General features: G+C 46.5%; 1 protein-coding gene across 1 annotated transcript; it reads right to left on the bottom strand.

Moving 5' to 3' along the window:
- Nucleotides 1-58,280: 58,280 nt before the first annotated feature.
- TNR (tenascin R) lies at nucleotides 58,281-142,962 on the bottom strand (the record flags this gene model as incomplete). The annotated part of the gene is made up of 21 exons (XM_080699179.1): nucleotides 58,281-58,400; nucleotides 59,284-59,447; nucleotides 61,899-62,060; nucleotides 67,223-67,319; nucleotides 68,699-68,850; nucleotides 87,736-87,868; nucleotides 88,829-88,959; nucleotides 90,064-90,207; nucleotides 94,329-94,448; nucleotides 97,342-97,488; nucleotides 98,406-98,525; nucleotides 99,676-99,945; nucleotides 100,524-100,787; nucleotides 101,918-102,007; nucleotides 115,137-115,322; nucleotides 121,816-122,085; nucleotides 126,491-126,641; nucleotides 129,447-129,562; nucleotides 133,049-133,312; nucleotides 139,460-139,936; nucleotides 142,464-142,962. The coding sequence occupies 21 exons, from the start codon at nucleotides 142,960-142,962 to the stop codon at nucleotides 58,281-58,283; spliced, it is 4,077 nt and encodes a 1,358-aa protein (XP_080555305.1).
- Nucleotides 142,963-144,179: the final 1,217 nt, after the last annotated feature.

Below are 144,179 nucleotides of genomic sequence, written 5' to 3'. Positions count from 1 at the left end.
TCACTGGCATCTGCCCAGTTCTTAGCTGATTCCCCTCCTTCACTGATCATTGAGAATCATCCTTGCCAGTAATAACCCTCAATTATTTCAGACAAATTCTAGAACATTTTAATATTCTTCCAGCAACCAACCCAACAACCCCATCTCCAAACTCCTGGACCTTTCTCACTTCCTGCTTCTTCTGGGACTCGTACTCCATCATTCATTCCACTTCTCTCCTCCCTCCTCCACCTGTTCTTCTCTGTCAGCTTACCCAAGTTGCCTCCAAAGTTAAAAGCTTCCCTTGAAGCCACATCTTCTTCCAGTTCTCAATAAACCTCTCTTCTCGCCATCTCATGTAAGCTCTTTAGAGTGGGCCTACCTTCTACTTCTCCATTCCAATAACATGGTCACTTTAAAGCTACCAATGCTTGTGTGTGTGTGTGTGTGTGTGTGTGTGTGTGTGTGTGTGTGTGTAGTGCTGGGGATTGAACCTAGAAACATTCTGCCTCTAAGCTGTACTCCTAGCCCTATTTTATTTTATTTTATTTTTTGGAAATGGGGTCTTCAGGGTCTTATTAAGTTACTAAGAGCCTTGCTAAGTTGTCTAGGCTGGCTTCAAACCTGTGATCCTCCTGTCTCAGCCTCCCAAAGTACAGGGATTATAAGCATGTGCCATCACATACAGCTGTGTTTTCTTTACCACCATATTTAATGAGATGCTTAAGGTCTTATGTCTTGTTGCCCCTTGGCCGCATTTGATGCAAGTTATTGAATATCTTTAGTATTTAGGTTCTCATGCCACAACTGCACTTTCCTGGTTATCCTCATCATTATGACTCTTCCTGGGTTTCTTCAGGTGGACACCCACTCTCTTCCTTTTTCTTGCATTGTGGTCTTTTTCATGGATCCACCATTGGCTCAGCTCTCTTCTCATTCTGCCCGTTGTCTCAGAGTCAGTGCATCCACTTCATTCATTCATTCATTCATTCATTCATTTATTCTAGTGCTGGTGGTGATTGAACCCAAAGGGGCTCAACCTCTGAGCTAGGCCTCCAGCCCTCTTTTATTTTGAAATAGGGTCTCGCTAAGTTTCTAAGGGTCTCTCTAAGTTGCTGAGACTGACTGGCTTTTGAACCTGTGATCCTCCTGTCTTAACCTCCCAAGTACTATGTGTGTGCTATCACACCCAGCTGCACATCTACTTTTATGGTTTAAATTGTCCCCACCTTGCTAATTTTGACTTCCATATTTCAGATATTTTGCCCAACTTCCAGATCCTTCTCTTAAGTGACTTGACACTGGGGTGTCATTTCATCCTTAAATGTCTAAACTGGACTCATCATCATCCCTACCAGACTTCCTCCCTCCTGTTTCTTCAGCTAGGTTCATGGCCCCACCATATACCAATCACTTAAGTAGAACACTGAGGGCCACCCTGCACATTGCCCTTTCTTCCCTATCACCTAGTGTGTTTTTCTATTTGTTTCCCATGCAGCTCTGCACCTGCCTCTCCATTCCCTGAGCCACTCCTCTGGTTGGGTCCCCATCATCTCACTCCTAGCGCCAGTGATGACCTCACGAAGGCTCCCTCTGCCTCAGTTTTGACCTCCTCTGCCTTCTCCACATAGTCAGAAGATGGCTGCTTCCTCATAATCAAGCTTGACAACCCTATGTCCCGGATTGAATTCCATCCATGGCTAAGTGAAGTGTTTGCAGGAGCAACCTCTGTCTCTGAGTGTACTTTGAATGTTTACCTCAGAATTCATGTCTTGAAAACTTAATCTGCAAGCTCATATGTTAATGGGATGTGGCGGTGGGGCCTTGGGAGGTGGTTGGGTGGTCAGGGCCCTGTCTTTATGAACTGGTTAATCCCTTTGTGGATTGATGGGTTGTTGTGGGATGGCTTTGCTCCTTCAGGCTTGCTTGTTTTTTGTCTCACCATATAATGACCTGTGCTGTTGTAGAGTGAGAAAGCCCTCACCAGATGCTAAGCAGATGCAGGGGCCATGCTTTTGGACTTCTCAGCCCACAGACCATGAGTTCAACAAACTTCAATTCATTACAATAACCCAGGCTGTGGCATTCAATATAATAATAGACTAGCACACCATGCTTGCTTCTCCAGGTTTATCTCCTGGCATGCGAGCTCACAACTTATTCTTCCATGCCAAGGAGTTTCTTTTGTCTCCTATACATGCCGCATTATTTTTCACACGCATTACTTTGACTATCTAATTCTTTAAGTTGGAGGCCATTTCTTAATTCTGTCACAAGACTCCCATTTGAGAGTAAGCTCCTTAATGTCTGGGCTGCTACTTACTAGCTCGTAGTAGGAGTTCCTTAATATTTCTTGAATGAATGAATGGATGAATAAACATATCTTCTAGGAAGTTCAATCTCTTTGATTTGTCAATTGATTGGGTCTCTCTATAACTTCAACTCAGAGCTTGAAGGATGAACTAAGAATTGTGCCTTCAGGTAGTTCTGATACCACTTTTCCATTATTTCCGTATTTTTCCTTATGCTGTAATTCTCTAATTATTCTGCCACCCTTTTGGTATTGGTGTATAGGATGACTTATTCATAATCCACATACAGGAAATTGTATCAGCAATTGATGATTCTAGAGTTATTTGCATAAAACCAGAATGTACATAAATAAACTGATACATTTATTTCCACGTAGCCAAAGTAGATATTGAGTTTTTATTTTTTTATTTCTATTTTCCTGTATCTCCTTATTTTCTCAATCTCATTGCTTTAGGCTAGCTTTGAACTTGTGCTACTCCTTTCAGCTTCCCAAGTAATAGGATTACAGATGTGTGCACCACACCTGGCAAGAAATAATTTTAACTGGGAAAGATAATGTGTGAGGACAGGATCGCAGGGACACTTGTTAATAGGCAGCAGCCTCTATTCTTTCTCTTGTCATTTGCTGCAGAAATGTGAATCATGACCACGTCTTTCCAGATCAGGAAGGGACTCAGCGTCACTCATAGATGCTCCAGTGCATCCTTACCACATGGCCCGAGCATGACTGTGAGCTGTCCAAATCCTCCCCTACTTTTAGGACTTTGAAATGGAAAATCCAAAGAATGTACTGCAGTGGATTCTAGGGCTCTTCGGCCAGGCTTCCTTAGCTGTTTGTACAAGATAAAGGAATTAGAAAAATGCTAAGGGAGGCCTCTTGAGTAGAGGCCACGGGTAGATGGAGAACATTACAGAGATCGGGATCTGCGTATCTTAGGATGGGGTGGTAGAAGATGGAGCAGGAGGTCTGAGGGATCTATTTCACCTTCTTCATCTTTTCTCTTTGCTCTGTCTACTTGAGAAGTACCAGAAATCTCAGAGGTGCAATCTATTTTACCTAAGAAAACATTATTCTGCTTTTGATTTTAAGAATTTATGATCCTATAAGTAGGATAATCTCATTAATATGTTTAAAATATGGATGAGTCATAGATTATAACCCACCACATTCCTCACTTAGGAAGAACACAGATTCTAAAATCAATTAGCAAACTCCCCAGTTTATTTTATGAAGCATCCATAATTGTAATCTCAAGACTTTAGCCAAGAATTAAAATAAAAGGAAAGGGTAGGCCATTTTTATTTATAGATACAGGTATAAGAATTCTAAGTAAAATAGCAGACAGACAGACTTGTTGATAATCAGCTGAAGAAGTCCTCAAAGGGAGGAGGGGAAGGAAAAGGTAAGTAGAAAGACGTTAAAGGAAGTTTTGCTCGTGTTGTTACTTAGGGTCCCTGGTGAGGTGATTAAATCAGGAAATGAGACTGAAGGTAGCTGTAGAATAATAGAAAACTGTTATAAACATAATAGGTAATAGTAGGTGAGGTGAGTGAAGTTGAAAGCCAAATACTGGCATTCCTTTGAATCAGAGCCTGTTACCTAATATGGAGGTGAAAACTGGACAAACTAGCTAAGTATAAAAGTCAGTCAGTACTATTTAAGAGGTGATGTGGTGCAGTTTTAGTCATCGGAAGAGCTGGTACTTGGTCCAGCTCAAATACTCATTGCTGTGGGATCACAGAAAGGTCGTTTAACTTCTCTGTGAAGTGGTAGACCTTGACCAGCACTTCACAAAATTTAATATGCAGTCTGCAGTGAGAATGCATTAATGTGTTCCTGTTCCAGGAAAATCCCTGCATCCCGGGACATCTGTTCCTCCCTGTGATCCTGTGGGCACATGTGGAAGGCCAGGCTGGTTACAGTTTGGGATGGAGAAGATCTTCAATAAAATATGAAAGCAGCATCTCACAATAGGCAAAGGGCTCATCGGACTGTTTGGGGCTGAGATTCCATGAAAGTCTTCCCAGCATATGTGGGCTGAAACACTGACCAAGCATATTCTCTTCACCTTCCTTTGCACTAAGAGCTGGAGAGCTCCGTAAATTTCATGGGCAATGCCATGTCTTCGATGTTTGGAAGAGAAGTGAATCTAGGAGCCCAATGCCACTGTATTAGTGAGAGTATCCGTTTCCCAAGTGGAGCTTTGTAAGAGGCTTCCTTCCTTTCCATCGTTTTCATCCTCCCTCCTTCCCTGGACAAGACCCATGTCCTAGTCAGCTTGGGAAGCTACGACAAGGCGTCACAGGCTGGATGGCTTCTAAGCAACAGAAATTTATTTATCTAATCCTTCATCGTCTTGTCTTGGGGAACATTTTCCACTGCTTCTCATGCAAACTCAAATGATAGGCTCGACTTTGGAATGACACGGACACTTCACTGTTTACGAGGTTGTTCTCAAGCTGCAAACAATTCTCTGCCCATGTTTCCCCCCTGTACGCTGCTATTCATTCTTGGCTGTCACAGTAAGACAGAAAGCTCCAAGACCCTTTTTGTTGCCTTAGCAGCAGACAGTAACTGCTTCAGGTCTGCCAAATAATTTGACAGCACCGGAAGTTTATTTCTCACATTCTTGGAGGCGGGGAAGTCCAAGGCTGTTTGCATAGTTCTATCCTGATGTGTGCTCTCCTCTGCGTTGCAGACTGCAGGCTTCTTGCGGTATCCTTCCAAGGTGGGAAGACAGGGAGGGGCCCTCTGGGGTCCTTTTGATGCAGACACGCATCTCACTTATGAGGGGTCCATCTATATCTCTCCCAGAGGCCCTATCTCCTAACACCATCACATTAGGGGTTCAGATTTCAATGTAGGAATTTGGGGGGGGGTGATGCGAACGTTCATTGAAAGCACTTGTTAAATGTCCTCTAAACACTGCAAAACTTGCTTGGTTTACAGCTACAGCCATTTCATCTCCCTTTTTCTTGCAAGAGCGAGGGCCGGAGGAGCTCTATATTCTGTTGTTTCTGGCTGAAGGGAAGATGCTGTGATTCTGGTGTGTGGAGCACCTGGAGGATGCTCCCCTGGCTGCCTGTTGTGGAGCGGGCTGGTGCTGGGCTCGCCTGCATAATGAAGAGGAGGAACCCAGGGGATCCTTGCCTGGCCCAGTTCCATCCCACAGTCCACTTTTTTTTAAATGAAAGGTCAAGAAAGGAGGAGCTGAGCCCATGGACATCTGCCTGGAGTAATATTTCCAAATTGTTCTTTCTCCTCTGGAGGTTCAGTTTCAAATTTAATTAGCTGGCTAATGATGGTAAATTATCAAAATTAATTGATGAATGCTAAAGAGCTTTCACAATACAAAACACTATGCATAATTTCTAGGGCAGTTAATGTCTAGTGTAACTTAAAGGGCTAATCTAGGAAAATATTTTTACAGTAATAATAGTAATAAAATATAATCCTTTTTATGGTTTGGGCTGAAGTTTTCTCTTGGTCTGGAACATTGCCTTAGGTGAGCATCTCATACAGTCTCTAGTTTCCCACTTAGTGGGAAATGTCTCCTTTTGCCAGAGGCATCCCTGGAGGAAGGAGGCCTTGTGAGAGAGCTGTAAGTGTGGCCTCACAGTCCAGCAGATAAGGCAGTAAATAAGCATTTATTATCTAGAAGGTGTGTGCCATGGTAGGGACACTGAGAGTCCACAGTCACAGGAGGGGTCTGGAGGTTACCCAGTGGAGGTGAGACCTCCCACTGCAAGATGGGCAGGCGATGGGGCGGGAGTGGGGCTCTGGGGGGTTAGAGTAGCCGTAAACGGGTGCGCGTGCAGGTGTGTGTGTGAGAGGGAGACAGACAAAAATCCAGCATATTTGGGGAATATGAATTTGCAATTAGTGCTTGGAAGGGTAGCAAGAGAAGTAATTGAAAAGCTAGAATGCCATTATTTAAAAAAGAAAAATTAAAACACATGTATTATATATTTCCTCCCTGCCAATTTTTTTTTTTTTTTTAGGGGAGTAAAAGGTTTATTGGAAGCAGCAGGGAATGGGGCAAGGGTGGCTGAACACCCCCAAAGGGTCTGGAACTCTGGGTCCAGCAGCTGCCTTCAGGACAATACTTGAGAGTAGCCCAAGCCAATTGCCTTCAGGTGCAGGCTGCTTTCTCCGGAGTCCGCATGATCTGCCAGAAGGGAATAGAGAAAAGTGGCTCACTACCCGAGTGTCGCCCGAGCCAAGTGCCCATCAGTTGCAAACTACTTTCTCCCAGAGTCCACGTGATCTGCCAGAAAAGAGGTACAGGTCACCCCTAGGGGCCTGGTCAGCCATGATGTCCAGCAGAGGCCTTCAGGTCACTACTCGAGAGTCGCCCGAGCCACGTGCCCTCAGATGCACTCTGCCTTCTCTCAGTGCCAACACGACCTGCAAGAGAGAGAACAGCTCCCCAAAGGGGGAGGGGGTCCCGAGCGGGATAGTCCCCCCTTTTGCCATCTGACTGGCCGATGCCTGACCGCTTGCAAGTCCGTTTGTGGTTAGGGTGACTCTAAGGAGAATTTGCATAGGACATCTCCCTGCCAAATTTGATTAAAAGAATGATAGTAGGACTCTTATAAAGACATAAGGATGTAAAATAAAAAAAAAAACAGGATGGAAAAAAAGAAACAGAAGTAACAAAATTTGTAGAAGCTAGGGATAGATGGGAGAGTGGAACTTCTATAGTAGACTGGAAAAAATGACATTCTAATCTTTTTTTGTGTGTGGTACTGGGGATTGAATCCAAGTATATTCTATTTCCAAGCTACACCCTAAGCCCTATTTTATTTTTTATTTGGAAACAAGTTCTCACTAAGTTGCTAAGAGCCTTGTTAAGTTGCTGAGGCTGTCTTCCAACCTGTAACCTCCAAGGTACTCAGATTACAAGTGTGCGCTAACACACCTGGCTGTGGAATTCTAATCTTAAGTAGTAGGAAAAATGAAGTCTTCCTTACACAATCTCAAGGGTAAGGGCATGGTAATAGAAATCTAAGTAAATAAGCAAAAGACAACTATTAAATCTAGGGAAAACAGAAAGCTATGCAGGGAAGGAAAAGTCATTATAGTATATTACATGGCTCATTTATAAAACATATTTACATAGTCATAATAATGTAAATATATAGGATATATTTGCTACCAAAATTCTAAACCACAAGTAGAATGAATGGAGAATTGAAAAGTATATGCTGGGGACAGGGTTGTGTGTGAGGGGAGGATACACTATTCTCTTCCATAGTGGAAAGCCAATCGGTTATGTTTAATAATGAGAAATATCACGAAGTGGTCATATTGTGATGATCTCTATGGAGGTGGCCGTTTCAGTCAGAGTTCTCCTTGCTGTGGTCTAAATAGCGGACACACATGCCATATCCAAGCCATAAGAGTAGAAAACAATAGGAGAAGAGGGATTATGAAGGAAGGTAGTCAAACTTACCATTGAAGTTTGGCTTTTGAGATGCCAGGGAACAGCCGAGTGGCGATGTCTCCTACAAAGTCAGCTCTGTGAATCCGGTGCCAATTAAGCTCAATTAGTATTCTTAGGATGGATTAAGTCCTACAGGAAATCATGACGGTTTTCTCAATTCTTTCCCAGAGGCGATGGCTCTTCCTATTCTAGATACCTGGGGGTGGGGGGGTTCATTAATTACATGCAGTGAATGCCTAGGGGCACCGGGGCCTGGGTGCCCTTGCAGCAGCCAACAGACCAGGGCTGGCTCCGTGGAAGTGGGGTGGGAAATAGAGATTTAGTCATTGTCAGGGGAGCAGATGAAACTGGAAGACGACCAAGGACGGCCACTAGGGGACACCAGCAGGTTAGGGATGAGCGGGACCAGGGAAACAGCCAGGGGACTGAAGCGCAACTAGAATAGTCATTTAAAAACCGGGAGAATGTGGCATCTAGTGGCTGCAGAAGAAGGGATTTTGAAGGAGAAGGGACATGGATGTGATCACAGCTGTAAAGTTATGTGAAGTAAAAACTATACAGGGGGTGTTGGTTTATCTATGAGTTTTACCTGTAAGGAAGTTGTTAGTTACCTTATTGAAGCAGATCAGGCTGCAAGTTTCATTGTAGGGAAGTTTCACCGGGGTATGTGGGTTTGAAAGCCTGGCCGCAGATCACCTGGAATGCAGGAATCGGTCATCTAAAACCAGAGACTTCCCCATGCCAGTGTCTCCAGCCTATGCCGCGACTCTTGTCATGCTCCAAGTCACATCTCGGAGGGAGCTGTGTTTTCACCCAGGAGACCACTTAGACGCACACCACTGATTTTCTGTAATGACTTTGTGAGAACAGTCTTAGGGATTCATGGACCTTGGCTAGTCTTATTATTGCATTCTTTATTTTTATGCTTTTTTTTTTTTAAAAAAAGTGAAATGTTAAATGGGATGTAGAGATGAAACTGGTCAGGGGAAGAGTGTGTTGAATTACCCTGCCCTTTGAGTGATTTCTCAGCATCGGCTGAGAACTTTTTACCCAGGAAAGTAAACTTCCCTGTATCGCGGATAGTTGGTAATGATCCGTCCCTGGAGCCTCTGGCCATCCTGCGTTGCTGTTTCACATTCTCTATTCAAATATGTACCAGTATCCCAAGAGATTCAGAGATAAAAGTATGGAGCAGATATGGATCATAATCTGAAGAAGCTGGTTGTGATTTAGACTGTGCCTCTAGCCCTCACGGGGACAAGGAGTAATGTTGGAAGTGGGCTTAGTTGCTAAGGAGGGGCCCCTGGGGGTGTGGCGGGGGACTCTATAGTTCCTCTTTCCCCAGGTCTCCCTTGCTCCGGCCTCCATGATGCAGGGGCATAGCCTTGCCCTCTCCCTCCTGCCACTGTGGCTTGAACTCCACTGACCTAACCCAACACGGACTGAACCTTGAAAACTTCAAAAGACCGTGAGCAAATGAATCTGCCTCTGTCTAAATTGTGTGGTCAATTATTTTAGATCAGAGTAGTGAGAATGTTGAACAAGACAGCTTAGAGAAAAGGGTGGTCTTTGTGCCCAAACAGCACTGGTACAAGCTAAGAAGGACCAGGAAGGAAGCCAGGAGGACTTTCTCTCCATGTCAGCCATAACAGGAGGGCTAAGGTGAAGTGGGGTCTTCCAGGAAGTGTGTTGATTGTCTGACCTAATGTGACTTCACTTTTCCCAGAACTGTGTGCTTGTAAACTCAGCCTACAAGTCTTCTTTCAGAAAGAATAGCGGGGTTTTAGTGCAGTGAGTGGGGAAAGAGGAAGAGCCATCTGAAACATGTGTTTGGCATCTATGACAGTGTTCCCTCCCTAAAGGACAGGGGGAAACAGCTACTTTTCCTGCTCTCTCCTCTCATATCCGATGCAACACAGCGCCTCTGGTCATCAAAATACCCCCTGCACAAGCAAGCATTTGTGCAGCGGATTCTTCAGTGGACGGCAGGTAGGCGTCCCATGACACAATTCAGTTCTGACACTCTACCTGGAGATAGAATCAGAGGCACAGGTTCAGGGCTCTGTTCCTCAGAACTGCTTCTGACTTCAGATGGCAACTCCAAGCCTCAAGTTCTGACCCCTTGGCTACAAATCAGAGTTTCTATGACCTCTGCCTTGGGTTTAACTACTTTGCTAGAGTGACCCATAGAAATCAGAAAAGGGGAAGCCATTTACTTACGTTTATTGATTATAAAGGACCTTTCAAAGGATACAGATGAACAGCCAGATGGAAGTGATGCACAGGAGAGGGGATGTGGAAGGGAGCGCTGCTCTCGTCAGGCACACGGATCGCCCTCAGGGACGTCCCTGTCCTCAGTACCCGGAAACTCTCGGAAACTTGTCCTATGGGCTTTTGATGAGTCCTCATCATATAGGTGTGTCTGGTCACATCATTGGTGATCAACTCAGTCTTCAGCCCTCCTCCCACCCCAGAGTTTAGGGGAGGGGGCTGCAAGTCCCAGCCCTCTTATCATGCCTCAGTCTTTCCAGTGACCAACCAATAACTAAAAAGGGCTGGGCATGTAGCTTGAAGGTAGAATGTTCCTGGGTTCAATTCCTAGTTAAAAAGAAATTAGATCATATTTGCTGTTATGCCCCAAATATCACTGTGTAGAGCCCAACCATCCTTCACAGCCAGAAGTCTCTTTGCTTCTAGAAGTTCCTTTCCTCAAGCATTTCTGGGCCGTCTCTGATAGACATTGTTGTGCATCTCAAATGCTTCCTTGGCCTCCTGGAGTTGCTCTGGAGGGGTCAGTATTTCTAGAGGGGTCAGCCAGGGTCTGTGGCCAGTCAGAAGGCTGTTACTCCTCCAGCTGGCCCTGCCTCTGGCAGGGTCTCTCTGAGGCAGCTGGGAAATGCCTGCCTCTTCTGACCACTTCTGGAGCGAGCTGCACAGCAGAGCCACAGGGCCTTGGCAACCGTCTCTCCTTGGCCTAGGGCCCTGCTGTCCAGAATGGACGGCTCCCTGAGACAGGTTGGGTTTGCTTGGGTGATGCGAGGCTCCACCTCACACTCTGGAAGTTGCAGTCCTCTGAATTCCAGCTCATACTACCACCAAGTCTAATATTTTATTTGTTGTTGGGCTCTGGATACACCAGGGCTGTCACTAGATAGCTAATATAGATTTTCCTAGGAAAGGACAATTGGCTGACATACATGGCTGACCCGGATAGAACGCCCTCCACAGGAAGCATGTTCCCTAGCCTCTTAATATTTCCTGGCAGCCAGCCACAAAGTTCCCTGAGCATGCTTGGGCAATCCCACAAACTTAGGGTGGAAAATGTTGCCCTACTCCACCCCACCACCTGACCAGCTGTATGTCAGGGTGGGCTAGAGGTTCAGATAGAGAATGCATTTTAGTTTATTTACATGTAAAGAACAGTAGACTTTTCTTTAAAAATGTAAATGCACGGTGACACCCAGAGGAGCTGCTTTGGGCAGGGAGTAGTGAAGTAGATATACAAAAAACAACAATAAAAACTCAAAACAAACAAGCAAAAAACACAGGAGGTTTGCATTGGAACTTGTAGATTTGAAACATTGTCAGAAATGGTAGCTTCATAGGTTTGAATAAGCCTGCCTTGTTAAAAACATGCTATGATAGTTTGCTAGAGAGCATCTGTGATGTGCACATTTCTGAAACTTTCCACGTTGTTGCAAGATGGGTATTAGACTATGGTTTGGATATAGACTAGAAAGAACGTATGCTATGGTTTGGATATAGACTATTCCCTGAAAAGTTCACGTATGGATGTTCAGAGATGGTACAGTTGAATCATGAGCGTTCCAGTCTCATTAGCAGATAGATCCATTGGATGGTGACCTAGGCAGGAGGAGTGGGTCCCTTGGAGTGTGGCTTTGCACAGTAGCTCTCTGCTCTGGTCCTTGCACTCTTACCTTTCTGTTTCCATCGCCACACCCTGAGCTCTGCAAACTTCATTGACCTAACATGGCTGAACTCTGAAATGCTCAGAACTGCAAGCAAATAAATCTTACTTCCTCGAAGTTGTGGTCATCAGGTATTTTGAGTCCCAGCAGTGAGAATGCTGGCAGAAGCATGCATGTGAAGCATTCTTCTCCACATTGTGTGCTGTAGGGGATGGGAGCATAAAGTATAACTTTAAATCAATAAGGAAGTTAGGGTGTGAGAAGTGTTTGGGTCTTTACTTTTGGCTGCCTGCTCAGTCCTCTCCCTAGCTTATCTTTGAGACATTCTCTATCTTGCCAGGAAGCAGAATTGTTTTCTCTCTGTAGGAGCTAGACACTCCTTATTCTAGCCCTTCTCATCTGTAGAGCATAGGCAAATGGCTAACTATTTATGAATCAGGACCACCCAGGGTGGATTTTAACTTAGAAGAGAGGAATCTAAAAAAGCCAGGACTGTACTGAAGCCATCTCGGTGAAGCTAAAGGCGTCAGTGTTACCAGACCCACTTAGCCTGATTTCTCATTCTCTGGAAGTCTCCATGAGCACCCCAATGTCCTTTACTAATTCCCTTTCTGCCTCATCGACTCAGCTTGCAGCTAAGAACCTCGACTCCAGAGCAAAACCAACCAAACAAATCATCAAAACATTCTCGATCATGACATGTTTGGAAAGGGGAGGGGTGAGAGGGAAGGGGCACCTGTGGTCCTCTATCACACGGACACTTTGGCACCTCCCACAACCATTTCCTTAGAACACGAGGTGTCATGTGGGCAGATGAAAGAGCCCCATTATCAACTGATTTTGGAAATCTGGGAAAATTTCTGATAGAAAAGTAGCTTTCTTTACTACATAACTCTCCAAATTCTCAGTATGTTAATGTACTTGAAAAGAGTTAAGAAAGGAATAAATAATTACATCCCCCCAGAACATTTCAAGGATATTGAGGAACACGCTCTGCAGAATTCCGCCTTACGGTGCGCTTTGTACATCCAAGCTGTCTGCATAATGGTGGGCGCCGGGCACCTGCGACCTCCAGTCCTCTTTTCTCTTATTGTTGTGGCATCGAGACTTTAAATGAAAGGCTGCAGGGGGAAAGCTTCTCTCCTATTGTCTGCGGGGTCTCTAAGTGTTAACCTGAAATTACGCCGCAAGCCGGCGAGAAGGTAGGAACCCTGAACCTGAGCAGCAGACCATGTCTTGTTTCCTAGTTTCTGCTCATGCATATTATAATGGAAACATTGTCAGCACTTAGAATTAGGGCCAATCCTGAAATAAACTTAATTTATTTGGATATTTCCAACTCACTAAAAAGCATATTCGACTTTCCATCCACTCGCCAAGCTTAAGGTGAGACCTCTCTTGGTGCTTTGACACAGAACATAAAGGAAGAAAGAAAACCTGATCTTCAAAGGAAGACACTCACACAGGAGCTGGGCCGCGGGGCTCGTCATGCAGATGGACACAAAGTGGCCCTGGTGCTCCCAATTATGCCCAGTGTGGAAAGGGCAGAGGTTTAAGGAGATTTAACTCAGAGGAAAGAAAAATAACAGATCATCTGTGGAGCACTAGCTGTTAAGGGAAAAATAAAGCCTTACCACTCTATTATTTCTTGTTTCGCCTGCTGATTTGGCCCCAGGAAATAAGAAATTCACTGGTAGCTGTACCCCAACTGCACTACGCCCCTCTGCCAGCTAGAACATGGTACTGAGGGAGGCACGGCTATCAATCTGCATGTGATACTTATAGCTGTATTATAAACATTATATTCAATGAGGACAGGGAATTTTTTTAACAACTATATCCTTGGGATGTAGAATAGTTGGACTATAAATTTTTGCTGAATTAATGGAACTTGTCTCCTTAGAAAACAACTGGTTTGGCTAGGTTTCATAGATGGAGGTTGAACTTCTCATTTCCAGTGCCCTGAAGTTTCTACATTGGTATATTTGGTGTGTGCGTACTATATATGTATATATAATGCATATATAGTACACATAGTGTATATATGTATATAACTATATACATATACACATATCTATAGTGTGGTGGGTGTAGAAGCATGCATGCAAAAAGGTAATTACCATCGTATTTCTTTACGTTCCCTTTGAAAAATCAAGCCACAGATCTCTGCTTTGTTCTGTTTAGTAGGAATCCACTTTGATTTCTCTCCTTTCTGTAGAGTTGTATATTCAGAAAATGCACAACACCATTTCTGGTCATATAAAGGCTAGGCACTCAGAACAATCTTCTTGCCATAACAATGAAAAATCTAGTTAATGCATATTTTAAGGAAGTCTGAAAAACACTGAAGAAGTGGTAAACTGTAGCAGCAAGGATTTATCAGCCCCACACTTACAGGGAGATGGAACCAAGAGAAGTAAGCAAAGTTCTGAAATATTTTTAGCCTCAGGACTGTTGCTGAAACTGGTCACTTGATCCTCAGTTTCCTTCATTCCTTTACTCCTCCTTCCTCACTTCCTTTCTTTCTTTCTTTCATCCATATGTCTGTCTAGCTCATATGTTTTAGGATAATCACCCTGTGTATATGAAAAAGAGAAACACACATACACACATACTCAAGGCTAAGGATGTAGCTCAGTGGTAGAGTGTTTAACTAGCACGCACAAGGTCCTGGTTCACACACACACACACACACACACACACACACACACACACACACACACCTGAGCAAAGTTTGGTGTCTCTTCCCAAATTCTGAGCCCAAAGGATTGCCCTCCAAGTGTAAATGTGACCCAGAACTAAGTGTGGTCTTGTTCCTTTTACACACAGACTATTTCAGGGAAAGTTGCTTAAGCACAAGGTAAAAGAGGAGCTAAAAAATCAATCATCAAAATGTTAATCCAACCTTCATGTAGACATATTAGTCAAATTCATGTGATCTGGTAGTCCACAAAATGTCAATTCAGGGTTTAAATTATCCCCAGAACAGCAGTAATCCAAGCATCTGGTCAAAGTAAACTCCAGTCCTCTCTGAAGAAATTGACTTTCACCCAAGGCCTTGAAGAATTCTTACAAAGAAATAAAAAAGAGCAGCTAATAATTAAAAATCGCTAAACCTATAGACAGAAGAAACAGATCTGCACAGACTTTAGCTTCTGTACTTACCAGTTCCTAATCCAAAATAAACATGATTATCATGTTTAAAGAAATAAAGGACAAGCTTGAAATGTCTGTAGGGAACATAAAATTATAATGAGGCTCTAAGCATATTTGAAGAAGAACCAACTGTATCTTCTAGGAATGATAACTGTAATAATAAGGCCCAAAAAGTCAATGGATAGGTTTAACATCAGATTAGATAGAGGTGAAGAGAGAATGAATGATCTGGAAGGTAGGTCAAATAAATTGTCCAAAATGTAACATAGGTACATAAACAATAGAAAACAAAGGTGCCCAGGGACATGGAATAGAATATGAAAATCTAGCACACATTTTATGGGAATTCAGAGAGGAAATTATGGGGCATAGAACATGTTTGAAGATACTACCTGACATTTTTTGATAATTGTCAAAGACCAAAATCTACATAATTGCCAGGCGTGGTGGTGCACGCTTGTAATCCCAGCATTCAGGAGGCTGAGATAGGAGGTTAGCGGATAGCCTCAGCTACTTAGTGAGGCCCTTTGCAACTCAGTGAGACCCTGTTTCAAAATAAAGAATAAAAAATAGGACTGGGGTGTAGCTCCAAGGTAGAATGCCCCTGGGTTCCATCCCCAGCACAGCAAAACAAACAAACAAACAAACAAACAAACAAACAAACAAACAAAAAACTATACATTCACAAATCCCCCACAAATCTTAAGAAAAATGCATGCATATCTAATACATTATTATGAAACGTGAAGACATCAATTACAAAGAAAAATCTTAAAGGCAACCAGAGGGTAAAAACAGCAAGATTTCCTTTAAAGAAACAACATTCAGATAGAAAGTAGGTTTTTGTTTTAACAGAAACAATAGACTCCTGGAATCAAAGTTTAATGTTCTGGGAAAAAAAGAACTACTAACCTAGAATTCTACAACAAGAAAAATCGATTTCAAGAATAAGAACAAAGTAAAAACACTTTCAAAAAAACCCAAACAGAGAGTTGATGGCCAAGAAAACCCCCTCTCAAACAGATTCCAAGGGGTGACCTTCAAGCAAAAGGAATACAAGCCGGTTGGAGGGCTTGTAGCTACAGAAAGGAGAGGGAGAAAATTGGAGACATGGGCAAGTGAAGTATTCAGTGACTACGTAAAGTGATGCAAATAATATCTTTGTGTTTTCCTCTTAAAAACCAGTTGAAATGAAGTACTTTAATTATAATAGCATGTGAGTCCAGAGGTGAATAAATATATTAAAGTGTTATGAACTCAGTGTATTTCCAGAGAAAGAACAAAGTATTCTTTAAATTTAGACTTTGATAAATTAGTCTAGATGTTATAATTTCTATGATAGCCTGGAAGAATAGGAAAAAAGAATAGAAAGAATAGGAAGCATAGTTTCCAAATTAGTAGAAGAGAAAAACGAGAGGGTAAAAATCTTCATTCCATTAAAAAAAAAGGCAAGCCGGGCGTGGTGGTGCACGCTTGTAATCCCCACGCTTGGGAGGCAGAGACAGGAGGATCGCGCAGGTTCGAAGCCAGCCACGCTGGCTTATGAGACCCTGTTTCCAAAAATAAAATAGATCTGGGAGTGTAGCCCAGAGGTAGAAGGGCTTCCATGAACCCCAGTATCACCAATAAATAAATAAATAAATAAAAAATAAAAAAGGCAAAAAAAAAAAAAAAGAAAAAGAAACAGCAAGTGGAACAAAAAGAAAGCACAAAATAAAATGGAGGAATAAATACCCAAGCATATCAGTAATTGCATTAAATGCAGAAAGGAAAACTGAAATTATACAAAGGACATATAAAACTAAACAATAAAAATGCAAGTCAATTAAAAAATGGGCAAAAGGTCTGAACAGACATCTCACCAAAGAAGATAGATGGCAAATCAGCATGTGAAAAGATGCTCAGCCCTGGTCGTCAACAGGGAAATACTGCCACATGCTGCTGGGAAGGCCCAAACAGAACAAAACCAAACCCAAGCAAAACAAAAATGAATAGATAAACAAAAACTAACACGATAAAGTAACTGGCTAGGATTCAGAGGGATAAGAACCTTGCTCTTGCGAATGTAAAATGGCTTAGCCACTTTGGAGAATTTGACAGCTTCTTATGAGATAAACTCAGTCTTAACATATCATCCAGCAGTCACATTCCTACATATTTAGCCATTGGAGCTGAAAACTTCTGTGGACACAAGAAACTTTACATGAATGTTTGTAACAGTGATCTTCATAAATACTTTGCACTAGAAATAGCCATGATGTCTTTTAATAGTTGAGTGGATAAAGAAACTGGTACATCCATGGAATGGGGCATTAATCAATGATAAGGAGAAAGGAGGTATCTAGCCATGATAAGATGTGGAGGCACTTTAAGTAGATATTGCTAAATGAAAGAAACCAGTCTTTGAAATTCTGGAAAAGGCAAAACTGTAGTGACAGAAAAAAGATGAGTGGTTGCAGGCCAATTAGGGGAAGGGAGTGAGGGATGAATAGATAAAGCAGAGGGGACTTTTTTAGGCTATGAATTGATTCTATATGATATTATAATGATGGATATATGACCTTATGCTTTTGTCAAAACAATAGACTTTTAGAATGGAGCTCAATGCATGAAAATTAAGAAAAATAATTTAGGGGCCTCGGGGATCCCAGGGAAGAATGTAAACTGTGACAACAGAATCCAACTATATTACAACTGTATTTTAACACACCTCACTGAAGGGAGTGAAGGAAAAGGCGAAGGCCTAAGTAGTTTTGTAAATGAATGATCTCTGTTAGACTAACGGTAACAGTAAGTATAAGCACTATACCCTGGTTAATAAAATTGCTCTCCATGGAGGATTAGGCTAAGAATTCTGATACTACTATGTTTGTGTATGGAAGTTGAGAAATTAAATGAATGGATGGCAGATGGTGGGAGCCAGGTTTCTCACTCTTGGAGTTAGAATTTACAGGTAAGCATGGAAAGGAGGCTGGAAAGAGCCACGTGGCAGTAGATTGGGGTTGGGGACATCAGGAGGACTCAGGTTGAGCCTGAGAGATCAAAGTAGCTACACGTGGGTTAACATATACACATAGATTTCTTATCTCTATTAGGTAAAAGAACCCAAAGAAGTAACAGCCCAGAGTCAATGACAGCTGGTGTCCACATCTTGGTTTGTAATATTATCCAATTACAGAAGGCAGGCTTTTTGAAGAAATGGCTGATTCTAAGACTGAGATGTGAACTAGACAAAATGAGCCAGGAACATCTTATACTGCTAGGAAGACTCTAAAGTGTACAAAACAAGTGTGTGAGTCTTCAAAACTAAATACAAATAAATAAAAAATTTCACAATGACGTAGGTAGATCCGTCGGGTGTAGGAGCCTACTGAAGAATCTCCCAGTGTTGAAAACTGAAGCAATTTGACCAAGAAAGTGAAGAAGTAGTGTTGGTTTATAACACTGATATAAAACAAATACCCCTGAGTCTGTAAACATGGAAATAAATTATTTATTGAATGAATAAATGAGTGGAAAATGAGACAATTTTCTTGTGCAGGAAAATTCCAAATAATTTATAAAGAAACTTTGCCCTCAAGGAGGTGATGCATAACTCTACTGCTTAAGTGTGGTCGATACCTAGTGACTTCCAGCAAAGAATATAGTATGAGTGGAGGGGAAGAGAGTAACTCACTAGGGGAAGAAAACTGGTAAGTACTATCCCAGCCAAATGAGTAAGATCCACACCAAGATTCATGTCAATAGAGTATTAGCTAACTTTGTCATCACCAAATACCCAAATACCCGACCCAAATACCCGACAGGAACAACTTAGAGAAGAAAGCTTCATGTGGTCCATGGTTTGAGAGGCTCAGACCCTCATTGGCTGGCTTCAAGTCAGAAACATCATGGTGGCTGGGGATGGTGGAGGAGAGCTACTCAACTCATGGTAACTGGGAAGGAGACACGGAGACACACACACACACACACACACACACACACACACACACACACACACACCAGGGCCACACCACCAATGACCTACCTCTTCCATCTTTGCCCTATCTGCCTAGTTACAACCCAGCAATTCCATTCAAATGATTAATCCATCAATGTATTTATGCCTGATGAGCTGAGAGCCCTTATTCAGTTATTTCGCCTCTGAACATTTCTGCATTGCCAACGCATGAATTTTGCTGGGAGACACTCTGCATCTAAACCATAAAAGAGAATGCGAACCCTTGATGTGACGTGAGGGAAATGGCATCTTGCTTCTGTGGTATTCCACCCCAAACCAAACCCTCATGAGGAAATCACAAGACAAATCCCACTTGAGAGACATTCTATAAAATACCGGATCTGTACTCAAAATTGTCAAGGTTATAAAAATTGAGTAAAAGCCGGGTGTGGTGGCGCACGCTTGTAATCCCCGCGCTTGGGAGGCAGAGACAGGAGGATCACGCAAGTTCGAAGCTAGCCCTGCGCGCTGGCTTAGGAGACCCTGTTTCCAAATTAAAAAAATGCAAAAATAGGTCTGGGAGTGTAGCCCGGAGGTAGAAGGGCTTCCAGGAACCCCAGTACCACCAAAAAAAAAAAAAAAAAAATTGAGTAAAACCTGAGAAATCACTGTAGTCAAGAGGAGCCCAAGGGAACATTATGACTGAATGTACTGTGATGTCCTACATGAGATCCTGTTGAAGAAAAAGGATGCTAGGTAAAAACTAAGGAAATCTGAGTTTAGTTAATATGCACCTATGCGGATCCACTAATTACAACAAATGTAATGTATTCATGTAAGATGCTGATAGTAGAGGCAACTGGGTATGGGATATATGAGAACTCTGTATTATCTTTGCAACTTCATTAAATTTAAAACTGTTCTAACAATAGTATGATAATAAAAAAGGAATCCATATTCCAGATAAGAGAAAAAGTGTTCTCTTAAAATATAAAATCCAATGATATTCTCTCTATAAAAGAAACATCTAAAATATAAGGATGGAAAAAGAATGAAAGAAAAAAATAACTTTAAAAAAGACATAACAGGCAAAAACCTAAGCAAAAGGAAGCTGTTGCAGTTATTTTAAGATCAGAAAAGTCAAAATCCTGACTGGAGATAAAGAGGTTCACTTCATAAGAGTTCACACACTCAAAAAAAAAATTTTTTTTTAAAGTTATGTATTTGTTGCAGACCATGGTGGCACACATGCCTGTAATCCCAGGACCTGGGAGGCTGAGACAGGAAGATTGCAGGTTTGAAACTAATCTCAGAAACTTAGCAAGACTCTGTTTCAAAATTAAAAATAAAATAGGGCTGGGGGGTAGAGCTTAGAGGTAGAATGCTTCTGAGTTAGATCCCCAGTACCTCTCCCCCCAAATTATGTGTTTGTTAATAACAGGGCTTCTAAATATTCAAGCAAAAGTGTATAGAACTTCAGTGAGAAACAGACATCATCATAGTGAGCCCTTTGAGCATCACTTTCTCAGTACCTATTGAAAGAGCAGATAACATCAATTAGAATACAGACTATTGGAACAACGTGCTAGAAACACTTGACTCACTAGACAGCCATCATTGTCTCCACCAGTGTGGCATTTGCAATTTTTGAAATACACAGGTTTAGCCAAATTAATTATTTTCTGAGCTATAAAGCAAGCCTAAACAAAATTTAAAAGGCTGAAAAATATAGATGGATCCTTCCGTATGCAATTTAATTAAGCTAGAAACCAATGATAAAAGAATAACAAAGTTATCATTTCATTAGAATTAAATACTTCTAAGTAATCCTTGGTTCAAGGAAGAAATGCTTATGGAAATTAGAAAATATGTTTTAACGGGATGGTAAAAAATACTACAAATTAAAATGCATGAGATAAGCCAAAACAGAGCTGGAGAGAATTTTATAGCTAAGATATCAATGTAAGTAAAATGAAAGGTTAATCAAATTTAACAACATAACTGATAGTAACAGCATGATAAAGTTGATTTTATCTCAAGAATACAAGATTTTAATGCAGATACTTTATTTTAGTATTACTAGATGAATGGTGGAAAATTATGTAATCTCAATAGATGCAGAAAATATTATTCACTTATTATAAACTTTTAGTAAGGAGAGTAGAAAGAAATTATTTAGTATGATAAGGAGTATCTTTAAAAATGGAGAGGGTGGTAGAGAAGGCATCATATAATGGTAAAAACTGGAAAACTTTTAGGTAAAGAGTGAGATAAGAAGATAAGAATGCTACCTTTAAACATTGCTCTAGACATTTTGGCCAATGAAATAAAGCAGGGGGGAAAAAAAGAATTAGATAGAAGGTTTAGTAATCCCAGCATTCGGGGGGTGGAGACCAGATTCTCGTGGTTCGCAGACAGCCTCACCTACTTGTGAGGCCCTTTGCAACTCAGTGAGACCCTGTTTCAAAATAAAGAATAAAAAATAGGGCTGAGGGTGTAGCTCAGAGGTAGAATGCCCCTGGGTTCCATCCTCAGTAACACACACACACACACACACACACACACACACACACATGAAAGTTTAGCAGAGTGCACTGGTGCATGCCTACAATCTCAGTATTTGGGAGCCTGAAATTGGAGAATTGCAGGTTCAAGGCCACATGGGCTGGGGGGTAGAGCTCAGTGGTAGAATGCCCCTAGTGTCCAATTCATACTATTATTATTACTACTACTCCCACCCTCTCCACTACTACATGCACGTGCATGCGTGTGCGCACACACACACGATTTAGAACAAAAGAATCAGTGTTTTAATATTTAAAAATATTATTTTTTAGAGAATTCTATTAGCATCCTTAGTAAAATGATTAGAATTAACAAGTTTAGTAACATTGGTAAATAGAGAATTAATATATAAAGCTCATTTTCTAGATACCATCAATAGATAATTAGAAAATAAAATTTTTGCAAGGGTAGTAGTTTGTGTGAAGTGCTGTTGTGAGATACTTCTCAAGGATCTTTCATATTCCTGTATTTCTGGGTGGGTGTGCCAAGAAGACAAGGTCCTGATAACTCTTCATGGGCCATATCTTAGGGTATGTGTGTGTGTGTGTGGGGGGGGTGCTGGGGATGGAACCCAGGGTCATTGTACCTTTGAACTACACCCCTAACCCTATTTTATTTTTTATTTGGAAAGAGGGTCTTGTTAAGGTGCTGAGAGCCTCGATAAGTTGCCAAAGCTGGCTTTTAACCTGCAATCTTCCTGTTTCAGCCTCCCAATTCCTGGGATTATAAGCATACACCACCATGCCTGGCTTCTTCTGGTGGTTTTGACGGTGAAAATTTTTGAAGGATCTCTCCCTCTTGGAAAAAGGGCAAATTCTCTTATTGCTTAGGTTAAATCAATGGGATTACCAAGACTGGTGTTCCTCAGCTTTAAAGCAAACCCATTGTGCATAATATCCACCTGGGCCCTCAATGGGACTCAGGTTGAGAAAAACCAATGCTCATGCTACCTGATGTGTCTTGAGTAATACAGTCTCATCTCTGTAGGATTCTGCTGTCTTCTGCCAGAATTCATGAAGCAATAATAGGCTAGCTTATTAGCCTGTACGTAGTGTAAAATCAAATCTCAGATCCAAAACAAATCTGGTGGTAAATCTCATAAAAGATAGGTAAAATCTCGTAGAAGGGAATCACAGTCCTTCATTAGAGTTGTACATAAAAGAAGACATAATAAATTGAGAAATGTTCTGTGTTCATCAATTGAAGGCTCCGACATTGTGAAGCGGCCTGCTTTTCCAAATTGATAAGTAGATTTAATGTAATTCCAATAAAAATTCCAATAGTTTTCTTTTTGTTGGTGGAACTTGACAAACTGATTAGAAAATATATTCAGAAGTGTAAAGAGTTAAGTCCGGCATGGTGGCGCACACTTGTAATCCCCGCGCTTGGGAGGCTGAGGAGGATCGCACAGGTTCAAAGCCAGCCTCAGCTACTTAGTGAGGCTCTCAGCAACTTAGTGAGACCCTGTTTCCAAATAAAGTATAAAATAGGTCTGGGAGTGTAGCCTGGAGGTAGAAAGCCCCTGGGTTCCACCCCTAGTACCACACACACACACACACACACACACACACACACACACAGAAGTGTAAAGAGTTAAGAATAGCCAAACTCTCTTGAAGAAAAAGACCAACGTGTGTGTTTGTGTGTGTGTGTGTGTGTGTGTGTGTGTGTGTGTGTGTGTGTGGCACTGTTCTTGCCATAAGGATATCAAGAATTACTTTAAAGCCATAATACTTGAGATGCTATGGCTTTGGAGCTTGAATTAACCAAGTGACCCACACTAGGAATGTGGCACTGCAGAGCAGTGAACAAGGTTAGATTTGCAAATAAATTATAACGGGGCAAGGTGAGTGGAAAAGGATAAAGAAATAATCTCCTTTTCCATCTGATCTTGTGTTACACTGTAGAGAATTGCCACTTTGGAGGTCAAAAAAGTCAAATATAGGCAATTTCATGTAACTCTCCTTAAAACATTCTAGGTGGATTAAAAACCTACCTCTAGAAGGCAAAACCATGAAGTGTTTGAGGACAAGATGGAAATACGTGTTCATGTCTCAGGATTTGAGGACAAGACCAGCAACTACCAGTCAAGGAAAATATTGATAGGTTAGACTACACTAACGCCAACAGTGTGTGTGTGTGTGTGTGTGTGTGTGTGTGTGTGTGTGTGTTTTACCTCTGAGCTACACATCTAGCCATATTTTATTTTTTATTTTGAATCAGGGTCTTGCTAAGTTAGCATGCACTGGCCCTGGAACTGCAATCCTCCTGTCTTAGTCTCTCAAGTACTAGAATTATAGGTGTGTACCACTGCTCCTAGCTCCAAGAAATTCTCTCTCCCCCCCCTCCCCGCCTTTCTCTTCGGATCTGGGGATGGAACCCAGGGGCATTTGACCTCCGAGCTACATCCCCTGCCCTATTTTTCATTCTTTATTTTGAAACAGGGTCTCACTAAGTTGCAAAGGGCCTCACTAAGTAGCTGAGGCTGTCCGCGAACTGCGATCCTCCGGTCTCAGCCTCCCGAATGCTGGGATTACAAGCATGCGCCACCACGCCCGGCCTCCAAGAAATTCTCTTCACTAAAGATTTCATAAAGGAGGTAGAAAGCTGAACAAAAACTACAGTAAGACATTTGGAATGTGCATAACTGACAAATACTTCCGATGTAAGATATATAAACACAACTCCTAAAACCAATGAGCAAGTGACAAGCAACCCTGGGGAAAAAATGGCTTAACGAGTTGTGCAGATCTTCCAAATTTGACATATTTTATTACACAATATAAAAAAATTACATTTTTTAACATCACCACTGAGCTCATCAGAAAAGTTCTTAAGAAAGAGAGAGCTGTCAAGCTTCCAGTGGCAGCCAGAAGTTTTCCAACATTCTCATTTTCTCTTGAGAGCTCAAGTTTTATCACTGGTTACAGATACTCTTGATTGTTTTCCTTGAAGTGACAGGCTCATCGGCTCATTATTGAGGAAACGTCTGCAAATATCCCATCTAAAACCTCGTAGTTTGTCAGTTGTGCTTTCAAGTAAAAATGGTATTTTGTGGAAACAGCCCGTACAGCTGGTACCTTGATGGCACGAGCTCTTCTCATTTAGACGATCACTGTGCCTAGATGTGCTGGGAAATGTTGACGTTCTCTTTCCACTCGGGAACACAGACTTTCAGGAAGAGATGCACTCAGGGTCAAGATGGAATAGAACTAGTCTTTTTTTTTTTTGAGGTACTGGGGTTCCTGGAAGCCCTTCTACCTCTGGGATACACTCCCAGACCTATTTTATATTTTTGAAACAGGGTCTCTTACGCCAGCACGGCTGGCTTTGAACCTGCGCGATCCTCCTGTCTCCACCTCCCAAACGCGGGGATTACAAGTGTGTGCCACCACTTCGAAGCCAGCCTCGCTGGCTTAAGAGACCCTGTTTCCAAATAAAATATAAAATGGGTCTAGGAGTGTAGCCTGGAAGTAGAAGGGTTCCATCCCCAGTACCACCAAAAAATAAAAATAAAAAATAAAAATAAAATAAATACAATTTGTTGTCATTGCTTTTATTTGTGCTGAGACCCCTGCAGTTTGGGCCACCATTTGTGCAAATGTCAATGCAATGAAATATCATCTTCATATTATTATAAGAATAGTTTGGATGGGGGGGGGTCCTGAAAAGGTTGCATAGATCCTTCCAGATCTGTGGACCCAGTTTGAGAACTTTGCTCTGTTAAGGTGGTTTCCCTAGTGCCCATCGCGGGGCCACAATGAAAAGACCTGAAATCCAGCTGGTTCTTGGCTTTTTCTCTGCCACAGGGTCTCAGAACCAGTCTGGTTCATCTGGCAACTGGAACATTTTGATGGGGCTTTGGGGACATAGTCTGTTTGAGCACACAAGTGTTGTGACTTTGAGGATAAATAGGTTAGAGATGGAAAGAGGGTATGTTTGACTTTTCTTATTATATTTTTAGACCAGGTTAAAATTTTTCCTTTTTTCATATTATAAACCTGCTTACCATATTGTATAGACTAAGATGCCTTTAGTCTAGTTATACTAAATGTGGCCTCAGACTACCCCTGTAATTTGAGTCCTTTTAGAAAAGAACAGCCTAACTCAGTAAATAAGTGAATGGAATGCCTAACTTAGGAGTATACTGTGGTAATAGCTTCAAGTCAGACGCTCACCACAGCCCAGCCTCAGTCACCCACAGGTGGCCACTGGTCAACCATATTCAAATAAAGCACAGGCCTGCAATCAAGCAGCTCTTCCTGAAGCTCCTTCAGTTTTTTGTTTTTTATATAAATGCTGAGGTTCACATTTCTAGCAGGGCTCTCTGAATCTCTGCTGGTTCTGAAGGCTGCCCGATCTATGAATCATTCTTTGTTTTAATTAATTCTGCTAAGCCTAATGTGTCCAAAGTCTTCCTCTGATGGTATCAAATAACAGAAAACTCACCAAAACCAGTTTTAACAAAAATAAAGAAAGAAGAAAAAAAAAAGAGAGGGGATGCATTCATAAATCCAGGTCAGATTTGATCCACCAACCTAACAACGTAATCAGAACCCAGTTTCTTTCAGAGTCTTAGCTCGGCTTCCTGTGGTGTCAACTTCTTCTGAACCTATGCTTTTTTCACCTACGGATGGAAAATAGTTGCACTGGTTCTAAGAGTTTCATCCATATACCGCAAAATTTAGAGGGAGTTAGAGTTTCGATCCTTGAAGCCAACAAAAAAGTGTTTGCGGTGATATTCTTGGACTGAATTGAAACGTGTTTGACAATGGGACCGGTAACTGGGCCAGAACTGGACGGTGCAGCTTGGCTTAGGCCTGAGCAACTGTGTCCTGTCCCTGGAGAGTGTTTGTCGAGGAGGTATAATTTGACTCCAGTGTATTTTTTAGAGAAGGAAGATGTACTACTGACATCTAGCAGGTAGAAGCCAGGGATGATCCTGAATGCCCCACGAAGCTACAGTGCAGCCTCCCCTTCCTCCCTCCTCCCATCTAGGAATCCGCTGGCGCAGAAAGTGCACAGTGCAGAGACAGAGTCACTCCCAGAGGAAGGTATGGATGTCCAAGTGAAAGTAGGACACTTAGCAAATAGAAGGGAACGGTTGTCAGGAGGAGAGCATTGTGTCTTGTATGTGAGTGTATTTTTCCACTTTTGGTCTAGTGGAAACACTGCCCCAAATTAAGTGTCTTTCATTTGTCCTTATTTTCCACTCAGAAAACCGAGAACATTTTTTTTATTATGAAAATGAAAAGATTCAAATATTGCTGATTGCCTCTGAATACTCTACATTAAAAATTGAGTAAGAGCTGGGTGCATGCTGGTAATTCTAGTACTTGGAAGGTTAAGACCGGGGGAGTGCATGTTCACGGCCAGCCTCAATGACTTAGCGAGCCCCTCTACAACGTAGTGAGGCCCAGTTTTAAAAAAAAAATAAAATAAGGCAGGGTATATTTCAGAGGTAGAATGTACCTGGGTTCAATCTACAGGACCACACACAAAAAAATCAAGGGTGATAGTATCTGGAGTGAAAATTTTTTGAAAATCCCATCTTAGGTAGACATCCAGGCATTATGATTTCCTTGAATTGGTAGGTAGTCTGTGACTTTCTGGCTTCCAGTTTTTTGGTGGATATGTAGACTACCTAACTGTATACTTGCAAAGCTTTCCAAACAATTTCTCAAGCCAGTGGACACTATGAAATAGAAAGCCTAAAACATCTGCAGAGGTCCGTGTGACTGATCCTCAGACAAGGAAGAGAACTCAGGCTGTTGGAAATGTCTTCCGAATCCATCCCAGCCTCTAGACACGCATCATCTATGCCATGTTGATGGGACATATTAGGGGGAGGAGACAGAGGTCCCAAGATGTCTTTCCTTTTGCAAGCCTATGGCTTTCAGGTTCCCTTTGAACACAGAGCCCTCCACCCCTGTTTTTCCCTAGGAATTTCACCCTCTGTGTGGTCAAGTTTCTACACCACCGCTGGTTTTCCAAGGACCAGTTCTGCCTTTGGCAAGTTCTCTGAGGAGCGGTGCATCTTACCTCTACTCTCAGCAACTTTCAACACTCTTGACTGCTCCCTCCTCCTTGAATCTTCACTGGGTTATCAGGGGTGACACCGTCCTGGGGTTCCCTCTCCCGTCAGTGCCTTCCCCTTTTCATGCTTGCTTTTCCTTCAACCTCTTAAAGTTGGGGTGTCCAAGTTTAAGAAAGAAGTTAATTAAAATGGCACAGTTAGAACATTAAGTGAGATCACCCAGTCACGGGAAGTCCAGGGCCTTATGTTTCTCCCATTTTTGGAAGCTAGGGGGTTTAGATAACGGAGGAGCAAGCCCAGTGGAGTCATGGAGGGGCTCCTGGGGAGGTTGGAAGTGGAGGCAGGAGGGATAATTAGTGAAGACCATTGATATTATGTTCATATGTGAAATTGCCAGTGCCAATCGCAGTATCATGCATGGGGGAGGGGCGAGCAGAGAGGAGTCTGGGAAGCTCACCAGGTGCTGTGTGCATGTAAGTCCCCGTTACTCTGAGCTACATTATGATGTGAGACTACAATGCACCAGTGAGATATATTTTTTTTAAAAAAAGAGATACCTAAAGCCGGGCGTGGTGGCGCACGCTTGTAATCCCAGCATTTGGGAGGCTGAGACCTGAGGATCGCGATTCACAGACAGCCTCAGCTACTTAGTGAGGCCCTCTGCAACTCAGTGACACCCAGTTTCAAAACAAAGAATAGAAAATAGGGCAGGGGCTGTAGCTCAGAGGTCGAATGCCCCTGGGTTCTATCCCCAGACCCGCAAAGAGAGAGAGAGAGAGAGAGAGAGAGAGAGAGAGAGAGAGATCTAACAAATGAAGTCAGTAATGGAGGAATAGAGGAACAAAAAAGATATGAGACACATTGAAAATAACAAAATAGCACAGGTAAATCTTACCTGATAGTAATTACATTAAATACAAAGAGTTGGAATCTACTCAAGATGACGGCGGCCACAGCTGCAGCGACCATAGCTGGCAGCGGCCAAATAGGACATGTATTCCTCTGAGAAACCCCGAACATCAGATTTGGGTTTAATATCTGATTGGGGAAACATATTGAGACACTTCTAGCCATGACTTCCTACCTAAAATAGAAGAGAAGACACAGACCTAGATGGCGGAGACTGTGGCAGTGGTGGCGGTGGCCAGTATTCGGGAGAGGTAGATAAACCAACCCAACCTGCCTTGAACCATTGGAGAAATATCTCCCAAAAAAGACTGCTCCTGCCCCACATGCTCAGGAATTATGGACAACATACTATGTAAGAAAAATGCTTGAGAGGAGGGCCAAGATGGCGGTGGTGGCAACGGCCAGTATTGGGGAGAGGCAGGTAGATTCATTCTAATCCACCCTGAACTTTTGAGGAAATCTCACCGAAAGTAGACTGTACCTGCCCCCACATGCTCAGGAACTCTGGACAACATACTATGTAAGAAAAATGTTCGGGGTATGTCAGATGGAGCCCTGCATAGTCGGGTTGGCCTCGGCCGCGTGTCCTGGGGACAAGGGCTCTCCTGGCCGCTGGGCTCCTCTGCGCAGCGCTGGGGCTGGGTGTGCTCAGAGCAGCAGAACCCACTCTCCATGGTGAAGCTGTGGGCCTCCGCTCTTGGTGGGGATATAAAACACATTGCTACTAAGTTCTTGGGCCCCCAACTCCTGCAAAAGACATGTACTGTTTTCTTTTATTAAAAAATATTGAAGAGAGAGGAAGATGGCAGCAGGCAGCTGTGGCTGCAGCGGTGACCATGGCCAGAGCGGTGTAGGTTGGCAGTGGCTGAATAGGACATGCATCCCTCTGAGAAACCCTGGACAACAGATATGTATGTATATATGTATGTATGTATGTATGTATGTATGTATTTATTTATTTAGTGGTACTGGGGTTCATGGAAACCTTTATACCTTCCGGCTACACTCCCATACCTATTTTTATACTTTTTAATTTGGAAACAGGGTCTCTTAAGCCAGCGCAGTTGGCTTCGAACCTGCACGATCCTCCTGTCTCCGCCTCCCAAGCGTGGGGATTACAAGCGTGTGCCACCACCCCTGACTAGATTTTGATTTAATAGCTGATTGGGACAACACACAGAAACATTTCCAGTCATGATTTCCTATCTGAAATACAGGAGAGAGAGTAGAAAATGGTGGAATTAGAGGCAAGAGGGCAGTGCGGCGCCAGCCACTGCAAAAAAGGTGATTCTTTTGAGGGATATCCCAGAAGAGATCAGAAAGCAGACCGCTCCTGACACACATGCACAGGAATACTTAACAATAATATACTCTAGGAGAGATCAAGAAGGCAGCGGCGGCCAGTATTCGGGAAAGGCAGACAGATCTAACCAAATCCACTTTGAATTTTGAAGAAATCTCCCCAAAAGTAGACTGTTTCTGCCCCACATGATTAGAAACTCTGGACAACATACTATGTAAGAAAAAGTTTTACAGAGACGGATTAAGATAATGGCAGCTGTGGCGGCCAGTATTCAGGAGAGGCAGACAGTTTAAATCCAGTCCACCTTGAATTTTTGAAGAAATCTCCCCAAAAGTAGACTGCTCCTGCCCCACATGTGCAGGAATTCTGGACAACATACTATGTAAGAGAAATGTCTGGGGCAAGTCTGAGGGAGCCCCACCCATATTGCTGAGCCCTGTGCCGGGTCTCCCAGGAGACCTCAGCTCATGGTTGCCGTGCTCATCTGTGCTGCACTTGGGGCCAGGGTGTGCGGGGAGCAGTGGATCCCACTCTCCATGGCGAGGCTGCAAGCATCCACTCTCAGTGGGGAGAAAAATCCATTGCTGCTAGGGAACTGGACTCCCAGCTTCTGCAAATGACACTTACTGTTTTCTCCTACGTAAAAATGGGAACCTCTGTAAACGTCCTGCCCACAGTGACAGGGACCAGAGCCTGCCACACGGCGAAGCTGGGTCTGGGCCGGCAAGGCCGGACCCGGAGCCTGCCCTGGGGCAGGGCCAGATCTGGAGCCAGTGATAACAGGCTCAGAACCTGTTGTGTAGCAGGCCTGGAACTGGGGCCTGCTCCACAGCAAAGGGCCAGTGGGTTTCTTCAGCTGTGTGGCCAGGAAGCACTAGAAGCTGCAGCTGCCTCATCTAATCTCTCAGAAGATTTCCAGATCCAAGTGACCTCTATTAGAAAAAATTGCTTGTGATCGGATCATCTTGTTAAAGTTACTCACCTTCTGGCTTTCAGGTTTTCAGTAAGTGGGAATAAGTGTGGGAAAATAGAATCTCTAATACATTGTTGGTGGGATTGCAAGTTGGTGCAACCACTTTGGAGAACAGTAATAGAAGATCCTCAGAAGGAAAACGAACTTACCATATGATCCAGCAATACCACCTCTGGGTATCTACCAAAAAGAATGAAAACCACAATACCAAACTAATGCATGAACAACCATGTTCATAGCTGCACAGTTCATCTTGGACAGCCAAGATGTCCTTCAACAGATGAGTGGATTTCAAAATTATGGGATATGTACACAATGGAATTTTGCCCAGCCATAAGGGAGAACAAACTTATGGCATTTACAGTGAAATGTCACAAAAATAAGAAATCAGATGCTTTTTTTTTGGGGGGGGGGGGTGGTACTGGGATTCCCGGAAACCCTTCTACCTCCAGACTACACTCCCAGACCTATTTTTTATATTATTTCTATTTGGAAACAGGGTCTCTTAAGCCAGCGAGGCTGACTTTGAACCTGTGTGATCCTCCTGTTTCTGCCTCCCAAGCGCAGGGATTACAAGTATGCGCCACCACGCCCAGCAGATGCTTTTCTTAATGTTCAAATTATTAGGGAGAAATGGGTAACAGAAGGAACTCTAGATGAAGAAGGGAGCCTATAGAGGAGCAATTAAGGTGACATATCTGAGGGGGATAAGAGGGAGGATAAGGGAAACTCTTTAAAGCACATGATGTACTTAAACATATCATTCAGGAAGCCAAGCATGGGTAGTAGGGAGGGGGAGAGAAGAGGTTAGAGATTAGGTAGGGGCTGATTGGGTGATGTGTGCATGTATATCTTCACAAGTTTTTTATCCCATTGAGATGTATGACTACAATGCACCAATGAAAATTTATAAAAAAATGAAAATAAATACAAGGGGTTTAAATTCAAAAGGTGGAAATTGATGGAATGTATAAAAGCATTATCCTACTGTTCTGTCTGTGAGAGACACATTGTAGGTTCATAGACAGAAATAGATTGAACATAAAAGGATGAATAAAGCTATACCATACAGAGTAATCAAAGTGATTTAAAGTGTCTGTACTATAAGACAAAATAGACTTTAAGACAAGAATTTAATACAAAACTGGAGACAAAAATGTTTTATAATGATTTAAGAGTCAGTCTATCAAGAAAATAGAACAATTGAAAATATATTCATTTAGTAACAAAGACCAAAATACATTAAGCAAAAGCTAATAAAATTGGAGAGAGAAACAGACAATATAGCAATTCTTATAAATACCCTACTCTTAATAATGGATAGAAAAACCATAAAGATTAAAAAGAAAATAGAAACTGGGGGTGGTGGCACATACTTGTAATTCCAGCACTTGGGAGGCTGAGACAGGAGGATCACACAGGTTTGAAGCCAGCCACAGCTACTTAGTGAGGCTCTCAGCAACTTAGTGAGACTGTGTTTTTAAATAAAATATAAGAAAATAGGTCTGGGAGTGTAGCCCAGAGGTAGAAAGCCTCTGGGTTCCATCCCCAGTACCGCAGAAAAGAAAAGAAAATAGAAGACTTGAAAACATCATAAAAACTAGCTCTAATGGACATTTATAGAACATTCTGATAAGTCGGGTCCCTCCCCCACATGAGGTCAGTGGAAATAGGCGTCAGAACCCCAGAAGTCAGAAGTGGATATTTCACGAGACTCCAGGTGCCTCAAGACTCCAAACATCGCGAGACTATAGATGTTGTGAGAGAATCGGCATGCCTATAAAACATCGGTGCCTCTGATCCGCCACGTGACTCAGCCAGCCAATCAGGACTATGCACAACTCTCCAGATATGTGGCCCCTTGGTCCCTTCCCTCACGGTCAGCTGACTCTCCTGAGCGGCCAGGTCTGAATCAGTGGTCTCTGATAACCGAGTTGGTGTTTTAACTCCCTCTAAACCCCCTAACTCTACTTTCAACCTAACATTCTGGTGCAGAACCCGGGAGGATTTTGGATTTTCTCCCACCCCCCCTTTTTTTTCTCTCTTTTTGAGCCCTGGACTCTCCGAGCCTCCAGCAGCTAGACCGCGAGGTCCCATGCTGGTGCTTGGCTTGCAGGCGCGGCTCTGCCCACTGCTGCCACCACTGCTGCTGCCACCACTGCCACGGCATAAAGGCTCCAATCCCACTGCTGCCGCTTGAAGGCTCTATGTGGCCACTGCAGGCTCACCAGGCCATACCCGCCCTGAGCCAGGCTCCTTGGGGGTACATGCCCTGTGGCCACTGGTACCTGCTCAGCCTGCTGACCACCTGTTCAGGCCAGGACCTCTGCCTGCTGCTTGGACCTCCCACAACCACCATTCCGGCTCAGCTCTGGTCACCTCCAGAACCTCTGGTGCACAGCCTGGCCTCGGTGTCTGCTCCATGCCACGGGTGGCAAGCTGCGCCACCGCTCGTGCTCCACCATTTGATTCCACCCATGCCAGCCACCGGTGCCTCCCACAGCAGGCACGGGCTCTGCGTTCCCCGGCTCCACTGCGCCCCCAGCAGCTTCTCAGTGCTTCTGCCACAGCCAGTGCTGGCTGGTGACACTTCACTCCGGTAAGCTCCCTCTTCTTCCCTTGGTTAGCAGGTTCCAGACTTGGGTCTTCTGCTCCACTGGGACCCCAAAATCCAAGTGCTTGGTGACCCACTGTCCCCTGGTTCACTGGGACCATCCTTTGGATGACCAGGTCATCCTCCAGTTTTTGAGAAGGGATGGAGATGTCTTTCCCAATCTCTTTACCCCTGTTTCTGAACAATTGATCAGGAAAATGGGGAAGCCTGTTTTCTGTTCTTTGTTTTCACCTGTGAAACAATTATGGGAAGTTGAACCTCAAAACTAGCAGAGGACTTGTGCCCTGAGTGCCTGCCTGGCCTTGATACGAGTTGGGTAGTAGGTTGTGGTGGCCCAAGAATGGATAGCAACTTTTAGAAGTAGTCTGGTAAATGGTCAGAAGTCTTTATGTCCAGGTTTCCCCCCTTGCATTCCTGTCCCTCCAAATGCTCTCCCTCATCAGCTGCCAGTTTCCTGTCAGCCGCCATTTTGTGATGGCGCATAGTCACTACCTGGTGATGTCACAGTCGCCATTTTGGTCCCCATCTTCTGATGTTACACAGTTGCAACCTTGTGACGTTTCACAATTGCCATCTTGGCCTGTGCCAGCCTGCAATTTTGCTGAGCCACAGGCACAGTTGCCATTTTGTGGCAACACGTGGATGGGTTGCAGGCGCCACTGTCTCAGGATCTCCTCACCATTTCATTCACCATCCTATCCCAGGACAGCCTCCCATTCTAACCTGCTCTGTTCCCCCTGCTATCCTCCATTAAGGAACCAACTCAGAAGGCTTTTCAAAAAATTAAGAATGGCTAAGGATGGTCCTCAAACCCCTATCCGAGATTTGGTTAACATGGCATTTAAAATTTTAATTCCAGAGAAGAACAGGCGGAGATGGAGTGTACATTCCGCCTTTGGCAAAAGTCAGATCCCTGGTAGCTGCCCTGTGGCTGGCAGTGGTGGCTCATCCCTCTGGAGTGCCACCTAGGGGTGGAGGACAGCAACGACGACTACCTCCAGGAGCCTGCCTCAAGTGCAGCAAGGCCACACCCACCAATCAGACCATGCCCGGTGTGTACTGGCCAGGAGGGCCATTGGAACAGTGCCCTTGGAAAAGCGGGAGCCCCAGGTGCCTCAACACAGGAGGACTACCTTTCCAGACCAGGCCCTCTTGTTGGCCTTACTCAGCCTGGCCAAAGACTGACAGCTCCTGGATTCCTCAACCTCCATCCTCCTTGCCAGCCCAGAGTAACTCTCCAGGTAGTGGGTAAACCAGTCTCCTTTTTGGTTGCCTGCTCAATCCTTCCACCCTTTCAGGTCTTTAGTTTTCCAATCTCAGTACAGAGGGTTGACATCAAGCTCTCCTGCTCACGCACTACACAACCTCTTTTACAGGATAAAATTGCTCTGCCTGAAGCTCAGGCTAAGTCTAAAAAGGACTCCACTACAATAGCCTCATGACAAATTGTCTTGCATAGTTTTGGGGCCCACTAAGCTTTGTTTTTCTCAGCATAATTCTCTTTGATATTTTTATTTTAGCAGGTTCACTTGTTTACATAGTATGGTGCTCTCCCTCTCCGGATGCCAGACAGCCATAAGTATTAAACTCTCTTAAATTTGTTACTGATGCTCCTGACTCAATAGCATGTTTTCATTTGACCAGACTGACCCAAACCCATTCACTGCTAAAAGTGTGGTGTATGTCTTTCTCAGGAAAAATGCTACAATATATTAATAAATCCAGTGACAATTTACCCCATATCTTGAAGGGCTCCAAGGGCCAGTAGCTGCTGGGCTCCTTCCCTTCCGGGCAAGGGCTAATAGCTGCTGGGCTTCTGCCTTTCCCAGAACTTGCTTTCACAATTTGCCTTTTCTTTTAATAGTTCTTGTCTGTTAAGGTCTCCTTGAACACACACCACCAAGCTGCCCAGGGTAACCTCTGACTCCTGATGCAGCCAGACTCACCTGCCCACTTCCGGAGGACCCGACCTCTCCTGGCCAAGGGGCCCCCTTACGATACCCCTTGACAGCAGGAAGTAGCTTAAGATTTGATCTTCGCCCATTATCACCAAAAGGCCGGGATGATAAGTCAGGTCCCCATGTGAGGTCAGCGGGAACAGGAGGCAGAACTCCAGAATTCAGAAGTGGAGATATTGCGAGACTCCAGGTGCCTCGAGACTCCAAACATCGCAAGACTACAGATGTCGCAAGAGAATCAGCATGCCTATAAAACATCGGTGCCTCCGATCCACCATGTGACTCAGCCTGCCAATCAGGACTATGCACAACTCTCAAGATGTGTGGCCCATTGGTCCCTTTCCCCGATGGCCGGCTAACTCTCTGGAGGGGCCGAGTCCAAATCAACGGTCTCTGATAACCTGGTTGGTGTTTTTACCTCCCTCCTAAACCTCCTAACTCTATTTTCAACCTAACACATTCCATCTTAAACTGGCAGACTTCTCATATCTTGAGTGCACATGAAATATTCTCCATAACAGGCCATATATTAGGCCATGAAACAAGTCTTAAGAAATTTAAAAGAACCTAAATAATAAAAAATGTATTATCCATTTACAACATAAATCAAGAACAGAAGAAAATTTGGGAAACTTGCAAATGGGAATGAACACAGTCCTAAGTAACAAATAATTTAAAAAGTATTCACAAGGGAAATTAGAAAATAATTTGAGTGAAAATAAAACCAGATCTTATACGGGGCGTGGTGGCGCACGCTTGTAATCCCCGCGCTTGGGAGGCAGAGACAGGAGGATCGCGCAGGTTCGAAGCCAGCCGCGCGCGCTGGCTTAGGAGATCCTGTTTCCAAATATAAAAAAATGTAAAAAGAGGTCTGGGAGTGTAGCCCGGAGGTAGAAGGGCTTCCAGGAACCCCAGTACCACCAAAAAGAAAAAAAAAAAAAAAGAAACCCTGTTTCCAAATAAAAATATAAAATAGGTCTGGGAGTGTATCCCGGAGGTAGAAGGGTTTCCAGGAACCCCAGTATCACAAACAAACAAACAAACAACCCAGATCTTATGAGATGCAGCTAAAGCAGTACTTAAGGGTAAATTTATAGCTATAAGAAACAAGGGGCTGTGGGGTCTCTTGTGCAAATATTTTAAGACGGCTGAATATTAAAGCAAGCACAAGGCTCTTCTAAGCATGAGGCCCTTTTTGACATATATGCAATGAATACATGAAGCTGGCCTTGTATGTGATCCCCAGATATCTTCAGCTCAGGCATCTCCTTTGATTTTAGTCTATACGTACCGCTGCCACTCTGGCTCTGGCTTGGCTAGCTCAAAGTATCTGTAGCTGATGTTCACAGGAAAAGTCTTGCTTTCATATCTCACTTTGTGTTTCTTCCTTTGCTGGGTGGCTGCCACCCGTCCCGTCATGCCATCCAGAATCCTCTATGCTAGCCCGTGAGCTCCTTGTGGCTCCGCTACATGTTTGAGCCCCGTCTCTGTCCCATAATCACCCCCAGAGTCTGTCTATATCCCTAGCTCTACTAAAGCCACCTGAACTCACATTACCTTCATTTCTCACCTGGACCACTCCTGGCTTTGCACTAATATCTTGCGCATCCCATGTACACAGCAACTGAAACCAACACTTTCAAGTGCAGTCATGGCCATCCCATGCTTCTCTGCCAGATCCTCCTGTAGCCTTCCACCACCCTGAAAATAATCAAAGTCCTCGAGTGGCCTTCAGGGCCCTGTCTGCATAGGCCATGCCCTCTTCCTCGGCTCCATCTGTGCTCCCAGCCCCACCTCTCCAGCTGGGCTGGCTTTCCACCAGTTCCCTGCATGGTCCTAGATAGGAGTCTTCATTGTACCTTTGTTGATAGAGTGAATAAAGGATCTCATGAATGAGTGAACCGGAAAGGGAACAAATGCTCTGGGGTGGGAGTTCTTAGGCAGGTCAGATGAGAGCAAGTTGCTCTGAAGGACACGGCCTTCCTTTCTGCCATGATGGGCTCAGTGGAGCAAGTGCTCTCTGTGTGAGGAGGTGTGCTCTTGCTTCTGGTGTGTGTGACCACTGGGAGGACAGCAACAGAGAGGTTCCAGCACCCCTGTGCATCTGCCACAGTCCACCTGGCCCCACCTGAGTGGAAACCACCAGCTCAGTGACCACAAATTGGTCTGCACCATCTGGGTGGGAGGAGGGGTGGGCGTAAATGTGAAAGTTTCTGTTCCTTCTCTTTTTATAGATCAGCACTGGGGCCAGGTGTCACCAGAGATGGCTGTGAATGCTGTGGCCCGCTATGGCACCAGGAGAATCAGGGCTGGGGCTGGAGTGTGACGAGTGGTTCTCCTGACCCCAGGCCCTGGAGCAGTGGGCACAGCCCAGGACTCGGGTGGCTGGGGATGGAGGAGGGCAGGGGCGTCTGGCAGTGGGAGCCTGGGATCCATACCAAGTAGCAAAGCCAGCACTTTTGTTGGTGGGGATCTGTGCAAAGTTTGAGGGCTGGGTTGACACAAACATGGGCATCCAGAACCATTATTTTTGAAAATGAATAATCTTTAAACATTTGCTTTACATTTCTGTAGAAGCAGGGTGAGGACACCAGCCCCGTGCAGGGAAATGTGGCCATGCAGAGGACTTCTCTGTCCCTTGCTCAGCTCAGCTCGGATCCCAGATGACCCTCTCAACATAACAGAAGTCCCCAGCTCCTCGGGAGTTGGCAGAAGCCCTGCTCTAGAAGTTATCACCTATGCTGCTGGAGCATGCCCCTTGGAGGGCTCATTCTGGAACATTCCAGGCCTTTCCATCTCCCCAGTGTGGTTTTCAGGGAGTTTTGATAAATTCAGGTGTGCATATCTGCAAAGGCTTATGTCTCCCTTGTCTCTTCCCACTCTTAGGGAGATTCCAGCTGTCTTGATAGCAAGATGATGCTCTTAGCTTCGTCCAGGGCATTCTCTTCAGAAGAGGCAAAGAGTTGCTTCAGGCAACCAAGTTGGTGAAATTTCGAGCTATCACACTACCTAGAGGTATCTGAGATTTAGGCAGGTTTTCAACATCTTTGAACTTCTACCAAAGGCACAACGTTTCCCACCATAATGAATACCTGCTGGAAAGCATTTCTGCACATTTTAAGTTTGTCCCTCACCGCAGTCTATGGAATAGGGAGATTCATTTTATAGGTAAGTACTTCCAGGTAACTGGAGCTCCCTAGGGCGCATTACCCATAGGTGGCAGCAGTGGGTGAGCGTGGAGCCCTTCTGCCCTCAAGACCAGAGGTCTTTCCTCTCCTCACCGTTTCAAGGTATGTGATTCTTAAATATTTTAGGAATCCATCCTACAATTTAGCACAATTAAAGCTATTGACTGCATCTCTTTTATGGGCATGCATTGCGATTGATTCAATTCAGTTTATATAAATTCTATACCGAGTTCATACATGGTTCTGGGCTAAATATTGGGAATAGAAGTCAAAACAAAACAAAATAAAAAACTCCAGCCTCTCCCCTCAAAGAACTCACAGATGAGAAAAATTCTCTTCTCATCAATGCCTTCTCAATCCCTGCTCAGTTCCCCCGGTCTTTCAGATAGAAAATAAGGCCCTGGCTCTGCCACAATGAGGGTCCTGCCTCGTTCTGGAGCTCTGGTACTGGGTTGCAGCCACATCCTAATAGAACTGAGCTGCTTCAAAGACTCTTGATTGGGAAGAAGACCCTCATCATAATGGAGAAGAGTATCTCTTCTTGTAATGAGATGGACCCTAATTTTCCTCTTCTGCTGTGAGCTCTGTGTTTATGTACACCTGAGGGAGACCTGTCCAGCTGGCCAAGAGAGGCAGATGGCCACTGACCAATCCCACTCATTCTCACATATTAACTATCTACAATTCCAGATGACCCATCAACTAACAAGACCTTACGGAGATCTACTGAGGTGGCTATGTTTTCTCCAAAGACATGGCTGGATCAGGAGGGAGAAAAATCAGTACTGCAAATATTGTAAAAAGGCTAAAAGTGAATCCTTGCCCCCTCCCTTCCTTGTGCTTGTCTGGGAGGGTGAGTTGGGGAAGGGGCTCCTGGTGGGCTCTCTGCCTTGTGCTGAGGTTGCAGGAGATGAATTTCATGGGTGGCCCTTTGTTGTTCCCTTTCTACTCTTGTGACACAGTGAACAGATTTTCTAGGCCGGAGGCCTAGTTAATGTTTTGTTTTTCCCAGCATCATGGACTCTCTCTAAGGGGCTGTGACTTTGGGTCACATTCTCCCTAGGAGCATGGGCGGAGACACTGGCCTTCCTTGCTCAGGTGATCAGAATCCTGGACCTGGGCCTCATTCTTAGGTAGAATTTGGGGATTAAAAAAAATTCCCATGCTGGGCATGGTGGCGCACGCTTGTAATCCCTGTGCTTGGGAGGCAGAAACAGGAGGATCGTGCAGGTTTGAAGCCAGCTGCACTGGCTTAAGAGACCCTGTTTCCAAATAAAGAAAAGTATAAAAATAGGTCTGGGAATGTAGTCCGGAGGTAGAAGGGTTTCCAGGAACCCTAGTACCACCAAAAAAATTTTTTTCCCTAATGTACATGAAGTATATTCATCAACATATCAATCAATAAGCCAAACATGAGAAGGGAGGAGGAGGGAATGGGGTGGGAATTGGAGAAGGGCTAGATGAATGATGTGTGCATGTGTGCCTCTACCATCTTGTACTCCATTAAAATATATGATTCCAATGCACCAATAAAAATTTTTAAAACATCTTCCTTCCCTTCTGGCTTAGCATCTCACTTACCCTTGATTTCTTTCTTCTGAAGAAACATTTAGGACAGAGAAGTTGCCAAGGTATTTGGGGATCTTGAACGATCAACTGATCTTGATCGATCTAAGTTGGAATTTACAAGTGACTCTTGATTTGGCACCTAATTGATTCCGGGGAGCCATGGCAAGTTGAACCGTTGTAAGTTAAACTCTCATTTTCTATAAGTATCACTTTGTAGATGCGGTTCTACCTTGGAATCTAATCTCATACCATAAAAATACCCAATGTAATAATTCTAAAATGGGGGAAACCCAAATAAAACACATATATTTTTCAAATAGTTATAAACTTCATGAAAATAAATTTAATAAAAAATTATAAAGATCTTCCATTGAGGGAATTCACTCGTGTTTTGGGAGGAACTGGACTTGCTAAAAAAAAGTTTGATGGGGTGTGTCCATACAGCGCCTAAAGAGATGCAGCCTCCCTCGGCCTGAGCGGCCTGCAGCCTAAGGCAAAGCTTTAGGTAAAGTTTAAGAACTTCCACAGTAAAATGATTCAGCAGAAAAGGGGCTAAGATGGCGCCTGGAGGAAGCTATGAAGGCGTGGTTTCCGCATTCATTATGGGTGGGGAGACTGAGCAGTTTTTCCCTTTTTACCTTTAAAGGAGCTTCCGCACACATGAATGGCTCATGTACTAGCCTGGGATTGGCTGTGAACTACGTGCTAGTGATCTTTATTCCGATAGGCTAGGCGATTTCCCATGGGAATTCCCCTCGTGGTTTTGTGCTATATATATGATTGCTTGGAGAGGAATAAATGAGATCTTGCTCCCGGCTCATGTGTGTGTGTGTGTGTGTGTGTGTGTGTGTGTGTGTGTGTGTGTGTGTGTGTTTGAGCTGCCGGCACTCCACCTTCCTGCTCAGCCCCGCGCCACTGAAGATGGGCAGGACCCCTGTCAGTCTGGTTGGTGCCCCGTGTGAGGCCCTCTTTCTTGATGAAACGCTGACAGGCCAAGTGGTCCGCGGGTGAGTGTCCCCCCCATAAATTATGGGGAACTCCAGTTCTAAACCTGACCCTGCCCTAGAATCCCTTCGACTCGTTCTCAAGAGCCGAGAACTTAATCTCACTGATAACCAAGCCACCCAGGCCTGGGGGTACCTTTTAAAAACTGCCCCATGGCTCCCTGAAAGTAATCTTTATGATTGGGATACCTGGGATTAAGTTGAGGGGTTGGTTAGGTGAGCCCAGACAGAGCAAGGGGAGATCCCTCCCCTTGCAGTTCTCCCCACCGTCTCCGTGCTTAAAAGTTGTTTTCCCCTGCGACCCCTGGAGAAACTTGCTGACTGTATCCCCAAACCAGCAAAAAAAAAAGGGCCACCGAGCATACACCCCCCTCTGGTCCTGAATCCCCTAAAAAACCTCACGATCCCTCCGATCCCTTTGGGGACGCCAAGGACTCCCCACAGCCCCTTTCCCTGGCCAATCATTCTCCGCACCCTCCCCTCTGCAGCCATATGCGGGCAAAGTGGGAGCCGGAGGAACCCTAGTGAAAGGGCTGGCCCAGTAGGCTGCGCCTACCAGGCTGCCTCGCGGCTGCACCTCCCCACCAGCCCCAGCCCCAGCCCGGAACAGGGCTGCGCGCCCTTCCGCCACCCTCGCTTGGTGGCTGCTGCTCCTGGGCTCCTCCTGGTGGCTGCTGCTTCTGGGCTCGGCCCTGCTCTGAGGGTGCGAAGGGGCCTCCATGATTATTTATCCCACTTTTGTAAAAGGAATGGATCCTCAGCCCCCCAAAACCATCTGTAAAAGGATCTCCCCAATTCAAAGAACCTTTGCCATAGCCCTAGCCCTGCAAGGATTTTTTTGAGTCTATAAATTTATTGTCAGATAGTTTATATGTAGTAAATTTGTTACCTACTTTAATAGATGCTTATATTAAATTAGATGCCAATCCTGCCATCCCCTTAACCTACGGCATGCTTACGGGGACGGCCGAGCCGCATACCACAGGCCTACAACAGGCGGCCTTGCCCCCTCCATACCAGGACCAGGTTAGGGCGGCTACACTGGCGGCATGGAGAAAATTAGACGATGGGCCCACTGAGGCCCCTATTGCGGCAATCACTCAAAAGCCCGGTGAGGATCTATTTACATTTATAGAGAGAGTGTATAACAGCCTTAAGAGGAAGTTTCTGGCCAGTCCATTAAGAGACAAATTTGTCAAAATAGTGTGGGATGGGATGACAGCCGATCATAAGCTGGCCTGCGCAGGGTTGAAGGGGCATACTTTAGAGAGATGGATCATGGCCTCTCGGGATGTTGGCTCTATGAGCCACCAACTTCAAGCCATGACAGCTGTGGTAAAGGAAGGGCAACGGGAGGGCCTACAGACTCCGATACAGGCAATGCAACAGTCAAGGGGTGCCCCCCCACCCCCACGTGTTTCAAATGTGAAAAAGAGGTCCATTTCTGCCGAGAGTGTCCGTCCCAGGCCACGCCTCCTATGGGAGGAGGGAAGAAAGGGGAAACCCCCAGGACGTCCTGCCCCAAATGCCGTAAGGGCTTTCATTGGGCCCGGGACTGCCGGTCCAAATTTAACTTAAAAGGGGGAGCCTTTAACCTCCCAAGGGGGCTTCCCCCAGCCCCGTTAAAAAAGGGAAATGGTTCCACTGAGATCCATTGGATGGTACCTCTGGTGACCGGGTTAAGACCCAAGATGGTCATCACAATTGAAGATAAAAATTCTATATGTTTAATTGATACTAGAGCTGATCGAAAGGGAGTCGGGTTCAGATCCCCAAGTCCGAAGTGGAGGAGATGGTCGCCACGAGGCATCTGGTGTGGTAATGCGACCGATCCCGGAGAAGCCGGCGGGAGCCCGGGGGAGAGTTCTCTTTTCTTTGTGAAGGGCAGGGCGCCCTGAAATGGGTTCGCCTCAAGAGAGGGGCCTGTGCCTTGGAAAGCGTCACGGTTCTGACAGCATCCGGTGAGCTCTCGCTGGACCTTGAAAATCCGGGAAAGAGGGTGTAAATCGAAAGCGTCACGGTTCTGACAGCATCCGGTGAGCTCTCGCTGGACCTTGAAAATCCGGGAAAGAGGGTGTAAATCTCGCGCCGCGCCATACCCATATCCACAGCAAGTCTCCAAGGTAAACAGCCTCTGGCATGTTGGAACAACAGCAGTTAATCATGGGACAATATGTCCTAAAGAGATGGGCGAGCGCCATTCCGAAGGGACGGGCAATGGCCTGCACAAAGTTCAAGCCCTATCTGTAGAAGAGGCCATGGATTTTCATCAATTAACCCATGTAAATTGAAGAGGATTAAAACACAAATATCCTCAAATCCCTACTAAGGATTTAAAAAGAATTGTTCTTGCTTGTAAATCATGTCAACCCTTCTTGCAAATATCCCCCCTTCAATCGTCTGGAGTTAATCCGAGAGGCCTACGCCCCAATGGATTATGGCAAGTGGATGTAACTCATTTTCAACCATTTGGAAAACTCAAGTATATTTTTGTTTCCATAGATACCTATTCCAGGGCTGCTTGGGCCTCAGCTCATTCGGGTGAAAAGACAAAACATGCTAGAAGTCACCTTCTTCAATGTTTTGCTATTTTTGCATTCCCGAACAAATCAAAACTGATAATGGCCCTTGTTTTATTAGTCAACATTTCGCCTTCTTCCTACAATTATGGAAAATTATTCACACTACAGGCATTCCATATAACCTAAAAGGACAAGCTTTAATAGAAAAATATAATCATACCCTAAAGGTTCAATTACAAAAACAAAAGGGGGAGTCGCTACCCCCACATGATTAATTAAGAAAAGCATTATTAACCCTAAATATTTTAAATTTTTCAAAAGACTCCAACCTGTCCGCTTTTCATAGGCATTGGACCACAGAGATTCCCTTTTCCTCCATCAAAGTAGCTAGAGATTGTTGGCTTTATCTTCATGCCAGACCACCTCGGCCCTTGGCCCTAATTAATCAAGAGGAGTCCCCAAAACCAGATCACCCCAATTGCTCTATGTCCTTCCCATTATCCGTTCAGCTGTTTAAAATATCAATAAATAATACCTGTTACTGGGCACCCAACGTTGATGGTTCAAGTTTTTGCTCTATAAATATTACTGTTGAATCTCCCTCCTAAAATCTTTGTCCCCCTCCCAGATTGTTTTTTGTTTGTGGCTATAGCATTACATATGGGTCTTTGCCCCCATCATGGACAGGCCTTTGCACCCTTGCTTCCCTGCTCCCCGATATAAATATTATCCTTGGGGAGAAACCAATGCCCATCCCCCCTTTTAATTGGGGAGGGCAAAAAAGGAGAGCAGTACAAGCCATCCCCCTTTTAATCGGCCTGGAGATTACTGCCAGAACTGCCATGGGTGCGGCTGGCCTTGGGATGGCCTTTGAGTTACATAGGAAACTCTCCCTCCAAATGATCAGTGGTATTAAGGCCATCTCAAAAACCGTCCGAGACTTACAAGCCCAATTAGATTCTCTAGTCGATGTGGTATTACAAAAAAGATAGGGACTGGATTTATTAACAGCTGAAAAGGGAGGCATCTGCTTATTTTTGCAGGAACAAGATAAGATTAAACAGCTCCAAAATGATCTGGAGAGGCGGCGAGGAGATCTGCAGGAGAATTCGTTCTGGACCGGCTTTCATGGACTTTTGCCCTATTTTTTTCCTTTGTTGGGCCCCTTGCTGTTTATCATAGTTTTGTGCATCATAGACCCTGTGATTTTAATAGATTAGTTCAGTTTCTGTTACAATCAACCAAATAGAAGTGCATTACCAAAGGCTTTGCCAGCAAAGAAAATGAATCTTATGATTGGCACTCTGAATATGACCGCCCCTCTCCCCAGATGGGGGAAATCGCAACATGTTAAAGGGCTGGTGACCAATGACGGGTAAGATCCCCATGGGCCAGGGAAACCTAAGACAGGAGGTACAGCATAGATCTGTGCTATCCAATGACGGGTAATCCCTGGTACTCGATGGGGACAACCTAAGACAGGCCCAGTCCCGATAAAATATAAGAAAAAGGGGGATATGATGGGGTGTGCCCATACAGCATTTAAAGAGATGCAGCCTCCCTTGGCCTGAGTGGCCTGCAGCCTAAGGCAAAGCTTTAGGTAAAGTTTAAGAACTTCCGCAGCAAAATGATTCAGCAGAAAAGGGGCTAAGATGGTGCCTGGAGGAACCTGCGAAGGTGTGGTTTCCCCATTCATTATGGTTGGGAAGACTGAGCAGTTTTTCCCCTTTTTACCTTTAAAAGAGCTTCTGTACACATGACTGGCTCATGTACTGGCCTGGGATTGGCTGTGAACTACGTGCTAGTGATCTTTATTCCGATAGGCTAGGCGATTTCCCATGGGAATTCCCCTCGTGGTTTTGTGCTATATATATGATTGCTTGGAGAGGAATAAATGAGATCTTGCTCCCGGCTCATATGTGTGTGTGTGTGTGTGTGTGTGTGTGTGTGTGTGTGTGTGTGTTTGAGCTGCCGGCACTCCACCTTCCTGCTCAGCCCTGTGCCACTGACGACGGGCAGGACCCCCGTCAAAAGTTGTTTTCATGAAGTCTAGAACTAAGTGACTAAGTGACTTTCTCTTTATGATAAGCCTTCTTATGACACTGGCTTGCTGTAAGTGAGTTCACCCTTCCCCACTGGATATCTGCCAATGTCTGGAGACGGTTTGGGTTGTTAAAACTTGGTGGTGTGTGTGTGGGGGGGTTCCCCTGGAATTTAGCCAGGGATGCCACTGAACATTCTACAATACATGGGACAGTTTCCCACCCAATAAAGAACTATTTCAGCTGGGCATGGTGCACACCTGTAAGCCCACTGCTTTTGAGACTGAGGCAGGAGGATCACAGGTTCCTGGCCAGCCTTAGCATCTTAGTAAGCCCTTTGCAATTTAGTGAGATCCTGTTTTAAAATAAAAAGGGCTGGGAGTATAGCTCAGAAGTATAATGCCCCTGGATTGAATCCCCAATACCAATAAATAAATAAATAAATAAATAAATAAACATACATACTTACATACATACTTACATACATACACGGATTTTAATACTGCTGTATTGAAACTCTGCTCTATAGCAAACACGAACATTCCAAAGTTAAAATTCGGGCCATGTTTTTGAAAACAGAAAGGACAGGGGTTGCAAACTAAATTTACATGAATATCTCTACAAGGCTTTAGATGGTACAGGGTAAGGCTTCTGGAGCTACAGGAGGGGAGGCAGCTCCATCGACTTCTGTAAGGGCCCTCGTCCTTCCTTGTCAAGAGAGGAGCCTCTAAGGGCAACCCAGGTTGCCATGGCTCCAGGTTGTTTCAGTGGTTATAAATACAAGTTCTGATCATTACTCTGTGAGTATTACTTATGGAGGAAAAGTCATACAAAGGGAGTGTGTGGGTCACAACTCAGGCCTGGTACAGTCTCCATCCCGACATAACGCGCACGTTGTCTCATAGCTCTGTTTTTCTTTGGCCTTTGAGTTTCCCATGCAGCAAGCATACTGAATTTTCACAAGCACTACCTTGTTTCTTGTAACTTATCCCTGACTCCAGAAACCTCTAAAGAGCTTATTGCTCACCATGAAGAGCCAACCCCACGCTTTCACACGAGCGACGAATGAAGGCTTAGCGATTCTCTCTGATGGTAGTCATTTTTATTTGAAACCTTAATGGGCCTCAAATCTAAAAGTACCAAAACCCTTTGGGAGGCTGTCCTTCTCCCAGGGGGACTCTACAGTCATCAGACTGTTGCAGAGATTGCATTAGCCTTTGGATTCAAGAAGCTCTTCAATTGCTACTTTTCTTAGTGTCTGAAATATATCCAAGTTTTTTTAAAAATTCAATATTGAAATGACAACGCTCATCCTAATTAACCGAGCACTTTTACTGTATGTCTCTTTCCATTTCCTCGTGAACACATAAACATATGTTTGGGAATTTTACTCTCTTCTATTTAAAAATCTTTAAAGCAAGGGGCCTTACTCATATATGTGTGGAATATTCAGACTGGAAAGTAGGGAGTTTGTTAAGACTGGGTGGAAAAAGGCAGAGGTACAGAGAGAATAAAAGTCTGGCCTGAGTCCTCTTCCTGGAGCACCATTTCCCATCGGCTGCAGCTTCCACGACAAAGAATGATTCCATTTTGCTTGCTACCTTAGGACTGTCCTGTGATGGTTAAGTGTATGTGTCAACCTGACTGTGCTATGAGGCATCTGGATTAATCATTCTTTCTCTGGCTGTGTCTGTGACGGTGGTACTTGGACTGGACTGGAGTTTGAATTGGTCAGGCAAATAAAGGAAATTGCCTTCCCTAATGTGCGTCCAATGGAGAATGGGAATAGAATAAATAAACTAAGAAGGAACTTTCCTCTGATTACTTCTTGGCTGTCTGGTGACCTGGGACATGGCATTTGTCCTACCCCTGGACTGGGCTTGTAGCAGCGCCTTCCCTGGGTCTCAGGCCTTCAGATTTGCACTGAGGGGGATCACCTCCTGTCCTGCGTCTCCAGCCTGCAGATGGCAGGTCATGAGACTCCTCAGTTTCCACTTTCATGTGAGCCAGTTCCTTCTTTCTATCTGTGTACCTAGGCATGTATATATCTATCTACCAATCAATCATCTTCTATTGGTTCTCTGGAGAACTCTAATAAAGACTGGTACCAAAGTCCCAGGAGCCTAATATGAGTGTAATACGTGAATAAATAAGAGAATATCTTTTCATGAAGAGGGAGCGAGCACACATGCACACATCTCTTCAAGGTTGGTGGAACGCCTTTTGTTTTTATCCAGAGTAAGCCCCAGGCCTAGCGCTCATTGAATGTGGATGGTAAGATGGACGAAGAGGAACAAGAGATATACTGGTGTGTGGGTTTATGAGTCCATGGCACACTCTTTTATAATTCCTTGAAAGCCTGGGCATTGGGGCATATTGTATGTGTCACACGAGAGGGAAGATTCAGCCCCAGAGGGGCCTCATTTTGTGGTGTTGGCCTTTAGCTGCCTGGCCCGGCAGCGGCTGTGGAAGCGCAGAGCCCCAGGGCCACTGGGGGTATGATGGGAGAGAAGAGGCTACCAGGCAATTGCACTGATTACTAATGCTGCTAACATTTCTCTTGCTTAATAATCCTCTTTTAATTTTACCCATGGCAGTTCTTTGTCCCCACAATATAGCGATAATTAAATTGGTGTTTGGATGGTTGTAAATGCACCCAGAGGTCTTAAGCAATGGGTGAATTATACTGATTTAAGTTAGAACATAATGTGAGCATTGAGCTATCTCAGAATAAAGACTTTGCTGAAGTTCCTTTAATTTCTGCTGGACCCCTTTAGTTTCCACTTCTGTTTTCCAGATCACACGCAAGACAAGATCCAGGCTTTGTCTCACTATTGTATCAGCCTCTCCTCAGGGATCTGAATTCCCTAGAGTGGCTTAAGGGGGTCAGGAAACATGACTGTTTTTAAAGAGTCCTCCTTGTCTGATATTTCAAAAATCTATTTTTTGGGAAATGAGGAAAGAAAGAGGAAATGGTCACAGGAAAGGGCTGTGTCCCCTCCCCATCCTTGTAGGCAGTTCCAGTGTGAGATTATCACGAGATTTGGTCCCTGGGTTTCACATGGCCCAGGGGAATGAAGGAGGAGGATGTGTCTTGCTCTTTTATTTCCAGGGCTTGGATTCCATCCCTTCTTTAAAATACCATTTCTATCTCCATTTTAACAGGGAACCTGGAGGACGCCCTTTCCTCGCCTTAGGATTTGGGGTGCTCGGCCTGTGGGGAGCCCTGTGGTCAAACTTCCTAGCAGGGCCTTGGAAGACCAGCAACGGGGACACTAAGCCATGAGGCCCCACTGCTGCGGTCATGCTGGTTCCAGCCTCTTGACTCTTGTTCCCCCCCCCCCCCCAGGATAATTTCCATTGTCACACACCTGGCCAGGTCAACCACTCCTAAGTAGGCGCCTAAAGACCCGTTCTTCACTCCAGCTGGATTTAGGATGCTGCGGATAATCTGTTCAGTTGTCCCAACACTTCCTGCCTCTTGTATCGCGATACTGAGCTGCCGGTTAGTTATCGAGACACAGAAGTCATCGCGACATTCCTTGCTCTTGAGTCGCGGCACACACTGAGCGGCTGTTTAGTCATCGTGACATATACTGAGTTGCTGTTGAGTTATCACGATATTTCCCAACCCCTGTATCGGGATGCTAAGCTGCTTGGTTATTGCGCCACATACTGAGCCGCTCTTTAGTTACTGCGATACTTCCCGACCCCTGTATCCTGATACCGAGCTGCGGTTTCGTTTTAGTTATTTAGCTGGTTAGCTTTGGTGACATGCACAGAGCTACTGTTGTCATCGCGCCATATGCCAAGACACTGCTCTTATTGCGATAGGCACAGTCATCGCGATACTGCTTATTATCATGATGCCCACGGTTGGTTATCTGGGCACTGCTTAGTTATCGCGACACACAAGGGTGCTTGTTTAGTCATCGTGACACATGCCAAAAGCTCTGCTTGGCTATGACGACACTGCTTAGTTACCGCGATGCATGGCGGGGTTGTTAGTTACCTCGACGGCTCTTGTTTAGTTATGGCGCCACCTGCCAGCCCCCTCTTAGCTGTCGGGACCACGCTGAGTGGCTGTTTAGTTATCGTGATACCTCCTGGCTCTTGTGTCCCCACACTGACCTGCCGGCCAGTTATCGCAATACTTCTTGACAATTCCGACTCAAATACACTCAAGCATCCGATACTGAAGTATCGAGATACTTAAGGCTGTGGCACTGAACTGGAGAGAATTACCCTTTCTCTCCCTTCTCCTGTATGATCTTACGCTTTGCACGGGAAGGGAGAGAAAGGGAAGCCACTTTTCCAGGGAACCGAGCCCCGAGGAGGTGGTCAGAAGACCACGTCAGGGTGGCTGTGGACAGTGAACTGGCCCAGCTCCAGCTGGGGTGAGCGGCGTGGCAGGCAGGGTGCTCGGGACCCGGCAGGCGGCTCAGCACTGGGTCCCTCGGGTATTCCCAGCCACTAACCCATAGGTGGCATTGGAGGTTTGGGGATCTGGCAGCCACTGGGCACTCCAGGGTTGAGGAGAAAAGGCAAGAGTGAGGCTGGCTGTGAGTTGCTCTCCGTGGCTGATCAAGGGCTCGGAAGCCATCCACAAGGTGGTCTGGGTGATCTGGGGAAGCAGAGGCTACCATCCATCTGCAACATTGTGTGTGTGTGTGTGTGTGTGTGTGTGTGGTACTGGGGTTCCTGGAAACCCTTCTACCTCCGGGCTACACTCCCAGACACCTATTTTTTTATATTTTATTTGGAAACAGGGTCTCTTAAGCCATCAAGGCTGACTTCGAACCTGCCTGATCCTCCTGTTTCTGCCTCCCAAGTGCGGGGATTACAAGCGTGCGCCCACCACGCCCGGCCATCTGCATCGTTTTTGATGGTAAAATCTAAGGGTGGTGAAAGTTGGTAGGAAACAGAGAGGGGGAAGGAAAGAGAGAGGAAGAAGAGCAGGTGGAAAGGAGGAGGAGGGTGGAGACCACAAGGCTAAAATGCTGAGGCGGGAATGAAGGAGTAGAGACAGGGGACACGGTTGGGGAGCAGAGCCCTTAGGAATGAGAACGTCTACCCAAAGGAGTGTCGCGGAGAAGACATTTTAGCAAAGGTGGGCTGGTAAACTCTGAGGACAGGGATCCAGAGAAACGCAAGGCAGGCCAGTCATTAAGACAGAAACACTCACATCTATGGCTCCCCAGCGGACTCAGAAGAGCACAGACATGATTACTTCAGGATCTTTTATTAACGTATAGAAAATGTGTTTAAAAAAGGAACTATACAGAGGCTAAAAGCAACCAGGACTAAAAATACTAGTTAACAATGGTTAACAAGCAGAGGTTCCAGTCTTTGAGCTACAGTGCCAGGAAAGGCTGGGGCAGATCGTTTTCTCCCTCGTCCTCTGTGTTGTGATTTCAGTTCGTCAAATGCCTGCATTGCCCGAGGAGCATGGGCTCCATTTTTTCTCCTTCCTTCCAGTCTTTCTTTTGAGTAAGTTCTAAGTTCTTTTTCAAGTGCACTGTAGCTACAAAGTTGATCTTTTGTTATTTTATTATTATTATTTTTTACCTGAAAAGGCTGTTAAGGGTTAAAATGACAAACTCAAATTTGGAGGGATGGGAGGATTTGATGTTTCTGAGTTCTCGTAGCGATGATCTAGGGGTGCTCAGGGTGAGTTCAGCTGCCCGGAGCCCCAGGAGATGAGCCATCTCAAAGTCACCATGACTTGTGCAGGGCACTTGGGAATTCCTATGGGCCTCCAGTGTATTTGAACTGGAATGTGTGTGTGTGTGTGTGTGTGTGTGTGTGTGTGTGTGTGTGTGAGAGAGAGAGAGAGAGAGAGAGAGAGAGAGAGAGAGAGAGAGAGAATAAATAATGTGCAGGGGAGTCTGTCTGTTCACGATAGACCCATACAGATTCTGAGCCTTGAGTCTGCGAGCCCTGGTGGGCTTGAAGCTCCAGAGTGCGGATGGGGAAGGGTTGGTACAGAAGGTCTTAGCTGGCCGCCATTTTGGCAGGAACCCTGTTGCTGCTGCATCTGAGGTGTGGTTGTCACTACTGGAAAGGGGCCACAGAAAGCAGCCCCCCTTGGGGAGATCCATTCTCTTTTAATTCGAGCATCATTCAGTCAAGGGAAAGGGTTCATTCCTAGACTTTTGGCCTGCCAGCTGGAACCACCAAGTCACCATGCACTGATTTTTCTCTAAGTTTCCCAAAGTGGCAAAGCGCGCCGAGATGGTAGCCAGCTGTTCTCCGAGGCTCTCCATCTGTTGGGGATGTGAGGAAGGGAAGGGCTGGGAGGAAGAAACCAGTGGACACATAGCAATCAATTTCTCTCCTGCCTTCTTCTAACCTTATTACTCAAAAGTGTTGCCCCACAAGGGACCCTGTAGTATCCTTAGGATTCTTGAAGGGTTCATTCAAATATATCTGCAACTTGCTGCACTTTGCCTAAAAGTTCCTAAGTTTCTGCATTTCTTCCTATCCATATACACACGTTTGTACTATAACCCCTTCTTCCCACATTCTAGAGTACAGTGAGCGCTCCAGGAACACGCAGCGTGTTTGGTCTGTGGTTTTCCCTCCTAATCGCGTCTACACTGCCTGCTGCAGTTTGGGGGAGGATGACTGCACTTCCCAACCTTCCTGTGTGGGTAGAGTGAGAGGCCGCTGTGCTCCCTGAAGAATGGGGCGGGAGACTGTGACTGTGGCCTTTATCTCCTCTCCAGACCTGCTATGGACCCTCTCCCCACCTCCAATGTTTGAAAATACAGAGAAGGAAAGAGTTGCCAGGATGTTTCTTACTCCTGAGCATGGGTTTGAGGGCCCCGGAGGATGTGGCCAAAGCAATTCAGGCATCTCCTTTTCTTGAGAGAGAGAGGAGAGCCGTAATAGCATCAGGTGTCCCTTTGTGAGAACACTAGTAAAAGCCACAGAAAAGGTAGCAGCTTCATAGAGTAGGGAAATTAGGGGCTTTCACATTAGAGGAAGCGGCTCGGATCGTGGCTCTCCTGGGTAGCAGCATGGCTTTGAAGATGTTACCCTCTCTGTGCTCTGTTCCCTCTTCTATAGAATGCTCGAGCCCAACTTGAGGTTGTGGTGAGGACTCAGTAAGGTAATACATGGAACGGCCTTAGCACAGTATCTCATAAATAATAGGTATACAATAAATAACTTTTTCCCCAGTCTTCACTGGAAGAGATGCAAATTTAAAAGCCTTGCCTGACCTCAGCGCTGTCTCAAATTGGCTGTGTGAACTCCGGCAGGCTGCTGAACCTGTCTTGGCCTCGACTTACTGGAGTATGAAGCAGAGGACGGGGTTGGAGGGCCTGCTGAGTTTCCTCTGGCCCTGAAGGCCACCTCAGTACTCGCCTGGAAGGCAGGGTGGAGCGCTGCCCTGCTCGATGGCAGGATGTTAAAAGCAACATAGGGGTTCCCTGGGCACTGCTAGGACCGTGGTGGGAAGAAAACCATCCTTGTCAGTGCGTTGTTCTCCAGCCCATGCATTGGGGCGTAGGCGAGCCAGGCGCCCCAGCTGTGTGCTTACTTCTCACAGCCAAATCCCAGCACCTTCTCACCTGAGTTCACGGTGCCCGGAGCCAGCACCAGTACCCGGGAGAGCCAGCTGCATTTAAAGGGTTAAACGTTCCTGAACTGGACATTTAGCAGTAGCCCAGCCTGGCATCTCAGACAATAGGGCGCTGTCTCATTGAGTTAATCGTGGGGCTGACTTCGCTGAGGAACAAGCGCTGTATTCTTTGGATGCTCTGCAATCGCCTTATTAAACGTGGGGAAGGAGGGAGGATTTCCTGTTTGGAGGAAACCGCAAGGCTGTCCAAGGACCGCGCGAGGGTTGCCAAGGACATCCAGACAATGAAGTGTCGCAGGTGCGATGAAGTCATGTTGCCAGCGAGGGCTGACCTTGAAACGTAAATCAAGGGATGAGGAGTCAGGCTGTGACGGCTGGGGAAGGGAAAGCTAGGTCCCGGCAGGGCTGCGCAAGCAAGCACAGGGCATCCTGCTCCTGCCTTTCTGAGAAGCAGGGCCTTGGCTGCCCTGGTTTTGCCTCAGAGCTCTGGTTGGAGAGCGGGTGCCAGGCTGAGGCTCCTGTGCTGATGCCTGTATCAGGGCCGCTCACGCCTGGCCTCTGTATTTTCATTATGAGACTGACTGTCCTACTCTTGTTTTTAATCTGCACGATCCTTCAGCTTCTTTAATTTTTAATTTTTTTCTTCTTCCTAGCTATTTCTCAGAGCTTGAAGAACATAGAACTGGCTTAAGCAAATCTAGCATGAACACGGTAGAATGAACCAGAACCACGTTTTCCCCCAGTTCAACCTGAATTCACACCAGCATATCTTCTTAAAGGATACTAAAGCCATTTCCCCTCATTGCTTCTGAAAGTCTTCATTTGGTCTGTGAGTTCTAATTTGACCTGGTAGTGTCAAAACGCACTGGTATTATTGAGGGAAACTATCAGACATGAAGGTTGGGTTATGGAAGAAATGAACCTCGGGGAAGCTGTTAGCCAAAGATCTTCAGAAATATGGTTCAAGAACCTCACAGTCAGTATAGCTAGAGGGAGGCTACAGGCACAGCCCAGAAACCAGCCCCTGACTCGCCTCTCCCCAAAGGAGACAGCCTCCCAGTCATCTTGCTGGGATGAAGACGGACCACCCAGGGTGCCTGGGAGGGCTGGGAACTCAGCTCCTGGTGTCTAGGGTATCTGGATGAGAGGCGGGGCCCCAAGCCTCAGGGGTTCACCTGGGCCTCTGTGGGCCCCAACACCCTTCTTGTCGTCTTGGTAGTGTGAGTACAAATAATGTCACCTCCTGTGGGATGATCAAATTGAACTGAGTTTGAATCTTTCCTTACCGAAGCTTTAAGAGTGGACAGTAGAGGAGGAGAGTGAGGAGTCAGGCTGAGGAGTCAGCCTGGATGGAAGCGTGGTGGGAGAACCGAGCGGTAGACAAGCACAGATGCTGGCGAAGGCCCTGCCCATGCCGGGATTCTGGTTGGAGAATGAGAGAGAAGGAAGACAGACAGACAGACAAAGGAGGAGAAAGAACTGCTCACGCCCCGGGAGCCTTTGCAACCTCAGCTTGATGCAGCCAATTTCTCACAGGTTCCATTTTTCTTTTTCCAGAGAAAATGACTAAGAGGACGCGAACCCTTTCTCAACGGATGCTTTCAAAAGGACTTTTGAAAGGATTCCCTATGGCCTTTTGTCAGTCTATAGCTCTGTTCTGGAACTAGAATTTTAAAAGTCAAAATGTGCTCCGGGGTGTTTGGCTTGGCGTGGAGCTCGTGGGCAACCTTGGGTCTTTGACTTTCTCTTTGAAATAGCAGTCCTCAGTCTTCAGGGAGCTGGCTGGTTCCCAGGTAGAGGAGACAGGGTGTCAGGTTTCTGAGTGGTAGAATTGGGGAGTTGGTAGGTAAGGGGTAAGATGCATTTAAATATTTGCTCTATATTTCCAGGCTGCCATTTTGTTTTGTTCTTTTACAAGCCAGTGTTCAGTGTAGACCACTCATGGGAACTGGTTTGCTATGAATTCTAGTAACCAGGAGGACCCTGCTGTTCTCACCCCGGGTGATGGTTCACACAGGGTTCCAGAGGTGGCTGGGTGTTGTGAGCGCCACCTTGTGGTCAATCATAGCAAGTTCCTCTACATCAAGTAAAATCTGGTCTAAAGACTGGTTCTGTCTCAAAGGCTTGGCATCCCTGACTCCCATCTTCACATCCGACCCCTTCACCTTCCAGAAGTACCTCCGGAATGTGTCGATTTGATATACTGGAAATAATACTGGCATGATGGGAAAGGCCAAAAGGAGAAACTGGCTGGGTCCTGGCTCTAGGCAGAGTCTACTTCAGTCACGGGTAGTTTTGTTGTTGCTGTTGTTTTCTGGACTTTGGTGCAATTATAAATTCTGACACGTCTGCAGTGAAGTTAGTGCAGGCCAGGTATGATGGTGCATGCTTGTAGTCCCAGCACTTCAGAGGCTGAGACGGGAGTTATCACAGGTTTGAGGCCAGCCTCAGCAGTGTAGTCAGGCCCTTGGCAACAGTGACTCACCAGTCACTGTTTCAAAATCAAAAATCAAAAAAGGGCTAGAGGCGTAGCATGGAGGTAGAATGCCCTTGGTTTGAGTCCCCAACCCCCCCCCCCCCAAAGGAATCAGTTAAGAAGCTCAGAAACAAAAGCTCAGTCAAGAAGTTAAGTGAGTCAAGTTAAGAACTGAGTTGGGTTGACTATGGGTCCTGGGAGGAGAGGAACACACAGTCTCCTAAAAAGGGTAAAAACTCACGAGAAACTCACTGAACTGAACAAAGGGAACCTATAAATCTTTTTTCAGAGATTTGAGTGAGCTGATCTTTGAAGTTCTTTTTTTGCTTTAAAATTCTGTGGAAGAACCTAGGCGATGTTGCTGATGCTATTTATAAAAATGTCCCATAGAGCTGGATGGTTCCAATGAAAGAGGCAGGTCTTGGTTTCCACTGATGTTCCCTGACTTCCCCGGGACTGACAACACGGATCCTGTTCAGCTTCAGTGCCCTTGATGAACTGGGCTGTCCCGCCACGCCCTGCCCCTGGCTCTGCTTTGATAGACACAAGGAGGCCAGCCTCTTCCTGGGCATTGGCTTTTCTGTGCTGTGTGTTTTACTTTTCCTTCCTTTCTTCTCTTCCATTCCTCTTTTCTTTCAAAGGGCTTCTGGCAAAATTTTATTACCATTTTGCTTTCTCACTAATACCAATTTCTATGCAGATTTCCAGACCCTAGACTATCATTATTGACTGTTAAAACTGAAAGATAAATTAGAAATTATTCTAGCCTAATCTCTCATTCAACAATGAAGAAACTAAGGACAAATCAGAGGGACAAGACGACCTACCCCAAATCACATAGCTACGACACAGCAGAGATGGGTCTAGCCCTCCAGCCTCAAATTCCCCTTCAGGGTCTCCATGACTGTCCCACTCTCTAGCTAAATCTTATTTAATTGACAACCTCTCTTTCTTCTTCCTTCTCCTCAGTTTTTTTTTTTTTATGAGACATGAAAACACCACCTACATTTCTGAACCTGGGTTTGCCAGTCATGGCCACAGCAGGGCAATGAACATGGCCCTGTTGGAAACTGCTAACGTGGGAGTGTATGGCAGGCTGACCTCACCCCCGAACCATCAAAGTGCGATGCTCTCGCCAAGGGACCGACCCTTCTGGTTCTCAAAGCTGGGTGAGAGTGTGGATGTTTTTATTAGAAAACCGTCAACTCTCAGGTTCATCCAGTAGCTGTCTGGCAAAGGTAACCAGATGCCCCAGTCTGACAGACAAGACCCCCAAGGAAACTGTAGCAGGGGCCTCGCTTGGGGAATGGTCGCAGAAATGGGGAAGGTAGCTGGGACTGGGCGTGGATGTGGGCGATGCTGCAGGGGAGTGCAGCTGGCATTTGATTTGGAGGAGAAGTCAAAAGGCCACAGCTTCTAGAACCTCCAGCTCTCCTGGGTCGGCCGTCAAGTCATGTGGTGGAGACAGCACAGCTCATGGCAGGAGACAGGCCCCCTCCCTGGCCATCCTGGGACTTCTAGATGTGATTTCCTGCTTCACTTTTCCCTCTCAAAAGCAGGATAGTGAAGATGGAGAGAGGCTTCTCAGGGTGTCACCTCATTAAGGGGTTGCTTCGACATTTGCATTTCCCACAGGACCAGAAAAAAAAAAAAAGTAACACCAAAATCCAAAACCAGACACCAAACATCCTACTTGCTCCCAGCATGAGGGGCCAGGGCAATGGACGGCTGGCCGCTCACGTAACTTATTCTTTTGACTTTCTGAAGCCACCATGCCAAGGAGGGCTTGGCAGAAGACAGAAATAAGGCCTCAATCTACAACTAAGAAAAAGAAAAACAAAAACCATGATAAATCAGACCAGAAATGGAGAAGATGAGCTGAGCAAGACCTCTGTTTCTCATGGTCTGTAATCTCTGCAGCAGGCGCCTCCTCTGCCTCTCTGTCTTTTCCTCAGTGCCTGACCCTAAAGTGCTCAAAGCAAAAACCGTCTTCCCCAAGTAAAAACCGTCTTCCTTTCCCACCACAAAGGAGAGCCACTGTCTGACTGACCTGAGGGCAGGGACTGTGGCTCGAGCCCCCAGGGTCACAGCTACTGCGCAACTCAGGGTCAAGAGCCCGTGAGGCCTTGGGAACTGGATTCCGAGACAGTGTTTGGGTTGGCGGGGCTGTGGAGTCTAAGGCAGAGGGCAATTTGGTAGAGGATTGAGCAGGTTGGAGAAGAAGCTACCTCTCTTGAAAGGTGGAAGTGTCAGAAGATGAGCCTCTCTGGCCTGTTGTAAGGACTCGGGCTGTGGGGTCCAGGTGTGACTGATCTCTCTTAAGAGGACTTGTTGGCCAAGCTCCCTTGCTTAGTCTTTACTGGGCGGGTGTGATCACCTGGCCATCAAAGGCCATGGCAGATCATGAATACCTGGAAGATGGGGGCATCTCAGAAGCAGGGCAGGGAGAGAAGGTCTGCGCTTGTCACTGTAACAGTCCATACCCCACAATTTGCCTTTGAATTGGTCTTTTAAACAGACTTCCCATTTTTCCTCCTTGGTGAGAAAGGAGGGGAAGGTGAGGGACGGCCGGTTGGGAGGAAGATGTAGACGGAGGGCGGGGCTCCAGGCAGCAGAAACGCTGAGCAGACGGTGGTAACGGATTCCTGCTTCCTTCAGATACTCTTAATATGTTGCAAAGCACGTTATTATTACCCTCCCCCCCGTCACATATTATAAAATACAAACAAATGACAGAAGAGCTTGGTCGGCTCCCACCAGCCAACTGCTCAGAGTCGTAAGGCCCGCCGTTTCCTGCCCGCCCCAGGACGGTGGCTGTAGGGCCGCATCTTCATTTCCACAAAGGGGATGGAGAACTCGTGGCCTTTCCAATGGTACCAGTTGATCCCCTGGGTACGAGAGAGACAAGCATATCAGGTCACCCTTCCCTTTGGATAGAAGGAGGTGGAGAGCTGGTAGCAGGAAATTCAGGGAGAGGATTTAACCATCAACGAGTGGCTTTGTGGCTGAGTTCCCGATGCAGAGAAAGGAGCAGAGTCTGTCACTGGCTTGCCCACTGGCATGCCCGTGGCCCCAGTCTTTACTGGGCACAGCCTGAGGTCATTCCTTACCACCAGCTTTCTGATTTCGGCTTTCAGGAATTGCGAGCACCAGCGGATGGTGGGGAATTTCAAACTCTCAGTGGTGTGGAAGTATTTTAAAGAGAGTTGCTAGCTGACGCACACTCCTAATAGGGCACTCAGTGGTTTCCACCTGGGACAAATACCATTCACATCTCCGAGAACCAAGGGGTCCCCCAAGTGTGGTCTCTCAGTGTCCAAGTCAGGAAGTCCCAGTTGGTCCTCCTGTCCCCCAGAGCTGCCTGTGGATTTAAAGTCTCTTGGGGGAAAATGGTCTAGTTTTCTCTGCTACTTCTGATCTCTCCCTTCCTGGGTTGCTTCTTGGGGTGCAGTTGAGCCTGTGAAATTGTCCCCAGAACTGATAAACTCCTCCCAGGAAGAAGCAGAATGGAAGCTGACCCGGCTGTCGGGAGCCACTCTGGATGAATTCTAGCCCCTGGGTCCAGACACCTTCCTTCTTTCCTCTGGTTTTTACTCTGTCCTGTCTCTGTCCCGATGTGTGCATTATTTTTCTCTTTATAATAATCCTTCCTCAAGGCCCTAAATATTTGTCCCTTCAGAGGATACCGTAGGACTGATCTGGGCACTTAAATCAAAGGTGAGGGCCCCGCCCCAGGCTCTGGGCCACACCGATGCGCAGTACATCACTCACCTGACTGTGCCTGGACTCCCCGTACTTCCCGTTGAGGTTGGTCCGGTGGCAGTTCTTATACCACCAAGCTCCCTTGTAGGACATGGCGCAGTTGGTAACTGCGACGTCGTTGTCTCTGTCCTCCGTGGAGAAAGGGCGTCCCTGGTGATAGCTGAGAGAGTCCCCTGTGAAAAAGAGCACTTGTGAGGCTGCCCCATTGGTCCCTATTATCAAGGTTTCCTGGTCCTCCATCCCACTCCCAGGAAACCTGGCCTCCACTTCTGGAAGTGCCACGTACCTCTCCTGCTCTCTGTCAGTTCCTTGGCCCGAAGGGACTGAACTCTCCTCCAGTTTACCCCGTGGGGCCTCCACTTCCTCTGCCCTCTCTCACCATCTCCTGACCTGTGGAGAACTCTGTCCACACAGCCCCTTCTCAACACCCCTGCTTCCTCCAGGTCTGCACTGGGACACAGAACACTTGCAGCTGCTTTTGTCCCCCAAGAAGACAGGGACCGGCCATGTGTGGTTGGGTCATTCTGGGTCTCCTTTGTGTAGGTTTGCCCTGGATTTCACCCCTGCTCACTGGCTCAGATCGGACAGTACCCCAAAATCCATGTTCACAACTTGCTGCTGCCTGTGAAGAGGGACGTTAGCCAGTTGGAGCTCCCATCAACAGGAAAGGAGATGGTGGAAAAATTATAAGCATATTCAAGGAGAGGTGGGTGGCTCCCGGGCTGTATCTTGGGGAAGAGCAGGCCGGGGGAGAGATGGGTTTACCCTGTCTCTCTCTGTTGCCGAGTATCTTAAGGGCTACTGATAGTGGGGCCAGTAAAACTGAGCAGCAAGTAGAGATTAAGGCCAGGGGAATCGAGCAATATGGGAAAGGCCAGAATGAGCGGGGCGGGACTTTCCTCCCTGGAAGCCATCTTGGTCTAGGAAGAACTGCCATTGTGTGGAGCTACCTAGAGAAGGGAGTGGCCTAAAGAAACCCAGACGTGCGTCTTTTCAAGAAGATGAACTGAATATGCGAAATTAATTTGTAAAGATCAGCTAAACTGTCTGCGGGATCTGCCTCTGAAACATTAAAGTGGAAAGCAGCCCGACAGTTCTGTCTCTTGTGGGGCTCAGTAGGGAGGCAGGGCTGGGACAGAGGCAGCAGGGGCCAAGTCAAGAGAAAGCCCAGGCTTGGGGAGGATGGAGAGGAGGGAGGGAGAGAAGATGAGTCTGGAATGGGAGGGCGAGCTTCTCTTCCTGTAGGAGAAATAAGAATGGCTTTTCTACAGGCGCAATTCTAATCCTCAGGAGTGAATAGCATCTGGTTATTTTTGAAATGATTTAGTGTGACATCTTGCTTAATAGGTCCATTTCAATGGGCATTTTATGCTCAGAGTGTGGCAAATTAGACCTTTTGTTGGGGCTCTTCAGGCTTGTCGGATTGCCATTGCGAATGATCTCAAATATGAACAATAACAAAAGGAAGTGTGTCTTCTCTCTGGAGTAACAATACCTGGCTAAGAAGGGGAATAATGGAACGGACGCTTCCACTGGAAGAGCAACACCTCGATGCTCTTCTTAATTCCACGAGGCAAAAGAAATGTTGCTAAAATTAAACACCAACACTTAGCCCTGAAATGTAGCTAATGAAAGGACCAATAGCTCCGTGCACTAAACAGCAGACTATCTGGCACAACAGGCTGTATGAAATGGGTTATAATAGAATAGCGAACTGGCAAAGTCTCCGAAGCAGCCCAGATGCGATGTCCTGATGGAATGATTAACACCATAGAAGTGCCATAAAAACCTACAGGAAAACCTCCAAGGGGTTCTCTTGGCACGGAAAGCGATGTGGCCAGCGAGGGACATTTAGGCGTGTCCTTTGCCCCTTGATGGGGTACTGGGTGACTGCTGATGATGGGGTAAGGGAACATCTCAGGGAACGGGGCATCTGGATCTCATTAGTTCAGAGATTATTTTCCTAGATGCCAATACAGGGGTGGAGATTTCTACCCAGATGAAAGACAAAATATGGACACGTTGGCTCATCTAGATAAGAAAAGCAACCCTTTGCTTTCACACTGCACACAGATAGATGTATATTTATATATGTGTTACATATATACACACTTAAGGGCCACTCTTTTTTTTTTGTGGTACTAGGGATGGAACCCAGGGGCATTCTATCTCTGAGCTACACCCCCAGCCCTATTTTTTTATTCTTTATTTTGAAACAGGGTCTCACTGAGTTGCACAGGGCCTCGCTGAGTGGCTGAGGCTATCTGCGAACCGCGATCCTCCTGTCTCTGCCTCCCAAATGCAGGGATTACAAGCGGGTGCCACCACGACTGGGTAGGGCTGCTCTTTGAATTCATTGCGTGATTGTATGCTGTTCTGGCTACCCTGTGATGTGGGATAGCCATCTTATGATTTTCCAGATGAGGAAACTCACGTCTGAGGAGATGATTTCAGGTCACCTGTATGGTTAAGAGGGCTGGGCCAGAGCAGTGACCCCCAGCCTTGCAGCCCCCTCCTGATCCAGCAGGGGATTCATGTTCTCGGTGTTGCTAGTTCCCGCCTCAGCCCAGCCTGGGGCAGGGATCCCTCAGCCCAGTGCGTGCCCAGGGCCCAGGCCGCGGTACCCGCCGTGCCGTTGTAGTTCCCGAGGCGGAGTTTGTACAGGCTTCTGCTGTCCTCCACGGAGAACTTGTCGTAGTAGGCGAAGACTGCCTCCTGCCCGTCACGCATGTCCACGCGCAGCTCGTAGCGGCCCTGGGCGGTGATCCTGTGTATGTTGTCCAGCCCTGTGGAGAGGAGCAGAGAAGGCGCTGAGCGAGGCCCCAGCAGCCCAGGGGGAAATGCGACCTGGTAGCAGATGGCAGAGGGGAGAGGCCGGCCTCCCAGGTGACTGTTGCCCTCGGTCCTTCTCAGATGATAGCAGAAGGTCCCTGGTTCCTCCCGCCAAGGCCAGCCCACCAGCCCGGTGTGCTGCAGAGGGTGTTGGGTCCTAAGGTCAGCCTTGACCCAGGAACCGACAAGCCCTGGGCCTCAGGGCTCCTGGCCCTCCCCCCTAACTTTCTATGCCAAGCCGTGGTACATGGTACGGGAAGCGAAGCCAAGAGGTGTCGTGGGGTGTGAGTCCTTTGGTGTGAGTGGTGGAAAGCAAGAGACAGAAACAGAGATCATGGTCGTTTAGAGCATCCCAGGTATTCACACATCCTAACACTGCCTGGCAGCCTGCAGAGGGGCCTGATGGTCTTTCTTTACCCTGTCCCTCCTTCTGCCTGCTTCTGGGCCCCTGGGACAACCTGTGCCAGGTCAGAGAATGCAGCAGCAACCCTGTCTTACGATTACACAGTCTTACAAAGTCATGTAACCCTGACTTACGATTCGACTTACCAGCTTCCAATCTGATGACGGTGTGATAGCTATATGCAGGCAGTGGGCACTGTACATCAAGTTTTGAATTTTGACCTCCCCCCCCATCCCTCAGCCTGTGATAGGCGGCACGGTATTCTCTTGATGCCGGGCAGTGTCAACAAATGAAGCTGCGGGTCAGCCATGATATCACAAGGCAAGAGACCGATACTCTACAGATACCGCGTTGCTAAGCTGTGCTGTTTGGTAGTCTGGGTGTATGACACGTATTTTAAACTTATGATAGATTCGTCAGGGTGTCACCCCATCATAAGCTGAGGAACATCTCTGTGTTGCTCTCTCCCCGACTTCACTTCCTTCCTGTGTAACCTGCTGCCATTTGCCCTGCTACCCCTGCACTGGACTGACCTTTCTGACCAGCTACCTGCCTCCTGCCTTGCCTACCCTCTGCATTCCCTCTCTTTGGTCTCTAAGTAGCCCATGTCTTGGGCTAACTGATAGACAGGTCAGGCTGGTCCCCGGGAAGGGCTTCTGCCTAAGGACAAAGCTCTGGCCCTGCCCCCACCCCTAGTTCCAGTTTCCTGGAAACTGTGCGGGCTCCTTGCATGCCACCCCTGTTCCCGCGCATGCCATTTCTGCTCACCAATGATTTTAAAGGTCCACTTAGCCCTAATGGAATGCTACCTCCTGTCGGGCCAACCTATGGCAATTCACCAGCCCAGCCTCCAGTAGGGCTGACCTATGACAACCCACCAACTCAGCCCCAAACCGTATATAATCCCACTCACAGCCCCCCCACCCCTGCTGCTTCTTCTGACCCTGATGCCCGAATAAAATCTCTTGGGTGTATGGCTGTCTCTGGTGTAGTTTTTTGCCTTTCACTAATAAATTCTTGTAAAATGCAAAATCCTAGGTTAGGCAGAGCTCGGATCCCCTTGGTGATATTTTCTTGCCCCCTTGCCCTGGACTCTGACTTGGACCTATCTGCCCAAACTTTGGACTGCTCACCTTGCCTTCTGGCTATCTCTGAGTCCTCCTGATTTCTATCTACCTACTGAACTGGGGCCCTCTTGCTTTGCTGTGACATCTGATATCTATCTGAGCGTGCCATGATTTAAAAATCAAAGAATTGCAGAAGTGGAAGGGAGTTTAGAAATTACTCAGGCCAGCCTCTCTGTTTTGTAGAAGAAGCTGGAGCCCAGCAAGCTATGAAATGATTGGCTTTTTCCCCCCCCTGTTTGAGATGGAAAGCTTTACAGTGAGCCAGCGGAAGGCTGTTGGGCTGCTGTTTGCTGAGTTTCTGACCCATGGCCTGCCCTGCACTTGTGCAGATGTGATGGATGTTCGTGATATAATGCCTGGATGCCCTTAACTGGCAGGTGCACCCATTCTTCAGCTGCTAGAAGCTTGTTTGCTAGCAACTCACAGCTGCCTCTTTCTTGGGTAATGTCCATGGATCAAATGGCAGTCACTTAATTCTTTCCGTCCTGTATGCTCCAGGGCAGTCCCTGGTCAGTGATAGATGCGGGGGTACAAAAGCCTGAGCTCCTTGCCCCAGAGGAGACCAACTGAGGAACAGTTTGTACTCCAGAGCTTCTCTTGGGATCAGACTGAAGCAAGTCTCCAGTCAAGATCCGATATTCACTTTCCCTGGTGCTGTCTGGCTTCTTCCGTGCCTCTTTTCAGAGCGCTCCCCTGTAACTGTTTGGGCTTGGAATGTCTCCCCAAAGGCTCATGTGTTGAAAACAGGTCCCCAGTGCAACCATATACAGAGGCGAAATGATTAATCCAGGGCTCTAGTCCTAGTAGTGGGTCCAGCCTCTGAAGAACTAATGATCTGAGTGGGTTTTCTGGGTGGTGGCTCAGGCAGATGGGAGATGGCTGGGGGAGGTGGATCGCTGGGGGTGACCTTGGGGACTTCATCTGTCCCTGGTCACTGCCTATCTCCTTCTCTGTCTCTGGCCCACCACTGCATTGAGCTCGACTTTCTTCCAGGCCACCCTGCCAGCATGATGTCTGCATTGGAGTCTGCCGTCTATGGACTGTGCCTCTGAAACAGTAAGCCAAATAACCTTTTTTTGTCCCTCTGTGCTGTTCATATAAGGGATTTTGGTCACAGCAATGGAAAAGCAGACCCAAACAGCCCCCCTCAAGCTCATCTGAACAAGAACTCCCCCTTATTCACATCATCAAGACTTCTAACTTTTCAGTTCCACAATGTGCCTTCCTTCCGCCCATCTAAACGCATTTCCTTCTTTCCTTGGACTGTGCCTTTCCCCTGGTCAAAAGGGCTTCCTCTGTCTCTGTTTGCATGTACCCCACAGACTGGTGCCCACTCTCCTTCCTGTTCCCTCCGCTCCTCTCTTCTTCTGGCTCATCTCTCCACGCCTTTGCCATGGACCTGCTCCCTCCCTTCTCTGGGTACCTGTAGCGTTTCCTAGTGTGGGCAGCATCTCTGCGGCCATGGGAAGACAGGTGGGAATAAGGACCAGTTGCCGTGAGCATGTAGGAAGAAAGGTGATTCCGCATTCTGTTTGTCTTGGTCAACAGATGAAGGAGGAGCCCTCACCGCCCCTTGCCGCCTCTCTCAGCCACAGGTTGGTTCTCACACTTAGCGGTGTAACAAACGACACTTTCTGACCTTCCATTTTTAACATCGCCACCAGCAGCAGCGATAATGGGCTTGGAGTCCTCGTATTTAACTGTCTGTTAAAAATATTAATATTGTTTCCTTTTCATGATGTTTATTTTTGAGGCTCTCATTTCTGGCACATGATAATTAGCTTTCCATTTTGGGCAATGCTATAAAGTTTCTTTTAAAAATATATTTAATTAAATAAAAAAGGGACATAGAGAAAATTTAAGTGCCTGATAGTTTATGTATTTCACAAATATGACCCAAACTAAGAAACGAGTACACAGTGGCTCGCGTTTGGGAAACATGAGTCCTGTCTGCTTATGGATGTGTTGATTCCTGTCTCCAAAGCCATTTGCGAATGCTTAAAATATGTATATTTTCCTATTTGTTTAATTTTCTTCCTCTCTCTCTCTTTTGTGTTTACTTATTTATTCTTTCAGTAGTGGGGATCAACTCACAGTACTCTACTATTGAGCTACAACCCCAGCCCTTTTTAATTTTTTTTTTGATATAATATCTTACTAATTTGCCCATGCTGGCCTTGAACTCATGACCCTCCTGCCTCAGTTTCCTGAGTCCCTGAAACGATAGGCATGCGCCACCATGCCTAGCTTATATGGATTTTACTTTTATTTTTATTACCTATGTGGCACCCACAGCTCTGGTTATCTAATGGGCACTCAATGTTGTTTTATCATTGAGGATCGATGGCTGTACTTTTGGGACTCACCATCCTCCAGGTACCCTAACAGCCAATGGGGTTACAAGATCGTATGCTGTGGCCCCAGCCCTGAAAGAACCTTCGGTAGTATCATCAAGAGAGACAGAAAGCAACACGGACTCTGTGATTTGGGCCATAAAAAAGAGTGGCCGATTCTCCCGTAGGCAACAGAAGAGAAAAATGTCCAGGACAGGTTCTGAGGTGGAAGAGGTGTTCAGCTCGGCCTCTGAACATCTGTAGATGTTGCAGGGTCTCTGGAGGGGACAGCTGCCCCAGAGAGTGCTCCTTGCAGAAGAACTCTGAGGCTCTGCGCATCTGGAGTTTGGTTTTGGGGAAGTTGGGGTTGGGGGTTGGGGGAGAGCAGGTGGGGAACCTCGTGTTGGAGAGTGGACCCAGGGGGGAGCAGAGAGACCTTGCGCCTCGGCCCAGGTGCTCGGCCCTCACACGGTGACGATGAGGCTAACAGGCCCTGCAGAATGTGCTAACCCCTGGGGCGTGAGGAAGGAGACTGTGTGGACAGCACAGCGGTCCAGGGAGGCCAGTAGTTGGGGGCCTGTTACCTGGGTGGAACACGCAATCTATTCATTTGCTTTCCCTCCCTTTGCCAGTCACGGTGGACATCTGGCTAAGAGGAAGGTGATCACCACTTTCTGGATGGGCACCGCTTTCTGGATGGGCACCACTGCCTGGCTTGGGTGTGTGCTTTCCTTCTCAGGCCAGTGTAGCACTCCGTCCAAGACTGCTCCTGTCGACCTCTAGAAAACTGCCAGTCACCTCTACGGCCACTTTCATTTCCCCCTTTCCTCCCCAGGTCAGGTAATAACATTCTCCAGGGAGCGGAGCACAGCGGCGGCCTCGTCTCTCTCCTGATCAGCAGTGTGGCGGTCCCGGGCTCTGAGGCGGGGCCAGCCTGCCTCCTGGCCCGCTCCCCCTGCCTGGCAGCTGGCTCTCTCTGTAGCCACCTCATGTCAAGAGCATCGGCATGCGAGACTATTAATGAGGACGGGAAGAGACAGAGCGAAGAGGGAAGCGCTGCCAAGAGATAAAAACAGATCAATAGTGGAGCCAAACAGAGCAAGGGGGTCCGCGAGCAATTCGAGCGCTGTCAGCTTCTCAGCGGACCCGGGGTTTCTGAGAATCCCAGATGGACGCAGAAATGAGGAAGATGGACAATGGACCGGGAGCCCGAGCGGCGCTCCCAGGGACAGCAAAAAGCAAGCGCGCGATACCCAGCCAGAACTCATCCTCCAGATGCCCAAAGCCAGCGCGGTAGTCAGCCCATTTCCGGAAGAAATCAGTTTGGCCGTTCTGCCGCCTCTGGAATACCTGTGAATAGAAAGGGAAAAAAATGTGGAAATGCTCAGGAATTATAACAAATAAAGTTGATATGCCTGGGCTCTGTATCACCAATGACAAAGATGCCTGGATGTGGAACATTCCAGAGAAGAGCTCAGAATCTACACAGTAGCTTGGGTTGGGGGTGCTCAGAGCCCTTCTCTTGAAGGGCAGAGCCCCCCGCCCCCGGAATAAATAACTGGGGCGTGAAACCGATGCTAATTCCACCTTTGCAATGTAGAATGGATTCAGGAAACACATCTGACTCTGCGAGTCACAGGAAAGAGCTTTGAATGTCAAATGGATCTTTTGCAGGGCAGAGTGCGGTGGAAACATTCCTCACCAAAGGACTGGACCTGCTTCACATCATCTCCCCGCTGTCCTGTCCCAGAGCAGGCAGTGCGACCGCGCATCGTTCACACGGCGAGCTGCTTAAGTGCTAATTTCATTTGGCCTCCAATACATCAGCCCTGGCTCCAATTTCCAATTGCGCTTTAAGGAGGAGGCGCAGATATGTCAGAAATATAAAAGAAAATGTCTCCCAAGAGGAGCTGTTATGAGTGCAGTCACCATTTACCCTTGGTCAAAAGCTACCCATTTGGCATCATGCAAAATCCAGCCCAGGGCCAGAGGGCAATCCAGAGGCCGTGGACAGGCTCAGTTTCCATCCTGCACCGATCGATTCAGCTGCTGCTGGGTGGCTGTGGGCACGCTCCCATCGGCAATGGCCTGCATTGAGCCTCAGCCATGGACGAGGCTACTCTTTATTTCTGCACTTTCCTTCCCTCTGAGGCATGGGATGAGGGCGAGGACAGCAAAGGGCATCCTTCTTTTGCCCAAAGCTGGCATATCCTAAAATCTATGGCAGTTCTAAGGAAGAACCAGGGTCCAGGGGAGGATAAGGACAGGGCTAAGCCTCTCTTGTCATCAGAGGTGGCCGTCCAAGCTCTGTCCTCATCTGCTCCTCCATATGCAGCCCTGATTTCCTGGCCAGAGGGAGGCTCACATTTACTCCTTGCTTCCAGCCGCACCTGGCAGCAGACAAGACCCCTGAGCTCTGTGAACCATCGCTGTGGTTCCCCAGCGCCCTCCTGCGTTCTCCCTCCTTGCAGAAAGGAAGGCGGCCACCCGGACTCTTCTTTGGGCCAGGCTACTGCAGCCTGGAGATTCTTATTCCTGTCTCTGCCTGGCCCAATCTCTGGGCTGCTGAACGAGGGCCTCGGAAGCCATGCAGACCCCAAGATGGATGTGGAGGGGAAGGAGAAAAGGACCGTCAGGAGGGTGCTGCAGTCTGAGTGGCAAGTGCTAAGCCCTGCAGACTAGAACACCGTGGGTGTCTGCGGCCAGGGAGAGAGGCGTCGTGAACTTACGATCCAGCCGCCCCCATCCGTGGTCATGTCGCAATACACTGGCAGCTTCTGGCTCAGCTCCCCGTTGAGGAAGATGGTGTAAACCCCGCTCAGGGTGTCTCCATTCAGCAAGTGCTGGGCACAGTCTTGTGGATGAGAGAACACCCGGCCCCCTGCATGAAGAAAGAGGCAGTGTCCAGGAAAAATATTTTTTCTGTGTTGGTCACAACAGCCCTTGGGGTCCGAGAAGGTATTACGAGGCCTCGTGGTTGGTACCACGAGGGGCTGGAGGGGCTTCTCAGCGGAGGCAAATTGTTTGGGTGTGGGAACTAAGCATCCTTGCATTACCCCCTCTCAAACAGATCCTGGACTTATCAGAAAAGAGATCAGAGGACCAAAGAGCTGGGTTCATGGTCTGTCTTCTTAACTGGAGAAATGGCTCAGCTTCCTTGAGCTCTTGTCTACCTCCATTTTCTCATCCGTAATGGGGGTAATAAATATCTCCTCCTTGCAGGGCCAAGAGGTGTTAATGCAGCTAGTGATGAGATATAATTGCGGGTGCGTGGGACAATAAATCACTGCAGGGTCTACCCTGCAAAAGCAGAGCCCACCACCATCTCCGCAGTGGCCACTAAGGAATGCTCAGACAAGCTCAACATTAGCAAGAAGATGGATCTGTCTTCCCTGCACAAAATAATCTCTTGATTGTGCCAAACAATCAAATGACCATGTTTTACAGTTCAGTTTAAGTTTAAGGAGAGGGCAGGGGAAGTAAATTGCGCCTCATCTTTCAGAGAGAACAGCCCAATTTGTAGAACAATATGTAATTAGCTGAAAGAGAAGCTTAAATCATGTGTCTTGGAGAGTTTAGCTTCCGGACAGATTTTAGTGCTTAGTAGGCAAGTCAAGAAGTAGAAAGATCACTGGAGGAGCTTTTTTGGACTTCAGGAGTGGTAGAGCAAGTTAAAGGCAGAGTGTACCCTGCGAGGCATCGTGGCTTGGGTGCAACGTAAATATAATGATCTTCTGGGTCAGCAATGAGCCTGGTGCAGTTGGAAGGGCTCCTTTCCTTAAACTGGCAGCCGTGAAGACTGCTGGGTTAGTTGCTACAGTGTCCTCTAGTGGCAGAACGTGTACACTACAGGCATAATGTCCTGATCCTTAGAAAGCCCAGATGGTGGAAAACCCTGGACATATCAATCTCTGGTACAATGATGCATCCCTGAGCAAGGAAGAGCTCCGGTGCAGGAGTTTGGTAGACTTCTTTGGGAAAAACAGTATGTTTCTACTTCTACTTAAAAATGTATTTTCATTTCCATTCAATTCTTGTAAGAACCTTGAGAGGAAGGCAGATTGGCCTAGATAAGAAACTCATCTTAAAGATAATTTGGCGCAGGTCACTCAAACTCGAGTTGTTAGACTCCAGTTCAAGTGTTCTTTGTACTCGACTAAAACAGGAAATACAGCAGATGCTATAATTTGCTGGAGATTGACATCTATCCACGGAGCAGAAGATTGATATCTATTTCTTCTATAAGCATATACAACCCCAAAGGTCAATGTTACTTCAAAAGACTCTGTGTCCAAATGAACTCTTTACAGCCAGGCATGGTGGCACACACCTCTAATCCCAGTACTGGGAGGTTAAGAGAGCAGGACTGCAGGCTTGAGGGCAGTCTCAGCACCTTAGTGAGCCCCTGTTTCAAAATACAAACAAGGTAGGGCTGGGAGTGCAGCTTGGAGGTAGGAAGCCCCTGGGTTAAATCTCTAGTACCAAAAAAAAAAAAAAAAGAATGCTTTATCCTAAGAACTGATTTCCTTACGAGCTGCAGAAAAGCTGCTGGCCTTCATCTCTAGCGTGTTGGCTCTGGACAATTTTTACTCCCTCACTCCTGGAGGTTACGGTTTCGTTGCAGGGGACAGGTGCAGGCGGCCTCTGCCCCTCCCCAGCGCTGTGGGAGCAGCACTGTTACTCCCAGGCTGCCAGGGCTGCCCAGCCTCCTCTCGGGAACACGCACCTGCCTGCCTTTCTCCCCTCTTCCCCCACTGCCTCTTTTCTCTTTTAGAAGATCAGCACAAAATGTTCTTGGTCTTGGTTGGCTCCTCCCTCGTGTACTAAGCCCTTTTTTGTGATGGGAGGTTTCTTCATTAAATTAACTCAGGGTTTTAAAGGAGCCAGAACCCCAAATTTCTCTCCAATACCCAAACAAAACAGCTCCCTGAAACCTTAAAAAAATTCACATATGAAACCAAACCAACCTTCAGAACAGAGATACAAATAAAGGATTCTTTGTTTCAGTGCTATTGATTACTTAACTTTGAGGCTATTGATACTTTAAAAGGCTTAAATATACTAGTGGTTTTAAAGCCGGATCTGAGCCATGTGTGGTGGCACACACCCATAATCCCAGCACTTGGGAGGCTGAAACAGGAGGAGCACAGGTTTGAGGACAGCCTTAGCAATGTAGAGAAACTCTCAGCTACTTACTGAGACCCTGTATCCAAACCAAAAGTAAAAAAGGGCTGGGGGAATAGGTAGGAGATAGAATGTCCCTTGGTTCAATCTCCAGTACCAATAAACAATAAGTAAATAAAGCCAGATCTAACATAAACAAACATAACACATTGAGGACTTCCCTGGAGAAGGGAAATTTTAATATCTGAGTAACCATTCTGTAAAAAGGGATTTACTATTTACTTATTTAATTTTTGTGTTTGTGGCCCTGGGGGTGTAACCCAGGAGCATTCTACCTTTGAGATACACCTTCACCCTTTTGTATCCCTTTATTTTGAAACAGGGTCTCACTAAGTTGCAGAGAGCCTCACTAAGTAGCTGAGGCTGGCCTCGAACCCGCGATCCTCCTGTCTCACTCAGTCTCCCAAGTACTGGGATTACAAGTGTGCGCCACCACACCCAGATGGATTTAATTTTTTAGTCTGAAAAGAGAAGTCAATTCAATTTGGGACAGAATCATCACTGTCTAAGGGAATCCAAAGGTTGGGAGAGGGAGGGCCAGGCTTTCCTCGTTCTGAGTCCCGGTGCCGAGCTGGCCGGTGTGAGGCTCAGGCAGGGTTGCTGGGTGCACTTGCTTCACCCTTGACAAGTTTCAGGGCCATCTGGTGCTCTAGAGACCCAGCCACTGGCATTTAGTCGGTGGCATTTGTGGAAAGACAAGCAGAAACGGCTTTGCTCTCACAGGCTGCAGCCGCGACTGGAGTCTTTCCCTCCTGGGAGCTGGACAGAACGCGGCTCTCACCACGCAGAGCTCAGCCCCAGCCAGCCTCGCCACCCGCACTAGCCGCGCTGGCTCCCCAGGGCCCGTCACACGGTGACCCTTTCACCAGAGAAGAGAAAGCAGAGGCCCCCTGACAGTTCTCAAGTCTGGACTTTATATTAAGGTTCCAAGTCCTGTTTTCCATAGCAGGTGCGCTGAATCAGACTGTCAAAGTGTAGGTCCCAGAAATCAGTGTCTGACCAAAGCAGCTCCTCCGACGAGTCTGCAGACCAGCTGCATTTGAATCCCACCGTTTGTACTGCACATGTTCCTCTTTCCCTCAGAGAGGCCAGGAGGGGGAATTGGTAAACTGGAGAGTTCCCCAAGGGGGTCGTGGTCTGTTCTCTCTGTGAGAGCCCTGTGACCCTGTGGGTAATCGAACTGAATCTCCTCTCCTCTCCTCCCCTCCTCCCCTTCTCCTCCTCCTTCTTTTTCTTCTTATTCTTTCTCTCTCTCTCTCCCTTTCTCTTTTCCTCTCCCCCCCTCGTCCTTCTCTCTCTCTGTCTCTCTCTCTCTCTGTCTCTCTCTGTTTCTCTGTCTCTGTCTCTCTCTCTGTCTCCCTCCCCCGCCACCCATTCTCTTTCCTAGTGGGATATGTTCTGAGCAGTCTGGTCCTGAGATTTCGCCTGGGCAGTACAGGAAGGGTGGGGAGAGAGGTTCCATGTAGGCTGTGTGTGATCCTGTCTCTGTGCTCATGGTTCCCTTCTGCTCAGAGGTAGAGGGTTGTTGCGCTTTAGCCAGTAATTAAGAACACCCTCCTTCTCATTTGGCTGGTTCTGTGTGCATGTCCCGGGACTCTATCTGCTTAGGAGACTAAATTTGATTTCAGGCATTCCTAGCTCTCTGGATGCCACACCATTTAATATCTTCAGAAACTCACCTTTGACTTTAACAAAGATGACCCTAGTAATTTTGCCAAGGGTAGAAGTTTGGTACAATAACTTGAGCCTGGCCTGATGAAGCATTTTTTTTCTTTCTTTGTAAGCACGGTCTGTGGCGGTCACCATGTTAAGAGGAACGCAAAGGCAGGTGATCGATCCGGGCGCTGAAAGGCCTCACGGTTAAGTGGTTCTAGACACAGCTGTGAGATCAACAGCACCGGGGCGCCGGCTGGAAGAACTGCTCGGAAATTCAGCAATCCGTGTGTGTCGGGCATCCGAGGCTGAGTGTGGAGTGGAGTGCGGTTACGAGGGGCCCCGCAGTGAGATCGCTGGCCCCAGCCGGGAGCGGACAAAGACACGTCCTGCCCTTGGCCTTGCTTGCTTTGTGTCCTTGGGTGCAGGCTTTAAAATGGCCAGGTTTAATGGCCCTGGAGAGCATTTGCCTGCTGCCGCGCTAATGGCCCCAGCTTTGGAACTGAAGCTGTGACGTCAGCGTTTTCCTCTAGACGGGCCTCAGCAGGTTTCTCTGAAGATGCGGAACGAAGTGTATTTCTGCACAGAAGCTAAGTGACCTCTTCCATCTATCAGCACTTTGATTTCTTCCCCCAGAAGTGGGTTTGTGGTTGGCTGCCTCCTGGTCCTCCCTGTTCAAATTCACGGCCCATCTTGGTAAAGTAGCCGAGGAGACCGTGGGGGCAGTCAGACCCACAGGGCGCCATTACCAGTTCAGCACTTAGGATTGGAATCTAGCACCTTAGCCTTCTCCTGATGTCAAGACCCTCAATAACTCAATGAGACCCTGTTTCAAAGTACAAAAACAGCTGGGGGTATATATAGCTCAGAGGTAGAATGCCCCTGGGTCCAATCCCCAACACCAAAATACAAAGACACAACCTTTGAGATTGCTTATATGCCAAGTGCTCGGGGATGGGGGACAACTGTAGGAGGTGGTGGCGGAACACCAAGGTGGCAAGCAGTGAAGCCGGGCTGGTGAAGGGCGGTGAGAGGTAGGCTCCAGGGTGGGTGGGGTGGGCAAGTGCTAACCACAGGGCTACTTATTTTAGGAGCTGATGGAGAAGTTAGCCACACACTGGTGGAGAAGGGCATTCTCCCTGGCTCCCGATTCAGTCTGGCAAGCAGAGCATGGCTCATGGTGTTGCCTCTGGAGGCTGCTCTTCTGGCCCCACTTGCATTATTCACTGACTCTAATCAGAAGGGACCTTTTTATATGTAAAAGTAATCTTATCTCTACCCCGTGGCTTCTTTATTGCAATTAAAACAAATACAAAAAATACAAAGTGCTCGGCTGGTCCAGCACTCCAGGCCCTCTCCCTCTGTTCCTCAGCCTCCCTGGCTGTCTTTACCGGCCTGAACATGCCCAAAGCACTCCTCCCTCCAGGCACAGCACGTGCCTCTCCAGAGACCTGGGATGTCCTTCTGCATTGACCTCACTCATGGCTCAGGTCCTGGCTCCCGTGTCTCTGCTCAGAGAAAGCCATGTTCTGACCACCCTAGATGAGTCCAGGGTCCAGGGCTGGGAGAGGAATGAGCAAGCGGCAACCAGGAAAGGCTTCTCGCTGTGGGGCTGCCCTGGATGAGAGCACTGCACCTCCCTATCTGTGCCCCCACTCCGCTTAGAGCACTACTTCAGATCACCCTCCCTCCTTCCCTCCCTACCTTCCTTCCTTCCTCTTTCACTCCTTCCTTCCTCCCTTCCTTCCTTCTTTCCTCCCTCCCTTCCTTCCTTCCTCCTTCCCTTCCTTCTTCCTTCCCTCCCTCCCTTCCTTCCTCTTTCCTTCCTTCCTTCCTTCCTTCCTTCCTTCCTTCCTTCCTCCCTCTCTCCCTCCTCCCCTCTCTCCCTCCTCCCCTCTCTCCCTCCCTCCCTCCCTCCTTTCCTCTCTCTCTCCTTCCCTCCCTCCCTCCTCCCCTCTCTCCCGCCCTTCCTTCCTCTTCCTCATTGTTTCACCCCTCTGGCTTGTTTGCTGATGATCCATCCCCAGCATCTAGGACAACAGCTGACCCAGAGGAAGCCTCAGTCAGTATCTGTTGAATGTTGATGCTGAGCGGGACATGGCGGCTCACACCTTTTTCCTAATATGCGAGAGGCTGAGACAAGAGGATGGCAGGGTTGAGACCGGCCTCAGCAAACAATTGAGGCCTTCAGCAACTTAGCAAGACCCTGTTTCAAAACAAAAAATAAAAAGGGTGTTTGAAGGTAGAATCCTCAGTCCCACATACACACAAACAAAACGTATGATACCACGTGAGCACTATATCCCACCCCTATGATTATGATAAGGGGAATTAAAATACGACTTTCTAAAGACACTGGGAACAGTGCAGTTGAAAACGGGCCAGCCCAGGTCCTTGCTGTGTAAGATCCTTCTGTAAGAGTCACACTGTCATTACAACCTGTGGTGGATTCTTACTGGTCAACAAGACTCACTACCTACCTAAAGGCAGGGTGACATTTCTGTCCTATTCAATAATATAAACTATCCTGTGTAAATAAATCCAACAACTTAGATGAAATGGACCACTTCCTTAAAATTCCCATCTCCACAGGTCATCCAAGATGAAATGAGTTGAAGGCATGCCCAGGACCGGACTTTAATAAAAGAGGTAACCATTCTGAAAATTGTAAGAAATAAGTAGGGACAAAATATATAAATATAGATCTTAGATTGAACAGCTGTTTCCTTGGAAATATTAGCGAGAGAAATACATCACAGGTGAGACTGATTAAGAAACAGAGAAGATAAGGCTAAGATAGGAGCATTGCAGGTTTAAGATCAGCCTCAGAAACTTAGGGAAGCTCTTGGCATCCTAGCAATAACTTGTTTCAAAACAAGAACCAAAAGAGCTGAAGGTGTGACTCTAACATAGAGTACCCGTGGGTTCAATCTCCAATAACACACACACACACACACACACACACACACACACACACACACACTGAAATAAAAAAGAAATAGAGAAGCTATCAATAAAATGAGAAAGGGAAAATATCTACAGATGCAATAAAGATTAAAAACAAAATCTTTTGAAGAACTTTATGCTACTAACTTCTAAAACTTAGGTGAAATGAATAAATTCCTAGAAACTTATAACTGTACAAGGAATCAAGAACTTGAAGAACTTGGATAGATATTTAATTTTTTTAAGACTTAGAAGTGGGTAGTCATAGTCTAAAACACGTTTTAATTTTATTTATTTACTTTTTTGTGGTTGTGGAGATTGAACCTAGGGGCATTCTACTTCCGAGCTACACCCCAGACCTATTTATTTCTTTATTTTGAAACAGGTTCTCACTAAGTTGCAGAGAGCCTCATTAAAAAGCTGAGGCTCGCCGCACGTGAACCTGTGATCCTCCTGTCTCAGTCTCCCAAGTACTGGGATTACAAATGTGCACCACCATGCCTGGCTCTTATTTACTTTTTAAGAAAAGAAACAGAAGACTGGAATCTGGCCAGATTTTTGTTGTTGTTGTTGTTGAAGTTAGAGAAACTTGAATTTCAAAACATAATAAGAAGGTGTAATATATAAGAAAGAATGTATAGGCTAATTTTGTTTATGATCATCGCTATAAAAGTCTAGATAAAAGCCAGGCATGATGGCCCATGCTTGTAATCCCAGTACTTGGGAGGTTTAAACAGAAAGATCCCAGATTCATTGTCAGCTTCTGCTACTCAGAGGCCCTCCACAACTTAGTGAGACCCTGTTTCAAAAATAAGGAATAAAAAATCGGGCTGGAGGTGTAGCTCGGAGATAGAATGCCCCTGGGTTCAATCCCTAGTACTGCAAAAACAAACAAACAAACAAACAAACAAACAAACACACACAAACAAGCAAATAACCTAATCAAATCTAAGAGGGCATTTAAAAATTCCTGTTCACTTCCGGGAAGATGGCGACTGAGAAAAGCGGGGCTTAAGAGCTCCGCTAACAACAAATCTCCATTACCACAAAATCAGCGCCTTTCATAGCCAGAAAACACCATCACCAGTGAAACAAAAAATCACCAGGCTCCAGAGAGAAAGCGGACTGAGAACAGAGCCACAGAGGAGATACACTGCCGGCGGCAGCGGCGAATTCACCAGACGGCCACAGCAAGCCGAGGTGAGCCACTGCGGAACAGCTAGGCGAGATTTCTCCGCGCAGAGAGCATCTACAGCTCCCAGTGGCCGAGCTCAGCACACGCTGCAGGGATTCAGAGTAGAAATCAAAATCAAAAAGAAAAACGCCAGCCCCACAGCCGAGGGTGTAGCAGCGGCGCCATATTGCTACCGGCGGCAGCAGCAGCGAATTCAGCGAGGCCAGTACAGCTACATCTGCGTACTCAAGAACAGTGAGTCAAATTGCGGGCCACAGAGGAGAAATCCCTGGGACTTGACCCAGTGGGGAAGGGGCGGTGGCCGAGCTATCACACCATAGGAGAACGTGCAACCTGGCACCCCCCACAGTCTAAAGCAGCCTCTATCGACTCTCTGGGTAGGAGACTCTGTGATAAAACCCAGTAAAGGAGTAGTGGGGTCTGAGATACTACTGACTCGAGATCCAGAACACCTTAAGGGAAGTCATAGTGACCCAAGGGAAGAACCCAGAGAAGACACAAACATCCGAAATCATGGGAAAGAGGAATAATACTGGAGCAATTAATGCCCACAACCCCACAACATCAGAACCCGATAAAACAGAAAATCAGAGATTTCTAGAAGATCAAATCAGGAAAATAACTGTAGAAATAATAGAGGTGCTTCGAAAAGAACTCAGAGAGAGCCAAAAAGAGATAAAGGATGCAATTAATGAAGTAAAGGCCTCAATTCAAAGCACAAACAACCGATTAGAACACATGGAGAACAGAATCTTGCTCTTAGAAGATAAGCAATCCAAAAATGAAATCGTAGTTTCTAATCTAGAAAAAAATATCCGACAGCAGGAATCTGATATTGAAGAAATATGGGCCCATTTTAAGAGAGCTAACCTAAGAATTATTGGAATAGAGGAGGGAAAAGAAAGTGAAACCAAAGGGATCAACAATCTCTTCAAGGAAGTAATAGCAGAAAATTTTCCAAACATAGAGCAAGAGGTTGATACAAAGGTCCAGGAAACTTATAGAACTCCCTTTAGACAGGATCGGAGAAGAGGATCCCCACGCCACATAATTGTCAAAATGACCAATTTGGAAGCCAAGCAGAGAATCTTAAAGGCAACAAAAGCAAAGGGCCAAGTGACATTCAGAGGCAAACCAATTAGAATCACTCCAGACTTCCCAAACCAAGTCATGAGAGCCAGAAGGGCTTGGAGTAACATATTCCAAACTCTGAAAGAAAACAACTTCCAGCCAAAAATTTCCTACCCAGCAAAACTTTCTATCAAATTAGATGGAGAAATAAGAAGCTTCCATGACAAACAGAAACTGAAGGAATTTATGTCTTCAAAACCAGCACTAGAGAAAATACTCAAAGAGATTAACTACAAAGAAGAAATAGGTAACACACTCCAGAACTTGAGAAACAAGATTTTCCATCCAACAGACAACTAAGATTGGTTATCTGTGGAGATTCATTATTTATGTTAGTCTTTTACCTATCTCAAAAGGGTATTGTTTGCCTTTATTGTTGTTAATTTTTAGGATTTCTAGTTGGAATATTAATATACCTTCAGATATAGCATTTGGAAATATTTTATCCCATTCTATTAGTAACTGTTAACTCTGTTTACATTGTCTTTGGATATACAATTTTTTTTTTATTTTTTAGGGAGTTTGTATATTCCTCTGTTGCCTGTGCCATTGAAATCATAACCAAGAAATCACTGCCAATTTCAATGTTGTGAGGTTTAATGACCCAGATTTTCTCCTAAAAGTTTATAGTCTTAAGATTTATATTTAGGTCTATTATCTATTTTGAGTTAATATTTGTATATGGGATTAGGTAAGGGTCCAATTGTATTCTTTTCCATGTAATTATTATTTTTTAACAATATTTAGTTAAAAGATTTTTATTTCCACCACCAAATGTTCGTGGAAACCTTGTCAAAAATAACTTGACAATATAGGGAAGAATTTAGCTCTAGGCTTTTACTTAACTCCAATGGTTTATATATCTGCCTTTAGAATAGTACTACACTGTTTCAATTATAGTAGCTTTATATGGTTTGAAATCAGAAAATATATATCTTCTAGCTTTGTTCTTTTTCAAGATCGTTTTGGGTACCTAGAGTCCATATTCCATATTAGGATAGATTTTTTTCTGAAAAATAAATATATAAATATATGATAGTTTCACCTAAAAAATAGAAAAAAAATATTCTCTGGTAAGAAAGAAAGCAAAAAGAAATATTGAAATGTTATCTTTAAGTCATCAAAAGCTTGGTATCAGACAAATGAAACTGTTATGTGAGATTATCATTTTTAATTTTGGATAATTTGCTATAATACTAGATGTCAACCACTAAGCCAAGCATGGGAAGGAGGGGTGGGGAGAGAATGGGGTGGGGATCGGGTGGGGGCTGACTGGGCGATGTGTGCATGTATGTCTACAAAAGTTTGTATCCCACTATGATGTATGAATACAGTGCACCAATAAAATAAATTAAAAAAAATAAAATAAAAATTCCTGTTCAATCTGAAAGCCTATGGAAAAGATCTGTATATTAGAATGTTCACTGAATAGGGATTCCTCTATAGTCCTTCAGTATATGTATAGTAACTAAATAAAGGTATACATCTCATCTTAAAAAAACCTTCATATTCAGCTGAGGTTCCTTAAAGGACCGTCAATAAGTATATTTTAAAAAATCTATGTAATTCACCTCATTCAAAAGCTAAGGAATAAAACTGGGTGTGGTGGCACACGCTTATGATATTTTGTGACATTTGGGAGGCCGAGACAGGAGGATCATGGTTCGAGGTCAGCCTCAGCTACTTAGCGAGGTCCTTGGGAACTCAGTGAGACCCTGTTTCAAAATAAAGAATTAGAAAAAAATAGGGCTTGGGGTGGAGCTTGGAGGTAGAATGCCCCTGTGTTCCATCCCTAGTACAGAAAAAAAAAAAAAAAAGCTAAGGAACAACATTATATAGTTATAATTTCATTTAATTAGCTAATTATATAATTAGCCAAACTTTTCACTTGATAAAATTTATTACATAGCTCTTAATTGGAATGGAATAAAATTCCACATCTTGATACAAGTTTTAAACCTCAAATATAAGCAAACAACATTATATTTCTATTTAAGGTTAGCAAATCTCTTTATTCCAAGAAAAAAAAAGTAGCTTTTTTAATCTGAAAGAGATTTAATATATAAAAATTTCTCAAAGACTATGCTACGTGAAGCTTTTTTTTTTTTTTTTTGGTGGTACTGGGGTTCCTGGAAGCCCTTCTACCTCCGGGCTACACTCCCAGACTTATTTTTACATTTTTATTTGGAAACAGGGTCTCCTAAGCCAGCACGCGCGGCTGGCTTCGAACCTGCGCGATCCTCCTGTCTCCGCCTCCCAAGCGCGGGGATTACAAGCGTGCGCCACCACACCCGGCTACATGAAGCTTTAATTGCACTTCCCAATGGCAATGGGAACAAGTCAAGGTTGACTAACATCACTGTCACTATTTAACATCGCTCTAGAGGTCCTATTATAATGTGATAAAGAACAAGTAAAGAGGTATAAAGATTAGAAGTATAGAAATACACCTGTCCTCTACAGATGATATAAAGTATTGAACAAAAATATTAACAGAAACAACAGATAACTAGGATTGATAAGAGAGTTCAGCTTTCTAGATACTGGGTTAATATGTAAAAATCAATAATAATTTTTTACATCAGTAATAACCAACAAGAAAATATATTTAAAAATTAGATAAGGCGGGCGTGGTGGCGCATGCTTGTAATCTCTGCGCTCGGGAGGCAGAGACAGGAGTATCGCGCGGGTTCGAAGCCAGCCGCGCTGGCTTAAGAGACCCTGTTTCCAAATTAAAAAAAAATATATAAAAGAGGTCTGGGAGTGTAGCCCGGAAGTAGAAGGGCTTCCAGGAACCCCAGTACCACCACCACACAAAAAAAGTAGATAAAGTCGCAAAGTAATAAAAATGATAAAATGTTCCTGAAATTAGCCAAAAATACAAAAAAATGATATAAAGAAAAAGTTTTAAATCTTATTAAGGACAAAAGGGTGACTTGAATGTGAAATAAATTATATGCATTTATTAGGAATGAAATAACCAATAAGAAAATAAGAAAATTGTAAAGCGGCTAGTTCTCAAATTAATTAATTTTGGGGGGTACTGGGGATTAAATCCAGGGGCATTTGACCTCTGAACTATACCCCCAGTCCCATTTAATTTTTTAATTTAATTTTAGGGGAATATAAGAGGTTTTCTGAGGGAAGTGGAAGTACAATCTAGAAGAAGGCTATGATAAAAGGGTTACATCCCAGAGAAAGTCTCTGGAATGGCTCATATCTGGAAGTAGAAAACAGCCTTATTTTTAAATTTTAAAATAGGGTCTCACTAAGTTCCTGAGGCTGGCCTCAGGTCTTTGATCCTCTGTCACAGCCTCCCAAGTACTAGACGTGCACCATCACTCCTGGTTTCCTCACATTAATCGGTAAATTCATTGCAATTCCAATCTAAACTCAAGTTGAAATTCCTTTTGTAGAACTTCAAAACTAAATTTGATAAATTAAGATGGTGCCTATGAAAAATAAACACAATCACACAGTGAAGTTGACCTTGAATGAGAAAACCAGGAAAACTTGTTCTTAGCCTATATTAGATATTAATATTAATAAGCTAAAGATATAAAACACAGTATAGTGTTTACCAAAGAACAAATAATTAGATCATGGAATAAAAATGCAGAATTCAGAGATCAGAGATATATTCATATGCATATAGGAACTTAATATATAATAAACCAATCAATTCAATAGTTGGATCATTTAGTATACGTTATCAAAAAACTGGTTCACTCTAGGAAGAAAAAAGAAACGATGTCCCTACACATACACATAAAAGGTAGACTAAATAGAAAAATGGAACTCCATTCCTAACACATATAAAATAGACCAAACACAAGACATAAAAATCTAGAACATGAATAGGAAAACGAATTGAAAAATAGATTTTGGCCTACTGACAGGGAAACATTCCTTCAGAAAGGCTTCTAGAGCTTAAATAATAATAGCTAATACTATGAAAACCCTGACAGGAAAATGGACCAACTATACGAACAGGTAAGTTACAGAAAAAGAAATCACAGAAGACCAACAAACACCTGAAGAGATGTTTAAACGCAAACATTATTCAAGAAATTCAACCAGAACAATGATGTTCTAGTTGAATAATTATACCTATGAGACTGCCACATACATCAAACTGGACCACGCCAAATCTCAAGAATGTTTAGCATTAGGAAATAGGAGGCTTCATGAACGGTTGGAGGGAGTGTGCACCAGAAAGTTATACTTAAATTATGTAGGCATGGGCCTTAGGACCCAACATTTCTTCTTCCTACTGTATAACCCAAAGGCTCTCTGATCCATACAGGAAAGGGACATGTACGAGATGTTTAATGCAGTACCACCTGGGATGATAGATATCAGAGCCAATTGGGTGCCCGTCTTTGGGAGAGTGGAGAGGTAAAATGGGATAGGCACACATCAGGTAGCATTTCCCATCAGTTGGAAACAAATGACTATTATCTATGTGTCTAAAAATAAGGATGGGCCTAAGAACAGTGCTGAATAAAAAATATGAAAATAAGGAGCATGTTATATAATCCAATGCCATTGACATCTATTTAAGACATTTAGACTCAAAACAATTTTACAAAAATACATATTTTCAAAAACATACAAACACATTACAATGTTTGCATATGGAAGGTGGAGGAAAAGACTGGGCAAAGACCACAAATGACCATAAAGGGACTGGCTGGAGCCTGAAATCGGTGATTTGCAGGAAACTGCTCAGGGTGATTAATTCAGCCTTTGGTCTAATACCCATCCATATATTCATTCTGGACATCTCAAAAGGTATGAGCGGTGTTCCACTTCCTTCTCCACAGCCAGGTCTCAAAGAAAGGAAAAGGCAGATCTTTTTCTTTTTCTTTCTTTTTTTTTTTTTTTTGGTGGTACTGGGGTTCCTGGAAGCCCTTCTACCTCCGGGCTACACTCCCAGACCTATTTTATATTTTTGAAACAGGGTCTCTTACGCCAGAGCGGCTGGCTTCGAACTGGCGCGATCCTCCTGTCTCCGCCTCCCAAGTGCAGGGATGACAAGCGTGCGCGGGGGATTTGCTTGTTTCAATGAAGCAAGAACTTGGTCTGTTTCTCAGTAGTGGAACAGAGAGAAGTGCCTTTGGCTTCCCTCTTTGGTGGTGAGGGGGCTCGTGGCACACAGCAGGTAGACAGCAGAGGAGGGCGGATTTCCCGCCCAGTGGAATTATCTGGTAACCGTGCCTTTCTATGATCTACTAATGATTGTTCCTAAGTCGAGAGTTTGCTGGTCTTTTTAAAGTTTCACAACCTCAAAAACTGAAGCTATGTTAGAGTAGACCCCAGAGTTTTCTCGAAAAGCTCCCAGAGCAGCTCAGCCTGCATGTGCGCTAGTGGAGACTGGGGCATGGGTAATAATAATAATAAGAAAACCTTCCCCTTCCCCATCTCTGCATATCTCTGCAAATGGTTGGCTTCACTTAACCTCAAGGTCAAGGCAACCTATTTTATAGTGTTCACTGTCTCTGAGGATGAGCTGCAGCGAGAGCCTTGTTTGCTTTTTACAGTATTAAAAGAGACAATGAAATCGCCTCGTGGAAGATCATTTCACCAAGTCCCTGCTGCTCCGCAGGGAATATTTGTTTCCTCATTTATATTCCTGTCTCTAAAAGACAAGTAGACCTTGGATGAAACTTCGGGCGACAGTAAATTATAAATAATGTATCCATATTTTTTTCTCTTCCATACTACTTGTATTTAATTCCCCCCTGAGTCTTATGCAAACGCCAGAGACAAGAGGACAGGAAGCTATTAACATGACGGAAGGAATGAAATGTGCTTGTGTAACGTGGTATGAACACAGCGAGGGGAGACAGCTCGATCAAAGGAGGTTTCCGAGGTGTTGAGATCAGCTCTTTTCTAAATTATTATTATTATTATTATTATTATTATTATTAGGCACCTCAACTCTTTTCTAGACCATGAGCTAATGAGTGAATGAATGAATGTTGGAAACGGATCTCTTCGTTTATTTTGGCCTACCCAGGACAGGTGGGGGTTTGCCAGTGGATGGAGGCCACTTTCGGGCCTAACTTTAAGCTCCGTTGCTCCATCAGAAAACAGGAAACACTCAGAATTACCAGCTGGGATCAGCCCATCCTAAGAATTCAATACGACTAGGAGAAAAACTCAGGTACCAGAAATGAAGTCAGAAAGGATACTCGCTGCTAAAAAGAAATTAGCCTCCAACTCCATCAGTCCTGGTTGGCTCTCACACGGACTTCCCCAGACTGGCGCAGCAGGAAAGACTGAGGCCTGTGGGGTCCAGACTGGCTGCACTCTAGTCTTGCATATCAGTGAAGATCCTTGTTCCTGGTCTCTCCAGCCCCACTCTTAGGTAAATGATACCCTTGCATTCTCTTCTCTCTTAATAAAATTTGCTCTTGGCAGGGGTAGAAATGAACACTCATTAATATTAACATGTAAATGGGTATGTAGCTTCGCGGAACTCGTTTGGGGGACTTGGAGGAATTTGCACTGGGGTAGTAGACAGAGCCAGAAATTAGAAGGACTTTGGGCTTGTACTCCAGCTGTACACAGCCTCTTTGCCTGTGCCATCCCGGGATGGGGCATTAAGACTCTTCTCCCTCTCTTTCAGCTCTGTTTCACCAGAGGCCTCCTCTTCTGCCCTCTGCAGCTGGGATTAACCCTTTCATTTAACCAACATCGATTATGTCTGCTATCCGCCAGGCTTTGTGCAAGGTACTTTCCAATGCATTATTTCTGCCCAAGATTTTTTCATTCCGCAACCAGTTGTTTCAGTGGGTTCTGATAAACCTTCAGGATAAAGCCATAGGGTGGGTGTCTGTCAGTCAATTTTAATTAATTAATTAATTTATTTATTTATTTTGGTGGTACTGGGGGTGGAACCCAGAGGCCTTCTACCTCTGGGCTATACTCCCAGACCTATTTTATATTTTTATTTGGTAACAGGGTCTCACTAAGTTGCTGAGAGCCTCACTAAGTAGCTGAGGCTGGCTTCGAACCTGCGCGATCCTCCTGTCTCAGCCTCCCAAGCGCGGGGATTACAAGCGTGCGCCAGTCACTTATATTTACAGTTTAAATTTCTGGTAAAACTCTGTAAAAATGTCCAAACACAGACACCCCTTTGCTAGATACCATGGTAGTAATGGTGAGTCCTGGTACCGCAATCTACATGAAGCAAGCCTCTTGGTTAGTAACTATGATGATGACATAGAAAATTGGACTTTTCAGTTTTCTCATCTCTAAGTTGATATTGGCCATACCCCAGGAGCCCAGTGCCAATCGGTCTTGCATCACGCACACAAACAATCAACATAAATAGATCTTGATAGCTCCCTGCAAGTCCACCTGGCAAAGACACTGTCCTGGCTCCATCTCCATATTTTCTGTGAGTTGTTAGACACTGGTTTATTTGATCTCACTGAGCCCCTAGCTAGAGCTGGAATCCCCTATCCAAAGCATTCAGCATCCCTGGGGCACTTCGTCCGAGAGAGCGCAGATGGGCACCGAAGCTGGTATACGCCGAGAGGCCAGGTGGGTCTGGAGCAAGGTGCAGCTGCAGGCTGCCACAGACACTCCAGTCACATTGTCAGACTGCTCACTACTGCTAGCTGGGGCGTCCTGGGATGGGAATGAAAAGCTCGTAGTCACTGAGCAAGTATCGAAACCCATGTATTTGGGGTGAGATGATTCATTTAGTCTCATGCATATGCAGATCGGGAGCTCTGTTTAAGTGTCTGTCATGTGTGTCCTTTTTATAAGAAAGAAATTAGTGATACAGTGGAGAATTCTAACTTGTGGGTCTTTGAGTAGCAGCTTGGGAAACAGGCCCCTGACGAGCCTTTAATTAACCTGGGAGTGTGCAGAGAAGCGCTCAGACGAGAAGAGGTAACACCTTCGTTCTCGGCTCAGACACCTTTGAAACAGCAAAGTCAGCCCCAGAGAAGGGATCAAGTGTCCTCTAAGTTCCACTTAGTGAAGACGCACGTTGGATTCTTGTCTCTGGTGTACATCTATGGCTTACTTTTATTTTTTAAATTAAAATATTTGTTATCCTGATTTCTTATTGTAGGCACTTTGTGAAATATTAAACAGTATAAAAAAGAAGGTAAAAGAGGATTGACTCAGAATATTCTTATCCTACAGAATCACTGGGACAATTTGGAGTCTTTGATCTGTGCCCTGCTCCGTCATTTAGGATAAGTACATTGAGGTGAGTCACCTGAGTAGAGCTGGGGCACTTGCTGTCACCTCGCTGGGGATGGAGGGACAGGCTTGGGGGGCGGGGGGAAGGACCCAGTCATCCCTGTACTTTGAGACGACACACGGGCAGGAATCGAGGGGTAAGGGACATGCCACATTTGCCCCAGAGATGTGCATGCCCCCACCCTCCAGATGTGGAGCAGGGAGAGGATGCATTCTGGGATGGCAAGTCCCACATCACAAAGAGTAGAGAAGCACTGTGGGAGGAGGCAAAAAGGAATATTAGTAGCCCAGACCTCGAGCTGGAAAACCTGGGGTCAAATCTTAGCCCTCACTTGAGAGCTATGGGATCCTGGGTGAGTTACCTTGCTTCTCTGTGGCTTAATTTCTTGATGGGCGTAAGAAGGAGGGGGGGGCAGAGAGATGTCTGTATTGCATAGGCTGTCACGAGGATTAAGTTATGTAATATATGAACTGCAGTAAGCACAGTGCCTGGCAACCAGTGCTCAAGGTAGACACTAGGTTATTTCCTGTTCTGGGTGGAAGGGAATCTCTCTCTCTCTCTCTCTCTCTCTCTCTCTCTCTCTCTCTCTCTCTCTCTCTCTCTCTCTCTCTCTCTCAGTGGTACTGGGGTTCCTGGAAGCCCTTCTACCTCCGGGCTACACTCCCAGACCTATTATATATATATATTTTTTTTTAATTTGGAAACAGGGTCTCTTAAGCCAGCAAGGCTAGCTCTGAACCAGCGTGATCCTCCTGTCTCCACCTCCCAAGTGGGGATTACAAGCGTGTGCCACCACATCCGGCCACCTTTATCTCTTAAGAACATTTTCCAGGTATCTTCTGCTCACTTAAATGACAGTAGGCGGGAGGGACCTGGAGGTGGGAGCAGAAGACCTTGGTTCAGGTTCTGACCCAGCCTTTACCAGCCACACGAGTCTCGAGTCTCCACCGCCCTGCATCTCGTTTCTTTACTGTGAAGTGAAGGACACAGAGGTCTTCCTCCAGCAGTTGTTTTGAGGACTGAGTTGCGGTGGTGGGAATGTAAAAATGCTTTACATTTGAAAAAGGGCTCTAGATTGGATACTGAGAGTTTACTAGGCTAATGTTACTAGGTGAGTCTGAGTATAGGAAGGAGAGGGAAGGAAGAACTTTTCTGGAAAAACGTGCAGAAAGTCAGCCCAAGAAGGAACCAGATGTCTACTTGGGGCATTGAGTTGGTGCAGGTGGACCAGGGATTGGGGGTGCTGGTTCCTGTGACCGCCTTGGCAGTGGGGGTTTTCTGGCAGGGCCTTGGAAAGTGGAAGGGAGGAAGGAGGAGGCAATGGAGCATCTTTGATAGGCTCCTCCCAGGTGGAGTCTAAGCAGAGGCGGCGGAGGAGCCAAAAGTCACAGAGGGGAGAGGAAGGCAGCCGAGTGCCCGGAGCTCCTCACCTGTGACGAAGGCGGTGGAGGTGATGCTGCTCCGCGTGGCGTCCTGAGCTGCCTGCAGGAGCACCGTGTAGTCCGTGTTCTCTGATAGGCCCTCCAGTCGGATCCAGTTGTCGTCCGCATCCACAATCAGCTCCTGTGGGAGCCAGAGGCAGGGGGGTGAGAGGGAGCAACTGCCTTGCAATATGGGAAAGAGGGCAAGGGAAGGCCGCCTTCTGTGGCCAGCTAGGTCAGCGCTGCAGTGGCCGCTGCTGCCCTTTCCACCCAAAGTAAGGAGCAAACCGGGCGAGTAAGCAGAGAAGGAAGCTCCCGGGTGAGATCTAGGCCAGCTCTTGTCTCACAAATACACACTGGGATACGTTTAGGTATGGGGTTGGTCGAACCAATGGTTCCCAGGGTGCACTGGGCTTGCTCACTAGCAGAAGGGGCTATGAAAGCAGGATCCTAGCCTCCCCGCTCCCATCAAACAAGAGAGCTCGATTTAAATCTATTCTGCGGATTTGTCTTCTGTGTGTGATTTAAATTTTACAAAGGATTCCACTGCAAACAAAAACTGGAAAACCAGTGCCCTGGTGGATTGTATCTAGTGGTGACATAAAACAAAAATTTATCATCTCTTTCCCGTAGGCTACAGAGATGTGGACTGTCTAAGGCCGAGGAGGCATGAAAGCCCGTGGAGTCTGGTTTCCGGCTCACGCGTGTTTGCCTGGTTAGTGAAGAAGCATTCCGATACCATGTAGTTCGAGGGTTCTGATTTGGGGTCCTCATATTGGGTCACTGCTCTATCTAGTGAAGATGCAGGAGCAGAGTCTCTAGAGAAGGCTCCGAGGCTCAATGAGGGCTGGTGCTTCAGCCTCCACGTGTGTAGAGAGCCCCAGCGGAGTCAGGACTGCACCCCGCTCGCCTGCTTGCAGACTTGAGCTCTCTCCTCAACACCAGGCTCTGTATGTGGCTGGGAGACCTAGTCGGTTCCCTGGTTCCCTGCCAATGCCTTCCTCCTCCCTCCCTCTGATTTCCACAGGTTTTTCTAGCGGTCAGTTTCCATGGGATCTTGCAGGGGGGGGGGGGGAACGATCTTCCCCCTGCTCATCCTTACTTTGCGGCTTCCGTCAGTGGATTTGTATGTCAGGACGTACTTCTCGATCTCTGCCCTGGGAGGCTGCCAGGAGATCAGCGCGCTTTGCCTGGTCACCTCGCTGGCTGTCAAGTTTGTGGGAGGGTCCAGGACTGCAAAGAAGAGAAATTGCCAGGGACAGTTCCAGGACTGCAAGGAGGAGAAATGGCCCTGCTCTTCACTACGTGTGTGCTTGAAGGCCCAGTCATCTCCTGGGGTGTCTGTGGTCATAGGGCTGCTCACTCGCAGCTCCCAGTCCTGGCGTGAGCTGGAACACAGGGGCTAATTGTTCAGTGCACGATCATTCCTGCGGCTTCTCTCTGCTTTCCTAGGCCTCAGGCTTGAGGATGATATCTTCCAATCAGATCCTTTATATGCCTGGGACCCTGACCCAGTTAAACCACTGTACCTGCGAGTTCATGCTTGAACTTAAACTCTTCCCACATTTTACCTTTTTCTGCTGTTCTCTTAGTTATGAGTGCAGTCAGTAGCCCTTTTTCCTATATCCAGCTCTTTTTTGGTGGGCAGGGTTACTGGGGATCCAGCTTGCTCGACCGCCAAGCCACACCCTCAGCCCTTTTTGTTATTTTATAATAAGATAATATATTTTAATACTTCCATTGCTGCATTGTAATTAAACATCAGAGTGAGGTTCAAAGTGGTACAAACATACATGCACACAGGTCTCGGTGTGTTTCCCTGCAGGTCCCATGTGCTACCCACCCATCCCATGCATATTACTGAGGTGGGCGGTGATAATTTCTATATGCATATAGCATTATTTAAGCTGTTTCCTTAATCAGGCCCTCTTTACCCCCCACCTCCATTCTCCAATCCCCTTTTTACTATTCTGTTGGTCTCTCTACTTTGCCTAGGCTGGCCTTGACCTTGTGATCCTCCTGTCTCAGCGTCCGGCCTGAATCTAATTCTGTAATATTAAGTGTCAGACTGTCCCAGACCAGATGCCCTCTCAGAATTGGCTTCTCTTGGCCCTGGTTCTTTTATTGTCTCACGGCTCCAGAGTGAGGGTGAGAGTCAGCATGTGCCAGCCTAGAGATACAGCTCCTTCGAGCCGGATTTGGCCCATGGCCAACCAAGATAAGAACAGCTCACAGCTACACTGTCCAAAGCCTACAGACTAGAATCTAGTCCTTGGTCATTATCAGGGTCCAAAAAACCCTCAGAGGTTACCAACAGGTAGATGAGCTTGCACTCACGGGTGGAGAAGTTGGTGCTGATGGTGCCACTGGTGAGGGGGCCACTGGTGGCATACATGGAGACCGTGTAGTGGGTGCTGGGATGCAGATCCACAAGCTGGAACTGGTCACTGAGTCCATCAACCAGGATGGTTTCTCCAGCAACTGAAACCAGAGGAGCATGGGTGAGGACTGAATGGGGCCACTCAACTTAGGGAAGGCCTACCGAATCGAAAATCATTTTGCAAGGATTTAGTACTGGAGAATTGTAGAAAAAAAAACCTTTCATAGGTTATCAAGCTTAGTATTTTATTCCAAGGAAGTATCTCCTCTCATCTCTTTATATCTGGAGAAAAGCCCCTTATATGGAGGCCAAAGTGTCTCTGTATCTTCTACTCGGGAGTTAGAAAGAATAAGTCAAATCCTCTATCAATACGACCTTTCTGCCGGGCGTGGTGGTGCACGCTTGCCATCCCCGCGCTTGGGAGGCAGAGACAGGAGGATTGCGCAGGTTCGAAGCCAGCCGCGCGCGCTGGCTTAGGAGACCCTGTTTCCAAATAAAAAAGTATAAAAAATAGGTCTGGGAGTGTAGCCCAGAGGTAGAAGGGCTTCCAGGAACCCCAGTACCACCAAAAAAAAAAAAAAAAAGACCTTTATCTCCCCATTTCTTTTCCTAACCAAGTGATTTCTCCTTTAGACTAAGAAAATTCAGCCTCCACCTCCCCTTACATTTATGTGAGAGTTCTAGAATCTTCGCAATGCTTTTCTACAAGCAAGTAACAGCTTAACAGTGTCCCTGCTGCATATAAGACAGCAAAGAGAAACCAGAACAACTGAGATGCACTGACCAAGGAAGAAAACAGATTTCTACCATTTATATTAGTTCATTAGGGTTTAGGACAGCCACATACCATTGTTGTTACATGCTGATTTTATTAACCAAAGTCCTTGTCTATCACCACCTCCATCCAACCTTGCCCGGCTGCTCTTTTGTCCCCATGGGCAGAGCTTGGCATTTATTTTGACCGCACTTTGCTTTGTTGATTGAATTTTGGACCACTGTTTCAGTTTTTGAAAATATTTTTGAATTTGGATTCTGTCAATCACAGTTGTGTTTTATACTGAAGCATGTAAGCATGTCTTCTCTGAATTCATTTAAGCTGTTGATAAAACTGTTTACTAGATAGGGGCCAAGCCCTCTATTGGGCCATTTGAATAATTCAGAATAATTCAGCATTTAATAAAGTTTATTAAGCACATCTCCAAACTAGATAGAGTTTTATATGGATGTCTATTGCAGTCTAAAGGTATAGAAAGTCAAATGAACAAGTTTTTAAAAATCCAAACTCTGGAAGAACATATACAATGACTATCTCTTTTTGCTTTTGTTTTTGTTTTTGTTATTGGGGATTGAACTTAGGGGCATTCTACCTTTGAGCTACACCCTCGGCTCCTTTTATTTTTTATTTTGAAACCTAGTTTTACTAGGTTGCTAATAATCTCACTAAATTGCTGAGACTAGTCTCAAACCTGATATCCTCCTGTCGGAGCCTCCCAAATAGTGGGTTTACAGGTATGCACCACCACAACAGTCTGACTATCTTTGTGTGTCTGTGTGGTCCTGGAGATTGAACCCAGGGGCATTTTACCTGAGATTCACCATCAGGTCTGTTGTAGTTGTTATTTCTTTTGAAACAGGGTCTCACTAAGTTACTGAGGACCTCACTAAGTTGCTGAGGCTGGCCTTGAACCTGCAATCTCCCTGTCTCAGCCTCTCAAGTATTGGGATTATAGACATGTAGCACTGTGCTAGTTTGACTATCTTTTCAATATCCTCCTTTGTAACATCCCGCCCTCACTCACCACTCTGGCCATATCAAACTATGACAGTTCATCAAGCCCCTTTAGCTCTCTCATACCCGTGTAAATGTAGACAGGCTACTCTTTTTCTTGAGATTCCTCTTCGTTTCCTCTTCACCTCTTTTACTTTATCTAAGACTCCCTCCTTTCTATCACCACTGAGCACCTCGACTCCAAATCCCAGCAGCCCATCAGATGCATGCCATCATGTTCTGTGCTTGCCTAGGGCCTGCCACGGCTCCCATGGAGTTGGAACTATTTACTTCTCTGCACCATCACTGGACGCGCATTCCATGAGGACAAGAACTCATGCTGTGGTTCTGAATTTTCATCACCTTGCAGAGTACGTGGCCCAGGGGAAGGTACGCAAATCATTTGTGGAATGAGTGGAAGTTAAACGTTATGATGGAGCTTTGTGCCTTGTACCTACGGACAGGTGTGTCTGACTGCCTTAGGGCAACCAAGGGAGCTTTGACAGATAAGACTGTTGAAACTAAGGTTTGAAGAATGAGTTTTTAAACAGGTTTGCAGGAAAAGAATTTCCTGGTGGAGTCATGTTATGGTTAGAGATAGAGTGTTTAAAGTGGATAAAATTAAAGTATGAGAGCGTAATCTCAGCAGTGGATTAATTCATTGTAATGGATTTACTGGGTAATAACCTATGCAGGTGGGCTGTACCTGGAGAAGGTGGGTCCCTGGGTGTGTGGCCTTAGGGACTGTGCTTGTGTCTCTGAGTCCCCTTGCTTGCTGGCGCTCTTGCTTCTGGCCTCCATGCCGTGGGAGCAGAGCCCCAGCTCTCTCCCTCTCTCTGCTCTGACCTAAATGCTGTGAGAGCAGAGCCTTCACTCTCTCCTCTCTGCTCTGGCCTCCATGATGTGAGAGCAGAGCCTTGCTCTATCCCTCTCTCTGCTCTGGTCTCTGTGATGTGAGAGCAGAGCCCTTGCGTGCCCTCTTCTCTCTCTCTCTCTCTCTCTCTCTCTCTCTCTCCTCTCTCTTCTCTCTTCTCTCTTCTCTCTTCTCTCTTCTCTCTTCTCTCTTCTCTCTTCTCTCTTCTCTCTTCTCTCTTCTCTCTCTCTCTCTCTCTCTCTCTCTCCTCCATGATGTGAGAGCAGAGCTTTTCTCTGTTTCTCTCTGCTTCCCACCACCATGCCCTGAGCCCTGCAGACCTGGCCCGACATGGACTGAACTCTGGAGTCTCTAAAAAACTGTGGGCAAATAAATCTTTCTTCCTCTAAGTTGTGTGGTCAGTTGTTTTAGGTTATGGCAATGATTATGTTGACCAAGACAACAAATGTGCAAATGTGTGGATTCTTGAGAAAGCACAATGAGAGTTAAGCAGTGCTGGGTCATGACATGCAAGGAGGGCTGATATGCCTTGAGAGAGATTGTACATGGATGGAGAAGGGTTGGTTTATATTCATAGTAGTGATATTGATTCTTTGAGGAGGGTCATTCCAGCTAACTCTGAACATGAGACATCATGTACTGGTCCATCTTAAAGAGGGACTAAATGAAATGTGGAGCTTTCTAATACCTGGCTGATATAAAAATATGCTCACAGATTTGTTAACACAAAACAAGGACATAAAATGGTTTTGATAAAACTTACTTGTAGTGAACCTTAGCTGGTATGTAGCTGTATTCCTTTTCCACTGTAACAGCCTGTTTTAGTTTTTACTTTCCCAAGCTTTGACAATAAGTTTAGTTCTTTGCAGCTTATAGATTTGACTTTCTCTGGCATTTTTGAAAGTCAAGACATCTGCCGCCTTCTGTTTTCTGCTATCTTTGTTCTCTAGACTCCCAAATGGAAGCTACAACAATTCTGTGATCACATGTTTAGTTTAGGCAGGGAACTAATTTCCCCAAGCCTAGAGATTTGAAGTACGCAACTCTATTTTGCTTTGGCTTCTCTATTCAACTTTGAATAAGGTAAGGTGAATAAGTATGGCGAGGAAGACATTTAAATTCAAGATTTCCTATTGGTTCAACCTTTGGGATTGGATGTACAGTGAAGATAAAAACAAAACAAAGAAGTTGAGGAGTTCTGAATTCTTTGTCAATTGTTAATACTTATTATCTGTTTCAAGCTTGGTCCTATAACTTCAGTATTTTTCTTGCTCGGAAACTAGAACATTCTGCTTTCTTGACCGTAGCACTTTGAGGCAAGTCATGACTCACTTCTGAGTTTTGTCTTCCTGGTGTGATTTCTCTGTTTTGTATTTTCCCTTGGTTACATGTCTTTCTTGTACCATGTCGACTCAGCTCTGGCAGTTCCTCTGGTTGATGGTTTGAAAAGCACGGGGCTATGCTGAGGGCTTTTTGGTATAACTGAAGCAGGGACATTTCCAATTTGTCCCTTGGATGGAGGAACACTTCACTCCTTCACTTTCAATCTTTACCACCCCCATCTGCCTGTAGACACTCACCTGCGAAGTGCGTGAGGACTATAACGTAGTTTTCTACTTCGCCCATCGGTGCCTTCCACTGCAGCAGAGCTTCCGTTGGGGTGATGTTGGTAGCAGTCAGATCCACAGGGTTATCCATGGCTGAAACAGAATAGGAAAGTGTCCACTGGTTACAGGCAAGAGGAACTGCAGGGGTTGGCAAATGGCCAGACGTTTCATCCCTGACACACATCTGCTGCTGTGCTATACACAAGAGTAAAGTTGGCAGAGCCCTCTTTCCTCTCTTCCCTTCTGGTAAGCCTCTTTCTCACTTCCCTTTCTTTTTTTCTCTCAAATATCCAGTCCCACCCCCATTACCCCATTGGGCTCCTCTTTTTAATTCATTCCTTAATCTCATAAGTGCAGAACACTGTTTTGGGTGCTAACAGATGGGGGACGTCAAAGTATTTCTGTTGTGTTTTAGACGCTGAAATATAGGAGGGGCTCAGAACATGTTGAAAGTGTTACAGTTCTTTAGGTAATGAGATACTCATGCTTCTCAGTCTAATTGCACTTTTATAAAGATGTGCCTTGTGGAAAGATCTCTGCTGATAGACTTCAGGAAGTGTGGCAAATGAGGGGTATGCCCAGCTCCTAGACCTTAGAGGGCGTTTGTGGTATGATTGCATGGGATTCAGGTCGCCTCCCAGATCATGCCCAGTTGTTGAATTCTTGCTTCACTACTTACAAGGCTTACTCTGGACAGAGTCTAAGGTATCTTTTGTTGTTTTAAGAGTCAGTGAGATTCTGATAGGCCCAGGGTGGGCAAGAACATAGACTGTGGTGGGGTGGGGGACAGAGTTTGCCTGTCATGGTATCATCTTTCCATTCTTACTTACTGCGCTCTAAGCCTTTGCTTTATGACTTTGTTTCTTTTGTACCACGTTTGGGGTTAAGTTTGGAAATGGACATTACAGCACTTAAAGTATTAGCTCAATGTAATGTGCATACAATTTACTTTGGGGAACCAAGATCTGCTGTTCATCTATCTACTCCTATTTTCTAATTCAAGTTCTTTTTTTTAAATTTTATATTACTTGCCTATATCTCTCACCATAAAGTCACAATATTTTTATAATTAAAAAATTTGAATTTGATCCATAATCTCTGCCTTCAAAGGGTTCTTCAAATGCAGCCCTTGTTAGACTATAGCTGGCTTGATTTTTCCGAGGCAAGCTTGATAACCTGAGGAACACCTGTTTCTAAAAGTTGCAAGGCCACAGACTTCAAGTTAAAAAATAACAAATAGCACAAACTAAGATACTTCTGAAGATGATCTGGTTTAGAAGTTGTCAAATAGTTATGTCTTGCCAGCGTGGTGGTGCACGCTTGTAATCCCCGCGCTTGGGAGGCGGAGACAGGAGGATCATGCTGGTTCGAAGCCAGTCTCTCTCTGGCTTAAGAGACCCTGTTTCCAAATTTAAAAAGCATAAAATAGGTCTGGGAGTGTAGCCCAGAGGTAGAAGGGTTTCCAGGAACCCCAGTACCACCACCAAAAATAGTTATGTCTAAGCTTGAAAGAGGGAACTTCAGGTTGGTGCACATTAAATATCTGCTTTAGAGACACTTGCTGCCTATGGTCAAGAATTTAAGCAATACGTTTTTGACCTGAGTTACTTACTGTTCTTTTCCCCTTCAATGGTAGGAAGTTCTTGAGATCTAACTTATTATTTACAATGAGAAAAAGTCTAACTTTTTAACATAGTTTCTTTTAGGACTTTCAGGAAGTTGGGAAGGGGGCTTTTTTTGGCTCACTGGACATTTCTGGTCAACATCTATCAGCCAAATACTTTAATGATCACAGCTACTTTGAGGGTAAGGGCAAGATGGAATTAAACAACATTGCTGTGTTATTTGTCATCACAGACTTGGAAGGAGGCTAGGAATGACTAGAATATTCTATGCTGTATTCACAAAAATAATTTTGTGTGTTTGTGAAAGAGCTTCCTGGCTATTGCCAAAAAATAGACGCTGTTTCTAAGCTCATGAGGACATTTATAAAAGCTGTGAGAAATTCCAAGGCACGTTTTCCTTGTTCAGAAAAATATCATTCTCCAGGGAAATAAGCAATCTCAAGGAATCCAGGTGTTCTCTTAATGAGACAGGATAGAGATTCCCTATGTGATGTGGCTTAACTAGGAGGTGTGGGCTAGAGGTAGAAGAATGAAAATTTTGCCTATGCCTTCTAGTAACATCTCTAGCACAGCTTTATTAATTCTGCATGGTACATGATCTAAGCTGTCAGAGAAGGAGGGCAGTGAATCTACTAAAAGAAACCCTGTCCTCAGGCTCATCCAAGGGACTTGTTTTTGAGAGGAAGATGGGAGTGGGACTTCCCCACTTTCTCACATTGCAAGCTGGATGGATGCTCCCTCCAACCTCCCTTCCTCTGGTTCCCTGCTGGAGCTGATTGTGATCCAATTGGAGGGCCTCAGAGAACACAGGCTATACAGTGCTCCTGCAGGTGGCCTGGGATGCCGTGTGGACCAGCATCCCCTTCACCACCATCACAGATGAGGGAGTTCTGGATACTCTGCTCTCTTCCTTCCTGGTGCACAAAGCAAAAGCAATTGGGCTCCTTGATTGTTTCTGGCCATAACTGATTAAAAATCCTATGACCCCCTGGAAATAATAATTCTTTAGCTCTCTGAAATTTTTTGCTCTGAGTTTAAAAAAATCAGATGGGATGACTCAGATGTCCACTGTGAAACTCGGCTCCATCGTGCATCTTGCATATTAAAAGATTTGTGAAAATTCCGAATCTAAACCAGAAAGACTAGAGGGTGATTCTCTGTACTCCTATCCTCATCCAGGACTATCAACAGCAAGAAAGTCACAAACTGTCCTGCATGCCTCTGGGAGTCATAGGAAATGGAGGAAAGAAACCTCCAACCCCAGGACCAATGTCTTCCGTGTGGGTTAGCACAGCTTCACTCTCTGTGTCTACTGTTGCTTGCAGGTCCTCGGCCAGCATCCTACAGGAAGACGTGCCTACCTGTGTGCACCAGAGTGCAGATGCGCTCGCTCTCCTCCCTGCCCCGCACGCTGTTGAGGCTGATTTCATATTCAGTAGCTGGGTGTAGCCTGGTGATGGAGAATTCTGTCACAGTGTTGGGTACCACTGAGCTGTCCAGCCGCCCTACTGTGGAAGAGAAAAATCTACCCTTAAAGTTTTGTAATTTTCACTTGAGTGCGACTCAGGGCAGAGTCTACGTGGGACACTTTGACATGAAACTCAGAGGGATGCAGGACCCAGCACTCAGTTGGGGGAAAGGGTAAGCAGTTCATGGGCTAGAAATGTGGGGGTTTGAAGAGACTTTGTGTGCTGGTCTCACCCCTTCATTTTTTGAGCTTCTTGAAGCGAAGAGAAAAGAACTATTTGTTAGGCAGTTTTCTAACAAGCTGGTCTTCTCTGAGGCAGTTTCATTACGGCAGTATGGTTTGCTTAGCTGCAAAGAGTGTTTTATGTAGCCCAAAGATAGGGTAACCTAGAAATTGTACACCCTTTGCGGGAGGCAAGCCTGCCCTCCACCTCATTAACAGTGCCACACACACCAGCAAGAGCTGGCAGGCTGCAAGCAAGGGCTGGGCCTGCTTCCTCTGACTCATAACTTGGCTGAAGCAGAAGAAATAGGACCACATCACTGTGGTTCCCTCCAAGGCTCCATCTGGCTCTGGTGGGTCTTTAGCCATCCCCCAGATTCTGGTTTTGGACTCTACTATCTCAGGAAAGCACACATGGCCCTGGCTCTTGGCAAATCCTTTTAAGGTTCTCTGTTTCTCATTGTACAGTCTAGATTATGGTGACTAGCTTCCTCTGCTGATGAGGCATCTGATTTCTGGGTGAATGTATTCCAGCCTATTTTGAGAGGAGTCAGTGAGCACAGGATTTCTGGGCTGTTCCTCATTGCCACATTTTCATTCTGAGGGGCTGTGCCACAGACAGGAGGAAGGATACAGGCAAGGGTTATGTCCTCTGGGATATGATAGTCTCCCTATCATGATTTCCACCCAGCTCCAAATACCACTGACCTTTGGGAAATCAAATCACATTATTACCTTGGGTAGGTCGATAGGAGACTCGGTAGTAATCAAAAGATGCCACGGGAGGGCTCCAGGAGACCATCACCGAGTCCTTGGTCACATTGCTGATTATGATGTCTTTGGGGGGGTCAATTCCTATGAAGAGTCAGGTGGTTGTGGGATAGAGACAGAAAGCAGAGTGTGAGAAAGGAATTCTACCCCTAATTTTATGTTAACCAAGAACCAATGTGTCCTAGAGGCACTCAAGGCTCCATTTCGACTGTGTGATGGGGCGGCCTTACAGCCATGGTCAGGCTGATGTCTTACCCGAAACCTTGCAGGTGTGGCCAAAGCCACGGTCATGAAGAACATTTAAGGAGCGCAGAGCCAAACCGGCAAGTCCTGCGCAGTGAATATTTTCTTCTGAAGGCCAAACATAAACTTTCTTTTATGCCCATATGCTTTGTTTTGAATGGGAGAAAAACATAGTTACTCCCTCTGGGGGAAACCTCTCTTGAAAAAGACACAATTCTGCTATCTCTTATTTTTTTTAGCAGCCACCTTTGGTTCAATTTGGAAAAATTGCCTATTGACTGTAGAAAGATTTCAGAGCACAAGTCCAGAACAAATCCACTTTTCTAAATTGTATTTCATTTATGCTGTATACTTTTTTTTTTTTTTTTTTACTGCTAAGGAATCACAGGGTTGAATCAGCCAAGTGTTTAATCCCCTTGTCCAATTTGCAGGTTCTTGTCCTGACGTGGGAAGATACCAGAGTACACATGTTCTTCCTCACATACCTCTCATGGTTGGGATTGCATTGGGAATGATGAGATGGAAATGGTCCAATTAATCTGAGTGCCTATGTTTTTCAAACAAGGGCAAGCCAGCCCCGTTCTCTGAGTGCCAAGTCACTACATGGTTGCAGGCTAGTTCTGTGTGATTGTGAGGAAGAGTCATTTACACAGGTGACCTTGTTGAGCAGCTAAGAGATGGATCTTTAGAATAGGAGCAGGGGTCTCCACTGTAGAGGGGTTCCTTTTGGAGACTATCTTTCTTCAAAAGGCTGCTAGAGTTGTGAAGCAGTGCATTCTAGTATTGATGTTCTCTAGTCTGTGCCATGTCCCAAATGGGAGTTTCCCATATAATGTAACATGGAAGAAGTAGCTGTGGCAGGACAGCCCACAGACCCTCCTTAGTTATGGAGCAATCCTCTATTTATTGCTTGAGTATTTCTCTTCTTAAATTTCACTGGATTGCACAGGCCACCCTTTCCACCCACTGCTCTCAAATCTCCCGGTCTTACCTGTGGTGATGGAGCCCACGATGGGCTCAGATGTCACTGTGCCATGGACAGCCACCAGGTTCACAATATACTCGGTGGCGGGCTGCAGGCCCATCAGGACAGTATGCCTCTTGGTGGCATCCAGAGAGACCTCTATCATCTCTTCCTCGGCATCCCGGGGGCTGTAGTTTAGAATGAGTCTGTCTGCTGGGGGAGACGGGTCACTCCAGGTGATGTTGACACTGGAGGAGGTCACGTGAGGAAAGTGCAAGTGGGAGATGGGGCGGAAGCCTGCGGAGCACAGAACACAGAGGGTTCTGAGCACAGAAGATGGATGGAGGGGCGGCCCGCCAGGCGGGAAGAATCACTTGACCCCAGGGTCTATTCTTTTTGCTAATAAGGGCTACAACTTCACCTCCTGGCCCAGAGGGTCCACCTTCCACCTTACACTCCAGTGCCATCTACTCTGCTTTTGTCAAGCCCTATACTGAAATATTAATTCTGAGAGAAAAAAATATTTCCATGAGCTATTCATAATACCTATCCAGGATTTTAAACTGCCGTCCTGGAAGGAATTGAACATACAGATCCTCAGAACACCCCTTGATTTAGAGCAGGAAGGGAAAGACGAACAGAGTCAGCTACTATGTCCAAGCTAATAGGAAACCAGACACGAGTTTTCAGGTGGGTACCATTGCTGCTCATCTCTCTCCTCCAATCATTCCCTCTGATATACATATTAGTTTTCCCTCTATCTTTTCTTTTCCTCCCCATCTTGTTCTGGATGACCTTCTTGCATTAAGACCTTCTGCTCCCTGAATGTGACCTTCTGATACCTGCATGGGGCTGGGATTTTGCCATGCCGGTACCTGTGAAGGCATCCACGGTGGACTCCAGGCTCTGCTGCCGGCCCCTCTCAGCAGTGATGGAGATGATGTACTCAGCCCCAGGCTCTAGATCTGTCAGCGTATATGAGCTCCTGTCCTTGGGCACCGTGACTTCCGAGGCAATCCCAGAGGATGGGGTAAAGGTAATTCTGTAGTGGTCAATGGGGCCAATGACTTTGGTCCAGATGAGGGAGATGGAGGTCTCCGAGGAGGCTGTCACCATGAGGTCTCTGGGACTGTCGAGTTCTGTGGGTCAACACAAATGGCCTGTTGTGTAAGATATCGATTGGACCACCCCGTGCATTTCCAGGCTATCTGCAGACCTGCCTGCTGACCATGAGCACTACCTTGTCATCGCTGACACTTATATCACATTTTGTTAAGCAACTTCTCTTTGACTGATGGCCAGTGGCTTGGCCAAACAGATGGACAATCTGCAGAAAAGCATTATTAGCTCTGACACCACTGAAATGTCCACCTCCAGGACAAAGCTGGCTGCTGATTTTTAAGCTCCTCATATTAATTCTCACTCTGCCTTTTCCACTAAGCTCACCGGGGCCAATAGGAGCCACTACCACAAAGGAACACCCTATTCCTGGAAACTGCAGTTTCCTTGGCTGTACCTATGCATAGGTATACAGGTAGTGAGATTCGAGGACTCCTGGAGACCCTTGTCCATGTGCTTTTTTACTGAGGTTGTCTATGCTAGACTGACCCCGGGGACAAGGATTTGTCCCAAATCCCAAGCCTAGTCCAGCCTAGCCCAGCCCCGGTTGCTATGTATCTAAGCTACAGGAGGGACTTTGAAATTTACCCAGGATTTGGAAAGAAAACCTTTGGCTCCAGAGCAGCAAGGGTCTCAAAAGGATTTTTCTACTGCCCTTGAATTTAATAGGCTGTTTTCAAGTCTAGACCATCCCACTCGTGGCCTTTGAGGGCTTCTGAGGCACAGATGGAGGAAGCCCCATGCTATCTGCTCTGATAGTCGATGTAGAAATATTGTGTGCTATCGAACAAACCTATTTGGGATTTTCCACCTTTGCTCTGCACAGCTGTGGGTGAACCTTCAGATCTGGAGGACCAAGCACAGGGTTTGGGGAAGAGGCTGGGACTCCATCTTGCCTGTCAGTGTGAGAGCTTAGGCATTGGGTGGAGCTCTTTTGGCTTCTGATTGATTCTGGCATTTAGCTTATAGGCTGACCCAGACATCTCAGGCTTTCAGGTTGATCTAGGCATCTCAGGCTTACAGGTTGATCTAGGCATCTCAGGCATACAGGTTGATCTAGGCATCTCAGGCTTACAGGTTGATCTAGACATCTTGGGCTTACAGGTTGATCTAGACATCTCAGGCCTACAGGCTACATCTTCACACTCACCAGTCCTGGCATTCATGGTGGCCGGCACGCTTTGTTGTGAGTTCATGACAGCAGATATTCCAACCCCATACTCAGTGCCAGGCACCAGATCTATTGGTAGATACAGAAAAAAAAAAAACCATTAATATGTGTATGTCAAGGTAGGGAAGGCTGAAAAGAGGGAAGATGACCTCAGACTCCTCTTCAGATCTTATGCTTAGTGCTCCTGTGTCTGCTTCTAATTTTACCTGTTAGGAATTTTCAATTTTTTGACTTAGGAAATCCATACTCAGCTGGTAAGATGAACCTGTGAGCATTGCCTCCTTCTTGCTCCTGGTCTAGGAAGGCAGCGAGGCTGCCCTTGTCAGTGACCTTCAGAGTGTGGTCACCTGTGGGAGGTCTCCCTGTGCACTTAGAGTCTCAGGTTGGCTAGAACCAGTAAAGGGGTTTCTTGCTAAATTGTAAACTGGAGGAGTAATTGACAGGGGTAGTGTGAACACGAACCCTTAAAACATTTCTTCAACCTTGTAGATGAGAACTGCATGATTTTTTTTGTTGTTGTTTGTTTTAATTTTGGTATGAGGAATTGGAACCAGGGAAATTCTATCCCTGAGCGATGCCCTCAGCCCAATTATTTATTTATTTATTTATTTATTTAGGAAGAGGCTGGGGTACTGGGGTTCCTGGAAACCCTTCTGCCTCCAGGCTACACTCCCAGACCTATTTTAAAATACTTTTTAAATTTGGAAAAGGGTCTCTTAAGCCAGTGAGGCTGGCTTTGAACCTGCTATACTCCTGTCTCCACCTCCCAAGTGCGGGGATTATAAGCGTGCACCACCACGCCCCGCTCTAATTTATTTTTTATTTTGAAATAGTACCTAAGTTGCTGAGGCCAGCTTCACACCTTTAATCCTCCTGTCTCAGCCTCTCAAGTACTTGTACTGCCCTTTTGATAGATAGAACCAAGGTCATATGAGAACTCCTGTGCCCTTTCTAGAGCAGCTGAACGTGGACTTTCTCTCTGAACACAGGGCTGTCAGGCATTTAATGCAGTGGCATTCAGAAGCCACGTGGGCATCCTTCCAAGGTCTGCAACTCAGGCCCAGAGGACTTAGAGCCATGGATCCTATTTCGAGTGACTTCCAGGAGGCTGGGGAAATGCCCAACTATAAAAAGGCACACTTCTCTCAGGAAACCCTTCTGGGGTTCATTACAAAAAAATCACTGAAGGGCTCCCCAAATATCCAGGATCCTCTGGGGTCTCTCCCTTCCCTCTTCTTTCGCACTCACTGGTGTGACTGGTGTGGTTGGTGTATTCACTTCTTGATGCTGTGACACATTGCCACAATTGATTGAGTGCCTTACAACAATGCAGACTTCTGATCTAGTCCAGGAGGCCTGAAGTCTAAAATGGTTCATCAGGACTCCATTCCTGCTGGGGGCTCTGCGGAGAAACCTTTTCATTTCCTTTTTCAGCATGTCGAGGCTGCCTGCAGCTGTGGTTCATGGTTCCTTAACCACTATTCAAAGCCAACAGCTTAGCATCATCACATCTTTCTCGCTCTGACCTTGGTTTCCATTTGTCACATCTACTCTGACTCTGAGCTCCCCCGTATCCATCCTACAAGGTCCCCTGTGATCACACTGGGCCCACCTGGATAGTACAGGATAATTCCTCATCTCAAGATCTTTAGTATAACCACACCACAAAGCTCCTTTTGCCACAGAAGGTGACGAGTCACAAGTGCTAGGGATTGGATTAGGATATGGACATCTCTGGGAACCATTAATTGGTCTGCTACAGCGGGCATCAGACTCATCCTCATCTATTAAACCGGGATTGCATAAAACAAATGCAACAAAAGCAAATCCACCCCTGGGGGCTTCAGTGGTCACTCAGGGCCTTTGTGGTAGAATTTTTCAGGAGCCTTGTGTGGGCCCAGAACCATAGATTATTATGACACCACCCTGCATTTATACAATGCTTGTACATCTCAGAATTGAATATATTTTGGAGTCTGACCACCTCCTTAAAGGGAAGGTGGAGGGGGAAGTCTTTCCTCTGTCTGAGTTTTCAGTGGCTCTTGTTATAAATTACTGCAAGCAATGTCTTAACACTGCATGCAGACATTTATTCTCTAACAGTCCTGCAGGTTAAAGAGTGACGCAGGGCCATGCTCCCTCTGAAGGCCCGGGAGCACTCTTCCTGGCCTCTCCCTGCAGGGTGCCGGTGTGCCGCGCCTCTGCCTGGGTCCTGCGATGTGCTCTCCGGGCGTCAGTGTCTTCTCTTCTCATGAGAACACCGGTCACATTGCACGTAGGGTCTGCACTCGTCCTGCATGACCTTAGGTCATATTTCCAAAGACCATATTTCCAAATAAGGTCACACCGGCAGGTTCAGGGTGGATGTGAATTTTCGAGAGAACAATCTTCCATTTGGCATGCAATCTTTTCATAGAGAGAAAGCCAGGCACAGGGGAAGTTTGTGGCTGGTTAGACACTTCGACCCCTAGACTTCTGGCCTCAGATTTCAGGGTATTGAGGAGGACTGGGAAGGCTTTCCTGAGCCCCAGGCTCACCTGGTCCCCAGGGCAGCTGTAGCTTCATAGATGTTCCTGAGGATATGCAAATTTGATAGGAGAAGCTTTGCACACCCTTCCATTAAGAAATTGATTGGCCAGGGGGACTGATGTGTGGGACCCAGGGGCTCCCCACACTCTTGACTTGTCACACTATAGATACATCTGAGCGAGTGTGGTCGAGTCTGCCCAGTCTCACTGGCCACTCTCCTTTGAAGGAATGAAGTCCCGAGTCCTGACTGGGCTGGCATCACTAGCTCCCTCCCTCTCCAAACCTCAGTTCTTTCTTTCTCTCAAGTGTCAGCCCTTGTAGTGGAGATAAAGCTTGAAGTCTGAGAGACTTTGAAGTCTGACATAGTCCATATTACATACTGGCTCTGCCACTGTCCACATGTATAATGTTGATTGCCAGGCACTTTGATGCCTCTGCCACCACTGAATGGGAATAACACATTCTATCTCAGAGGGTCACTGTGAGGATTAATGGATTTGAATTGAGATGTTTAAAATATTGCACTTGGAGCTGGCTTGGAATCCCAGTACCTGGGAGGTCGAGACAGGAGGCTTGCAGGTAGGTGGCTAGTCTCAGCAACTTAGTGAGGCCCTCTACAACTTAGTGAGACCGTGTTTAAAAAAAAAAATAAGACTGGGGCTGTAGCTCACAGGTAGAATGCCCCTGGGTTCTATCTCTAGTACCACACACACACAGAAGAAAATAAAATATAGCACTTGGCCTATAATGATAGTCACCATTCTTATTATTATCTAACCCAGAGATCGGCTGTAGGATTTTGAGTCCTTTGATGTGGGTGGTCTTACTAGTTACAAAAAGTGCCCAGGCAGGCACAGGTTGGTTGTGGGTAACTCGTCATCGTTGGGTTGCTGGGGCTTAGCCTGTTGTCTCTGAGGAAAGCTAAAGGTTCAGGAAGTTGGGTGTCATGAGGAGTCACCCTGGGTGGGGTGCGTCCCTTCAAAGCACATATTTACCTCCATCAATATGTTCTGTGAGTCCCGGGTTGGAGGAATTAGATTACCTTTGGGACGTAAATGACTTTTCTCAGGCAACCGATTGAGACCTTCAATTGCCTATAATGAAGCAGAAATTCTCCAACGTGGATGAAGGGTGTCAGATCGAGGGAGTAAGAGAGAAATTATATGTTGCCAAGCGGATCTAACATGTAACGTTTTCATCCGACTTTCTTATTTATGAACCTTAAATGAAATGTTCAATAATTTACTGCAGAACCAACCTCTCCTAAAAAAAAATAATAACGGCAGAACAGAATTTAAAGCACTCTCTTCTGGAGCTTTCCGTCTAGGGGCTGGGGATGTGGGACTCGCTTATAGGTGGGTGCCTGGTGGTTTCCTTTGATTTTCAGCAGCTTTCTTCCTGTGCTACGAGTGAGTTGTTGCTTCTTTTAGCAGATAAAATGAAGTTCTGCTAGAAAAGAAAATACGTGTCTGAGGCAGACTGGGTATCCTTCTCCATCCGCAGCACTCTGAGGTCTCCCAGGGAATTTTTACTTCTAAAACCCCTATAGCTCACTATCAATGTTCCTTCTACCTTCCCACCTGACTGCTGAAAGTGGTAGCATATAAATAGCGCTCTTCCTTTTCTTAACAAAAGCTTGGAAAATTTGTCCCATAGGAAACCGCCATACTCCATCCCTTATAGAAACTCCTTTGTTCAGCTTGGTGCTTGACGCTATTCTTGACTCATTCACAGTGCACTCGTTCTTCCCCAAACCCCTCAAGGACACAATGCATTCACTCCACAAACGTCATTGAGGGCTTTCTTTGTGTTAGGCCCAGGTCTCTGTGCTGGGGATATCAGTGCGTTGACAGATGTCACCCATGCCCTTTTGGGAATCGAGAGGACCTGTACTGAAAAGTGAATTAATAATTGATTAAGCACCTTGTAATAAGCCAAATGCTGAGCTATACACAACAGATAATTTAGAAGAATAAGGAGGAAGAAAAGAGATAAAAAATAAAAGAGAATTTTTTTGGAGAGGGGTGCTGGGGATTGAACTCAGGAGCATCTTACCTCTGGGCTACCCCAGCTCTATTTTATTTTTTATTTTGAAATATGACTCATTAAGCTGCCAAGGGCTTTGCTAAGTAGCTGAGGCTGGCTTCAAACCTGTGATCCTTCTGTCTCAGCCTCCCAAGTACTAGGATTACGGGTGTGTGCCACCAAGTCTGGCAAAAGGACAATTTTTGAGTGCCTGACGATAAAGAACACAGTTCGAATTGCAGCTTGTTAGAGATCATACATGTTATGTCATTTAATTCCCCCACAGCCCTGCTGGGACAGTGCTTCTCGGAGGCAAATACAGGCCGAGAAGCTGGGGTGTGGTGGCGCACATTTGTCATCTCAGCACTTGGGAGGCTGAGACAGGAGGATCCGGGTTTGCAAACAGCCTCAGCTACTGAATGAGGCTCTGTGCAACTCAGTGAGACCCTGTTTCAAAATAAAGAATAAAAATAGGGCAGTGGGTATAGCTTGGAGGTAGAATGCCCCTGGGTTCCATCCCCAGTAACACACACACACACACACACACACACACACACACACACACACACACACTGCATGCTGAGAAAAGTCCATTTCTTGCCCAAAGCCACACAGCTAATAAAGGATAAAGCTAAGCTTGGAACTCACATGCCTGTGCTTTCTGGTCCTGAAGAGCCTTACAGGTTGGCAGTGGGGACTAGCCTGAGTGAATTGCAACTTGAGAGTGACTTGTGATTAGAGTTGCTCTGGAGGGCATGGGGTCAGCAGGAGAGAGAGAGTAGTCTGAAGATGAACTTGACCTGGACCCTAAAAGCTAGCTGAGGTGAGGGAAGGTAGAGGGGAGGAAATATGGACTTCTCTGCTGGTCAGAGGGGCGGGGCAAGCAGTAATCGGCAGCTGGGCTTGGAGAGCCATGGGCTGGAGAGGGCATTCTCTCCTGCTCTGCAAGGACCAGTGTTGCAGTGAGGGCAGAGTGCCCTTCTGTGTAGAAGAGCTGTTCTTCACCCTCATTGCTGCTAGGGGGCACATGATGGGGAGCGCAGGCCCAGGGAGCACTCTCTGCTGCCTCTTACCCAGCAAAATCCATGGTGCAGAGAAGCTGCCTGGCACCTGCAGGCTCTGTTGGGTTCAGGTGTACATGAAGAAACACGGGCCCTTTCCATCTTCACACCCTTGAGCCCAGTATTTGTGAGGCCCAAGTCCACCCAACTGGGGATTAGGGACTGGGTTGGCTCAAGGGTACTGGAAACCCACCTTCACAGAGTGGGAGAAACTGAGGACCCTGCCCCCAGGGGCTAGTGGCTGATTTCTCAGTTCTTAGCTTTTATGTTTGATATGACCATTGCTACTTTGATGTCAGTCTCCTTCTTACTCCCTTATGTCTTTGGGCCAAAGGATCTATTTCTTCTTTTTTTTTTTAATTATGCAGCATGATGAAAACTCATACAAAGCACAGAAGCAGCGTGGTGGCATTGGTGGCTGGGGAAGGTAATGGAAGACTTCCAAGAGAGGATGTCTGGACTGAGTCTTGAAGGATCCACACACATCTGACTGTGGAAGGGCGTCTTGGGCAGAGGGAGCAACAGGTGCCAAGGCAGATCTCGCAAAAGTATTAATGAAAACCAGGATCCACTGAGAAGCCCCACCATAGGGGAATTTCCACCTACTGGTGGAGTTTGAATACCAGAGGTTTCACAGATGGAGAGATATTTGGAGACAGAGATCTGAGCACCCCTGAAAACACACCAGATGGGCAGCGATCTACTTTTTGGTTAAGTGAAGAGCTAAGTTCCCAGGTTCCCCATCCTCATCTTCTGGGACAATACGGTACTTCTTTGGGGTTCCCTGGATAAGTCAAACTTCTGAGGGCACCCCACTGCTTTTTGGGGTGTGGATGATGTCCACACATCAAGAGAAGCTTTTAACTCCATCCTGACTTTAACCCCATGTTTAAACAGAAAAAACAATCCTCAGGGGCTTCTCAGATGAACTTTGCTATTTCCAGTGAAGGTAATGAGGAGCCCAGCTCAGGGGCCCTGGTTCTGTAGGACCAGCCACTGCTGGGTCTTTCTGTGAATAAATGCTCCCTGTTAAAGAAGACAAAGCAGAACTAAGACATCCCCACTGCTCCCCCACTTTTCTCTTCCTTCCCATTTCCCCAAGCTTTTAACACAAAAAAGGAGAGACACCCTTCTACGGTTGGGAATTAATATGTCCCCCAAAAGCTCATGTGTGAAAGCATGCCCCAGTGCAGCCAGGTTCAGAGCTGGAGGAGGCGGGCCGTGGGACTGTTGTCTTGGGGACGATATGTGCCGTGGGTCCCTCTCCTTTTCTCTTCTTTAGGCCACTGTGGTGTGAGAGCTCCATGCCTCTGCCCTTGCCCTGTCTCTGGGCCCTGCTGCTACCACCAGGTTTTCTTCCTGGAAGGCTGCCCGAGGGGCTGAAACCTTTGAGAACATCTGAACCCATGACCCCAATAAACTCTTCCTCCTGTAGGTTGTTTTATCAGGTATTTTCCTGTCCCAGGGATAAGAAAGCTGCCTACAACATGCCCTTGTGTCCCAACTTTGTGGGGTGTGAGGAAACCCCAGCCCTTCTTCTCCTTTGTGCTTGGGCCTGTGCAGCCCACTCCCCACCTTCCTGACCCGAACCCCAAAAAGTGACATTGAGCTTACATGGTGCCTTACCAGAGCGGCCACTTGGGGTCACTGTGACCTCACCCAATGGATGCTGACACAGTCTGGCCCTGGCCCCAGGCCCAGAGTCCAGACCCCTCTTCCTCAGAAGTCCCTAGAACCCCGAGGTCCTGTGTGTGCTGGCCGTCAGAGGACTCACTCCCAGTGAACTGGACATCAGGCACCTTGGTCAGAGCCAAGTTACCGGCTAGATTCCTGGAGTCCCAGGATTCTTCATGGAGAATCCTTTGGTGGCAAGCAGGCCTGTCTGTGTGCCTTAAAGATCCCACCTTCTCTCTGCTACATGGCCTCATGGCCTTAGGAGAATATCCAGGGATTGGTAGGTGGCCCCCATCCCATCCCCAGCCAGCCACCAGAGGTCTCAAAGTTGGCCAATCATATAACCTGACTAGGAGGTGCTTGAGACAGCAGGTATGTGTTATGTGTGTGTATGTGTACATGATGTATGAGCACATGTGTGTGACTGTGTGTCATGTGTGGTCACCCAAATCTTCATGTTCTTGTAGTCCTATGTTGTATCATGATGTCTGTAGGAATCATCAGGACCTGGGTGTCACAGACTCTTGGGGGGGTGTCTGATTGGTAGCTTGCTGACCACAGATAGAGGCGGCTGGCCGGACATGCCTCAGGAGGCACTGGACAGACAAGCTCCTTTGCTTTGTTTTCTGGTTTGAGGTGTGACCTCGCTCCATGAGGGACTTTTGGAGGAGACGGTACCTCTCTTCTCTCTTGCTAAAACGTGGCCACAGGTGCTGTTCTGATGTCAGATGAGGTGTCACCTCAGACACAGTAGCTGGAGTAGTGTTTACACTTTGTCCAGGCAGGGAGCCAGAATCTCTCTCCTCCCCTTGCTCCTTCTTTCCTTCCCCCTAGGACTCTTCCACGTGGCTGGTTGTTTTCTGTTGCTACTCAGAAAGCAGAGGATATTGCAGGTCCTTGTTGCCTGGTGCCAGGTTCTAACCCGGGGGTCCTGTAGGTTTTCAGCTCTCAGGGACCCCACTGGAAATCCAGGTAAGGTGCACAGGCCAAGCGGATACCATCTGGATGAAGAGGCTGAGCTTTTAGAAGACCTCTCACTAAGGACATAGAAGCCACAGAGCAGGGAGAAAATAAATTGCAGACACTGAGTTTGTTGTTCAGAAACAAACTTATTTTCAGGGGGAATTCTTTGGGCATTTTCTACACATTATCCTGGAGGAAAACGTCTTGTGTTTTTGGCCCAGCCTGGACTTTGTGTTGCAGAAGACAAGGATCACACAGGGGGATGGGCACGGGGTGCTGCTGCAGCCCACTGATGACTCAGAGCCCCAGGGTCAGCGAGACCTGCATTCTATGGCAAAGGGGCTGGCTGATGGTGGCCTTGGAGACAAAGGCTTCTACAAGGAATAGTAAGTGCAGGTGCCACTGGTCTTCAAGAATTGAGATTACTGTGGGAATAAAAGGGGCCTGAATTTGTGCAAAGGAAGGGCAGGCTGCTGTGGATCCGGGTCTGAGTTGTGTGGAGATGAATGAGAACAAGAACAATAACAAACCCAAAGGGTGTTGTATGCTCAGTGTGTGCCAGGCTCCTAATTCAGGGGCAGGGGTGCACAGGGTGGTGTGCATCCTTTCATCCACTCCTCAGAACCCCATGGGGTCAGCATGCCCTTCAGGAGGAGATTTGGGGGATTTGCCCAAGGATACATACCCATGATGCTGTGTGTGACATTACACACTATGATTTATGTGAGTGCTTCTCACCCATGAAGGTGCTGTGACGATGTGGGGTTCTGCAACCAGGTCTATAGAGATCTTCAAGGCCTGAGCATCATAAGCTCTATTGGTGAATCTTCTGATTGGCTGCTCGATAACTGCACAGAGAGGTGGTCCGACTCAGCAGGTATGGGGAAGAAGGCACTAACATCTCCCGGTGATGCCTGTGCATTTGGTCCTCATGCATCCCTTAGGAAGCACATGTCCATGCTGCATGCAGCACCATGCTCATGGAAGGAAGTCATCCTAGCCCATCCATGAGTTCATGGACCTCAGTAGCCTTTCTTCATCACCATCATCTTGAGCTTACTGAGACTTCTGCTGTGTTAACAGCACTATCTTGAGATCCTTAAACACTGTTTTGATTCGTTTTTCTTGTTGCTGTGACCAAAATGTTGTCATGGTGTGGTGGAAGGAAGCTGAGCTCAACCCAATGGCATTCAGAAGCAGAGAGCAACAGAAAGCGACCAGGGACAGATACAGTCCCCAAGGCCACACTCAGTGACCTGCCTCCTCAGCTACACCCTACCTGCCTAAGTTACTGCCCAGTAAATTCATTCAAATGACCAATTCTTGAGTGGGTTTATCCACTGATGGGTACAGAGCCCTGATTCAGTTATTTCACCTCTGATTATTGTTGCCTTAGGGATATGTTTCCAACACATGAGCACTTGGGGGACATTCCAATCCAAACGATAACAAGCACGAAACCTCTTTAAAGCCTCACTATGACACTGGGAAGTAAGTGCTATCACTCTATTCTTTCCAGATGAAGAAATAGAGGTTGAGAGTGGCTGTTGTTGGCCCAGATTGCACAGGAGGCAGTGGGCCTGAACACAAGTCCAAAGGCAGGGCTCAGGTCAGCTGCACAGGGCAGAGCTTTTAAACCAGACTGGCATATAAGGGGTCTTACACAGGCCCCACTTGGACCCTACAGAGTGCTTAAAGCTGGGATCAAACTTCTTTTTTTTCTCCTTCTCTCCTTCATGGCTCTTTCTTTTTTTTCCTCTAGAGACTGTGGGCAGCAAGTGTGGACAATCTTTGTAACTAGCATCTCAGCCTGTGCATACATACTTTACTTGATTTCCTTACATTCCTATAACTCCTCCTTTAATCCTATAAAGTTACTTGTGTTTGTAAATCTCCCTAGCAGTGTGAGTGTCCTGGGATAATTATGTGATGTGTGTGTGTGTGTGTGTGTGTGTGTGTGTGTGTGATTTATTCATAAGCCTAACTCTAGCACAAAATACTAACCTAAGTCTACTATTGAGCAAAACTTTTCCCATCCCTTGTAGTTTTTGGTGTATGTATGTATGTATGTATGTATGTATGTATTTACGGTACTGGGGCTGGAACCCAGAGGCATTCTACCTCTGAGCTACACACCCAGCCCTATTTTTTATTCTTTATTTTGAAACAGGGCCTCACTGAGTTGCAAAGGGCCTCACTAAGTAGCTGAGGCTGTCTGTGAACCATGATCCTCCTTTCTCAGCCTCCTGAATGCTGGGATTACAAGTGTGTGCTACCATTTAAATTTGGACGGCCCCTTTTACTTCTCTATTAGAAAGAAGCAGCTATGGAAGCAGAGCCTGGAGCCTGGGACTCAGGAACTGGCTTTGAATCCTTGCTAGCTCGGTGAACTTGGGCGAGCTTCCAGACTCTCTGGCCTCAGTTTCCTCATCCACAGAGTGGGGATGCCAATTCTTATCTCATGAGGTTTTCATGATGATTAAATAAGCTCTAACTATGTGAAAGTGCTTGGAAATAAGACGGATGATCAATAAATGCAGAATCATCTCATTTTCCCGGGAGAGAGAAATAATAACTAAGATGTGACTGGGCTCTCCATTATCTCTCATGATTTTATAGCATAGCCTGCATTCAAACAACTAGCTATCATTTTTGCAAAACTGCTAATTGCCAAATCAGCCCGCGGCTGTAGGCGGAGATGGGCTGTAGCATTCAGTTATTTCGGTGTAGCTTACATTTTGTGAATGTCTCCTGCGCTCTGCGAGGCCCTTGCGCCAGCTGCTCTGTCCTTTCTGTGTCTAATTCACTCTTGCAAACCTGCTTGGTCAGCATATCTCCCCATCTCCTCGCTGTATTTTCAGGAGTGCGTCTGTCTGGAGAAGGCATTTATTATATTTGCTTTAACTAGCTTCATTTGGCGAGGAGGTCTGGGACTGTAGCTCAGGAGGAAAACAGCTTTGCTTAGCCGCCCTTGCTTACTGTATGCACTCTTTGCTGTGTACCCCTCTTCTAGGAAGATGGCAAATGCTTCTGCAGGAAGCCAAGGCACAGCTAAATGAAGTGCCTGCGAGTACATGGGCAGTGCCTGGCCACGACCACTCTGCACAGCATCTCCTATAGCTAAACCCCGGCCCTGCATTTGTAGTAGCTCTCTTGGGTCCTGGGCAAGCTGTCCTGGGTAGGGTGGGTGTGCTACCAAAGGGCCCAAGAGGAGCACTGACGGGTCCCACGTCCTCAGGCCCAGGAGGCAGGCATGGTGGTGGCTTAGTACTTAGTCTAGAAAACCATCCTCTCTCCTTTGACTGTAGCAACAGTCTGCTCTTGACCTCCTCTGTAGACAACTAGTAATGTCGCCTTATTTAAAATCCCTCAGTGGCTCCCCATGGTCCTCTAGAATAAACCCCAGCGTTTTTTGGAGCATATATAAGGCATGACCAGGTTTTCACTTTATCACTGACAGCTTGCAGTCTATGCTCCAGTAGAAAACTTTTGCAATTTCTTTCATACATTCATTCACTCAGGAAGTACTGATCTAGGACCTAGTATGTGCTAGACACTGCACTGGGACCTGGGGATTTAGTGATGAGCAAAACCCGTGCAGCCCAGCTTTCATGGAGTTTCAGATCTATTATCATTATTTGCCATGATTCTTTTTTTTTTCCTCTTCAGTACTAGGGATTGAACCCAAGGGCATTCTACCTCTGAGATATACCCCTAGACCTATTTTTTTATTATTATTTTGAAACAGGGTCTTGTCTCACTAAGTTGTAGCTGAGGCTGGCCCCAAACCAACAATCCTATAATATGCTTCTTAAGCTGGGCATGACGGTGCATGCTTGCAATCCCCGAGCTTGGGAGGCTGAGACAGGAGGATTGCAGGTTCAAGACCAGCCTCAACAACTTAGTGAGACCCTGTTTCCAAACAAAAAATAAAATTGGGCTGGGGGTATAGATCTGAGGTAAAATGTTTCTGAGTTTAATCCCCAGTAACACACACACACACACACACACACACACACACACTCACACACACACACACGATTCATGATTCTTGGGGACATTAATCTCTTCTAATATTATTATTATTAGGTACTGACTATTGAATTCAGGAGCATTCTACTTCTGAGCTATACTTCCCAGCCCTATTTTATGTTTTATTTTGATATAGGGTCTCACTAGGTTGATGAGAGTCTCACTTCTTGCTGAAGCAGTCCTTGAACTTGCGATCCTCCTGTCTCAGCCTCCCAAGTACTGGGATTACAGGTGTGCACCCCCACACCTGCTAATGATATTATGACATGTAATTTTATTTAGGTAATCACACCCACGCATGTCAGAGGATAACTTGGGCATGCTGAGAGGCAGATGCGAGATGAGGCTGTTGGACGGAATGGTCGTCCTCTCCTGGGAACCTGAGAGGCTTCTTGTGAAGTGACTTGGACTGGGAGCTGAAAGGGGAGCTGGTGTGAGCTGAGTGGAGAGAACAGGGCCTGGGGCGGGAGGGAAGGTGTGCTGGAGGAGCTGAAGGAAGCGGGCCCGCCGACCCAGAGCTCCCAGAGCACCAGGGGTGGGAGGGCGCTGGGGAAGCCCGCGGGGCCCGGCAGGCTGTGATAACAGTGTAGATTTATCCTCAGAGCAGTAGGAAGTCCCGGGATGTATGCACAAAGAGATGATGTAATCAGACATGTGCTTTGGAATAATTACCCTATTTTGATGGGCTCTGGATAAGAGAGAGAGCTGAAGACAATGCGTGGAGGTTATTGCAGTGACTAAGGAAAGAGGAGGAGTGTAGACCAGGCGCTGGCAGTCCAGTGGGGATCAGTTGACATATTTGGTAAGTACTTAACAGATTACATCAATAGGCTCTGCTATGGGTTGGATGTGGGGTGCATGAGCTGGTGCATGGAGGCTCAGCAACCATCATGCCCCCTAGAGCTAAGGCTCACCTGGGAGGGTGGTCCTGGTGGTTGGACCAATGCCCTTGGGGACCAGGACCTCATGGTACTGCTCTCCAGCCAGGGTGCTGTACACGACCTTGTACTCCTGGACCTCCGCCTCACTGTTATCCCACTCCAAGTCAAGGCTGGTTGCAGTGCGGGAACCAACTCGCAGATTCTTGGGGGCATCAATCTCTAGAAGTAGACAAATGTCACCAACATCACACATGGTCCTGTACGTTTGCAGTGCATCTTGAATTTGAACTCTTGGGGTGGGAGCCCTTATCTCCTGACCCTCTGCCTCACGTTCCAGCGAGCGTGCCCTTGGACAGGCCAGAGGGCTTTACTTGGGAGCTAGACATCAATGCGGTTTATGCTGTCCCCCTCACCATTTAGTGGTGGTCTAAAAACCTGAAAAGGAGCCCGCGAATATCACAAGATTAAAAACAAAGCAAAGGAATCCAGGCATGGTGCACATGCCTGTAACCCCAGTACTTGGGAGGCTGAGGCAGAAGGATTGCAGGTTGGAGGCCAGCCTCAGCAACTTAGTGAAACCCTCTGCAACTCAGAAAGACTGTGTTTCAAAATAAAACATTACGAAAGGTCTGGGAGTGTAGCTTGGAGATAGAATGCCCCGGGATTCCAAACCAGTACTCTCCATTCCCTCAAAAAACAAAAACAAAAAGCAAAGCAGAGGAAACCACAGCAGGAGAAAGCCAGGGGCAACCCCCAAGTCATTCAAGGAGAATAGAGCAATCTCAATTATTTTAACATTTTTATTGGTGCACCGTATCTCTACATTCTAGTGAGGATACAGAGTCATGAGAACACGCGCTCAGGTCTTGGCGTGTTTCCCTTCAGTCCCGCCCGCCCCACCCCTCCTCACACACGACAGTTTTGAAGGTAGTCATACCTTCGTCACGGGCACAGCAGGATTTGAACGGGTTCTTCCATCGAGCCTCCCTTTGTCCGTCCCGCCTCTTGCCCTTCCGCTACTCTGCTGGTCTCTCCTCAATTACTGAAGGTCCTTTTTTTTTCCTTCCTATTTTGTCTCTAATTCCCACACACGAGAGAAAACATTCAACCCTTGACTTTCTCGGTCTGGCTGCTCTCACTTAGCATAATACTTCCATCCATTTTTCTGCAAATGACATAATTTTGTTGTTCTTCATGGCTGAGTAAAATTCCATTGTGCATGCACACCACCTCTTTGTGATCCATTCATCCGTCGACTGACACCTAGGTTGGTTCCACAATTTGCTTATTGTGAACTGTACCGCTGTCAACACGGATGTGCGTGTAGCTCTATAGAATTCTGACTTCAATTCTCTTGGAGAGACACCGAGGGGTGTTTCAGCTGGGTCATGTGGTGGCTCCATTCCGAGTCTTTTGAGGAACCTCCGCACTGCTCTCTATGGGGCTCGTCCTAATTTGCAATATCAAATTTGACCACTGAGCAAAATGAAGATGGTTGCTTTCCAGATGCCTGCCTGATGCAGCTGAAAGGTTTGCAAGTTGGAAAATCCAGATGAAGATCGAGGATGCGAGGCAGGGAGAGAGCTCCAGCTTTGGAGCCAGGCTTCGGTCTGATCCCCGCCTCTGACACCCACGATGGGACCATGGACAAGCATTTCCCTCTCACCAGGACTTGAGGGGCACCTCTGTGAATGCGGCAAATAATACCGTGATTCCAGGTTGTTGCAAATTAGACGAGTCATGTGAAGTGAGCTGATGCCGCCCGCTGTGACATCTTCCAAGCTGGGGCTGGCTTCCCGTTGCCTCTGCGTTCTTCTTGAGTTCTAACAATACTGCTGCATGCTTGCTGTCAAGGTTCCAAGTATCCAATGCCAAGATGGGACTTCGGGCAGGGTAGTTCTCTCCCACAATCCTGGGGGAGCTGCTTCTCTCCCCCCAGTACTGACCATCTCCTTTGGCTCACACAGTGAGAAAAATTCACAGTGTAATAAGGTGCTGCCCTGAAGAGCTGTCACTTAAAAAGTTCCCAATAGCTCTCGTCGTGAGACCTGGTTTTAACGTCGGGGTGGACCAGCTATTTGTTCCCAGAAAACCTCCAGTGGACTGTTGTAATTTGCAGGCACGAGGCAAGTATCCACCGACCATTTTTGCAGAAAGGAGAAAGCTGGGAATCAACGGAGAGCGGAGGCTTCCGAGGGAGAAGTGGCTGCTTCGTGATGTAAATTGGGTGAACATTCTGGCAGATTTATGTCTCTGCAGTTTGTTTTTTTTTTTTTCTGAGAAAGGTTTCTTCACTCCATGCACTTTAGCGTGCTGGAGACTGTGCATTCCTGACATGGCCCGTATTATTTCTCTAGCAGTTGGATGGAGAGAGGAGTGCGGGTGGAGATGCTGAGGGAGGGGACTGCCTGGCACACAGCCCTGAGTATGCCAGGAGAGGCTGGGCAAGAGGGCCTGGGCTGGGCCTGGGCTGTGTGGACGGAATGAGCTGGAGCAAGAGCAATTAGGATTAGGGTAGAGTTAGGACTGAGACCCGGACCTAGTGCTCTTCAGAACTTAAAATACCTCTACCTTAGAAATGTTGCCTTTGGATATAGACGCAGAGATCCCTGCCAGTGGTTTGCAGAGTGTGGCCCTAGGGCCTGTGCATCGTGGATAGAGGGCAGCATTTTCTCTGAAGGGAAGAGACGCGTTCTATGCTAATAACTCTAAAAGAGGTCCTTCCTGGAACAGGGGCTTGGAAGGCAAGACTCAGAACCTGGGAGAGGTGAAATTGCTTGCTTTTTCTGGATCTTGATGCCTGCCTGAGGTGGGGCAGATGCAGGAGCTGAGCTGGCCCCTGTAACACGCCAGCAGGCCAGGCGTGTGCCAAAGACAACTGCCTAATGGGAGCGCCAGGAGGGCTGCCCGACTGTGAACCCTAAGGCAGGTTAGATCAAGTGGTCCCCGTGCCCAAAGCCTTCCTGTGGCCCCCTGCAAACCCCTCAGCGAGGCCTGCAGGGCACAGGGTTATCAGCCCCGCTGCTCCTTGGGCATCACCTCGCGATGCTGCTGCTCTCATTCATGGTGCGCCAGCGGACCTGCCTTTTCCTGCTCTTGAAACACCTGGAGTAATTTCTACCTCCTTCGCGCCTGGAATGACCTCCTGCAGGTCCTCATGGGACTTAGGTCCTTTAGGTCTTAGTTCAAATGTCACTTCTCATAAGCCTTTCCAAGCTACTTGCTCCTGTTGGGGCCCCCTCTATCTCATCCATCCACTTCCGGTAATAACGCTCACGATTGGAATGGTCTTGGCTATTTCTTTGCTAGGATGCGCAGCCCTGCATGTGGACGGTGGTCTTGTCTGTCTTGATTCTCTGCAGCCTTAGAGCCTAGAACAGTGCTTGAGAGCCCAGCAGATAGCCCGTAAATACACATTAGGGGGTGAATGAACATTACTGGCCCTCTGGGTTGTTTGCCAACTAAAAGCTTTTGGAAAAGTCATGTTAACAGTTTCGCTGTGGGCCCTTGAGGCTGCCAGGGTGAGGCGGTGCAGGGAGAGGAGCAGCGCTGACTGAGAGCTGGAGCTACAAGGACAGGCAGCCCTCGCCCCTCTGCTCCTGCAGCTGGGACCCAGGCTCAGGTGCCAAGCGCCATCCAGGTTGAACTCGTGAAAGAATTCCCAGGGGAATCCCACAGTGGGATCACTTCCAAGCAGGCAGGGGCTTGACCCCTGGGGCTTGGCTCTTCATATTAGTTTTGTGCGGCTACCTCAAGTTGGATGTCTTAATGTAAGATTTTTTTACTTGAAGTGTCAAGGCGTCCACAGTCTAGAGTGCCTCTCTTAGCTTCTAATGATCTGCTGGGGATTTTTGGTATTTCTTGCCGATTTCTCTGCCTTTATCTCCACAAGACATTTCCCTTGTGTGCATACCCATCTCTGAGTCCAGATGGCCCCCTTTTATAAAGACACGGTCGTATGGATGATGCCAACTCCAGGGCACCTATCTTAACTTGCTTATCTGCAAAGAATCTATTTCCAAATAAGGTCACATGGATCTGTCCTGGGGACTGAGGCCTCAACACTATTTTAGGAGACACGATTCTACCTGTAATAGCATTAGAGAGAGGTTCAGGGCATGCGTGCCACAAGCTGAGAGCTGTGGCTTCGGTAATGCTCCAAGAGAAGGCCTCCAGGAGGACAGAGAGTCCCAGGGCTGCTGAGGGTGAGGTCGGAGATGGCCCCGGTTGCCTGGGGCTGGCTTCTCTCTACCGACTGGCCTTGGTGAGCTTCCATCCGGGCTCTTTCCTTTTGCAGAGCAGGACTAAAACCTAGGCAAATAGCCCACTCCCCTTGCAGAGAGCAAATCTCTGTTTTAATTGTCTATGCAATTAGTGCGCTCAGAGTGTCGAGCCATCACCTGGAAAAGCACTTTGGTTAATTTGAATTTAAGCGGAGTTCTGAAATGACAGAGGGCCCTACCGCGAGGGTCTGGGTACACTTTCATCATTCAACTGGCACCTGCCAACCCCAGGCTTTCAGAGTCTGTCTGCAAAGCTGTTTGCATCTTCTCACCCCTGCTCCCCTCTCCCTGGCCTGGAGAGAGCAGTGGGAGCGGGCTTGAGGTACGGGCAGAGGATGCCTTGACGAGGCAGCCCCCTAACAGCTGCCAACCCAACCCACCAGGCAACAGGGACAGAGAACGGCGCAGCAGCAGCGGCGGTGGCAAAGGAAGGGAAGCCCGGGGGACTCCAAAGAGGCTACATGGAATTGTTCTGATTGGAATTTTCCTGGGCTGTCAGCCAATCCTGCTTCCATCTTGTTTACCCAAACATCAAGAATTTGTTTTTCATCTTGCTGCTTGAAAGCCCTCTCTCTCTTTTTTTAACCTCTTCAAACTCCTTATCAGAATGGGGCACAAAGAAACCACTTTTCAAACCCCAAATATCTTGAAATTAAGAAAAGAATGCAGGACTCCTCATCCTTAGCAGATCCCGCTGTCCGGAGCTGCAATATTGTCGGTGGGTCGGTGGGGGGCTGGGTGGGGAGGTTGACCTTGAATTTTCAAACCAAGAAGGGATATCACAGGACATCCTTTATCCTGCTCTGCAGGAACATTTGTGGTTAAATGAGGAAGAAGGGGAGGGAGGTGGGTAGAACTTGGTTCCTTTTCCCAAGGAGAGCACAAAGTGTCTGGGGATCCCAAGATGTATTCAAGGAAAAAATGCCACTGGCCACCCTTTGGGGGAGAGAGTGCAGTCTGGCGCTGGGGGTTAGAGAGAAACCTTAAAGGATCTCTCATGGAATCAAATCCGATCTTCTATAGTTTGCCAGCGTCTACTCTTGTTTCCTTTTAAGGGCGGGAACTTCCGTGTGGACGGAGCCCCATCCTAAGACTCTTGGCCTCTCTCTTCCCAGGGGAGGAAGGACTTACTCCGATGGTGAATGTTGCAGCAGGGTCTTGACACTGCCATTGCCCCCTAACCTGAGCACCCTCACCCCTACTGCCAGTGGACAGACTGGCCGAGGTCATGTTCAGCTTGCAAATCCATCCGGCAGGAACACTAAACTATACATGCTCCAGCCTTGAGACATCTCAGTGTCCGTTTCTCTTACCCTTTGCCTTAATTTCCAAGGATTTAAAACCTAGGCGGAGCAGGGGTGCTGATGGTCAAGTCTCCTAGAAGCTCTGGACTCCCTGCATCCTGAGATGGGCGCCTTTGTCACCACCCAAGGTCGGACACTCAAATTCATGATTCTCTACTTTATCAGAAGATGCAAATTCTTGGATCCAAAGAGGTTATCCATTTCCTTTGATCCCTGGGGCTACTTAGAGTTGACAGAGCTATCCTTGACATGTGACCTCCCCAAGACAGATGGGCCAATCTCTTTAATCCAATATGGATTAAAGAGAGATTCTGTGACTAATCTTCCTGGCTCAGCAAGGGTGCCAGGAAGCCTGTCCCCTGAATGGTGACTGCCCTGCTTGCCCAGGAGTTGGCCAGACTGTTGGACGCCAAGAGAGGCAGGGAGCAGGGCACTCTGAGGTCTGGCCTCAGACTGACCGCTGGTGACGCTCCTTGAGTCCCAAAGCCTTGGACAGGGGGCAGTGGCCATGATAGCCAGACAGGACGCCTGCACATGGCCCCCAGCTTCCTGTGTGTGGGAGTCAAGCCTCATGGTGGTTGGCCTTCTTGTGGGTGCTTACAGATGGCAGGATGAGTCACGGCACCTCCCTGGGAAGGTCTGCTTCTGCCTGCTGCAGATGAGCTTTGCACAATGGCCTGGGCTTTATCATGGTAGTGTGTTCTTTTAGAGAATTATGACAGCAATTTCCAGCAAAGGGCAATAAAGGGTCTCGCGAAAGAGGCGCCTTCCCTGTGCATTCACAGAATTGTCATTTGGGCTAGCAATAGGGATGCTTGAGTGTCTTTGAGCCAAACTTGTCATTTTGTGAATGAGAAACCAGAGACTCATAGGAGTAATGGACTGATGGGAAGTCACAGATCTGGCCCGGGGAGCTGGGAGGAACCCGGTTCTCTCCAGCACCTGCATGCTGGTTTTCCCTCAACCAGTAATGCTGACGTCACAGGAGCCCCAGACCTCTCTCTCCCTTCCTCCCCGCGGCATCTATGGGTCCCAGGTGCTCGGCACGTGTCCAGTTGCCCCAACCCACCTCCAATGGGTGCAACCGGCCCCCGCCCGTGCTTCTCCTGCGCACCGCGGCCTCACCTGTTGTGAACTGGGTGGTGGTGGAGTCGCTCTCGTTGGTCCCTCGGACCGCGCTGACCGACACCGAGTAGCGGGAGCCGGGCCGCAGGGCCTGGACCGAGTACTGGCTGAGGGGAGGCTGCAGCCGGAAGGTGGTCTTCCCGCCTTCCCCGCCCACCAAGCCGTATCTCAGGAGAATGAAGTCAACTTTGGCTCGAGGTGGGGTCCACTCCACAAAGGCCACGGTGTCGGACACATCGCGGACCAGGATCTGCGTGGGCCCATCGATGACTGTGGGGGGAAACCCAATAGAACAGAAGGCTGGGTGAGAAAGCAGACCTGGGTAATAGAGAGGGTGGGTTTTTTCATCCATTTTACAGATCTGGAAAGGGAGGAAATACCTTTCCTTAGGGCACAGACTTTGTTATAGGGAGCTGGCTCTGGAACCTGGTTCTCCTGATACTTGATCTAATTCTCCTTTTTTATTTTTTCGGTACTAGAGATGGAACCCAGAGCATTCTACCTCCCAGCTATACACCCCCATCCATTCTTTCTTCTTATTATTATCATTATTTTGAAACAGGGTCTTGCTAAGTTGCGAGGGTCTTGCTACACTGCTGAGGCTGGTCTTGAACCTCTGATCTTCCTGTATCAACCTCTCAAGTACTGAGATTACAAGCATGTGCTGTGCCCCCATGCCTGGATTTGTTTTTTTTTTTTTTTTTGTACTGGGGGTTGAACCCAAGGGTATTGTATATCTGAGCTACACTCCTCAGCTTCCTTTTAAAAATTATTTATGCATTTGCCATGTGACTACACAGCAGGGCTGGATCCGATTAATAGTAATATTCTTTAAGGATCTGGAATTGGCGGTAGAGACTGTCTCTCCACTCAGCCTGAGTTGGACCATGCAGAACCAGGGCTGCCATGACCATCATCAGTCATACAGAAATCGGAGGCATCTGATGGGGGCAGGGAAGAGAAGAACAGAGAAGTGGAGAAGAAAGGAAAGAAGAGAAGAGGGGCGTGGGAGCAGGTTCACAGAGGGGGACAGGAAAGAGTGGCTATGTGGAACTTCTAGAAAGTTCCAAAGACTCGCTCTCTTCCTGAGGTCGCATTTACTGGTTCAGATGTTTTGGGAGGTTCAAATGCATTTCTGGCCCTGGGCTTCCATGAGACATTCTGTCCTTTTAGTAAATTCTCTTGTGCTTTGGCTAGTTTTAAGTAATTTTTCTTTTCTTTGTTTGTTTGTTTGTTTTTTTTTTAACCTGAGAGCCTTGACTGTAACTTTTTTTTTTTTTTTGGGGTGGTACTGGGGGTGGAACCCAGAGGCTTTCTACCTCCAGGCTATACTCCCAGACCTTTTTAAAAATATTTTATTTGGAAACAGGGTCTCACTAAGTTGCTGGAAGCCTCACTGAGTAGCTGAGGCTGGCTTTGAACCCGTGTGATCCTCCTGTCTCAGCCTCCCAAGCGCGGGGAATTACAAGTGTGCGCCACCATGCCCGGCTGACTATAACTTTTTTTTTTTTTTTTTTTGGTGGTGCTGGGGTTCCTGGAAGCCCTTCTATATCCGGGCTACACTCCCAGACCTATTTTATATTTTTATTTGGAAACAGGGTCTCTTAAGCCAGCATGGCTGGCTTCGAACCTGTGAGATCCTCCTGTCTCAGCCTCCCAAGCGCAGGGATTACAAGTGTGCGCCACCACGCCCGGCTGACTATAACTTGTTTTTTAACCATCCCACATTTTATACCTTCTACTCTGTCTCCAGAATGGAGTCTCTCTTTCAGGACTGTCACAGACTGACTCTTGGAGTCCCTGGGCACCCCGTATCCTCTTTCTGGTTCTAGCCCATTGCTATTTTCTAGTGAGCAGCTTTAGGATTTGGGGTCTAGCACCAAACCCCAAATCACCACACCGTTTTGGTGCCATCTGGCTTGGGGTTAAAGTGAAGTTGTATTTCCCCTCTCTGAGGTCATCATGTGATTTCACAGAAAACATCCAGACTATTTTTTGCAGGCTGCATTCAGTGGTCTTTTTAATTTCGTTTAATGTAGTTACGAGATGGGGAAACGGCCTTCCTGCTGCGGTGTGAGCACAGTGCCTCAGAGTGGGCGCTTAGAGCGCGGAGTAAACGAAGTGAACGGATGGGCCTTTTCATCCCTGAGAGAGAGGGGGGTGGGCATTTCAGTGGACTGCAGCTCCTTGAAAAAAAACCCCAAAGGTCTCAGGGAAACTCAAATGACCACATAAGGCTCTTGTCCTTCAACTCTTTGGATACAGAAAACCCTAATCATGTCTGATTGACCATATTAGAATGTGATTATGTAGCACAGAGGCCGGAACTGCAGGAGGGCACACATTTGCATTCGCAGAATGTCCTGGCCCAAAGACAGCCATGCAGATGAGGGGCCGGCTCCCCAGGAGGGGGCTGGTGTAGGTCAGACCTGAACAGAAGGAAATAACCCCCAGCCTTACTTTATTTTTTATTTTGAAACAGGGATTTTGCTAAGTTGCAGAGGGTCTCACTAAATACTGAGACTGGGCTCAAACCTGTTATCCTCCTATTTTAGCCTCCCAAGTACTGTGATTCCAGGTGTGTGGCACCATACCTGGCTTACTAATGTTTTCTTAATATCACATCACAGGAATGGCTTGGGACTCAAAAGCATTCCACATCAGAAAGGGAGAGTCTATGCTTGTTATTAACTGTCAGATCTTTAGGTCGCAGCATAACCCTGGAGAACTGAGAGGAACCTTTACCTATCCAGAGATTCCTGCATAGCATGTTAGGTTTTATGGCTGTAAGGTTTCTTTTAAAGCATATTTGGATTAGAAAAAGTTTTAAAGCCTGTTTTTGAGTGAAACTTTTCCTTTTTAAAGAACAAAATCTTAAATGGCTGGGAAAAAATATAAAATAGATCAAAGTAAGGCTGCCCAAGTTGGAGACATCATAGAGGAAGTAATTAGAGGTATGGATCCCCACGTGATCCTGGCTGCGAGGTGCTGCCGAGGAGCCCTAGGGCAGGCACAGAGCATAGGCCAGTGCCACGACAACTTTAAGCCACGGCTTTCTAGATCGGGCACAAACCTCAGCACCTGTCACCGTGTGGATCCGAGTTGCAGAGCATGGCTCCCTAGTCCACACACATGGTCTCATTACACCATGGTGTGGGTCCCTTTTCTGACCACCTCGACCTTTTGTCCTGGACTTCAGATTGGCTTTCTAGGGCAACAGTTTCTGGTTTATGAAAATCAAAACGATACTAAAGTTCACCTCTCTCAGTTTTTGTTACTGACAAGGAAAGTTGCTGGGTCTCAGCTCTCGCATCAACAAGAACAACAACAACAAAACAAAAAAAAAGAGAAAGAAAGAAAGAAAGAAAAGAAAGAAAGAAAGGCAGAAAGAAAGAAAGAGAATGAGAGCAGATGCTATTTATAAGTTTTGAGGATCCTTGGCGAGAGCGCACACATAGGCATCACAATTCTAATTTGCAGCATCCAGGTCGAGCATCCTTCGTTGGCTAAGGAACAGGCAGGTGGAGTAAGACACAGTTAATGAATCAGTCCTGAAAATATAATGACTTCCAGGAGCCGAGCTGTGGGGTTGAAGCAGTCATCATCTTCAGTTGGCCCCCTGGACGGTGACCCAGCTCTCCTGTGGTCCTAAATGCTTTGTCTATGCCTATGCTTACTTCCAAGCACGTTTCCTGGGCGTACCTTATACCAAGTGTGAAGCACACACTCTTAGTGTAACAAGGACTTAGAGGCTGCTTTTGCTAAAGACACTGACTCTTCGCTTGAACCTGCAAATGGAAAGTACTCGGCATCTCTGCCTCCATTTTGCATCTGTCTTCTTTGCTTCAAGTCCCCTTGGATTCCAGGAATAATAGGTCTGATCAATAAACATCTTGTGATGAGTCCAATCTACACCCCAGGTGACAGGCCATTTTCTTATCTTCACCTGAGTCCCTGCTTGCCCAATCCTGAGATAATGATCAATCAGACCTCAGTTTGCTTAACTATGCATTCGTCTGGTCCCCCTTGTTTATGTAATATGTCGGTACCCCAGAAGACAGGGCTGAAAACGCTGGCTCCCTTTGTCTCCCCAGTGTAGCCCTATTAATTACAATTCCTCTCCTGCTTTTCACTATTGCTTTTTCTGTTTTGTTTTTGGGGGTGAGTGGCCAGATCCGATTTGTTGGAATTCCCAGAGTTGGGCCTGTGGCTGAGGAAATCAGGTAACAAATCAGCACAGCGCTAATCACTTTTTATGCTTTATCTAACTTAATCCTCATAGCAACTCAATGAAGGAGGTGTTATTGCTCATCATTGTCAAATGGACTGAGGTTTGGGAAACTTTATCTGATTTCCTCCAAATCTCATACTAGGTTAAGAGTGAGTCAGCTCTTGTTGGTTCCAAAGCTCATGACACCAAGGGGCTGATAAATGAGGTCTTTGCTGAGTATGAAAGATCAGGAAAAATACACTGAGAATCCTAACAGAGCGTTTTCCCCATGGCACATGCCCCCAGATGTCTACACTTGCAGGGATGAACCATAAGGAGTGTCAAATGGGGTAGACTGGGAGGAATCTCTGTTGATCTCATGCCTCTCTGCTTCTTAGTCCTGCAGCGGTTTCTCTGGAGTGCCCTAATGGGTACCGTGGGGGAAGGAAGGGCTGGAGGACTCACCCGTGGAGACGCTGGCCGAGGTGGGCGGGCTCCGGGCCTGTTCTTTTAAGGCCACCACGTTGACAATGTATTCCTCCCCCGGCTTTAGCCCTGTCTGGTTAAAGGAGGTGACGTCACTGGGGAGCTGAGCAATCACTCCTCCTTCATTGTTCTGGAGAGTGGAGAGAAGCAGAGAAAGCAAAGGACAAAGTCACCGGGACTGAAATCCAGTGAGAGAAGGGCGAAGGCATGGGCCGCTGACTTGCGGACAGTTAAAAATTGCGGCGCTGTTGATTCCCTCCAAGCTGACGGCTGAGTGTCTCGGGCCGGGACCAAGCCCCACCAGGCTCAGGGAGAACCAGCTCTTGAAAACGTGTCTTTGGCTTCTCCTGAGTTTTCTAGGTTTGGCAATAAAAGTTAGTGATGAGGTGGTGTCAACTGGCTCTTGCCAAAGACTAAATTTTTGACGGTTACATTTAACATTCATTAGATATCTTTTTTGGCATTTATTGGGATGAATATAATTTTGGCTCTTAGAAGACTATAAAGGTTTGTGTATGTACATAAACATTTTTATATAGATGTACATATATGCAACATATTTCAATCTATGATATTCCCAGGGGTGTGTGTGTGTGTGTGTGTGTGTGTGTGTGTGTGTGTGGTATTGGGGATTGAACCCAGAGGTACCCTACCACGTGCTACATCTCTATCCCTTTTTGTTTTTATTTTGAAATGGTCTCACTGAATTGCCAAGGCTGGCCTCAAATTTATGATTCTCCTGTCTTAGCTTCCCAAGTACTGGAATTACAGGTGTGTGTCACTATGCTCAGCCAGCCAGATAGTAGTTTTTTGTGTTACTCTGGGTGAACATCTATCAATATCTTATTTTTCTATTGCCCACATGAGTTAAGACTCCTCAATAACACGATCATGAAATACAAAGAAAAGAAAATGGAAGCGTGAAAGAAGGGAAAATATTGAGGATAGAGGAAGGAGACAAATTGTTGGAAGAGGAAAAGAGAACAACTTGATGGAGCTCAGGAACTGCGACCATCTATTTATCTAATCTATCATATGTCATCTGTCAACCACCTATTAGCTATCTACCTATTAATGATAGATTTTCTATGTGTGTCCTTGAACTTAGAGGAGGCAAGAGGGCCCTATTGGTAGCACTCCTCTTCTCCATACTTTGGTTTTTATTTATGTCATCCGGAGTGTCCTATATGTAATTTATAGCCATAAATCAAAGTGATATCCCCCTCCCAGACCCTGGCTTCAACACAGACCGCATTTATTCCAGGTGCACATGTATTTGATCTTGGCTTAGTGTGGCCAGCTCCTCTTTTATTCAGAGTTATACATATTGTCTGTAAAACAGGGGAATCTGCACAATTGTTTTCCGCCTGAGCAGATATAACTGACAATTCTCTCTGCTTTGTTAGAAACCCAGTTACCTGCCATTCATCATTAGCCATTTTAACCTAGATAAGACATATACTAATGCATTTGTATAGAATGTCTGTTTAGGTCTATTTAGCTTGCCATGACATGATTATGTCTACACAGGAGAGAAGGGCATCTGGATTCAGTGGACAGAACCCTGGACCAGGAAGCGGAGGCTAAGGTTTTGCCTTAAGCCTGGCACCAACTGAGAGTATGGTGTCATTTAAGTTCTCTAAGTCTTGGTCTCTATAAACTAAACTAAAGGTAAAACGATGAGTCTTACTCTGGAATTTGAAGATTCTTTGTAGCTCCAATAGCCCATGGCTCTAAGAATTTTGGAGTAAGAGAATAGTAAAATCACAGTCTAGTTACCCCCCAAATGTGTCACTGGTCACTGACACTGATGGATGACTGAAAAACTGTTCTTTGATGTTGAAGGATGAAGACAGAGGAAAAGGAGTGTGGCCGAAAGCTGGACCCCGTGACTGCTAGCGGGAGACAGCGCAGGCGCAGTTCCCAATGGATTCTGGAGAAGGAGAACTAGCTAGGAATGCCTGGCAAGCTGGAAACAGACCTGGCCTAATAGAACACTGCTTCAGAGAGTAGAGAGGGATCTTAGGGAACTTGGAAATGTACTGACTAGATATATACTTTATTCTGGAAAATGTTGTTTAATTAATAGGCTATGAATTTTGTTTGAATCATTCAGAGAAACCAAGTTGTTTCGTGTTATTTCTCTAACCTTCAGAGATAAAAGTCATGCAAGCTGACTTGGGTGTTTCCCTTCACAGAACGGCACTGTGGGCTGACTCTGCGACTGCTTCCCTGGGATAGACCCTAGTCCTTTATATTTATTATCTTATTTATTTATTTATTTATTTATTGGTACTGGGGGTGGAACCCAGGGGCTTTTCTACCTCTGGGCTATACTCCCAGACCTATTTTATATTTTATTTGGAAACAGGGTCTCACTAAGTAGCTGAGGCTGGCTTAGAAATGGTGGGATCCTCCTGTCTCAGCTTCTCAAGTACTGGGATTGCAAGCGTGCACCATCATGCCCAGCTTTTGTTTTTTATTTTGAAATGGGCTCTCACTAAGTTGCTGAGGGCCTCACTAAGTTGCTGAGGCTGTCCTCAAACCTGTGATCCTTCTGAGTCAGCCTCCCAAAGAACTGGGATTACAGGTGTGCACCAGCACCCCTTTGGCTTTTCTTATGTCCCAAAGTGAAGCCCCAACTTCTTAAGGGTCTGATGTTCATGGACTCTATGCCCTGGAACTATCTCGGCAGAGAGCTGAAGCTGGCGTGGCTCCCCTAGTCTTCTGTTAACTGAGGCCAGGTGCTCTGGTCTGGTCACTACTGTCAACACTGCAAAAGAAGTGTTCTGTGGCCCAGACACTCACAAGATGCCCTCTGTGTCTCTAAGGCTTCGAGAGGATGAGAATGGATAGTACCCTCCTTGCTGTTCCGATTCCAAGGTGAGGGTAGGGTCCCCCAAGCAGGCCACCCAGCAGACTGCCAGGGTGTTACCTTTGGAATGAAGCTGATCTCCCACCCGTCGAAGGAGAAGGAGAAGGGCTCCCACTGCACCTCCACGGTGGTCTCCGTGATGGTCTTGAACCGCAGCCCTTGAGGCGTGGAGAGATCTGGAACACAGCAACGTGGGGGGCAAGGTCAGGGCTCCGCGGGTGGGGACAGAGAGCCTGGCCTGACGCTGGGCCCTGTGTGCTCCCTGCGTGCCGTGGTGTGGTGGCAGCCCTCACTCCCATGTGGACAGTGAGTCCCAGGAGCAGGACGGCCCCGCTGTGCTGTGTTCCCGGGCTCAGTGCTGGCGCGATACAGGAGCACAGGTAGAATACTCTTTGTGCTTTCTATTATATAATAGCAACCGCTAATGTTCAAATATGAAAGTCATGTTTTCCTTCCCTTACTTGAAACTGCATGAAAGGCTGTTTTTAGGGAACTTGCACACTATCTTTGGATGTCGTACGGGATTCCTGGGGGGCAACAGAGTGGCCAGTACCAGGGTCCCCATAGCCAAACACAAGGAAGGTTTGGCTACGGATGCAGAATGAGCCAACTTCACAACAAAACCTGGGATGCTTTTCTTTTCTTTTCTTTTCTTTTCTTTTCTTTTCTTTTCTTTTCTTTTTTTCTCTTCTCTTCTCTTCTCTTCTCTTCTCTTCTCTTCTCTTCTCTTCTCTTCTCTTTTCTTTCCTTTTATTTTCTTTTCCGGTACCAGAGATGGAACCCAGGCGCATTGTACCTCTGAGCTATATCCCAGCTCTATTTTTAGTTTTTAGTCTTTTAGTTTTTTTGAAACAGGGTCTCACTGAGTTGCGAAGGGCTTCGCTAAGTAGCTGACGCTGCCCGCAAACCGTGATCCTCCGAATACTGGGATTACAAGCGTGCGCCACCACACCCGGCTAGAATGCTTTTCTTGATCCTCTGATGTGCATCGAAAGTATGCTAAATCTCGGATGGCCGAATTTTCCATTTCATGTACTCAAGCAAAACAAAGACGGCTGACTCCCAGGACAAGGGCAGACCCTGGGAGTTCTGCTCCAATTTTGCTTTCTCCGCAGTCCCTCGGCTCTTCCTTCACGGTTCTCCCTCCCCCTCACCTGAGCCTCGCTTGTCTTATTTTTTCTTCTGGGTACCCTCCTTCTCCCTCCCCCCAACACACAGAGACACACACATGCACAGGTTTGGTTAGGTGGAAAGATGCTTGTTCTAATGGAGTTCCAATTACCAGCCCTGAGGTGTGACAGCGCCGTGACTTTTCTCAGTTCTCCAGGGAGCCTGCTTCCTGCTGCAGCTTCACCCCCCTGGCTAGTCCCCAGGGACCACTGACAGGGTCCCCTGGCTCCTGCTGGGAGCTGCTTCCTGTTTGATGGGTGGGGCCCACTGGGAACCCACTTGAAGGCCTGGCAGGAGAGTTTACAGGATTTCCTCCTTGTCACCTGGGAGCTTGCCTGGGGGATGCCCCGAATTGGCATAAGAAGTGCTCCAGGAGATGGAAGCCATGTCAGTGCGGCCATGTGGATCAGAGCAGAGACGCTTGGGAGTCGGGCCAGGCACTGAGGGTGGTGACTCATCCCGGAGCCAGGTGGCAAAGGCAGCAGATGGTGACCTGCCTCCGCAGTCACTGCGGATACTTAAAACTAGTTCACAGGCACCAGAGGAGTGAAAAAAAAAAAAGGTCAAATATAAAACAGAGATAATTATAGGCACCTTAACAGAGCTAGCATTTATGGGGGCGTCCAATATTATCCCAGGACTTTTGCCACCTGAAAAGCAAGGGACCAAGATGACTTCTTGAGTCCTCTCTGCTCATCCCTTCCCTTGCTTTAGTTAGTTAATTTATTTTTGTGACAGTAGGGATTGAACCCATGAGTGTTTGGAGCCTGAGCTACATGCCCAGCCCTTTTTATTTTCTGTTTGGAAACAGGGTCTCACTAGGTTTCTGAGGCTGATCTTGAACCTGTGATCCTCCTGTCTCAGCCTCCCAAGTACTGGGATTACAGGCCTGCACCACCATGTCTGGCTCCTGTGAATGCATCTTTTGAAGTCCAATTCAAGTCCTCTGGGGCCTCCATGAAACCTTCAAGGTCAACCCTTCCTGCCTGGACTTTTTCCTTTTTTGGACTTTCCTGGCATTTGAGACCCAAATGTCATCTTGTCATTTTAGGCCTACATAAACTGGGCTCAAATCTCTTATCCTGTGCCTGGTGATAAGTCCTACTTACTGACTCAGTGCTTTCTGAATTCTAAGGGCTCATGTTTTCGTGGTGATAGTTCTCGCTCCAGTTTCCTGTTACTGCTCAAGTCTCTTTACCCTCCCTCCTTTGGCTGCCCTCTTTCGAGAGGACATAGTCCTTTTCTTTGGCGTATCTCTAGGAGGCACACGGGCATTTGTGGACACAGATTTAGCAGGAGATCTGAGGTGCCAAGGGTGTAGCGTGGTGCCAAAACCACTGGAATTTTCTCTGGCCTAAATTCTTCAGCGTGGTTTTTGGAATTCCAAAGTAATATTGTCTTATTGTAAAGATTTAAGAATTCAAAGATACAGAAAGAAAAAAAGTAACAGTGTTTTCTTATCTTTTTCTTGTTCTATCAAATGCTATAATCAGTAAGCAATCTTTCATCTTTTTCTATGTCTAAGTAAACATACAAAATACATATAAATACTTATTGGAGATCTTCCCTGTTATATACAAAAGAAAAATTGCCCTTTTTCTTTTAATTAAAAGCAGCTCAGCTTGGTCTGTGTTCCTGTTTCTGGCTTTTCTCCTCTCTCTCTCTCTCTCTCTCTCTCTCTCTCTCTCTCTCTCTCCTCTAAATTATGTTCTAGAGTCTCAACTTTTATAACTAAAATGGACCACCAAGTTATTGTGCTAAGCTAGGTGTGGTGGTGCATACCTGTAATTCCAGCTCCTCAGGAGGCTGAGGCAGGAGGATTGCAAGTTTCAGGCCAGCCCAGGGAACCTAGTAAGACCTTGCCTCAAAATAAAAAATGAAAAGGGGCAAGGGACACAGCTCAGTCATAAAGCCTGTGCCTAGCATGGTGTGAGGCCCAGTGTCACACACATTGGCACAGACACACACAAACAAAAATGGTTTTTTGTTTTGCTAAACAAAACACCATAAAGAAGTTGTGCTACCTCTTTATGAGAAGTGAAGATTGTCAGCTGTAGGTTTAAATAAGGTTTTTCCCCCTCACTGTGCAATATTACCATCTGCAACATCCACTTAGCCCTTGCTTATCATACGTCCAATTTTATATCAATTTTGAATCCCTAACTAGAGTCAAAGCCAGCATAACTCTCGTACTTTACTTGGCTTCCAATCAGTGTCTAACTCGCAGCAAGTCAGTACTCAATAACTGAAGCGTGTTTTTGTCCTTTTGATTCTACAGTTTAGGGAAGCTGCCTGAATTTGGAGCCTCTCTTAAACAGAAGCGCTTTTCTGGTGATCTACCCTTTCCTAAGTGGGTCGTGTCTGAGACCCTTCCCCCGGAGAACAGACTCTTGCAGGCATCCCTGAAGAATTAAGAAAAGACAGGACTATCGTGAATGCCCATGATCTCCTGTAGGAGAAGAGAGAAATGAAGCAGGCGGGATGGTACGTACGGGTGGCCACCTTGGCAGTGATGGGAAGACTGAGGATGTTGCTAATGACAGCGTAGACGCTGATGTTGTAGGTGAGACCTGGCTCCAGCTCCGTGATGGTGACACCAGTCCAATCTCCAGGCACCCGCTGCTGGAGCTGGAGGCCCCCCAGGGCCGTCGGCTGGTAAGAGATCACATATTCCGTCACTGCCATCGGCCCGTCCCATTCCAGCTCAATGGACCTGTCGCTGATACCAGCCACTCGCAAGTCCTCTGGAGAGGCAACTACCAGGAGGCAATACACAGACAGCATGAGCTCAGAGGACTGCCTTCCCATCCCACACTCAATTCTGTCCTCAATTCTCACCCCCCATGCCACATCAATATGCTCTGTCAGGCCCAATGGCTTGGAACAGGTGCCCATCTTTCCTGTGCTTAGTTATCACAATCTCGGAATGGCTACCAGTGAATGGCGTCCCGGAGCCAGCTTTGTAACTAGCTTGTGAATGCCAATTGCCAGGTTTTCATGAATTTTGCAAGAGTGTTGTTAGATACAGCAACTATTAAAGATGAAACTTTTAAAATGTACAGTAAGTTATATTAAAAATAAAGTAGGCAAATACTCAAAACTCATTACTTTCAAATCATTCAGCTACATTTTACCATGATATATCCCCTTAAGGTAATGTTCTTTGTGAGTTCTCTTTTTTTTTAAATGAAAATACTATATATAGCTGTGTTCTGTTGCCCAGTCATTCCCAGCTCCACCTTGGCATATTGTTTGTTTGAAACTGACCATGGAGGAAGTGTTTACACCATGGAAATTGGCAGATGCTACACATCAGGGGTTTACATTTTTTCCCCCCTCAGAATCCAGTTGTTAGAGATTTCACAGTATACCGCTAGTCAAAATGTTGGTAGTTTACTAAGTTATTGTCATCAGATTACCCTGAAAAAACAATATCTGATTTGGCAAGTAGAGATGAAGACTCATTCCTGGTTATCTTACAAATGATAAGACCCCTGTCGGTAAGTCTGAAGAAAACATTTAGCGGCGCTTCACTGTGTCATGTTTTCCCTCTTAAAAGGAGATCATTTTAGTTTCAAAAGAAATGTAACTTGTGTTAAACTAATTTTCATTAGCCTTGACCTTGGGAAGGATGATTAAGAAGCATTCTTGAGAGCTTTGTGTTTCTCTCTTGTCCAACTTCTTAGATGCTACTCAGAGTTACCAAAGGTTAAGCCATATTGAAACAGCCTTTCATGTGTGGGTCCTTTGGGAAGTGAAGAGTCCCCAGTAGTGTGGCCATCAAGTCATTGAACCTTTAAGACTAATTAGGAGGACAAATCCAATGTGTCTGTAATTGGACCTGTTCATAGATTAAATCAAAGATCAGGTCAATATTTAAGTGGTCATAATTAACTTAAACGTTTTTATGTAGTGAAGGCTTTGGTTGGTTTAAGCATCGTCACTGGTTTTGAATTTCTCCTCCGAGTAATGTTGGCCTTTCACCTCTATAAGCAAGAGGCCCAGGCCAGCTGCTTTCCACAGGACCAAGTGAGAGGAGAGCGTTAGTTCCTCGTGTTCCTGAGTGAAAACTTCAAATCCTCAGCAAGGGAAGAAATGAGGCACGCTTTAACTGATCCCAGACTCACGGGAGAGAAAGTAGGAGCATGTGTTTGCAGTGCTGGATATTTGCTTTGATTGCTTTTGCTCGTAATCATTCATTGTATAAAACAGACTAGAAAGCAGAGCTTCCTGTGATGGAAGATGGCAAATATTAACTGACACAAAAATTAAAAAATTATTTAAAAAATTACAAAACTAGAGATGCTTAGAAAATGAACTTTGAATAATTAGAACCTCAAATGGTGTTTTAAAAGTGTGTGTCACGAATGATTCTGACATTATTAAAACTGTGAACTGCTCTAAGACCTTTAGGATGACCTGTATAATGTGTTTACAATGAAGAAGAATTGATGTATAGAATCTGGCAAGTATTGGGCCTGATTATACTGAGCATTTATTATGCACAATGCTAACTATTGCACATGAATTATCTCCTTTAGATAATTTTGATAATGCCCAGTGTGATGGAGTGGGCATTGTTATTATTATTATTTTATAGAGGAGGGAGCTGGATCAAACCATGAGCAAATTCAAAACTAGGATCTGAACCCAGGCAGAATGACTCTAGAGCCTCTTTGCCAATGCACAACTCCAGTTTACATGTATAAAGCATCTCACAATCTACAAAACATGCCAGGCACGTCGTCTTACTAGAATTAAAAAAACCCTTTAGGAACAGCCTTGTGAAGTGGTTCAAGTAGATGTAACTATTTCAACCTTACAAAAGAGAAGGCTAAGGGCCCAGGTTGAGGGCTGTCTCAAGCCAGGGAGTTGGGCTGTAGCAGAAATGATTCCTCAGCCCTGATTTGGGTGTTTGAAGTTCTTCCTCCTACAGTGTGTAGAGGAGGCTATGGATTGCCGATGCCTTCTTTCATTTATACACAGTTTCTCCATGTAATTCTCTATCTGCAATGATCCCGACAGTCTTATAGGCTGTGATCTGCAGATTGGTGCTCACCCTGCAGGTAAGAAAACCCTCTTTAAGAAAAGTTCCCTAGTGCCTCTCTTGTGATTCAATGCACTGATTCCGAGTTTCTTTTGCAGGACTTCTCCCATCATAGAGACAGAAATGGCCATTCCAAATCTCAAGTCACTAGAGATTCTTAGGCACACAGGGTGGAGCAAGTTGTTTTATTCCTTTTTTAGTTTCTTCCTCTAGAAAATGAAGTGACAACAAGGTTGATCTGGGCAGAGCAATTTAGAGTATTAAAATGGAAAAAGAGATCACAAAGAAATCCTTTTCTTGGCGATTAGCCTGAGGCCGGAGCCAAGTGGTAAACTTGCCTTTACTTGTGACCCTGAAAGCAGCTCCTGGCGTCAGTCATGGTGGAAGCTCTGTAGGGAGCAGTGGCCCTGGAGAACGTCACCGCGGGCCTTGCCAGTTAGCAGTGGCTGAGCACACTGGGTGTCAGTCATTTCTAAGCAAAGTAATACAGAACTACAAAGCAAACTGCAAAAGAGACTCATGCCTGGATTCAAGGCATTTGTGATGGTGCGTCTTTGCAGTTTCAGCTTTGAAACTTGGGAAACAGCAGGCTGCTAAGAAGGAAGAAACTGAGGCTGGAGGTCTAGGGGGGTGGTGTCTCTGCAAAACCAGCCTGCTGTTTACTCTTTGGATTGTGCATCAGGTGTGAGCAGTTGGAATGAGCGCCATGACTGTCTTGCCTCAAAGAGCAGAGGTTTCAGGTGTCAGGGTGCAGTCCTGACAGAGGCAGGGACTGATCAAAGCCCAGGAAGCAACTTTCTGGATTATTTCAGTAGCCTGCTCTGATGGTTCTTTTGTCCTGAAGACTCCTAAGGAGTTCTGGGTCACTTGCTGGTCATCTCAGCGCTAACCGCGATCGCTGAGCACAGATGTAGACAAATGGCTTGTGCGCTTCTTCACCCCATCTCTACCATCTTATTATTATTTTATCATTCAACAGCTTTCATATCAAAAGACTACTTCTCTGTGGCTTTAAAATGGTTATTCCTCAATTCTGTCCTTAGCATCCTGAGAAGATTAGAGAGTGCGAGAAGGCAGTAGGATACCAGGGTTCTCATTCTTATTCTGCCATTAATGAGCTGTCTCGCTCTGGGAAAACCTCTCCCTGTCTCTCTGGACTGCTGCTTTTGAAAATCCCTCAAGTGAGAAGCTCTGAGTAGCTTCTTTCTAAGGCCTGTTTTAAATGCTCATATTCATGAATTTTTTTTGGGGGGAGGTCCTATTATCTTTCCACAAACAGAGAATAGAGGCCAAGAGCTTGAGACTCGGTCCCAGGGCACACCATGTTGTATTCCAGTGCCGGGGAACTTCGGAGCCTGAGAACGGAATCCACACATGGGCAGCGGTTTTCCAAGCCCTTGCTGAGGAGGAAAGATGAGCTCCAAGCAAGTCAAATTTGTGGCTCTTCATATTTTCACCTTCCTAACCCTTCTGTCTCCTCTCTGAGCTCCTGGAGCCACAGGGACAATCATACTATCCTGCGTGCACCTGGCCAGAAATGTCAACCGGTGGATAAATAGCCCCTCTCCTACAGTTTTTTTTTTTTTTTTTTTTTAACAAACAGCAAGCAAAGTAGCCCTTAAGTAATGACCTAGATACCTCTCTGGAAGAGACCTGTGGCATTTGGTTTTAAAGGCAGGCATTAAGAGTGGTACCTCCTGCCGTGAGAGAGGTGGCTCCAGGGTTGCTATAGAAACAGATGGAGATTATGCAACTGTCCTTCCTCACATTCTCTGGGAGCCTGCAAAGTGATTTATCTGGGCCTACAGAAGTCTTCTTCAAGGTGTGCTCAGTTTGGGCTCAAGCCAGTTTTGTAGTTACACCGACAGCTGCTTGGCCTTTCCTGCAGTTACCAGGAGGTTCAACTCTGGTGCACTTTGGACCCTGGATCGGATCGAGATTTTTGTTTGCGAATGAACCCATCCCTGTAGCAAGACAGGTTAAGAACACTGCAGGTATGTGCAGGCCCTCATACAATGAATCTATTAAGAAGCTGGTGTGCTAGAGGACTGGCATTAGCTCAGTGATGGCCCAAAGTGGCCCAGAGTGTCCTCCACGTGGGGCCCAACAGAACCTCATCCTCTGGGTGGGACCCAAGTTGGGCCTCCCTTGCTGCAGAAACTGCCTGGTGACTTTGGATTCAGAAACAATGAGGTTTAACATCTGTTTAAATTCTGCCTTGGAGTAATTGGTATAATGACTGTATTTCTAGAAAGACATTCCTATTCAGTAAACAAAATTGAGAGGCTAAATGAAATAATTAGATACAGAAAAAAGTTAATATGAAAAAATATTTTTTCCTTAAGCACTGTTCCCCCGCCCCTTTCCTTAGTGTCACTGATCTTTTGAAAGGGTGTAAGTGCAAGTCACGTCTGCAGGAGACCATCTGCCACTGAGGCATTACCGAAGGGGTGAGAGGCAGGCAGGGCTAGTAAAGCTGGCGTCCCGGGAACCCTCCCTAGAACATTCCTCAAATCGTTCAATTAGAAGGTTTAAATATGTTTGCTGGCTGTTATTTCTTATTTAAAAATTTCCCAGTGGGCATTCTGAGCTTTAAATGGAAAGGATCAATTGCTTAATCTGCACTGTTTAAAGCACAAACAAACGTATCAGCAAGCATCACTGATGTAGTCGGAGGAGGATGAGCACTATCGAAACAATATAAATAACCTGGTTGAGGGGCCAGATCAACCCTATTGAAGTGCTGGCTCTTTCTCACCGCTGGGCTGGGAGCTGTGCTTTGGAATACCACCTATCTACCCGTTTCCAGGTGTCCACTACTGGTAGGGCTGGTTTCTACATGCTCAGTGGTTATCTGGAATGAATTGAATCATATCCTTTTAATATTTTATATGAATCATTATAATATTAATTGTTGCATGATGTCTGGAGTATTTCATTCCTGTTTATATTTAATACCTTGACTATGAACACAGATGCTAGATCATTTCATAAATTAATAGCACCTTGCAATCTGTAAGCTCCAAGATAACCAGATTAACCATTGCTGCTTGAGTAGCACTGTAACAGGAGGCATCCTGGGCTCTGCAGAGGGTGCGCGGAGGATACCTGCAGGTGGAACTCTCGAATCCCCTTCCACGACAGCTCACCCTCTGCCTGCTGTGGTTTGACTATAATTTCAGTGTATCCTCCAAAGCTTCATGAATTGAAATTTTATCCCCATAATGACTTAAGAGGGTAGAAACTTAATCCAACTATGGTGTTTAGAGGTAGGACTTTGAGGAGGTGACGAGGATCAGAGAAGGTTCATTACTGAGACCTGGTGGCTTTCCAAGAGGAGGAGAGAGACCGGAGCACACCTGTGCTCCCTACCCCTCACCTCGCAACGCCCTGCACCACCTCCGGACTCTGCCAGCAAGAAAGCTATCCCCAGGGGCGGCCCCTTGACCTTGGGCCTCCAGACCTGTGAGTCGAAATAAACCTCTTTTCTATATAGTTTGCCCTGTCTGCAGTTAGGTGTTCTCGGTAACAGAAAATGGACTCAGAGCTGCCCTCCCCACCTCAAGGACAGTGGCGCAGTGTCATCTTTGTTGACACGGTCACTGTTGCAGTTCAGGGGTCAGATCTAGCTCTCCACCAAGCCTGACCTCTCCCGAGTCTCCTTTACATCTACCTCACCTGTTTTTCTTGGCTCGAGAACTCAGCCATCTCAGAAAGCCAACGACTTCAACCCAACCGGGAATTAGTCTGCCTAAGACGCACCTTCCCTCCATCCCTCTTCTCAAACTGAGCGGAGGTGTCCAGTAACTTTGCTGGACTACCCTTGCCGAGGACCCCGCAGAGTCCCCCTCCCTACCTGCAGAGCAGTCGGGGCCCTGGTAGCCCTCTTCGCAGACACACAGCCCTTCCTGGCAGTGTCCCTGCCCGCTGCAGGCGTTGGGACACCGCCGCTGGCCGCAGTCCTCACCCACGTAGCCCTCCTGGCACACACAGGTGCCGTTGGCACATGTGCCCTTCCCGGAACAGTCGCCGGGGCACCTCAGCTCCCTGCAGTCCTCGCCCGTGTAGGGCTCTTCACAGACGCACTCCCCGTCCACGCAGAGCCCTCGGGAGCTGCAGTCTGTGGGACACCGGAGCTCGGAGCAGTCGTCCCCGCTGTACTCGCTGTCGCAGATGCACTGGCCGTCCACGCACACGCCGCGGCTGGAGCAGCCCCGCGGGCAGTAGGGCTCCGAGCAGTTCTTGCCAAACCAGCCCTCGTCGCAGATGCAGCCGCACGACTCCAGGCTGAAGTTGCCGTGGCCGCTGCAGTGAGGGATGTAGTCCAGTTGGCCTGGAAAGGTCAAGGAGAAGGTCAGAGGACAGCGGAGGCCTCTCCTACAGATGGCGCTGGGGAGGAATGGGCAGGGACTTTTCCACATCCTCTGGTCAGGTTTGTGTGGCTCAGAGTTGAGCTCAACACAGTTTGGGCTGCATTCAAACATATAGATATGTATATATAATTTGAAGCTGGCCTCGAACTTGCGATCCTCCTGTCTCAGACTCCCAAGTTTCATATATGCCTATCTTTGTGGTTCAAGCCCCTCATTCTTTCCCTGGGCAGGCCAAGGGACTCCTGCATCCTGTGGACAGCTCCCTGGCACAGATGCCCGGGGCTGATTGCGGGAACTAGAGGGGATGGGAGGGCATGGGCTGAGCCCTGGGCCAGCCATGCAGCGGAAGGGGCTAGGTGACACACACCTGGCCTCCCTGCCTTCCTGCTGCCCACTGACTGCTCCTCCATTGCAACTCAGCACCAGGGGCCCTTCCAAAGCTTCCTGGAACTGCCCTCTTAGTTACTATTTGCTGGGACCCTGTCAGCATTCCATGCATAGCTGAGTCGTAGCCCTTTCTGCAGGATGGTTGTGGCAGTTATTTTATCTGTCTAAACAAATGCATTAAACCAATGCACACTAAGTTCCAGCATCCTTCAGCATCCTTCTCTCAACAGACCCTGACGATGTGGAGTCTGGTATGTTCACTCTGCCGCCTCATGCAGCCCCAGTGACCTCGAGAGAAACTGATGCTGCTCCCCAAAGCTCTGCCTCCTGGACTGCCCCCCAGTTGGCCAGGGGTCCTCGTGGGGGGCTGGTTAAAAACCGTACTTATAGAAGCCACCATACCTCGAGCAGCAGAGACCACATCTAGTGGGCATGGTGGCGCACACCTGTGATCCCAGTACTTAGGAGGATGAGACAGGAGGATCACAGGTTCATGACCAGCCTCAGCAACTTAGTGAGGCTTAACTTAATGAGACACCATTTAAAAAAATAAGATTGAGCTGGAAATGTAGCTCAGAAGTAGAAAGCCCCTGGGTTTAATCCATAGGACCAGAGAGAGAGAAGAGATCACATCTATGGCTACCTGAGGCCTCCTTCGTCCTACAGTTCCACTGAACAGGTGAACCAACCTGTCAGTTCTCAGCAAAGAACAGAAGACAGCCACTGGCTTCCTCCTCCTCTCGTCTTCAGTTTGCCTGTCCACAGTGTGGGTTACAGGGGAGGAGAAGCAGCTCAGGAAGAATGGGAATACTCTGTTACTCAAAGACTTGCCCTAACCTTTCTGAGACTCGGGAGAATGTGCTCGACACCCTGTGCAGCTGTAGACCATCCAGGCCCCGCCAGAACCTCACTCTGCTCCCGCCCCGGAAGTTTTGCAATGGCCAACCCTACAGAAGCAGAGATTGGCACCAAGATAATATGACAGCTGTCCTTTCTTGTCAAAAATGGAACTCTATGGGTATAAGGTATCTATTTTATGTGTGAGTATGATACTAGGGATTGAACCCAGGGGTTTTCTTCTGAGCTATACCTTCAGGTTTATTTTATCTTATTTTATTTTGAAACAGGGCTTTGCTAAGTTGCTGAGACCAGCCTCAAACCTGTGATCCTCCTGTCTCAGCCTCACAAGTACCAGGAATACAGGCATGAATGAGAAAAGACAGACACGAAGCTGACCTGGGCTCAGCCAGTAATAGTCCACTTTCTGTGCTGCTTACTAGGAGCCAGGTGCTTTGGTTTTTAATAACTCCTTGTTTCAGTCTGTTACTATTTTGTAGATGAGGAAGGGGCGGCACAGGCTTGGAATGTGGCATCGGTCACAGGCTTGGAAGTAGCAGAGCTCAGATCTGAACTCCAGGAATTGGTCTCTGAAGATTTAGGATCCCTTGGGGGAAGCAGGTACCAGCTCACAGTGTTACTGGCCAGGGAGTGGGCAAGGCTGGGACTAAATCCCCTGAGAGTTCAGCCTCTTGGAGGGTGGGCAAGCTCTGTGAGCACGTGTGTGTGAGCACAGGTGTATGCACGCAGGTGCATGGCGCACGTGTGATGTTTGTGGCGAGAGCAGGGGATAAAACTTCTGCTTTGCAGAAGATGGGGACAGGTCCTCTGAGACCTCAACAATTATCCTTTCCTCAGATGGGGGAAGGCTGCGGCTGTGTGAGCGGAGTGCCGGCGTTCTCTAGTCCCTCAGGTTAACATGAATAAGTATCAATTCAACCGCGTGCGAGGACCAGAGATGAATAAAGACAGACATCAAATTCCCTGCTTGCCATCCAAGCGGCTGTGCTGAGCCCATGTACTATTACCTGACTCATCCCCCCAGAATCAGGTTAATGCATTTCAAAATGGCTCAGCAGAGAAGAGAGTCCCCAGACCGAGTCCCCGGGGAAGGGCTGCACTTAGATCTTACAGGCACTGGCAGCCGAGAGCCACAGACGAGGCCGCTTTCTTCCTTGGGCTCTGTGAAAAGATGCTGAGTTTTGCTCCCAGGCTCCTCCTCCCTCCCCGCCCAGCACCACCAGCCGGCAAGCAGGAGACTACCTGTGGCTGCGCTTTCTTGGCAGCAGTTGGAGGTACACTGGTCCCGCAGTACCGACACCTCCCTCTCCAGCATCTCGATGCGGCTGAGCAGTTCCTGAAGCACCTGGGCCGAGCCGGCGCATGGGCAGGCGTTCTTGGGGAGGCTGATCTTGTGGGTGAAGGTGACCTGGCTCTCGTGGTCGGCGGTCTGGCCCGTGTACTCAGCCAGCGCATCCTCCTCAGCGCTCACTTCCTGCTCTGCGGAGGCCTCCAGCCCCGAGGAGCAGAGGCTGTCCAGGGGCACGTTGATGTTGTACACGTGGTTGAAGACCATTGGCTGCTCTTTGCTGGACGTGTTGTAGTTGCCGACGCCTCCCTCCTCCTCTGCGGCCTGCCTCTGGACCCTCTCGGTGGTCACCTCCAGCTGGCACTCAGAGGGCTTGAGTATGGAGCCCAGAAGGATCAGGTTGACGCCCAGGAGCATGTTCTTCAAGACCACCGTTTCCCCATCCGTCCCCATCCTCACCGCGGAGCGTGGCTCAAGACCAGCCTTCAGCACACAGCATGGAATTGTGAGAACCTGCAAGAGAAACCAAGGGCCAAGACACTGAGACCTGCACCTTGGTACCATGGCTCTCCCCGATGCTACACGGCCATAGTCTAGGGGGAAAAGACCCCCAAATGGAGGCGTTGGGAAGGGACGGTGGCTGCCACGATCAGAAAGGCCCAGGCTTTGTTCCTTGGAGGGCTGGCTCCCTCTAAGGAAGGCTGCTTCTGCATAAGGCCACATTGGCCTAGAACACACAAGTCTGGCCTCCACGGCAGGCAGGTCACTCCTAGACGATATACCAGGGCTAGGAGTGGGACTTTGTAACCAAGGTATTCGCAAATGGGGCCCCACCAACCACTTCAAAAATAACTCATTGCTTAACTCCACTAAGCTCCCCTGTTCCATACAGGTTGACTTTACTATAACCAACCAGGCAAATAATATAGTTCCAGGTAATTGTGATTGTTAATTGACCTGGGGCACACTTATGATTATCTGAGACTGCCAGAGTGGAACTTTCTTTCAGTCTTCTGGCCAGCATGGTTGCAGTGCTCCGTGACCGTGACCGCGGGGTACCTTTCTTCTCAGGTCCTGTTTAAATTGCTACACGAATGCATTTGTTTCTCTGTTGGCTACCTTGTCACCAAGAACCACAGAGGGCAATACATTCACAGCAATGAAACCAGTTGTTACAAAAGGTATATTCCTTTTTTTTATTCCCTATGTAAAAGAGAAAGAGTCTCACAAACTGCATCTCAAAGTGAGGTTAAAGCCATGGAGAAGACGGGGGACTGAGGAATCAGTGAGGGAACCATGAGTTTGAGAAGAAGGTGACAAATGGCAGCTTCTGGGTACCTCGTGCTGGGTACCTCGCTGATGGGGCACTATCCCGGTGCAGGCTGAATTAACCCCCAGTCTCCTGCAGTCTTCTCCTAGTCTTTAATGTGTTGACCATGGGCTTCCTTGGCCTGTGTCTCCCTCCCCGCTGATGGCTAAGGCAAGTGCATCAGCACCATGTTCTGTCTGCGGCATGCGACCTGTCTAGGACAGTACACGCTCAGTTCACGCCATGGACTGAGCAGATGGGCAGGTGCACGGAGGGGTGAATCAGCAGAAGAGTTATGGAGTCAGTGCTCAGCGAGCAAAAGGTCACGCCATTCTCCAGTCCATTGCTCCCTCTCAACCCC

This window comes from Muscardinus avellanarius (genome assembly GCF_963383645.1).
Source record: "Muscardinus avellanarius genome assembly, chromosome: 7".
Taxonomy (NCBI): Eukaryota; Metazoa; Chordata; class Mammalia; order Rodentia; family Gliridae; genus Muscardinus; species Muscardinus avellanarius.
This window is presented reverse-complemented; position numbering and strand designations above follow the sequence as displayed.